Below are 134977 nucleotides of genomic sequence, written 5' to 3'. Positions count from 1 at the left end.
GGACAAAAATACATTCTAACAGGATATATATTAACATATATACCTAGATTTTAATATTTTCAGTGCTGCTTGCCCATGCAAAACTAATGTTATGATGTTCCTAAGTCACCATAAAGACCTTCAAAGTAGGTCTAGGATTTTCTCAGCCACTTCATCATCTACCAGACTAATAAACCAGATCATATATTTAGGTATGGACGTTGGGACGGCGTGGGAGATGCACTGGAGTATCTTCATCTATTTGCAGTGTGCCTGTGTTTGCCTTCTGAGCTCTGTGTGTGTTGACCTACTGCGACAGCGAGCTGAAACACCACGACACGGCCTTGTGCTCCACATTCCTGAAACCCCTCCAAATCACACACACACACACACACACTGTGTCCGCGGTCCCACTTTCGGCTGGCAGCTCTGGCTCTCTGGGACCTCGCTGTGATAGTGACAGCTCATGTTTATGCATGATGTGGAGCTCCTCAGCAGACCTGATGAAGTCATGCGAGCCCGTGACGTGTGTGTCCTCTCGTCAAGGACTGCGAGCAGACGCGAATAAAGCTGAGAATGAAGAGCCACATTAAAGAAGACAGTTCAAATCAGCAGCTGTCAGCGCAATGTCACCGCGCAACCAATAACAAACTCATTTGAGAGCTGATGTGGTTAGCATTGAAACCGAAACAGCCAGAACTGATCAAAATATCAATATAACACAATACTGATTGTGTGCGCCACTATAACCTATAGGCCTACAGGTTATTTACATTTTCTGGAGGATTCACTGAAAATAAATCTGCAAAAATGTCAAATTTCACCTGCAGTTTTATTTTTTTACCAACCAGTCATAATAATGAGATAAAAAAGTTGAAATTATGATAAGTCATAATTATAAGATAAAGATAAATGATGACACATTTTTTTTAAATTTTTATCTAATAATTGTGAGTATTTTACGTCATAATTTAGACTTTTTTTTCTCTCAATTATGACTGTTAATTTTGACAAATTATGGTTATGTATGTAAATTATGTTAATCTTAAAATTTTGCCTTTATACTTAATCTCAATTTCGCGCTCACGATTAATTATCACAAATAACATCACTTACAGTGTAAGCCTACTTTTTACTTTGAATTGTATATAATAATAAAAAATTATAATGAACTAGCCCCATATGATTTCTGATAAAATAATTAATATAATATAAAAAATGTGATTGAAATTTAAACTGCACAATTATTGTGTTTTTTTCTAAATTATGATTAATAAAATACCCACGATCAGACGATTAACAATATTTGTGACACGCCTATAATAATTTGTATCCCATTTTCGACATTTATCTCATCATTTAATAGGCTATGGTTTATATATTCATTACTTAATACGTCATAATTTCAAGTTTTTATTTCATAATGACTAAGAATTTATGACGTAAATATTAACGTAAGTATTAGGAGTTAGTTTAGATCACTAACATAAATTATATACAGCATGAAACAGAAGTTGTGATGGTCTTTTCGTCCCTACTGTCGCACATCCGAGTGAAACGGCTTCTCAAACAAGAACAAATGTAGGGCGGGGCTTGATTATATATGCAGGGAACTGATTGGATGGTTGTGGTTTGCTATTGGTGGATCTCATGTGAGTGACAGGTTGCCCCGCCCTCGTCATCAGAGAAGAGAAGTCGCTGCGAGAGCGAGAGAGAGTTATTCTGATTAAAGATTACGAAGGCACAACAGTAATGATGTGCACAGATAAATCATTTATAATAAATACTGCAAAATTCCATAAGACACATGATGACTTTAAACTAGTAGTAGCTAGTTTGCATGTCTAAGGCCTTTCATCAGTGCACTTCAGTTCACACTGACCTCAGGCAGTCCCCGTTTCGCTGTCAATCTGCTCTTCTGAGAGGAGCAATTTGCGGAACAAATGACTAACAAAATGAACGTTTAAAGATGAAGAGTGTGTACGTATGTGTGTGTGTGTGTGTGTGTGTGTGTGTGTGTGTGTGTGTGTGTGTGTGTGTGTGTGTGTGTGTGTGTGTGTGTGTGTGAGAGAGAGAGAGAGAGATGTCCGTGGGTGCGGCTGGCTAATCAGAGCCTGCATCTGCACACAGACTTCTTCATTAGAAGTAATTACACCACTATAATGGGAAGCGAGCGAGTATGAGAGCGAGAGAAAGATCAAACGGAATCGATGTGCTCTGCTTAACAATGACAAACACTACTGGAGTTAGTGTTCATGTTTACTGTACGAATAAGCTGCTGTTTAGTGAAAAATGCCAAGTTATTGTGTGAATCCTGTCGTGAGAGTTGTGTAGATGAACGTTTACCAGCGGCCTGAAGTCTCGCCCCGATTGCAGATTATTCTGTCCAAGAACCCACAGGAAGGGATAGTTTGACAGACATGTAAACCAATCAAAGTTTGTTTTGGTTTTACTTTTTACATGCCATTTATGGGTGGTTTATCGGAATTAGATAATGCAGCAATAAGGCCATGTCCACACGGACACGAGTATTTTTATAACCGGAGTTTTTCCTCCTGCGTTTTTAAAAAAAATCTCCGTCTACATGAAAACGCAAAAACACGCTATCAAGCGCCGTCAAGAGCATTCCACACCAGCAGGCGGCGATATAACCCTAACCGTAAAGCCACGTTGGCCAATCAGAAGCCGTCAGCGGCGCACAATCTGACGTCAAACACAGCGGATAACGGCGCACACTTTGACGTCGCAAGGCAAAAACTCAGGGGGGCAGTGTTCCGGAAGACACTGAAGCTTCCCCGGGCGCCGCCATTGGCTAGCGGACCCCCACCTGCTGTTAGCACTCCATTGACTCCCATTCATTTTGGCGTCACTTTGACAGCAAATAACTTTACATCTGAGGCTTTTAAAGAGACCGTTTTTCCATTGTTTATTTCTAAAGAAACACGAAAATGTATAAAAGGCTCAGTTACCTTGTATCTTACGTTATGGCCCCGTAGAAGCAGTTTTTGTAAAAATAGGCTAACGATTGCGTCATAACCGCGCGACTCTGTCGCACAAGTCGAGAAATTACCGTATGGACAGGCAGAGAAGCTCGCAAGCAATCGGGAGGACGTGGAGGCATAAAGTCAAGGGAGAAGCCCATAGAGAGTGATGAAGTTGCTCCCGCTGCTAGCTCATGGACAGCTAATGCTCACGCTCTCCGTCTCTGCGAGATTCGGAAAAGGGAATGATTCAGATTTCTCTCGGCACAGCTACTAGAAGACCTACAGGTTGCTCACGTCACATCTACGTCGTCAAGCTCAGTTTGAGCCTGCGCAGTTCGCCTGGCGATCAGGAAGTGAGTGCTTCTAATTGACTTCACTTCTCTCCGTTGAAACCTATGGGGTCGCTGCGTCCATCTTATGTACTGTCTATGCAAAAACTCCGGTTTTACTGTCTACACGACAACACTGCAACCGGCGTTTCTGAAAATCCTCACCCTGGCAGGGGTTTTCAAAAATGTTCGGTTTCAGTGACCTGATACTGCGTTTCCGTGTGGATGAACGGGCGAACCGCGTAAAAAAAGTCACGGTTATAAAAATACCCGTGTTCGTGTGGACAAGGCCTAAAAAACAAAAAAACAAACCTGTGTTTTAAAATAAAAAACCAAAACAAACACTTGCACAGAAATTAGCAAACAACAAAGCGGAACAAACAGGTTTTGAAAGAAGTCTCTTCTGTTCACCGAGACTGCAATTAGTTGATGAAAAATACAGTAAAATCATTCATATTGTGAAATATTATTACAATTATATTTAAAAATGTAATTTATTCCTGTGATCAAAGCTGAATTTTCAGCATCATTACTCCAGTCTTCAGTGTCACATGATCCTTCAGAAATCATTATAATATGATGATTTATTAAAAATATATTTACCTAAAATATATGAAATATATGAAAATATAATAAAATCTTAAAATAGAAAACATTTATTTTAATTTGTAATAATATATCACAATATTACTGTTTTTACTGTATTTTTTTTATTAAATAATATGTCTATGTAATGTATCTCTCTCTCTTTCTATACTGTAGACTAATGTCTAATAAGCATAGACAGTACATAAGATGGACGCAGCGACCCCATAGATTTCAACGGAGAAAAGTGAAGCCCATTAGAAGCACTCACTTCCTGATCGCCAGGCGTTCTGCACAGGCTCAAACTGAGCTTGACGACGTAGATGTGACGTGAGAAATCTGAATCATTCCCTTTCGAATCTCGCAGAGACTGAGAATGTGAGTATTAGCTGTCCATGAACTAGTAGCAGGATCAACTTTATGACTCTCTATGGGCTTCTCCCTTTACTTTATCGGACTTTATGCCTCCACGTCCTCTGATTGCTTGCGAGCTTCTCCGCCGGTCTATAATTTCTCTACAGTGCGACAGAGAGTCGCGTGGTTATGATGGAATCGTTAGCCTATTTTTTACAAAAACGGCTTCTACGAGGTCATAACGTAAGATACAAAGTAATGGAGCCTTTTATACATTGTCGTGTTTCTTTAGATATAAATCATGGACAAATGGAGTCTTTAAACGCCTCAGATGTAAAGTTATTCGCTGTCAAAGTGACGCCAAAATGAATGGGAGTCAATGGAATGCTAACAGCAGGTGATGTTCTGCTACAATGGCGGCTCCCAGGGAAGCTTCAGTTTCTGGCGGATAGATTACCCCCTTGCTAATAAGGGGAGAACTGCCACTCTCAGTAAACTTCCAGCTTCTGAACTGGTTGCAGTTCCACTCTGGCTCCACATGAGGGCGCTCACAGGACGAGTGCAGAATGAATGGAGGTCTATGGAGCTATACCCCTCAAGATACACTTTTCTCAGGATATAATTTTTTTTGAATGTTGTATTCGAAAGGAGATGCAAAGAAATTACACATTGCTGGGTGTTAGATTTTTTAGAGTTACTTATTTGCTTTAAAAAGTCTTTTAAAATGTCAATGACGTCATACACATCGTACGACCAGAGATACTGCTTTACGGCAATCCTTCAGTCACTTTGGTGCTTTCGCGCTCTGCACTTTATTTTCTCTGGAGGCATCGACAACTCAGCTGACACAGGTAAACACACAACACAGCTGACACAGGTAAACACACAACACAGCTGACACAGGTAAACACACAACACAGCTGACACAGGTAAACACACAACACAGCGGACACAGGTAAACACACAACACAGCGGACACAGGTGAACACACAACACAGCTGACACAGGTAAACACACAACACAGCTGACACAGGTAAACACACAACACAGCGGACACAGGTAAACACACAACACAGCGGACACAGGTAAACACACAACACAGCGGACACAGTCACACAGGTAAACACACAACACAGCTGACACAGGTAAACACACAACACAGCGGACACAGGTAAACACAACACAGCGGACACAGGTAAACACACAACACAGCGGACACAGGTAAACACAACACAGCGGACACAGGTAAACACAACACAGCGGACACAGGTAAACACACTACACAGCGGACACAGGTAAACGCACAACACAGCGGACACAGGTAAACACACAACACAGCCGACAAAGGTAAACACACAACACAGCCGACACAGGTAAACACACGTGCTAGAAGAGTTTTTGCTAGAAGACATTCTGGTCCCGCTTCGGATGCCACTATGCCATCAAGCGGTATCTCTGGTCGTAATCAGTCCTTCACTGACCAATCAGCGTTCATTAGCAGAATGCTAGCGTGTTATGGGCAACAACAACTCAACCTGTAAGAAATCGAAAGGACATAAGTGCTCGTTCATTCAACTTTCGACCTATAACCCATGTTGAACTTGCCAAACCTACAATCAAATCTGAGATTTCTCAACGGCAATCGGGTGAAAGAGACAAATTTAGCCGTCTAGCTCCATAGACTCGCATTCAATTTGCGCTCATGGGTGATCGCCCCCAGTGGAGCTCTGGTGGAACTACAACCAAAATTCGGTACAATAGGACTTAATAGGGAGGCTGTCCGTAGACGGGCTCTGCTGTAGATATATACACACACACCGTATTGATTGTTAATGCATATTTGTTCATTAAATTAATATTGCATGACATTTCCCACAGAAATTAAATATATTATTTTAGTATTTTAACATTTGACCTGTGGTGCAGATCGAATCCTCTGATGGGACGTTTGCACATCTCACCTCACCCTCATCTCAGAATCAAACCACAAGACCCGGTGATGTTGAAATGCTTGAACAGGGTAAGAAGCCGCTGTCAGAGATAACAGAACGAGAGAGAGAGAGAGAAAGGTTAGGGAGAACAGAACGGATAAAGATTGACTCCCTCTGAAGGGCTGACAAGAGGAGATAAAGAGTTTTCACGGTTTTCATTCTTCTGTCCTTCTCTTCAGAAGCTCTCTCTCTTTATGCAACTCTCTCTCTCTCTCTCTCGGTCTAATAGGGTGACGTGTCGAGCAGCTAAAACACGTGAAAAAGACACCCTGGAGACATCTGAACTATAGCTCTAAATCCATTCAATATTTTAATCAAATGAATTACATGATATGCTAATTCATTATTCAAATGAATCACAAAATGATCTATCACATATACCCAACATAACCCAATAAAATTCCCAGGATCGGAAACCCTGTCCTTTCTTGAGGATCAAACATTCAAAACCCCTCTGGCCAAGATCTCATATTATATTCAGTTAAATATAAATTAAATAATTATACTCATTTAAATGTAATTTCCTAGGGTCCATAAATCCAGCGGATGATGTAACAGTGTTGTTCACCTGCAGAAAATTCATAAACGAGCATGCTAATTAAGACGTGACCTACATTGGCAAACAAGATCAGCCACAAACACTCATTTCCTGGTGGAAATGGCCAAGATGATGCTCTGATACCGCAGCGATGTGATCACATTATCAATGACACTAATGCCAAGACAAGCGCACGAGGAAGAGGAAATGCGTGAGTGAACAGTGACTTTTGTACATTTTATGAAGTTTATCTGCATGACATATCTAGTGCCATAGCGAATTTATTGAAACGATTAACGAACAAACGCAGAAGTCGCATTCATAGGTAATTACCCGTAAATGAACGGCTGGTGAATATGGCAAGCAGAATTAACATATAAAACTACGGTTTGACTATCCATAAATATATTTTACTATAAAATTGTATTTCATCGAGTCATAAAGTAATTTGGGTAGTAAGAATGATAATTTGAGATATCTACAATTATAATTGCACTAATAAGAAATTCATTTCGAGACGTTTTTACTAGTCTAAATGCTATTTAAGATATAGCTGCAATAAAGTCATGGATATCTCAACATTATCCTACTTTACGATATAAGACAAAAACCTTCTTCAGTCTTCTCTGTATACCTTATGTCACTTTTATGTGTCACAGCTACATTTTTATTTTCAGACTTTTGAATTATTTCTATATAAAGCAGTTTAAAATGACCCATACGGGACCTATATTGTGCAATTCTGAGACAAAATGGTGGATGACAACAGTTTTCAATAAAATGTTTAAGGTGGTGCTTAGCAAAGTTGTATTTGGATGCATGTTTCAGGCATTATGGTAATTTTGACCAGTAAGAATGATAATTCCTGATATCTAGCCTACATTGAAATTCTTCCTGGTCACAGCTAAATGCAGATATCTCCAAAGAAAGACCTTCCCCAGAAAGCATAGTGTCGGCCCACATCTGGTACATGTGGATTCAACGCTTACCAGATCTGGGCCGACAGTATGTTGTTGTCTGCGTCTTGGTCAAAATTCAGACTGAAATCTCCATTATTAAACTGTCTTTAAATGAGATTTGACTATAGGAAGAATTACAATTCACGATATCTCTTCAATTTTGCCTAATTAAAACTAAATTACAACTAGTGATGGGAAGATCGGATCATTTTACTGACTCTCTTGTTCGACATTTCGTTCATTTAAAACAATACCAAGTAGCTTTTGCTCTCGGGGTCCCCCTACAGTTGGGAAACAGTATTGTCTTCTACTACTGTCACAAAGGGATACGTGCATTTGTTGACAAGCCGAAACCCCGAACTCAGCAGAAGAAGTTCTCACGTCTTGGGCAGACTGCCTGCGTTGCGTGTGAAATGTTTTCATCCCAGGTACAGTGGCATATATGTCAGCATGACATATGAATATCATTTCATGGGTTTTATTTTTTTTTCAAACGCCAAAAGATCGCGTAGCTCAGGTTTACAAGCCAGCGTCATTATAGTAGCCTAGCCTATTGGCTACTGTTTTACATTATGGATATGCTAATTAAATTCAATTTTTGTGTGGTAGGAGCCATATATCGTCAATATTATAATATCAAGCTACCATAGATGAATCTGCAAATTTGAAAAATCAATTTGCATTAGCCTGAGGCAAGACACTTTCACCATAATTAATAAACAAACATGACTATCAGCCTGCAGTCATTAGGATAGTTATCCTAAAAGATGATTTTGTCCGTCTAATCATGTAGCTATTACTAGTCCGACAGCATGACGGCCAAGTCAGCATCGGTCGGGCACCCCTCCTCCTCCTTTAGCTCACATCAGTGAGCGAACGCTGGACCAATATTGATCCTCGTCCGGCCTTTGATTTTATCACTCTCCCTTTTTCTCTTCCTAGTCTCCTCCGACAAAACCTTTGCCTCCTTCGGTTTAGTTGCTGCTTCGGCCGTGACAACAACATACAGACACTATACCAGCCGGCAAACAAACGCTAGTCGGACTCTCACGTCCGAATTTGAGGAAGTGGGGGGTGGTGGGGGAAGTGAGGTATGCCATAAAGCAGTCGAATATTGTAGTTCTTCTTGTGCTCGGGTTACTACCCGAACCCCCAAGTTTCGTAGTGCCAGTAAAAGCGACACAGACCCCGTCAGGCTATGGCAGACGTGTCATTCAACCTATTGTAAGTCGATGTACCATCACAAGAGTCTTGGAACTATATTATGAAGGTTGAAAAACTACATTGTGTTGCTTTAAAGGTTGGGGAGGTAAGAATTGTCTAAAGAACTTTTTTTCAAATTGGCTTAAACTGTCTTTATATACCAATACATAATTAAAATGTAAGTACTTTGAAAAAGAGAGTATAAAAATTGAGTGATTATAGTGTATTTAATCTTCAAAAAACACAGCTCATTAATTCCTACCGGGACGAAACAAGTGATTGGCTTGCGCGACTGTCACTCTCCGTCGCCATGACTACCGCTGCTATTACTGGCTCTGCTCACGTGCGCACAGTCGTGCACCCGTTTTTAGGTGGGAGTGAATGGAATTAATGAGCTGTGTTTATTGAAGATTAAATACACTAGAGTCACTCAGTTTTTTATACTCTCTATTTCAGAGTACTTGCATTTTAATTATGTATTGGTATATAAAGACAGTTTAAACAAATTTGAATAAAAGTTTTTTTAGACAATTCTGACCTACCCTACCTTTAAGTGGCTTTAAATGTTATACTTTTAACCGCCAAATTCCCCGAACACATTCACCTTCGCAATCTTGATCATATTCTGAATTAAGAAATCATTATAATGCAGTCAGAAATGATTTACAGGGAACATAAATAATTACTTTACCTTCCAAGTCTTTCGTTCATTTGTCACGTGACAGACACAATGAACGGATTGTTCATGAATGACCCGCCATCACTAATTACAACTAGCAGAGCCAGGGGAACTAAATGCTAAAACGGCTTGCCATAGTCGAATCTTAATGAGGATGTTGAGATATCGGCCCGAGGCAGTGGCATCACAGTTAATCTTCCCTCGCGTGATTACTCACATCGATTCGACGCAAACAGCGAGCAGAGATACGATCGTAAACAAGGACCACCGGACAAGTGATGGATGCGAAAATAACCAGCAGAGAAGAGACAGATTCAGCACGATGTCTGTCAATGTGCCTCTTAGAAAAAAATAAGCCAAAGCTAATAAAACTTGGTATACTTAGTTGGCTCTTATTTTAAAGTCATAAATTCTAGTTATATGTAAACGTTGACGCTGGACAGGATGCGAGTGATGAAGCACAGAGACCATAGAAGTGTTTTCGTAGTGCGCACTCATTCACTTAAATCATCTGGAGTCAAACTGTTTCTGCTAGCAGTCACGTAGCGAACGTATGTGCAAACAATCTTACACAATCACAATATCAACAATGGCTTTTAAAGGAATAGTTCACTTAAAAAATGAAATTGTCCTCATTTACTCACCCTCCAGTCATTTTTTAAACCCTGGTACAGTAAATGTGATGTTTTGCAGAAAGCTGCTCTTTTACACGAAACACGACATTTCCGACCCTTTTCACAGATGTGTTGACGCGTTTAACGGTCATCAGCATTCATAAATCCAGCAAAGGTTTTAATATGTAAAAAAATGTTTTAATGTAGCCTACATTTATAACACTATTTTAGTATTATATTTCCTCGTCAGTTGGGGAACGATGGTAAGTGACATCAGACTTCGTTATCAATCTATTTTTTTCTCTCTTTTTGAAAGTTGTGGGGGAAAAAAACACTTTGTGGAGTTTTTCTTTTGCTATTTGAGCAAATGGGAATATAAAAAATATATATAGGCTAGGCAATCTCATTAGCCAACTATGACGACTTCCGCTTATGAGAAACCCGGAAATGTGAAAAAGGTCAAATGTTGAAAAGTGATAACGGCAGATACTGACGGCGATATCTATGTATCGGTACTTAAGGTAATCAACTAACTAACCTAGCTATTTATTGTTATTTTTGAAGAAGGAAGGAGATTTTTGTATTTTTTTAGGCCTAGATAAAATCGGCATATGATGGACAACAGTTATGCTGCTTGCTCCTTTGAAGGCATCTCAAATAAAGCAGCTCTATGTTTAACAAAGCACATAAAAAAGACCTGAACCAGAAGAGATGCAATCTATTTGACAGAAAACAGAGTTTGTTGCACATAACCCATATTAAGCTCTAAAAAGCCTGTAAAGGCACCATGAAGCACTATAAAGTCTTTATGACTTGCGTGGACTATTATTCCAAGTTGACATGGAACCAAAATGACTATTTATTTTTTAATTTCCTGTTCAATTATGTTATGAACAATTGTGTACAAAACATGAATCTTTTATGCAACAACTTGATCCTCCTCTGAAAAGACCTTAATTAAGAATGAATATAACCAAGTCTTTCATTTTGAATATAAAATCTAAAAAATCCTATTTTTAAATACATTTCTGGTCCTATGAACAATCGCACATGTTATGCCATAAGAAAAACATTAGAAATGTAATAAAAAATACTTTCCTTTACAGTTGACATCAACAAGGCCTCTTATACTTTTCGACTCTACCTCTTCTGTCATAAGAGAGACCTTTGACCATCCAATTAATTCTTGATGGATAAAAGTTTCACTCAGAAATATATGGTTTGCGAACAAATGAGAGATGAGTAAATGATGACAGAATCAGAATTTTTGTGTGAACTATTCCTTTAACATTGCTTCTCGATCTGTTCGGCAGTTTGCACACCCACAACCATTCCTTTCACTTCTGATGTGAGAAGTTTTTGCTAAAGTATTTACTTGCCGCTCGTTCTGCTGTTTGTTGCTTTCAAGGTTCAGTCACGGCTTCAGTAAAGGGCGCTTGTGTGTTTTCCAGCCATATACAGTCATGAAATGGTGTGAAGCCAGGCGAGGGTCATTAGTTGTGGGCCAGCGATGATCAAATGGTGTGTGTGTGGGGTGGTTATTAATGTGGCTTTGTGAACACATAGGCAGCTGTGACCGACATCTGTGAGTTAATGAAAACTTCACAACACGACTGAGGCGAACGCTGAAGGGGGGAAGAACAGAAGAAAAGGCAAGAAATGAAAGAATGGATCATGCTGGAAGGGAATAGGATGGAAAGAAATCGTGATGCAGCAGGAAAGGAATGAAATTGATCTGGATGGAATGAATCAGAATGGAATTGAGAATACATAGAAATCAGTAATACTTTATAATAGGTAGCCTAACTTATAATTATAATTAGGCTATAGAATTAATCTAGGTTAATGTTTATTTATTATACTTTTACAACTTATTATGCATTACAACTTTTCACGTTTTGAAAATAAGTCTCTTCTGCTCACCAAGTAATATTGTGAATTATTATTACAATTTAAAATTGCTGTTGAATATATTGTAAACTGTGATTTATTCCTGTGATCAAGCTATTTTTAGCATCATTACTCCAGTCTTCAGTGTCAGAAATCATTCAAATATGCTGATTTATTCAAAATATAAAGTATATTCAATAAAATATATCCAAATAGAAAATAAAATATATAAAAATATAACATAATAAATATATAAAAATATATAAAAAAACACTCAAATAGAAAACATTTCTTTTAATTTGTAATAAATCAAAATATGACTGTTTTTATAGTATTTTTTTATTTCAAAATATGTCTATGTATCTCTCTCTCTAAATATATATATATAGAAATATATATATACTGTATATATTATACACATTGTATTGATTCATTAATTTTTCTTAATTATATTAATATTGCATAACTTGAAATATTAAAATGCAGAAGTTAACAGTTCATTTTTCATTTAGACTAATGTCAAAATAATTGCATTAACTAACTTGAACATAATTGCATTAGTTAATGTTAATGTAATTATATTAACGTAAAACCTTATTATAACATGTCATAAGACTGATATTGCCATTTTTGATGACCCACTTTAACAGCTTGGCCTCTTTTTTCTCGCTAAACTTACGGATGCGCATAATGGCGTTCAAAAGTAGATTTTTCTCTGGCAGACACGCTGCACACTTACACACTCAGATTGATTGCGTTCTCAGCGGCGTTTATGGGCTCTGTCCAAGCCTGCTGGGAGAATGAATCAGGGCCCGTGAACAACCATTTTACACTGACTCACTGCCTCCGCGTGGAGGAAGACCAGCAGTTAAAGGACATGCGAGAACATCTCACTCCGGCTCAGACCGGCTGAAATCAAAAGAGCAAAGATATGTTAACTAGGGTTTCTTAACTAGCCTAACCAAGCCTGCTTCACACGTAAAAAAACATCCTGGTTGAAATGTGTTTGTTCTGAAAACAACATTAATCTTGTGCGGTGTGAAATGCAAGTGTATTCAGTGCTTTAGCATCTGAAAACAGACATTGTATTGTGTAATGGCTCTTGTTGTAAACATTGCATTTTCCATCATATAACAGTTATTTCAAACAGTAACAATCATTTACAATATTACTGTTTTTGACTGTATTTTTGATCACTTAAAGGGGCGGTTGAATATGATTTAACTTTTCTAACTTTAGTTAATGTTGCTGTTTGAGCATAAACAACATCTGCAAAGTTACGACGCTCAAAGTTCAAAGCAAAGGGAGATATTTGCTTTTACAGAAATTGCTTTTTAAGGACTACAACAAACGGCTGGTAGGAACTACACGACATTCCTCCCGGGTTAGTGACATCACCAACCCTAAAATTGACATAAACCCCCTCGGGACATGATTTATAGATTATCATGACAGAATATGCTAATCAATAACTAGAAGATAACTACACATAAGCTGCATAAATTCACCAACTAACCATTCAGAAATGTCCTGTTGCTTCTACATGTTGTCACTTCTACTTGAGTCTCTCCATCATTGTCTGACTCCGGTTTGAACATAAAAGGCTAAAAGTTTTTGAAATTTTCAGTGTATGTCTGCGTGAGTTAATCGAAGCTCCGCCCCCTGAGCCGGGAGCAGCAGCTCATTTGCATTTAAAGGGACAGACACAAACCGGTGCGTTTTTGCTCACCCTCAAAAAGTGACAATTTTAACATGCTATATAAAAATATCTGCTCAAAATATTTTGAGCTAAAACTTCACATAAACACTCTGGGGACATCAAAGACTTATTTTACATCTTGTGAAAATGGCATTACACCACCCCTTTAAATGTTATCTTTGCAAGCAGAAGCATCAATTTCTTAAAAAAAACTAAATAAAATGTCTTTCAAATGATTCCATACTTTTGAAGCTGGTGTAAATATAATGGCATTCATAATAGTATTAAAATATTCATAATGCATATAACGTCTTTATACTTATAGTAATTTAAATTAGAAATATACAAAAAATCTGTGTGTAATCATGTATATATATATATATATGTATATATATATATATATACATGATTACACACAGATATATACACAGTAGTCAACATTTGAAGTGAATCAAAAAAGTTAATCCAAGTTGTCCTAAAACAAGAATGGCTATTGTTCAAAATTAATATATAACTTTGATAAAAGGTTTTGAACCACTTCAAATGTCGACTTTGTCTTAATAATAAGTGTTATTATACAGCTTATTCACTGCAAAGAAAAAAAATTTGTGTCACTTTTAAGTTAGTCTTTTTTTACTTTTTTTTTTACTTGTTTTCCAGTTAAATTATTTAAATCATGAAAACTCCCAGAATAGTTTTAGCATGCTATGGAATTTGGCAATGTTAATGTACGTATTTGTTCTTGGTGGACTAGATCTGCATACGCTGCTGCTGCAGAGCAAGTGTGGACTCGCTACTGCTGACAGATACACAGAAACGCTGCTGTGAGCATGTAAGATTTGCTGCTGCTGCATAAATACATACATACATCCCGTAGCAGAGACAGGTGGAGCTGGGGAGGTGGAGGGGTTCAGAGGAGCTCTGATAGCTCTGCAGGACCAGCTAACAGCAAACACTGAACCAGATTAGTTAAATGTTGAGCAAGCAATCTCATTGGCTGCTGTATCGGCAGAGGCCTATCAGCTTGTGCTATAAGGTAATGATGTGATTGCTTGCAGATTGCATGTAAAGGACCGAACAACCAGTTTCATGACATATGTAAAAATCCTTAAAACAAGATACATTTACTGTACAGATGCAACACTCCATGAAATATTATGGCTTGTTTTTAGAGAATGTATGTTTAATAAGAGTGCAATAGCAGATTTTTCACTTGTTTTAATTGTAAGCTAAAAACAAGTGAAGGATTTCATTGCTGATATTGCATAGAGTGATGACTAACTGAGGAATCGGACTCATTGATGAGGAGAATTGGATGTTTCCATCAATGAAGAGATGCCATTGGACACAACAAGGACACTCAGGACATTAATTTGCAATGATGCCACAGAAACCACATTGATCAACTACTTAAAGGATTGCTTTCAGCATTGACTCAGAGGAGGAGAACAGGTGTGTAATTGTCTTTTAAAGAAACGGCAGATTAAATTTAGCCATGAACTGCTTATCTGTGTAAAGTTAGGACGGCTAGCTGTTTAAGTGTAACATGAATGGCAGACTGTATAGATGCTATTATAGGGGGGAAAATAATGCAAATGGAGCATACAGGCAAACAAGCACTGCAGAACTGCAGTGTGCGCATGTGTGTGTGTGAACAGATTGAGTAAATGTGTGTTCTGCTGTTTTCTTGCCACACCAGACACACACACTGGCTGCTCTTCATGTTTCGAATGCTAATGCCGCTCTGAAACAGTAAAGGGCACCTCGGCATTAATCACGGTCTCTCTCCACACACACACACACACCTGCTGCAGTCGTCTCCACCTGCTGAGAGCTCAAACCAGACGACACACACCTGCCCTGCCAGCCAAAAAGATTTCACAGAATGAAGAGAAACACATAAACATGAATCTGCCAATGAAACATAACAATAGACTAAAATAGATATTCACAAATCTTGATGCATCTTTCTCAGTAAACATGACATGTTTTAAAGTCCTCCTGTAGTCAATAATTGTATCCATTAAAACTAATTTTTGATCACCAAAATTACGTATTTAAATGTTTTTTCCTTGAAAAAAAGAAAGATTTGTGCCTTAAAATATCTTGAATGTAACTCGACAACCTTGCCTCATTTAGTATACGCGGTTCTATGAATATGCAAATGAGCCCCGCCTCCACTCACTCACTCAGAGATCCACTGGTTGACGATCACACATTGATCTGATTGGTTACAAGGTAGTTTGTGACGTCAGAAACACCAGCGATTTCAAACCGTGTTTTTGAGACTGTCTTTGGTTCACTGCAGTTTTAATGAGGAAATACTCAGCAATGATGTCGACTTATGAATTTACACATGGTTTGTCTTAAAGCACATTAAAACACCACAGAGATATAAACAACATTAAAAGCTTGATTTTCACCACAGGGAGAATTTAAGGATGTACAACTGTTTTACTGGTAAGCTTTCATAATCCATTTTATGATTTTATAGTTATCTAATTATAAATATTATTATTTATATTATAAATATACATTTATAAAAGTATTTTAAAAAAAGCTTGTGACTAAACCTCATATATCCATTGGATCATCAAACTGTCTGTCAAACCTCATAACTCCACCCACCTCTATTGTGAATAAATTCCCGCACACATTTTAGAGATCTCTGCTTGTTTGCAATGCAATGGTAAATAAAAAACTGATGTTTAAATAAATCCAGCGTTTTCTTTACTTAAGTAAATATATAAAGACTAATGTTTTATGTATTTGAGGAGTGTATTCGTCATGAAAACCTTTTCACAATATTCTCATTTTGAATTTGGGGTTTTCATAAGCTGTAAGCCATAATCGTCAAAATTATAACAAATAAAGGCTTGAAATATCTCACTTTGCATGTAATGAGTCTATAAAATATATTAATTTGCACCTTTTAAGTTGAATTACTGAAATAAATTAACTTTTTTCCCCCCGACCTTCACCTGTAGTACAGCACCAGTTTCAATCACTAAAAATAGTGGGACATTCTAAAGTGCTTAAAGGGTTAGTTCACCCAAAAATGAAGTTGAATGACCCGGGAGAGAATACAATGCTGAATAAAGTCTTATTTTGTGTTATTTTTGGACCAAAAAGTATTTTCGATGCTTCAAAAACTTCTAACTAACCCACTGATGTCACATGGACTACTTTGATGATGTTTTTATTACCTTTATGGACATGGACAGTATACTGTATATACAGCTTCAATGGACGGACAGAAAGCTCTCGGACTAAATCTAAAATATCTTAGAACGACATGAGGGTGAGTCATTAATGACATTATTTTCATTTTTGGGTGAACTAACCCTTTAACATGAAAAAGACTTCCTTAATGTATTTAAACTGTATTAGAAGATCATATTCAGTGCACACCTTATGTTCTTTGTTGATCCTGGAACAAAGTTCTAACCAACCAATCAGATTTGAGGGACATGTTTACAGTTTATGTCAAGTTTAGGGGCTTCTACATCAGTGTCATTCACTGGTCATTTCCCTCTGAGTTTAGGGATAAGTTATGGGTTAGATTAAAGGTTAGTAGCCTCCTAAATTTTCGGACAGTAATGTTGTTCCACGATAAACAAAATATGTGGATCCAGGAACATATCTTATGGTAAAATCACAGTGACCGTATTTACCAGTCCATTGTAGGAAACAAAACTCACAAATGTCTCCAATCGTTTATCAGCGATGCAACGCCATGCATATTGTGAAGGACTCACTACTACAGGCAAAGACCATTAATGTCTATAGCCAATCCTTAGTGGCAAGAAACGCTGCTGAATCACAACTTTCAACACTTTAAAGCAGCCAAGACACTTCAGGGGGAGTCTGAGAAACAAGCGTGTCTTTCCTGACCTTCCATTAGCATTGTTTTCTGCAAAAGGAACCTGTGGAGATTCAATTATAAAGCAATTTACTCTAAACTTACCTGCCAAGTGCTGCTGGCAAATTATACCCAGCAGCCCCGTCATGCGAGAGGACATGTCTTAATTCAGGTGCCAAAACGCAAAGAGACATTAGCCTATAAGTCTTACACATGGGCTGATTGTAAATCACACATGACCTCAAGTTCTGCAGCTGAATGAATGCTGGACTCTTTGCTTTTGTCATTTGGTCGTGTTTTACAGTCCATTTTGGGGCTGAACATACATTATTTTTAGTCACACCAAGAACGACAACTATAAAGATAACTATTTAAGAGAATAGGGAAGTTCACACCACAGCCATAAAGATAACGACACAGAGGAACGATATCGTTGGATATCGGGATTTCGCCTCTCCTCACTCACTCGTTCCATTTGCTGAATGAACACCTAAAGTGTGCGGCACATAAAGCCGCCTCTCAGGACTAAATGAATCCGTTTTCGCTGTTTATTGCTCTTAAACATTCAAATACACACAAAATAGTGTCAAAATGCCAGTCTCTGAGTATTCACATAAACACAGTCAATTATGTTTTAAGTGAACGTTGACAGTTGAGAAAGAAAACGCATGTGTAACAATATAATTGATCCATGCGTCAGGTCCTAAAGTGACAGCAGCCTAATAATCCTGCTGCCAAATTATGAGATAATATCCATCCATCCATCTTCTTCCGCTTATCCGGGGCCGGGTCGCGGGGGCAGCAGTCTAAGCAGAGACACCCAGACTTCCCTCTCCCTAGACACTTCCTCCAGCTCTTCCGGGGGGACACCGAGGCGTTCCCAGGCCAGCCGGGAGACATAGTCTCTCCAGCGTGTCCTAGGTCTTCCTCGGGGTCTCCTCCCGGTGGGACGTGCCCGGAACACCTTCCCAGGAAGGCGTTCAGGAGGCATCCGGAACAGATGCCCGAGCCACCTCAGCTGACCCCTCTCGATGTGGAGGAGCAGCGGCTCTACTCTGAGCTCCTCCCGAGTGACCGAGCTCCTCACCCTATCTCTAAGGGATCGCCCAGCCACTCTACGGAGAAAGCTCATTTCGGCCGCTTGTATCCGGGATCTTGTTCTTTCGGTCATGACCCAAAGCTCATGACCATAGGTGAGAGTAGGAACGTAGATTGACCGGTAAATCGAGAGCTTCGCCTTGCGGCTCAGCTCTTTCTTCACCACGACAGACCGGTACAACGACCGCATTACTGCAGCAGCTGCACCGATCCATCTGTCAATCTCCCGTTCCATCCTTCCCTCACTCGTGAACAAGACCCCAAGATACTTAAACTCCTCCACTTGAGGCAGGAACTCTCCACCAACCTGAAGTGAGCAAGCCACCCTTTTCCGACTGAGGACCATGGCCTCGGATTTGGAGGTGCTGATTCTCATCCCAGCCGCTTCACACTCGGCTGCAAACCGTCCCAGTGCATGCTGAAGGTCCTGGTCTGTAGGGGCCAACACGACAACATCATCCGCAAAGAGCAGAGACGAAATCGTGTGGTCCCCGAACCTGACACCCTCCGGCCCCTGGCTGCGCCTAGAAATTCTGTCCATAAATATTATGAACAGAACCGGCGACAAAGGGCAGCCCTGCCGAAGTCCAACATGCACCGGGAACAAGTCTGACTTACTGCCGGCAATGCGAACCAAGCTCCTGCTCCGGTCGTATAGGGACCGGACAGCCCTTAGCAAAGGACCTCGGACCCCATACTCCCGGAGCACCCTCCACAGGCCGCCTCGAGGGACACAGTCGAATGCCTTCTCCAAATCCACAAAGCACATGTGGATTGGTTGGGCAAACTCCCATGAACCCTCCAGCACCCTGTAGAGGGTATAGAGCTGGTCCAGTGTTCCACGGCCGGGACGAAAACCGCACTGTTCCTCCTGAATCCGAGGTTCTACTATCGGCCGTAATCTCCTCTCCAGTACCCTAGCATAGACTTTCCCGGGGAGGCTGAGAAGTGTGATCCCCCTGTAGTTGGAACACACTCTCCGGTCCCCCTTCTTAAAAAGAGGGACCACCACCCCAGTCTGCCATCCCAGAGGTACTGTCCCCGACCGCCACGCGATGCTGCAGAGGCGTGTCAGCCAAGACAGCCCCGCAACATCCAGAGACTTGAGGTACTCAGGGCGGATCTCATCCACCCCCGGTGCCTTGCCACCGAGGAGTTTCTTGACTACCTCGGTGACTTCAGCTTGGGAGATGGACGAGTCAACCTCTGAGCCCTCAGCCTCTGCTTCCTCAATGGAAGACGTGACGGCGGGATTGAGGAGATCCTCGAAGTATTCCTTCCACCGTCCGACGACATCCCCAGTTGAGGTCAACAGCTGCCCACCTCCACTGTAAACAGCGTTGGCGGGGCACTGCTTCCCTCTCCTGAGTCGCCGGACGGTTTGCCAGAATCTCTTCGAGGCCAGCCGATAGTCATTTTCCATGGCCTCTCCGAACTCCTCCCAGGCCCGAGTTTTTGCCTCCACAACCACCCGGGCTGCAGTTCGCTTGGCCTGCCGGTACCCGTCAGCTGCCTCAGGAGTCCCACAAGCCAACCAGGCCCGATAGGACTCCTTCTTCAGCTTGACGGCATCCCTTACTTCCGGTGTCCACCACCGGGTTCGGGGATTGCCGCCTCGACAGGCACCGGAGACCTTACGGCCACAGCTCCGAGTGGCCGCTTCGACAATGGAGGTGGAGAACATGGTCCACTCGGACTCAATATCTCCAGCCTCCCTCGGGATCCGGTCGAAGCTCCGCCGGAGGTGGGAGTTGAAGATCTCTCTGACAGGAGACTCGGCCAAACGTTCCCAGCAGACCCTTACAGTACGCTTGGGTCTGCCGAGTCTGTCCAGCTTCCTCTTCCGCCATCGGATCCAACTCACCACCAGGTGGTGATCAGTTGACAGCTCCGCCCCTCTCTTTACCCGAGTGTCCAAGACATACGGCCGCAGGTCAGATGAAACGACCACAAAGTCGATCATCGACCTACGGCCTAGGGTGTCCTGGTGCCACGTGTACTGATGGACACCCTTATGCTTGAACATGGTGTTCGTTATGGACAAACTGTAACTAGCACAGAAGTCCAATAACTGAACACCGCTCGGGTTCAGATCAGGGGGGCCGTTCCTCCCAATCACGCCCCTCCAGGTTACACTGTCGTTGCCCACGTGAGCATTGAAGTCCCCCAGTAGAACGACGGAGTCTCCAGTCGGAGCACTTTCTAGCACCCCTCCCAGAGACTCCAAGAAGGCCGGGTACTCTGCACTGCCGTTTGGCCCGTAGGCACACACAACAGTGAGAGACCTATCCCCGACCCGTAGGCGCAGGGAAACGACCCTCTCGTTCACCGGGGTAAACTCCAACACATGGGGGCTGAGCTGGGGGGCTATAAGCAAACCCACACCAGCCCGCCGCCTCTCACCATGGGCAACTCCAGAGTGGTGAAGAGTCCATCCTCTATCAAGGAGTGTGGTTCCAGAGCCTAAGCCGTGCGTAGAGGTGATACCAACTATCTCTAGTTGGAACCTCTCAACCTCACGCACAACCTCAGGCTCCTTCCCCGCCAGCGAGGTGACGTTCCACGTCCCTAGAGCTAGTTTCCGTGTCCAGGGATCGGGTTGTCGAGGCCCCCGCCTTCGACTGCCGCCCGATCCTCTCAGCACCGGCCCCTTATGGCCCCTCCTGCAGGTGGTGAGCCCGGCCGGACCCCGTGGGGGGAGGCCCGGCCACCAGGCGCTCGCATACGAGCCCCAACCCCGGGCCTGGCTCCAGGGTGGGGCCCCGGCTGCGCCATACCGGGCGACGTCACGGTCCTCGATTTGTTGTTCATCATAAGGGGGTGTGTGAACCGCTCTTAGTCTGACCCGTCACCTAGGACCTGTTTGCCTTGGGAGACCCTACCAGGGGCATATAGCCCCGGACAACATAGCTCCTAGGGTCATTCGGGTACTCAAACCCCTCCACCACGTTAAGGTGGCAGTTCAAGGAGGGGATGAGATAATTTTTTTTTTTTTTTTTTTTTTTAAAAAAAAAAAAAAAAAAAAAAAAAAATTAGATAATATATTTTTTTAAATTATATGGCAGTTTTTACCCATGGTATCGGTGCCAAAATGCTGAGTAGCTTGTAACTTTGGAAAACCACGAGCCACAGGTTGTACCTTTGTCCAATTTTCAAATAGTTTTTGCTTCAAATCAAAGTTTGTAATGTCATGATTCTCCTCGTAGATGCTTGGCTTGGTTCATGGCTTATAACGCTTTAATGGACACTTTTTTGAAATCCCAATGGGAGATGTGAATGGAGACGGGCACTGTTGCACTCTGTATAGTTATAGTTATCTATCTCGGTGTGAATGGGACTTTTGAACATGAAAAGAAGCTGAAATGTCATCCACCGTGAAGTCAGTCCTGGCCCCGCTCTGACGTCAACACTCACTGACGCCTCGGCGAAGCGCAGCTAGAAATCTAGGTCATATTTAAATCTTGGAAATCTACGTCCTCCAGAGCAAATATGGATTACTTTTCATTTGGCTTCCCATCTCTCTCCACCGGTTTTCGGCCTTCTCCCCAGCTCCCCTATGTGTGCCATGCCTAAAAATATCCCCTGGATTTCAAAGAGATGTTAAGAGTCTTCCAGAAACATTAGAGACACACACACAGAGAGGAAACTGATAGCTGCCGGCTGTTTAATTGTTGGACAAACGCACATAAACAAAAAATGGACCCTGATTAAACAAAGTGATCAGCAGTTAGGCTTAGATTTGAATGCAAAGTGAACGGAGCACCTAAAACCCTCTTAACCGTGGTAAAAGTGTGGTGATTCAACACAGAGTACCCGCACAGATTTACCACATGCTTATGATTGGAAAGTGGATAAACAATACAACTATCCAAGGGTTTTGACTGGTTAGCATAGTCCAGTTAGCTGGTAGATGTCTATTTTAAGGTGACATTACTTACTCAAGTAAGTACTGAGTAATATTAATTAACTACATGTACTTATTAGAGTTATTGATAGGGTTTGGTTTAAGGTTATGCAATTATGCATAATTTACTGTTATTACTATAGTAAGTTCATGTTGTTACGTGTAACTACGTTACCTTAAAATAAAGTTTTACCGCATGAAATCAACAAGAAACATTTAAATTGCAAATATTTATAGTAAATATTTTACATAATATTCAATTGAAACATACTTTTTGCATGTTTTATTAACATTTGATTTTATTAACAAATATTGTTAATAACAATCATAAACTATACTAATGATAACTTGCTGTACATTTTACACACACTCACAAAGTCACACACTCACTATTATATTAACAATAATAGTTTTACTTAATTTAATAATAGTTTAATTTAATAATAATCACCATAATAGTTCGATTTGATTCATTATTATAACAATAGCTTTATTTAATAATAATAATCATCAGTGTCGTCATTTTTACTAATCAATTCATGTACTGTAGGATGTTCAAACGTGTCTCATCCAATCAGAGTTGAGTGTAATGCTGGGTGAATCCCTCAAAGAAATGTCCAGTTCATGTTTAATCAATAAAAAAAAGATGAAGCGCAAGTATGTTTTTACACGGATCTTTCCCTGCAGTTTTCATGAGATTCACCCAACCACCCAGTGTATTGATTCGTGAGTGTATTTCTATCTATTTTAAGCTGTTGTCTTCACCTTCACACTGCCCTGTTCTCTCTCCTCATCCTCTTGTTTATGTAACACGGTGATTTAATGTGTTACACTGTCTGAGTGCCTGCCTATAATTCACACAGTATTTGTCATCAGTGCAACGAGACAAATGGCAGAAGTGACGATAAGTGCATGCTAATGAGTGAAGAAAAAAACAACAACCTTTCAGGAATGAAACGGGATGTGCCATCGTGATGACATCAGAGCATCCGGTCGACTGCCACCAAACACACATTACAAGCAAATTACTGAGTTTACTGAATGCGGTAATGACTCATCTGAGCTGCATGAATTCATTTACTTGTGTGTCTGACTGACGCCAACGTATTAATTCACCAGGACTGGAGTGAAACTTTCATTGGCCCCTAGTGTTGCGTTGCCAGATTACTGACAATTTGCAGGTTAATCTGCCGTTAATACTGTTATAGTTACCCATAGGCATCATCACACACAATGAAATTTACAAGGCAAACAAAAGTTAAATTAAGAATTAAGAATTAAGACTTTACTCTAGAGATTCACTTTAATCACATTGAGTCACTCACAAGCCGGAAAACGTTTAAACACTGCCCCCTTTGACTGGGATCATTTCCGTTGCGTTTTGAACTTTTTTTGTTTTGCCTCATGCATTTCAAGACAGCATGTTATCAAAATAATAGACCAGTGTGAAAAAACACATTCAAAATATAAAATGCATGAACGTTGTACAGAAATTAGCATTCATATATCGAATTTGTATTTAATGTATGTTGCAAAAGTAAATAAATAGGTCTATACCCTTCAAAAATATTAAAAAATGTTATCTTTGGCATCCAAAGTGAATTGTTATTATTGTTAATAAAACTGAAACTATTTAAAAACAATTCGGTAAGTCGGTAATTGAAATACAGCTGAAATCAAACTAAATAAAAAAACGTAAACTTAAACGTAAAGATGCAGTGGCAACTAACTGAAATAAATACTTTTAAGTTGAGGTACTAAAAAAAATCTAAAATGCAATAAATTATAGCTATATAGAAATATTTTTTTAAAATTATAATAAAAATGACAAAATCACATTGCAAAATGACAAAAAAATTAAACAAATGAAAATAAAAACTGAAAAAATATAATAATTTATTATATTATTTTGAGTTAGCTTTCATTTTGAATAATCTGATTCTCTCTCATAAGCACTAATATCAACAAACATCGCTTCCTGTTTCCAGTTTGAAAAACTTGTTTGGAAAAAGTAATTATATTATCATTCCGTGATGCAGTTGCAGAATTGACCTTTAAAGTGTTTAACAGATCAAGTTTTATTATATCCGTTGGTGTCCCTCCTCGTCAGAGTCCCGGGTCTGAGGAATCCAGGACACGTTGGCAGTCTCAGAGCAACTACTCAAAGCAACAGGTTTTTAAGCCGTCCAAGTAATCAGGTTTTAAGAAGCATATTTGGAGCGTGACGTAAGACTGCGCCTGTAATGATGATTACACACTGGCAAACTCACCGAGTGCCGTGCCGATGAGGTCATGTTGTAAAGGGCAGATGGGAGCTGTAGAGTTTGGCTGGTGAAGAATCAGATGGCAGAACTGAAGCCCTGCCAAACGCCACGAGCCCGGACCACAGATCACAGCATATTCAGATCTCGCATGAAGTGTCCTTACAGCATGAAGCATAAGAGTTTACACTGTGGATATCTCTGGCACACACGGGACGGGGTCTGTAAGGAAACAGAAACACGCATCATATCCGACATCATCTGATTTGGGCCATTGTCACACCACAGGGATGCACCTGTCAAATGTCAAATCAATCAAATTGGTTGTTTTATTTAATTATGACCCATATGGGAAGCCAAAAATGATCCAATTTCAGATTTTTACATGTCTGTAAATGTCACATACACTTTTTTTATTTAGTTGCTTGCATGGCATTGCACTACACTGAAAATAAAATAATATAAAATATGGCCAAATGAACCTGTTATTAATCTGATTGATTTAAAATATATAATTTGGTTGGTTGCATTGCATTACATTGCACCGCATTGAAATTCAATAAAATGAAATAAATTTAAGTTAAAATGGGCAGAAACATTTTGGTGTGTTGTTATAGGCCTGTCTAATTTCAGATTAAGCTACATAAATGTCATTTAAAAAATGAATTGGTTGGTTGCATTGCAATGCAATGAAATACAACAAATTCAATTCAATCAGGGCAGATTAATAAAATAAAAAAATGTAATACAATCAATTTTGGGGTTTTGTCTATGAAAAACAGAAACTGCATCAAATAAACCTTCGCATTATGTTTTGCAGTGTAAACCAGGGAGTCTCAACGCTTACTGAAGTGTGTCTTGCACCTAAAATAAACGCTTTTGACTGAGTTATTAAACCATTAAAAGAGCAACACGGCTTTCTGAATGAGTTCAAGCTCTTGCGTTCAGTCAAAACGAGGCTTGTCTTAAACTGCACGTGGATTAGAAACGACATACTTGAGCTTATTCTGGAGCGCTATCAGCTCAGAATCAAAAGTCTTGCACACGCAGCGGAAGCGAAAAGGAGGCAATTATATCATTGAGTCTTACAAAAAGTCCATTACAAATAACGTCATAGTTGAAACCAAATCCGCAGTCAATTAGTTTTGTTCATGCTCTGAATGGACTAAGTGCAATCATGAAAACAATGATAATTGAACATTATATGCGGTGCACAATCCTGTCTCTGCTATTAAAACTGACTGTCTCGTGTCATTTTCTTCGACAAAAAAAGTGCAGAATGAGACAAGGATTTACTCACAGAAACTTCCCTCCTCTCAGTAGATCACAAAACTTCATTTCACGGTTATTGAGTTCATTACGGCTGTCGTGCTCGAGCGCTCGAGCTCGAGTGATTTTCAGAGAGATGAACCTGAGACATTAAAAGGAGCAGATTAAGTGAAGGCCAAACAAACATGAAAATCAATTAAGACAATTATAATATTAATAAAAAATTTATATATTATATAAACATATTCCTTAGCTTGTGTGAATCATTATTTGGCCACTTAACGTGTGTGGCACAAAATAGCCCAGGTTCGTGATATAAGACGCCTAACCTTAAAGGGGTGGTATAATGACCTTTTCACAAGATGTAAAATAAGTCTCTGATGTCCCCAGAGTGTGTGTGTGTGTGTGTGTGTATGTGAAGTTTTAGCTCAAAATACCCCACAGATATTTTTATATAGCATGTTAAAGTTGACACATTTTGAGGGTGAGCAAAAACACAGTTTTGTGTCTGTCCCTTTAAATGCAAATGAGCTGCTGCTCCCAGAACAGGGGGCGGAGCTTCAACAGCTCATGTCCTTTTACTTCACACACACATGCACTGAAAATTTCAAAAACTTTTAGCCTTTTATGTTCAAACCGGAGTCAGATAAAGATGGAGAGACTCAAGAAGAAGTGACAACATGTAGAAGCAACATTTCTGAATGGTTAGTTGATGAATTTATGTAGTTTATGTGTAGTCATCTTCTAGTTATTGATTAGCATATTCTGTCTTGATAATCTATAAATCGTGTTCTGGGGGCGGGGTTTATGTAAATTCTAGGGTTGGTGATGTCACTAACCCGGGAGGAATGCCGTGTAGTTCCTACCAGCCGTTTGTTGTAGTCCTTAAAAAAACGATTTCTTTAAAAGCAAATATCTCCCTTTGCTTTGAACTTTGAGCGTTGTAACTTTGCAGATGTTGTTTATGATCAAACAGCAACATTACACTAGCCTGGCTAACGTCAGACCTCGTCTCATTGAGACGTGGTCTGGGAACCACATGTTCATTTTCTCGTATTTGAGGCGTGGTTTACGAATACCCAGAGCCGTTTATTGGGCGCCTTTATCAAATGCGCCTGTACAGCTCATAGCCAATCGTTTCAATTCAGAAATTCGACGAGGAAGAAGACGATGGCATTCAGCGACTATTTCCGTTTGTGCAAGACAAACATGAGGATAGAAGGTAAATCTGCAGTGCACATGTTGATATAAACAAACTGCTTCGGTGTGTCGCATAGACGTCGTCATCGTCTTGCTACTCCCTCCCCGCTCTGTGATTGGTCCCCTCGCTGAGGCGAAAATCTAGTCCATGGTATCCAGGCTCTGTCTAGCAGCGTAAATAAAATCGAGCTGCGCGCAATGCAGCATGTGGAAACCCAGGCTAACATTACTCACTAACTAAAGTTAGAAAAGTGAAATCATATTCAACCACCCCTTTAAGTATTAAACTTTTGAATTTAGTTTGATATCAGAAGCAGATTAAAACCGCTAGTTCATCTAGAAGCATCGCTGGATTTACCTACTCCTTTGAAATAGCCATTAAAACCTGTTGATAAAGCAGCATTGAGACACACAACAGGCTGTGTTTCGTCTCAATGACCCTTTGAGAAGGAGCAAAGAGTGTTTTACTCTATTGATGTAAAGGTTATTCAATTATGGTGGCTCTGAAGGTAAAATACAGGTACAAAGTGAGAGAAAAGAAAAGGATGAAAGACTGAAATGAATGGTAGCAGATTTGAAATGATGATAAAGGCAGGACGAGTGGATGACCTTTAAACAGCAGTAATAATGTGTGTGGCTTTAGTCAGTGCTAGTGTCAACATCACACATGCTGATGGATCAACTACAGACGCATATGCAGAATCTGGCGGATTTTATGCATTTTCCGTGAATGAAGATGCGCAGGTTTTTATCAGTCTGTCAGGAAACCAAAGGCATGTTTACAAGTTCCTGGACTGTTACTATGAGTGTTTCTGACGAAGAACTAGACGCTGGATTTGCCAGAGTTGCATCAATTCTTGTCCGCTTGCTCTGGCTTACATGTAACATTTTTTATAGATGAAGCCAGAACAAGCAGGAAAGACTTTATGGGTGAATCTCACTAAGAAATGTCCTATTCATATTTTAATTAGGCATTAGGCACATTTTCATCTCAAATTCTCTGCATTACATATGGATGGATGGATGTATGGAAGTATGGATGGATGGATGGATGGATGGATGGATGGATGGATGGATGTATGGATGTATGGATGTATGGATGTGTGGATGGGTGGATGGATGGATGGATGGATGGGTGGATGGATTGATTTATTGATTTATGGTTGGATGGATGGATGGATGGATGGAGGGTGGGTGGATGGGTGGATGGATTTATGGATGGATGGATGTATGGATGGATGGGTGGGTGGATGGATGGATAGATGGGTGGATGGATGGGTGGATGGATGGATGGATGGATGGATTGATTTATTGATTTATGGTTGGATGGATGGATGGATGGATGGAGGGTGGGTGGATGGATTTATGGATGGATGGATGGGTGGATGGATTGATTTATTGATTTATGGATGGATGGATTTATGGATTGATTCATCGATTTATGGTTGGATGGATGGATTTATGGATTTATCGATTGATTTATTGATTGATTTATCGATTTATGGATGAATGGATGGATGGATGGATTTATGGATGGATGGATGGATTGATTGATGGATAGATGGATAAAATAAATTATATCATTAAAATAAATAATTATAAAAAAAACTCATACTGCATTATGGATGGATGGATTTATGGATAGATGGAGGGATAAAATAAATACTCATTACTGCATTACATTGGATTGCATTGATAAATCAATAAAAAAAAAATAGAACAAAGTTTGGACATAATTATTTAACATTAAGTGTAAATCTATTTCACTACATCAAATAAAACAATGTATATTTTACAATTCTACTTTACAGTATAAATAAACAGGTGTGTGTATGTGTGTATGAGAGAGACAGAGTGTGTGTGTGTGTGTGGGGGGGGGGGGGGGTTAACAACACCCCTGTGTTGTTAAATGTGCTTAATTATCAATGTCAAAAATGAAAGAGGTGATTTAAAATAGACTTCCATTCCTTTATGCAAAATATTGCTTAGACTCACCCTTGCCAATAGTGTGGCTCTGAGGTTTACCCAGCAGGAAAACAGAAAACAGACTCTTCCCTTTTTCATCAACCCTGTTCTCTTACGTAGAGTTCTCTCGTACTGCGTCGAAGAACGCTACGGGAAAGATATTTCTTTGTCGAGATTGAAGCCAAAAATTAATCCTTAATTTTGTAATATTGTAAAACGCTTTTCTGAAGCATACAACCTAGGCGGAGCAATACAGCTCACCCATTGGCTGCTCTGCCAGAAAAGCACAGCCTATGCGAGGCCAGGACGCTGACCAATGAGGACGCTTCGCGCCCTTCTGCGTCACCTCCCGCCCAAACAGGCGTGGCCTAGGCCTATAAATACGAGCATAGCTGTCTAACACGCCGATTTTCTTAAATTCACGAAGCTGCACGCATCGTTGGATTGGATTCGAGCCGCCACAGCCGTTTGGATACAAGCACCTCAGCAGGACGCGCCTCTTACCTGAAGCCGCTGGTCATCGCCGCCTTCAGCCGCCGTTCCCTGCTGCGCTTCTCCGGCGTGGAATATCCTTTACATTATGTGTGTGTGTTTTGTGTGTGTGTTCGCCGTCGCGTCACACAGTTTTTCCACACTAAAAGAGCCGAGCGTCTTTTTCAAGATGTCTCGCACCTCCTGTGGCTCGTGTAGAGCCCCGCTCAGCGACGGGGACCACGTGTTTGTGTTTCCTGCCTGTGAGTATCACGCAGCTTCAGCTCTCGTCGATGGCGGCTGCCATCACTGTGATTTGATGCCTACGGTGACTCTGCGGACTCGCCTGGCGTTCATTTACTGAAGCTGCACCTTTTCCCCCCGCTGTAGTGCCGCGCCGTGAAAAGCGCCGTGCTCAGCGGAGCCCGGAACCTCCCTTCACCACGAGGTGCTCGCCGCTGCTGCCGCTAGCTTCTCCGCCTGCTTCGCTCGACTCTCTGACCGACGGACAAGGGCCGCTGTGTGCCGCCGCGTCCGTCATGGATGAGGAAGATGAAGCCGTGTCTGTGAAGGACGACTGCTGTTCTCTCCTCGCTTCGGGTAGCGAGGGATGGGCGAGCTCCGAGGATCTCCCCTCCCCCGCCGCTCGTGAGCGTCGACGGAGAAAGACCAGCATCGATGCGCTTACCGGCTGGATGGTTGCTTTTCTGCAGAGGAACGTACGTTACCGTCCTCGCGACCCGCGCCTTTTCTTCCTGAATTCACGAAGAAATCGCGGAGTCCCGGAAAGCCCCGTTTTCAGCCAGGATGCGCATTTCTGCTTCGAGGAAAGCTACAGTGTTAAAATCCCGCCGCGGCCGGATTTCACTAAAATGTCTCGCTCGCACAGTCCCAACATTCGCGACCGTGCCAGTGTATTTTGCAGTCACCAAATCGGCATCAATGCCCGTTTGCCTGCACACAGACGCCGTTTTCACGACGCCCCAGGTAAATCTGAAAATGTATTTACTGGTGTCCCGGCCACGGCCGATGGTGTAATGTGTGTATCCGTAATGCCCACGACCTAGTGCCCATTCGTACACACAAGCACAGCCCTACACAATACAGGGCTTGCACACATAAAATCGACTCATGTCGGTTGTGCTTCACATGTAAGTTCTCTTTCATCATCTCGTGTTCGAGATCCACCTATGGGAAGGGCATCCGTACCTGACCTCTGCAGAAGCATCCAATTGCACCAAGTCTGGCTAGACAGACAGAAGCGCGCAGCCAATGCCAGGTAAGGCCCCGCCCCCTTACCTAGTGGCATATAACGCCTGCAAGCGCTGCTATTCTCCAGTTGACATTCGCTTCTCGCGATCTCTGCACTGACACAGTTCGGTTGGATTACGCTGCTCACTTTCGTGTCTTCAGGAGGACATATCGCCTGATCAGCCTCCGTCAGACGTGACAGTCGTTTTTTCAGCCTTTCTGCTGTGTTCTGCATTCGGAGCCGCCCGCGCTCTCGCCGTTTTTCACCTGCTCCTCCTTCCACGGCTGCCCGCCACGGATTTTTCCGAGTTCTTCTCCGGAATGTCGCTGTCTAAACCTTCCGCTTCTCCGGGGAACAGCCTATCACGGGCCTGCCCGGCCGCGTGTGGTGCGCTCATCGCCGCTAAGGACCTTCACCCGTTCTGCGTGGTCTGCTTGGGCCTTAAACACGCTCAAGAAGCCTTGGAGAACCCGGAAAATTGCAGTCACTGCCTTATGCTGCCCAAGAAGCTTTTACGACGTCGTCTGAAAGTTGCAGCGACCCAGTGCTCCGAGCTCGGCCTCTCTGACTCGGATGGGGGACACGGTGACGACGACGCGCTACCGGGGGACTCCCGGGGCGCCGCCTCTCTCATTTGGGCTGACCAGCCCAATCCCGCATTCCCCGAAGAGGACATCTTCGCGGGCAACCTCACGCTCGTCGACGAACCGGCCGGTTCCGGCGATGAGGATGACGCGGCCCTTCTTGGGGTCTCAGAGGACGAGGAGGCCATCCCGCCCTCTGGCTTTCCCCAGGCTAGCGCCCACACGGCCTTGCCTCAGTCCATCCTCCTGGAAGTTTGTGAGCGAGCGGCCGCTCGCCTCAACATGGAATGGCCGGCTCCACAGAGCGCCACCGACCAGGAGAGGGATATTTACGACGGGAAAGTGCTGGGACCCCCTCCCGGTCCGAGAAAACAACTCTTCCCCGTCCTTCCAGCGTGCGCTAAGCACATGAGGCACAATTGGAGCGACCCCCTCGACTTCAAACACGGTCTCACGGGTCTTGAGGTGAAGGACATGGCAGCTCATGGTATGGGTGACCCCCCCGCTATCGAGCCTTCCATCGCCAGGCACCTTAACCCCGCTCAGGGAGGGCTGCTCGCTCCCCCGAAGCCGGTCTTGCCCAACAAGATGGACCGTTTTTCTGCCTCAGTTCACCAGGCCGCATACAAATCCTCGGCCTTGGCTGTCAGGGCCCTGAACGTCTCTTCACTCCTCTCCGCTTACCAGGCGGAGATTTTGGACGAATTAGGGCAACAGCTGGAAAAGGGAACTCCTTCTCTAACCTTGTGGAAGGAGATCCTCACGGTGAACGACCTCGTCCTCCGTAACGCTCGGCAGGCCGTCCAAGCCTGCGGGCGCTCTATGGCGCTTTCTGTGGTGGGAGAGCGCGCGCTCTGGCTTAACCTGTCGGGCCTTCCTGACAGTGAGAAGCGGCGCATCGCGGGCGCATCGGTGGAGCCCGGCCGGGCTCTCTTCGGCCCCGCCGTCGCATTGATGCAACAACGGTGTGACGACAAAAAGAAGGAGGATGAGGCCTTCAAGTTATGCCTTCCTAGGAAGGCGGCCCCACGCCAGGCACCCCCTGCGCGTTTGCCTAACCCACCTGCCATGGGACGACATTTCCACCAGGGCAAGGAAAGGCCCCGCAACAGACTCCCCGCCCCACGGCAGAATAACCCACCGCCTGCTAAGCACTGGGGAAAATCTACTCCCGCCGCGGCCGCGGCTGGAAGACCATCTAACCCTACCCCCACCGACTCGAAACGCAAGCGGCCTGCCTGATGTTCGGCCGGTGGGGGCATCGAGTCCACTTTCTCGGGCTACGAGCCCTTTGGACTCTCTTCATGTCCAAGAACCCCTGTCCAAAAGACGCAGGGTCTCTCGCGAGGCTGCCCAGCCCATGTGTTTGTTGAACGTGTGTTCCCCCCTCACGTTCGAGGGGTCTGTTGTGAGGAAAAGTCACAAAGCAGTGTCACCACACCGCACACACTCACTTCCCCTCACCGAATTATTAAAGGCTTCGGCCCCAGTGTTCCCCCAACACAAAACACACAAAAAAACAAAAAACACATTAAAACAAACGAATCAAATGAATTCGTTACGGAGAGAGGATCTCTCTCCGCAGAGAGAATTCATCTCCCTGCAGAGAGAGAACATCTTTCTAAACCCCGGCATGCCGCCCCTAGTTCATCCACTAGATGGCGCCATTGCATCACAAATGAGTCAGCTGGGCTTACACAGCTCCGCTGCGGCTCGGGTGGGAACACTCGCGAGTCACGAACGGGCTTGGCAAGCGGTTTCGGCTCCCGAGTGGGTGATGCGCACTATAATGCAGGGCTACAGATTGCAGTTTGCAATGAAACCCCCGCATTTCAACGGCGTTCTCTCTTCACACACGGAAGAGAACGCTTCACACATTCTGAAAGAGGAAATATCCTCCCTCCTAAACAAGGAAGCTATTCAGGTGGTGCCCCCCAGTCTGATGAATCAGGGATTTTATTCTCGTTATTTCCTGGTCCCAAAGAAGGACGGCTCTCTCCGCCCTATCTTGGACCTTCGTGTGTTGAACAAACATTTGAGGAAATACAATTTCAGAATGCTAACTCATGGCTCGCTCGCCCGCGCCATAAAACAGAACGACTGGTTCACATCGGTAGACCTGAAAGATGCTTTCTTCCATATAAGCATTTATCCGCCACACAGGAAGTTTCTTCGTTTCGCCTACCAAGGCACATGTTACGAATTCACAGTTCTGCCATTTGGACTCAGTCTAAGTCCTCGCAGTTTTTGTCTGTGTGCGGAGGCGGGTTTAGCACCCATGAGAATGTCTGGTCTGAGGATTCTGACATACATAGACGATTGGCTCATAATAGCCGAATCGAAGGAGAAAGTGTTGCAGGACACCTGCCGTGTGCTCGCGCACGTCACATCTCTCGGGTTCAGAGTGAATGTGAGCAAGAGCAATTTTACACCCAGTCAGAATGTCATTTTCCTGGGCTTGGAGTTGAACTCAGTCTCCATGCGAGCGCGTCTCTCTCAAGAACGCGTTCTCTCTCTAATGAACTGTCTATCGCAGTTCAGAGAGGGGGCGAGAGTGCAATATCGCACATGTCTCAGGCTGCAGGGTCTTATGGCTTCATCCATCCAAGTTGTGCCACTGGGACTCCTGAGAATGAGAGCGTTCATGAAATGGGTTTTGTCACTACATTTCAGCCCGATTCGCGATCTTTGCCGCTCTGTAATAGTGACGCGCGCCTGCTCGGCAGCCGTGCGACACTGGAAGAGCGCAGACTTTTACGCACAGGGAACCCCTCTGGGGACGGTTATGATGCGGAAAGTTGTGACGACAGATGCGTCCTTAACAGGCTGGGGTGCCACCCAGGAGGGCAGAACGGTGAACGGTCTGTGGCCGAGCAGACTACGTTCAGCGCACATAAATTATTTAGAGCTGTTGACCATTTGGAAAGCTCTGAATCATTTTCTGCCTCGCCTGCAGGGACATCATGTTCTCGTACGCTGCGACAATACCACGGCTGTGGCTTATATCAACCGTCAGGGCGGCGTGCGCTCGTCGAAACTTCACGCTCTAGCTTACAAGCTTTTGGTGTGGAGCAGACGGGGTTTCCTGTCGTTACGCGCGACTCATGTTCCGGGCATTCTGAACAGAGGTGCGGATCTTCTATCAAGGGGAAATCCAATCTACGGAGATTGGCGCCTTCACCCCCAGATAGTGGATATGTTATGGATGAGATTCGGACAGGCAACCGTAGATCTATTCGCCTCGCGCGAAAACTACCATTGTCCTATGTTCTTCTCGCTAAAGGACGTGGACGCACCCCTCGGGGTAGATGCACTGGCCCACCCATGGCCCAGAGTGCTGCTGTATGCTTTTCCTCCCCTGTGCTTGATAATTCCAACACTGGCCAGGGTGAGAGAGCAGAGCCTGTCTCTCATTCTGATAGCACCCAGGTGGCCCAAGGCACCGTGGCTGGCGGAGATAATCCCTCTGTTATATGCCGAGCCGTGGCGCCTCCCCCCACGCACGGACCTATTGTCCCAAGCGAACGGGGAGATTTACCACCCACACCCGGACAGGGTGGCTCTCTGGGCCTGGCCCGTGAGAGGACGAACCTAAGCGCACTGGGGCTTTCGCCGCGTGTGATTGCCACTATACAGAATGCCAGAGCCGTTTCTACACGGTCCTTATATGGCTGTAAGTGGCAAGTGTTCGAAGGGTGGTGTGATGGGCGTGGTCTCACATCTTATCAGTGCTCAGTTCCTGATATTTTGTGTTTCCTTCAAGACCTCATGGAAAAAGGGAGGTCTTTTTCCACCATTAAGGTCTACCTGGCTGCGATTTCGGCCTGTCATGTGGGCTTTGAGGGCTCAACAGTCGGGCAGCATCCTCTAATCCGCAGATTTATGAAGGGTGCCCGTCGCTCTTTGCCAGTCGTCAGGAGAACTGTTCCTGAGTGGGACCTCTCCATGGTGCTGGAGGCTCTGTCTCAACATCCTTTTGAGCCTCTGGGAAGTATTTCCCTTAAGCTGCTGTCCTTCAAGGCCTAATCCGGCCTTCATGCCGAAGTGCTTCCCTGCGTTCACTTCGGAGGTGTTGGAGCTCTCCGCTTTTCACCCTCCACCGTTTTCCTCCCCGGAGGATCAGAGGCTAAATGCTCTGTGTCCTGTCCGTGCTTTACAGACATATATGACCAGGACCAGTGCGTTCCGGAAGAGCGACCAGCTCTTTTTTTCATGGGCGCCCCCTCACAAAGGGAGTCCCATATCTAAGCAACGCCTCTCACATTGGCTTGTGAATGCTATAGCTGTGGCTTATGAATCAAAAGGAGTGCAGCCCCCAGGGGGCATCAGAGCTCATTCCACAAGGGGCTTAGCCGCCTCTTGGGCTTTGTTTAGGGGAGTGTCACTGCAGGACATCTGCTCCGCTGCCAGTTGGGCTTCTCCTCATACCTTTGTGCGTTACTACCGGCTGGATGTCACCAGAATTTCGGTAGCACATTCGGTTTTAGGGGTGGGGTCTTCTTAGCCCTTCCCTGTAACCCCGTTGGAAGTAACGAATAAGGAGTGAATGGGCCGGCTGGCCATGCACATTCCTCTCACCAAGCACGTATTTCCAATCCTTCCTGGGTGTATATATGCACATTGGTGTTGCTGGGATTATTACCACATACATGTTTCATGTCCTGCATGTGCACAGCAGTTATGTGTGTGCGTCAGGATTGCAGGTTCATGATTATGGGACGTGTCTGGCACCGCCCCCCTGGGGCGACCGTCCTTCTCTGGCTTTCAGAACCTCACTGTGAGTGTATTGGGCAATCGGGGAGCTGTCCATGTCTCTCCCATAGGTGGATCTCGAACACGAGATGATGAAAGAGAACAATAGGTTACTGTCGTAACCCCGGTTCTCTGAAACATCGAGTGGAGAGATCCACCAGCTTTGCCCCGCTTGCCGCACGAGAAGCGAATATACTTACTGGAGAATAGCAGCGCTTGCAGGCGTTATATGCCACTAGGTAAGGGGGCGGGGCCTTACCTGGCATTGGCTGCGCGCTTCTGTCTGTCTAGCCAGACTTGGTGCAATTGGATGCTTCTGCAGAGGTCAGGTACGGATGCCCTTCCCATAGGTGGATCTCTCCACTCGATGTTTCAGAGAACCGGGGTTACGACAGTAACCTATTGTTAGTGAACGTGCCCGCTTTTCAGTGCCCACAATCACTACACACTGCATGTCCCGTGGTTTCTGTAAAAACGAAACGAATGCACGGTCAGTCGGTTCTGATAGACAGTACTCTCTGTGCTACACGGTGTCCCGGCCACAGCCGATGATGTAATGTGTGTATCCGTAATGCCCACGACCTAGTGCCCATTCGTACACACAAGCACAGCCCTACACATACAGGGCTTGCACACATAAATCGACTCATTTCGATTGTGCATTATATGTAGTGAGCGTGCCCGTTTTCAAGCGCCCACAATCACTACAAACTACATGTCACACGGTTTCTATGAAACGAAACCAATGCACGGTCAGTCAGTTCTAATAGACAGTACTTCCCAGTGCTATAAATGTACCCGCGTTCACGCACCCACATTTATTCTCAAACATGCCGAGCCGTACGGGGCCCGCACCGCGCGCTCTCTCTTTCAGCTGAGAGAGCTGAGAGCGCGCGCGGGCTGCCCGCTCGATTAAGCGCGCCCCCGCATCACGCTGCAATGGTGCCCATGTTACAGCACACGACTGCTCTCGTGTCGCCGCCATTTCGCGACCAGAGCCCGGTTTTTCAACCCGTGCAAGCACAGCCCTGAACAACACAGGGTCTGCACACATAAAATCGGCTCATGCCGATTGTGTTTTACATGTAGTGAGCGTGACCCACTGCCAAGTGCCCACAACCACTACACACTGCACGTTCCGCGGTTTTCTGTAAAAACGAAACTAACGAACGGTCAGTCAGTACACAAAAACAGTGTTCCTGGTGTTATAAATGTGCCCGCCACCAAGCGCCCACGTTTATTCACAAACATAACGAGCCCTACGGGACTCGTCCCGCGCGCTCTCTCTCTCGACACAGAGAGCTGAGCGCGCGCGGGATGTATACTGTGTTAAACATGCCTCCCGCCTCACACGCCACGGCGTCCATGTCACAGCACACGGTTGCTCTCGTGTCGCCGCCATTTCGCGACCAGGGCCCAGATTACATTCAACCCCTAGTCACACGTGCAGATGCATGGGAATGACTTCCCGGGGTCTCAGAATGGGTGCTAGAGACTATAAAAAGAGGCTATTCGCTACAGTTTCATCGACGCCCTCCCCGTTTCACGGAGAAAGTCGAAACTACGGTGAAAACAGAAGTAGCACATCTACTTCGAGCCGAAATAGCGAAGCTATTGAGCAAAGGGGCCATAGAGCCTTTATCTCAAGCTCAGAGCGAAGGGGGTCTGTACAGCAGATATTTTCTGGAACCGAAAAAAGACGGGGGTCTCAGACCCATTTTAGATCTCAGGCATCTGAACAAAGCGCTGACAAAGCGAAAGTTCAGAATGCTCACGACCAGAAGTATCCTCGCCCAAATCCGCCGAGGAGACTGGTTTATGGCGATAGATCTGAAAGACGCGTATTTTCACATACAAATTGCGTCACGTCACAGGCGATTTTTGAGATTCGCCTTCGAGGGCCAGGCATATCAGTACACAGTCCTGCCATTCGGCCTGTCTCTAGCACCTCGTACATTTACAGTGTGCATGGACGCGGCGCTGGCACCCCTGAGACTCCGCGGCATTCGAATTCTGAATTATTTGGACGATTGGCTGATTCTAGCTCAATCACCTTCAGAACGCATCCGCCACAAGACCCTAATTCTCGATCACCTCGAGTGCTTAGGTCTGAGAGTCAATTGGGAGAAAAGTTCACTGTTTCCCAGTCAAAGGATCTCCTTTTTAGGACTGGATCTGAACTCACTGTCTATGACAGCACAGCTGTCATCACAGCGAAGGCAAAATACCCTGCAAATGGCGAAATCCTTCCTCAGCGGCCACATAGTGCCACTCAGGAGATTTCAGAAAATGCTGGGCCTCATGGCCTCAGCCTCAACAGTGCTGCAGTTGGGCCTGCTGCGCATGCGCCCACTACAGTTCTGGTTGAGAGCGCGCGTACCGCGCCGAGCATGGTTACACGGTCGTTATCGCCTCAAGGTCACTCAGGAATGCATTTCAGCCCTGACACCATGGAGAGCGTCAGACTGGTACCGGTCAGGTGTAAGCCTGGGGACTTCCTCGAGCCTGAAGGTGGTGTCCACGGACGCGTCCACCTCAGGCTGGGGAGCACTGCTCGACGGCAGTCCGCTCTTTGGCCAGTGGTCAGAGCGAGCCGAACTACCGCACATAAACTGCCTGGAAATGATGGCAGTGGACTTTGCGCTGAGGCGCTTCTGTCCCCGGATAAAAGGACACCACGTCCTGGTCCGCTCGGACAACATGTCGGTAGTAGCCTACATAAACCGCCAGGGTGGCGTGAGATCCCGGAACCTATTCAGGTTAGCGGAACGCATACTGGTGTGGGCCCAGCACAACCTGCGCTCGTTAAGAGCAATGCACGTGCCAGGCCACTTGAACGTAGGCCCGGACAGACTCTCACGGAACAACGTTCCTACGGGAGAGTGGTCCCTACACACACAGACAGTGCGTCTGCTGTGGAAAACGTTCGGCAGAGCGGAAATAGACCTGTTTGCAAACCAGGAAAACGCTCATTGCCCAGAATTCTTTTCGAAGAGCGCGAACGCGCTGGCCAGAGTCTGGCCCCGCCGCCCGCTCTATGCTTTTCCTCCTGTCTCACTCCTGCCTCAAGTGCTGGAGCGTATCAAGGAGAGCGGATGCTCAGTACTGCTAGTTGCTCCATTCTGGACGAATCAGACCTGGTTCCCAGCTTTGATGCGACTGAAAAGTACTGCCCCGTGGCCGATTCCAGTGAGGAGAGACCTCCTCTCACAGGCCAAGGGCTCGATTCTGCATCCTCACCCCGAGCTTTGGTCCCTACACGTATGGGCCATAAACGGGTACCCGCTAACCTCCCAAGAGGAGTGTTAGACACGATCGAACAAGCTAGGGCTCCGTCTACTAGACGGCTCTACGCTTCCAAATGGTCGGTGTTCTCTGGATGGTGTTCAGATCAAGGTCTGTCACCACTTCAGTGTGGAGAACCGGAGATTCTCTCCTTCTTGCAAGAGCTATTGGATAAGGGAAGAACCCCATCCACGCTCAAAGTCTATGTGGCTGCCATATCAGCGTTCGTTAATCCAACGCTTGGCCGTTCACTAGGCAGGAACGACCTGGTGGTCCGCTTCCTGAGAGGCGCCAGGAGGTTAAACCCTCCAAGGCCTCCTTCAGTCCCCGTTTGGGACCTTTCTACAGTGTTGAACGCTATGAAAGGGGCCCCTTTCGAGCCTATTCACTCAGTTGACATGAAACACCTGTCTCTCAAGACCGTGTTTCTTTTGGCTCTCGCTTCAGTGAAGCGTGTGGGAGACTTGCAAGCGCTCTCAGTGAGAGCTTCTTGTATGGAGTTCGGGCCAAACGACTCTATAGTCGTATTGAAACCGAAGCATGGGTACGTGCCTAAGTCCCTCAACACACCGTTCAGGGCTCAGGTCATCTCCCTGTCGGCCATGCCGGCCTCAGAGGACGGAAATAGCTCCCTTTGCCCGGTCAGGGCATTAAGAGCTTACGTGTCCCGCTCCGCTGTTTTTCGACAGACGGAGCAGCTCTTTGTTTCGTTCAGCGGGCGCTCCAAGGGACGAGCCGCAACGAAACAGAGTCTGTCTCGATGGGTAGTGGACGCCATTGCGCTAGCCTACGCATCTAGAGGCTTGGAATGCCCTTTGGGCATCAGAGCACATTTCACGAGAGGCATGGCCTCTTCATGGGCTTGGTATAGCGGAATCTCGTTACATGATATCTGTATGGCGGCAGGCTGGGCCTCCCCGTCTACATTTATTAGGTTCTATAACCTAGAGGTTCCTGCGTTGCAGGCTAAACTGCTCTCGGTCTAGAAGACTATGTATAAGTGTTCCTGCCCCGCGCTGCGGCCCAGGTCACTTCAATGGTAATATGTACAAGTGCTCCTGCCCCGCGCTGCGGCCCAGGTCACTTCAATGTCTAATATGTATAAGTGTTCCTGCCCCGCGCTGCGGCCCAGGTCACTTCAATGTTTAAGCATCACTCACTGACAATGTGTCCCATGAGCATGCTATTACCCTTCATATATATCTATATTTACATATATATGCTATTATGCCTTAAGAGGCACTACTATAAGGGATGATGCTATTTTAGCCGCTCTCCCTATACTTCTTGGGGTAGGCGCTTGTATACCAGGGCGCGCGCGCCCTTAGGTGTCTGTGTCGATCCAAGAACACGCACGGCGGTTTGCATAGGGTTCCCGTAGCGTTCTTCGACGCAGTACGAGAGAACTCTACGTAAGAGAACGTACTCGGTTACTAACGTAACCTCGGTTCTCTCTAGGAGAGGGAACGAGTACTGCGTCTCATGCCGTGCGTGTCCACGCTGCGTCGCTTCATTGATGAAAATCGGCGTGTTAGACAGCTATGCTCGTATTTATAGGCCTAGGCCACGCCTGTTTGGGCGGGAGGTGACGCAGAAGGGCGCGAAGCGTCCTCATTGGTCAGCGTCCTGGCCTCGCATAGGCTGTGCTTTTCTGGCAGAGCAGCCAATGGGTGAGCTGTATTGCTCCGCCTAGGTTGTATGCTTCAGAAAAGCGTTTTACAATATTACAAAATTAAGGATTAATTTTTGGCTTCAATCTCGACAAAGAAATATCTTTCCCGTAGCGTTCTTCGACGCAGTACTCGTTCCCTCTCCTAGAGAGAACCGAGGTTACGTTAGTAACCGAGTACGTTTTCAGTTCTACAAAGCAGCAGATCCCGCATGTCTGTGCTTTCAGCCTGTGGATGCTCTACTTTAACTGCTATTTACAAGGCGAGCTTTCAGCCCAAGGTTTGGACAGACAGGTTTCTCTCCGCACAGAATACTAACAGCCCGATGCCACTGCGTCTGATCAGATATTCAGGCCGTGTGTGTTAGTGCCGGGACACACTGAAGCGTCTGCACACCTTTGATGTCCGGGAGGAATCGCAAACCTGCTTTTCCTTTTTTATCCCGACACCTTTTTTTACCAAGCGTGTGTCAAGGTGAACATAAGTATTTCTACCTGATCTCTGGAAGAATAGCTATATACTGAAAACTGCAGTATTCAATACACTGAATCATGCATACTACTTTTTAAAAAGCTGTTATTTTACAATCATTTCAATAATAGTATGCCACAATGCTTATTAAAGCGACAAATTGTTCAACGTTTTTAATTACAGTAATATATTATTATTAAAGTGCTGTAAAGATAGAAAGACTATTTATAATTCTTCAGTATAATTGATACTATAATTGATAATTGAATTATTTTCAGATACAGTTTGAAACATTTATAATACATATTGTTTCACTTTTTTCACTTTCACTTTTCACACACAGTATGCAAACACATACAATAATATTAATACTATACAGGTAAAACTCGAAAAATTAGAATATGGTGCAAAAGTTCATTTATTTCAGTAATTCAACTTAAAAGGTGAAACTAATATATTATATAGACTCATTACATGGAAAGTGAGATATTTCAAGCCTTTATTTGTTATAATTTTGATGATTAGCTTACAGCTTATGAAAACCTTTTCACAATATTCTATCGGCTGTAAGCCATAATCATCAAAATGATAACAAATAAAGGCTTGAAATATCTCACTTTGAATGTAATGAGTCTATATAATATATTAGTTTCACTTTTTAAGTTGAATTATTGAAATAAATGAACTTTTGCACCATATTCGAATTTTTCGAGTTTCACCTGTAATATATGTGTGTTAATTCATATTTACTGCAATTAAAAAATGAAACAATATGTAATACATGTTTTAAATAATATATGAAAATAAGTATCAATAAGAATTATCCTGCTCCAAACACAGCCTCTCTCTCTCATGCTCTTTTTCTTTTCACATCCATCACTCAATTGCTCTCGTTTCTCCATTCTTCTTCCTGCTTTCTAATCACCTACTTTAATTTCCTGGTTTGGGAAAAGGCCGTTGACCTCCGTTAACCTCCCGCTCTGTAACGGCTGGCAGATCAAGTGCCTGATACTTCAGCGTAATCTCTTGGAAATAGAAAGCAGGCATTATCTTCCAGGTGCTTCCCAAAGCTAATCCCACCTCTGCTCTTCCATGCATTTAAAAAACCTGAAATGTTCCCAACTGGGACGGCGACTGTATGTTAATGCATGAGTCTCGGCACAGGTGGGAAGCAGTTTGTTGAATATTAACTACACGCCTTTGATGGGCATCCAAGCTAGTTTGGAGGAAGCCAGACTGTAAAGATTCATGGACTACGCCAAATAGAAATTTGATTTGATGGATTTGGCAAAACATCTATAATACACTGAAATATTTATATGCTGCTTGCAAAATGTTTTTTTTCTTCTTCACCAGAATACACAGCTTTTGAATGCCCATAATTTAAAGTGTTTCTAACGCATGTCAGACAAATGCTTTTGTCTGTTGCACTGCATCTAATTTTTAGAAACTTAAAAACCCTTTCTTTCTGTTCTCTTCCTGTCCTGGATGAACTCCATCTAACTATGCATTTTAAAGTCAATTATTTTATTCCTTAAAACTAATCTTTAATCACCAAAATGACATATTTAAACGTTTTTTATTTGGGGAAAAAAAATCGTAATGCCTTAAAATATCTTGAATGTAACTCGACACCCTAGGCTCATTTAGTATACGCGGTTCTATGAATATGCAAATGAGCCCCGCCTCCACTCACTCACTCAGCTCAGAGATCCACTCGTTGACGATCACACGTTGATCTGATTGGTTACAAGGTAGTTTGTGACGTCAGAAACACCAGCGATTTCAAACCGTGTTTTTGAGACTGTCTTTGGTTCACTGCAGTTTTAAGGAGAAAATATTCAGCAATGCGGTCGATTTATGAATTTACACATGGTTTGTCTTAAAGCATATTAAAAACACCATAGAAATGTAAACAACATTAAAGGAACACTCCACTTTTTTTGGGAAACATGCTCATTTTCCAACTCCCCTAGAGTTAAACAGTTGAGTTTTACCATTTTCGAATCCATTCGAATCTAACTCTAGGGGAGATGAAAAATTAGCATATACCAGTGTTCCTTTAAAAGCTTGATTTTCGCCACAGATAACAAACATTTTGATATGTAGCCTACACTGGACTAGATTACTAATCTAAGTCTTGAGCACCAAATAATAGAGTAAAAATGGCTTTCAATTATTATTTTAAATCCCCAAAATAAACCACATATTCAAAACACTAGAGCGGGCCAAGAACAACATCTTCAGAGACCGCAGCGGCATCGCTAACATCAGTCATCACTACCGGAACGGGGAAGAGATCAGTCAGTCTGTCAGTACTGAATGCTAATGCCTGCCACTTCAAGAGGAGAATTATGGAGGCGCTCATCCCGCTTTCCAAAGCCCTGACAATTACTGATGCGTTTCAGCGTGAGAAAGTGGGAGACCTTCTTCTCTGCATCCGATGTTCACACGTCCAATGTTTACATGGAAGCTCCTCTGGTTCTCCGAGAGAAGAGCTCTCTTGATGTGGAAAAACAAACAGCACGTCGCATCTTCAGAACCTCACAGCGGGAGGTTACGGGTTTCGACCGCACGTGGGCCCGTGATTGATGAGTCCACGTACCAAACGTTGAAGTGACCGTCATGTGATAATAACCATCGGATGATCCCGCAGCGCACAGTGTGTTGTTTAGGGTCCCTGGGAGAGAAAATAAATATGCGACATATTTTATACGGCCAGGACAAACAACTGTGATTCACGTACAAACATTAACTCAGCGCTCAATGTCCTGGTGATGTGCTTACGGATCTGTTAAATCAAAAAATAAACTTTGGTGGTGTCAATCAAAGTGGTTAAATTTAGCAAAACTTGACTTTATAATATCTCTGCGTTCATCAAGTTTTTGGCTCCATTTTGAAACCTACTGAGCTGCCTACTTTAAGGCATTATAAACATGCAATTCAAAAAAGATTATAATTATGTGGATTGTGTGGAAAAGGTAAAACAAAAATGCATGTGAGCTGAATTTTCTTCATTTAAGATGCTGGAGAAATCCGGAAAAATACATACAAATAATTCACTGATTTATTTACATAAGTATTTGACCCCAATATTTGTGTATTTTATGCTTATTAGACAACCACACGACTACACCAGCAACATGCTAATGCTAAATTCTAGTCTCCCGTGCAGATCTCGCTAAGAGTATGGCGACTGAAAAAAGTGTGGATTTACATGATTTAAACATTTACATCGGTTCAACATGAATCAATTAAGTAACACAAGCACAACTTCAACATAATCGAATTAAGTCGTTCTGAAGTGATCAAGTCTCATGCAATGCATGCTGGGAACTGGAGTTTCAGTTAAGTCAACATCAAAAAATCATTGGACTACTTGATTGGTTCACATAATTTAATCTATATTGCACATAGAGAATTACATTAATTGAAAGCAAAGACATCAAGTTTTTAGAGAAAAACTAAATTTTCACAAATAATTGAGCTAATCGGACAATCTGTGTTTTCCATTGTTTTTTTTAGTGTATAGTGTTTCCAAATCAGAGGCTGTATTTTGGTTAGCATGCGTCCTCACTGTCAGTGTAGGGTGTAGTAGACAGCAACACGGCTCACTAGGTTTCGTAACGGAGCCCTTGTAATACTACACCGAGCGTGGCGAACCCCAGGTTTTTATTAATGCATGACATAGCAGTTTCTCTTGTGAATCTCTGACCGAGGGGTGAACAATGTGTCCTCTGGAGCATGTCTGCTGCGCTCTGAAACAGTGGACCTGTCCTTTCTCACGCTAACAAGCTAATGTAAACATGCAACTCAAACAGGAAGTCAAGGGGTTTGCAGAGACTCGCTGTCTCTTTTGGTGTATACTGCATGCTAGAATATAATAGACTTGGTCATCTATTTTATAATTGCATTTAAATATCAATGTAATGGTCAAAATTGGAACATTATTCTGCTAAAAAATAATCATATTTAAACTAGTGTTATTATCAGCATTATTTGTTGTTGTTGTTTGCAAAATTCCGGCCAAGAACTGAATTAAGCATAACTGGTCAAATGCATTCTTCTTTTTTTTACTATTAAACGATTAGTCAATATTGATACATACTGACTCTTTCACAAATACTAAAACAAATCACTTGGACTAGACCTTACCTTTTCTATCGAGGACTAATGTTCACTGGTGAAAGTGTTTCATCGCCGCTATTATATCCAACATTTGGCCCTGATGTAAAGCGTGCTGAATCTGGCCTTGCACTATTGTTAGCAGACAGTATCAGCAGCTTTTATTGCTCCAAAATTTCTCCAGGGATGCATCGTGGATATGTTGAATTGCATAAATCGAATGAATGTTTGCATCCAAATAATGCTATGTCACTGAACAGTTTAAGCACGAAATAAGCCAGATATTTTACATTTATGCGTAGAAAATGGCCCACAAAAAATACTGTAAACATAACTGACCTCACCTGGTGACCCCAAGGTTGTAGACCTCTGAACTTAGCCTCAGGTGGTTTGCACCAAGATGGTTTCCACTGGTCTGGTTTGAAGGATTTCAAGAGGTTTTGGACATTTGTCAGTTGGTCCGGCTGGTATACCAGTTGGTCATCCAGTTAAACCATCTTGGTCAGGCTGTGAGACCAGATAAAACCAACAAAAGGCCTCAGAAGAAGCAGATTTACTTCATCTATTAAACTGAAATTGCATTCTCCTCAATTTGTTTAAAATGTGCAACATAACAACCGCATGATTTCAGGTATGATTTGTTCTCCAGTTTTACTAGATTATTGCTGCATTCAAGCCCTCGCATTTATGAATTCGGAAGACGCAATGATTGGCCAATTTCATATAAATTAGTTACAAATGCATTGACCTTTTTAAGCACTGATCCAAAAAATGATGAGGAAATTATGCATATTAGCTATCTGTGAAGGAAATTTTTGTCGTACAAACCCATCAACTTATAAATTGGTTAAATGACATCAATGAAAATACAATGTTCGGTTAAAATGTACAATTACAACCAATAATAATTACCTTTATGATTCTTAATTGACCCTCCCAATTCGGAAAGTCTGCTTTTTATGACAAGCGATGGCATTCAGTCATTAATGTGACCTCACCAGCTCTAATTCATGTAACCAGTTACTCTGACCCCACAGAGGACTAGAGATGACACAAAACACATGCAGAAAAAAACAGAGCGCATGTTAATAACAATGATGCAATGAGACAACAGAGGGGAAAGATAGAGAGAGAGGCCACAATTACACACAGACAAAACAGTCTTGCCTCACTGGCCACATTATCAAATTTACAAGCTTCAACAATAAAGATTAATCACTTCAGGCTACAGGGTATCGCTCACAAATCAGATTTAGAGTGTCATAAACGCAAACAAAGATGAGTGATTTGTTTGCTTAAACATCAAAGGGCTTATAAATGCAGTCGTCGGCTTGAGTGTAAGTACATTAGCGGAGGCCCACGACCAATTATCATTTATTGATTGCACAGAGATGAACATTTAGCACTAAAGTAAGAGGATTGAAAACAGGTTACGGCTGAAAAACAACACGCGTGTACAAATAAATGAATAATGGATGTATAAACAATGGATGCAAAACTACATCAAACTGTCAAATCTATGAAAAAATTCATAAACAACATGCAATGAAGGGTTTTAAACTTTGGCTAAAAGAAGCTATTAAAAGGTTGAAAGAACATAAGAAAACGCACCAATAAACATAAGACGTGTCTGAAGCTAAGGGGGGGGGGGGGGTATTTTTTACTTTCTTATAACTGTTTTCTGAGATATAGTGAGCTGTATATGATAACTTATAGACCACCAGTTGTTAAAAAATTACACTGAATCTATTGAAAGGAGCAGACTCATTTTATATGAAATTATCAAATGATAAATTTTTTGAATAGGGTGACAGCTTTAAATTAAACCGATAAATTCAGACTAAATACAACAGTGTCGATGAACATCAGCATCAAAATAAACGACATAGCAATAAACTCAAATGAATATGTTAATCTGCACTGGTTGATTTACATGTCGGTCATCTGAAATCGCTAAAAGGATTCCCTCAGGACACTCAAGTGTACAAGTGTACTTAATTCATGCCTTTCGGAAGCCTATTTATTTCACATAAAAATGCAAAACATTTTCTTCTCCTGTTCTCTCTTGTTTTCGCTGCTCCAGACGAGAAAGTGTTCAGATTTACTGTGCGTATTAAGAGGCGAGTGATTAAAACACTGCCGCCACTTCAGTAACACAAAGGCGGGCGGCTCTATTAGCGTTGTGTTAATCTACTGGGACGCTGCCGCACACACTCCGGCTGCAAAGACCATGAGTGGCACTGCAGGAGAGAGATATAAAAGAGCCGCTGCTGAGATCTCTGCCTTTCTCAAGCTGATTTCTAGCCCTGCGAAATGACCCTCTCGTACGGCCAGGACTAGAAAAATCAGACGTCCAATAGGGCTTTAGCTGTTCTGCTCACATAGCGGTAGCAGACGGATCGAAACTGCGCTTGGGTGCTGGAATCCAGTCGACTCGCTGTCTGCCACTCCAGAACAGTGACTTAAAGTGAAAGTTTTTTGGCTTTTAGTATGAATATGTTAGCCTTACTGCTAAGTTAGTGTGCACCAAACCAATGACGAAATTCACATTTATAAGATATAAGCATTCAAAACTTGGAAGTCTCTCACTTCCACTAAAATGATCAATGATTTGATGACATCACAATGCACTTCAGCTTCTCATCAGATTTTCTGTCCAATCAAATGATCTCTAGAATCTGAAGCTCCGCCCCCTACATTATAAACAGACGCTGAAGCTGCGGCTGAAATCGATCACTTGTTCACACATTTACTGCTTTCTACATGGTGAATGGCACATAGTGCACTATATAGGGCGATAGGGAACGATAGAGATTATTTGAAATATGCTTTTCATTGAGGTGCATGAATAAAGTCTGGTTTCACGTTAGTGTCACGCGAGCCACCGCCGCTCCGGTCCAGAGACACAATGGCACGATAGAGTCGGCGCAGACCAGAAAACATATTGGACCCATTTTTGAATTCTGCACAGTATGCTGTATTTTAAAGTGATATGAAGGAGATTGGGAGAAGAAACGTTAGAGATTAGGTCTTGCGTAGCCAGACCTTCAGAGGTCTGGACTCTAATGCAGCTTTTCTTGGTCAAGGACCGGCCAAGTGGACGCTTGACTGATATGTAACGCAACCAATCACAGTTCGTTTTGTTCCACATCATGTTTAGGGGCATGAAAATATAATGTTGATCTCTCTACAACAGACCAGCATGCATATAATAAATTATTAATTCAAGAACGTGCAAGTTTACAGCAACAATGGAGCCGCGAACTTCACATCATTCTGAAAAAACAGCATTTAGTTAATCCTGGTAAGCGCTCATTGTCAAGTTGTAAACACAACGGCGTTCTTCTGCCACGAAGGGGTTTGGCGTCCCGGCATTTGTTTCCAGGCGGACCATTAAAGAACTTGACACTCAAGTCTCCCGAACATCCTGTAGAATTCAACCAATCAGATCGCGACTTCAAAACTCCTGAGGTGTTTCCAGGAAAGTGTGCCATATGCATCAGACGTTCAGCCAACGGTCCGTGGGACTAGGAGGAAACTGCAGCTTTACTGAGCTCAACGGCTCTGGCCAAGCTGTGATATAAACTACGCTATTGGCTATTTAAAAAAAGGGGAGGAGCTATATGATATGTCCCGCCCTGTCTTCCTGTTTTATCGGAAATTACATCAACATTGAATAATGCTCTGCGTTTCAAGGCACTTCAATGGTAAATCTCATTGCTCTGGCTTTTTGGATATGTACCATGGTAAAAACATGTTATTTTGGTTTTTATATGCCATAAGAATCAGCTAGAAAACAGAACCAAAAAGAAATAGTATTAGCATCTGTTACCACCACAGTACTTTCTTCTAAATGCATGTCAACATATTTGTAAAATATACTTTATATCTTCTTCTTTTTTTTCCTGATTTGCATATGGATAAACATGTAAGGAGACAAATGACTGCGGAGGGAGGGTTATTTATGAAAATATTTATGTCAATCAAAATAGTTATTCAGAATGATCATTGTGCATTTTTATTCACACAATGCTGTATGCTAGTGTCTTTTTTTCTCCAACACTCAACACAGAAAAATGGTTAGGAATAACCGAATATTAGTCTGCAGTGTTGGAAGGCTGCTGGGAAAGCATGCTGAAATATTAATGGCAGCTGAAATATCGAGCCTGGTTTTAGTGAAAAGTTTTCAGCAGTGCTGCCGCCGTGTCTATAGAAGGCTGTTTACTACTTAATAATACAACATGTGCGTTTCAGAAGAGTGGCACGCCAACAAGTGCTTCAAATATGAACACATTCGCACACAATCTTGTTGCGACCGTCACTTTCGTCGCCCACCCTTACCTGCCAAATGAGCCAAACAAAATGAATAGAGAAAGACTGCTCCTTCTGCCAGCTGACAGGCCGGTTTAATTGAAACTATCAATCACAATTCCTCTACTTATCACACACGCTAAGTGTTCCCATCATCTAAATCTAACACACATGCTCTGTTTCAAACCCTAGTGAGCTGCCTACTGCCTATACACAGTTGCTATAATTGGGATCTCGTAAGTGAAAATTTGTATGGATATGGGCAGCTATTCTTACGTCATGCAAATAGCGCTCAACTTTGTAAAACGCATGTTAGACTCGACTTTGATTTAAATAATTTACCATTAGCATTAACCACATGACAAAAGCATCTAAAATGCACTATATTAAAGATATGTTGGGTAAGATCATGTATGTTTAATTAATCCGATTTTTTTTATTATGGATGTTCATATTGAATGTTATCGGCCGATTTTTTTAATTTATCGGTCAATATTAGATATGTAATATTACATCTACTTACTTAAAAATACTAATAATTTACTAACATTGATACAATAATCAAAAATGAATAGAAATGCATAATATATTTAATATCATTATATAAATATTTTTTTTAATTAAAGGATTTGTAAATTGATATAATTTTCTATCCATCTATCTATCTATCTATCTATCTATCTATCTATCTATCTATCTATCTATCTATCTTTTTTTCATTATGTACATTGTAATGTTGTGATGCTTAAATTCACCTGTCATAACATGGCAAAATAATTATCGGCTTATCAGTCTTATATTGGTGCATGTATAATTTTTATAGGTACTTGTACTGGACAAATTATGTATTTCTTTCCACTGAGCTCATCGCAATGCATTCTGACACTGCCTTCTCCGTTATGAATGCATGCCATGCTGTTTCAGCCAAAAATGTAGCCCAAATTAAGAATCATAGAAGTATAGTCTTTAAAAACCGCCTGCGCACCATAAAATGCTGCCTACATAGACAGCTCACTAGGTTTATAACACAACCACATTCTTTTTGTGTCCTTTACCCAGTAGACACATATCCATTTTCATCACAGAGCACGGCATCAAATATGAATGAAAACATGCAACTCTGACAGTGTTTAAATAGAAACCAAAGCACCTCCGCAGGGACTGACAGATGCAGCCGAGCCGAGACTGCGCTTCCATCGCAGGATAGAGGGAAAAGCTGGATGGAGAGAACGACAAGAAAACAAAAGAGTGCATCCCCACTCTCTGGGGAGGAAAGGGTTAACCCCATTACAACAGACCAATCAGAGCAGAGAGCAACACTGCAAAACCGCCGCAGTGAGTGAGAGAGGGAGACGAAGATAGAGAAGGAGCGAACGAGAGAGAGGGGGGACAAGCAAGGTTTTGGAGGAGCAACAGTGGATCGGTAACACTTCAATGCATCACAGTTCGAAGAGAGAGTGTGCGAGCGAGTGTGACATCAAGAGAGAGGAAAAGAAGCAAGTCAGTGAAAGAAACAGTTAGCAGGACAGTAGATCAAAGTCAGTCTGTTTCACTCTGACAGTTCGCACGGACGGGATTTGATTCATGCTCCTCAAGGAGAAGCAGGTTTACGACTCGCTGACATGCAATGCCTATAAAAGTCTGTGCACTTGTGGATCTCAGGTGATGCTTCGGTGAAGATGCAGCTGCTCTACGTTGCATGACAGATGAGAACTCATGAGGAGCGCAAAGGTAAGCTGGTGATATTGAATAACTTTGGTGGAAAAAAATGTGTTTGAACAAGTATGCATGCTGCTGAGTTTTTGGATGTAAAACAGTGTTCATTCAAAAGAGCAGATGTATACATCTTCCTAGGGCAATCTGTCAAAATTGGAGTTGCCCTAGTAAATACAACTAAAATAAATCAGCTAAATTAAGGATAGAGGGGGAAAAAGATGCTTATTAGAAGAGTGCAACCTTCATAGGAACCAAAGGTTAAAGAATTTGTCATTGAAAACCCCATATCGAGACGTTATCTTAATATTTTGAGGGGATGTCTACGTTTTGTGATTAACTTGCTGCTGCCTGTAAACAGCATTCTGACTTTAGTTAGTCTATTGATCCACGTCTCCGCTGACAAATTTCACCCCGATACCCAATCGATTCTGTTTACGGTTTTCCCCTCGATCTGTCAAAGTCTGCTGGACTGTAACATCTGGGAAAAATTTACAGTGTAAAATCTCATTCACGGCTGGAACACGGCCCCCTCGTTACACGTGATCCAGGCATATTCTTGCATGGCCGTTGACTGAAAAATGATGTGAGAAAGTACAGACATAAAACAACACAGGTGATTGCATTACCTTCCCTAAAAGGTATTGCTTTGGAAATGAGTGTTTGTAGATTGTTCCCAAGATGCACGGGCTCATCTATCAACCCCTGCATGTTCGCAGATGTTACTTGTACCTTCACATGGGCGTTAAGCAAGACCAGAGCGCTTGTGCATTTCCGCAGACCGATTGGAAAAGATGAATGGATAACACATGGAAGTCCTTACTTGATGATGGATTGGATGCAGGCTTAATGAATAATTGATTGTTCACTTATCAACACTTCTCTGCTTTTTTCTTGTTAGGATTGTGGAATCAAAGAGTGGAAGAGAACTGCTTTCAAAGTGCCATCTCTCAGGAAGACGTGCCAGAACGAGTGGATTTCCCAGGGGAAGACATTCCCATGCTCATCACGGATGTGTAAAGTTGTTATCATGGGCTTCAGAAAGCATTGATAATGCAACCTAAAGGTGACCTTCTGTGAGGGGACTGGAAATTACATTGCCAATTCCCCAACGTCCTCATGCTGACCTAAACAATTCAGCGACCTTGGATTCTTCACCAGATGGCACATGCAAATCAGCAAATCAATATGGATTTATCACCTTCTAGGGCCCATAAAACTGCAATAACGGGAATATGTCAGCAGTGAAGGAACGGCATGAGACCGTGCTGATGATATCGAGTGAGATTACAGCAACTTCCTAACCCTAACGTGGATATAATAATTAATCAAAAACAATTGCTTTCAGTGGTCAAGCTAGTTTAGAAAATGAAAATGCACAGTTTATCTCTAAATCACTTGTCATGTTCTTTGGACTCAATCAGTGCGTTAACGAAAACGGGAATGCCAACTCTTTGTTAGGTCTGCACATGGCAGGGGATCAAACATATCAATTGGTTTAGCACAAAAACATCATCCCTGATCATTAAGAGAGAGATTCGCTTGGATTACGAGGACTAAGAAGTGCAGAATACTTCCTTGAAAGGCCATGCCTGGGGCTGATGTGCAACTTGTACCCCTTCCAGACTCTCCCGTCTCGACTGCTGACTCCCGAGGCTGAGAAAAAACCTGGAAGGGGAAGGGTAAGTCAACTAATGTGCAGAATAAACTATTGGACAGTTGTCATTAGTCGTCAAGGTTGTTCGACGTCCAGAAAACAAGCATGATCTGTGAGGTGTTGTGTTTTAGCTCATGAAGTCATTCGAGTTTCCATATGGTTTCACTCCAAGGTGTCAGTCGGCCTACATCAAAACAAAAAAGAGTTATTAGTACCCAGTTGGCAGCTTGATGCATCCATCTACATGGAGTAAATTACAAAAGCTAGGTTAATACTTATCTCGACAATCCTCTCTCTCTTAATTCTCTCTCAAGGTGATGAATGAAACGCAGCACTAAAGACAGTCACATTTGCAAATGGAGCAATCCATCACTGTGCAACAAATGAAAATGCATTGTGGACAAAAAAAAAATGCCTAAAGTGAGTCTATTCATAGCAGCGCCTAATACAAACTGGCCAGTGCATAACCAATGCGTTATTAGTCAACGTGCACAGGAGCCTCATATGTAAAGCCATTAGCCGGCGCATAGGGAATCTGAACAAGTAAGACATACAGAACTTTCTATATTGCGGTGATTTGAATCCAGCATAAATCTACCACAGATTCCTTAATCTAATGGTTTTGTTGGTCTCAATCAAGTGTGCCGCACAGGCCCTGAAAAGTGAAGCCAAAGCATCTCGATCGCCCCCTAGGTCCTGGTCCTAGTATAGGTCATAATAAACTCCGCCTCCCCGTGTTATTTAACGGCACGTGAGACCAACTAAACAATTAAATTACACTTGAAATATATATTTTTTCAAAGATTGTTTCTATCATTTACTGTAGTTTCTCACGCTGATGTAAGTTCAAGTTCTTGTTTCTAAAATACGTTTTTTTTTGTTAGTTATTTGATGCGGTGGTGTGACGTCATGATTGACAGACATCGGGACACTGGCGGCTTCAGTTCTCACCAATGGAAGAGAGTGAAGGGGCGTCGTCCATCTTCTTGTACAGTCTATGGTCTCAATAAGTGAGATCCCCGATAAATCTTATTGTGGTCATTACAGACAACTTAATTTGTTCTTCTCTTAGATTAGTAGTGGATCTAACAAAGAGGGTTGTACAAAATTCAGAATTAAAGTGAGTGAACGAGTGTGAATTTGAAATAAATTTAGGATTTACTGAATTGTATCCATTTTTATCTATCTATCTATCTATCTATCTATCTATCTATCTATCTATCTATCTATCTATCTATCTATCTATCTATCTATCTATCATCTATCCATCCATTCAATTCTGAATGAAACAATGCTGCCTGGCTCAAATGCGCCTGGTCTTTCTACATTTTTCTCTGATTGTGCATCCTCCTGTTTTTACCTTTCAGGATAATGCACGTCCCTCCCTTAACGGAGGAAGAAAGCACCATGAGTAACGTTACTGTCCTTGACATCACCGAGGCCGTGAGTCCCGCCATGACGGCGGCCGGCCCGATCCCGTACCCGCTCAGCTTCCAGGTGTCCCTGACTGGATTCCTCATGCTGGAGATTGTCCTGGGATTGAGCAGCAATCTGACCGTGCTGGCGCTCTACTGCATGAAGTCCAACCTGGTCAATTCCGTTAGCAACATCGTCACCATGAACCTGCACGTGCTGGACGTGTTGGTGTGCGTTTGCTGCATCCCGCTAACCATCGTCGTGCTAATGCTGTCATTGCAAAGCGACACGGTGCTCGTGTGCTGCTTCCACGAGGCCTGCGTGTCCTTCACTAGCGTAGCTACAGCAGCTAACGTGCTAGCCATCACTTTGGACCGATACGACATCTCCGTTAAACCTGCCAATCGTGTGCTGACTATGGGACGAGCAGTGGCTCTGTTGGGTTGCATTTGGGTGCTGTCTTTTGCTAGCTTCTTGGTGCCATTTATCGAAGTGGGATTCTTGGGACCGGAGCCCACCAAAGCAAATCAGACCGCCGTTGTGCACGTAAACGAGTATTACACCGAACTTGGTCTGTACTACCACCTAGTGGCCCAAATCCCCATTTTCTGTTTGACTGCCGTCATAATGCTAGTGACATACGCGAAGATCCTGCAGGCTCTCAACATCCGCATTGGTACGCGCTTCCATGCCACGCAGAAGAAGAAGAAGATGAGGAGGAAAAAGAACTTCTCTCTTATGTCGACATCTGAACAGCAGCTTCCCGAGATCACGGACGCCTCGCAGAGCAGCGCCGGAAACCGCGGAAGTGCTCCACTTGGCATGCGCACATCAGTCTCGGTGATCATCGCCCTGCGAAGGGCCGTCAAACGCCACCGGGAACGTCGTGAGCGGCAAAAGCGCGTTTTCCGCATGTCGTTGCTAATCATCTCCACGTTCCTCCTCTGTTGGACGCCCATTACCGTTTTAAACACTGTGATTCTCAGCGCAGGCCCTAGCGACCTCACCGTCAAGCTCAGAATGGGTTTTCTGGTCATGGCTTACGGGACCACGGTCTTCCATCCACTCTTGTATGCCTTCACAAGGCAGAAGTTTCAGAAAGTCCTGAAAAGTAAAATGAAGAAACGGGTGGTGTCCATCATCGAGGCGGATCCGCTGCCGAACAACGCAGTGATTCGAAACTCCTGGATCGACCCTAAACGGAATAAGAAAGTGACGTTTGATGATCACGAAGCAAGGCAGAAATGTCTATCATCCGAAGATGCAGATTAAAACCACTTTGCAACCTCTGAAAAAAAAAAGAGACTAGTTTTCATAAAAGCACTGTTATCCATAAAGGGAACCACGTGATGTGAATATTAGTCGTACATGAGCAGGTATCAAATAATCGTATTATTTATATAACTAACTTGGAATATAATATGATAGGTTTCATAGAACGATACTACTGCAGTTACAAGATGCATGTCCTTTATAAACCACTGTATGTACTGTAAATACATGGGATTTGTACATATTCTTGATCAGTTATGTACCTCTATTATGACTTGTAGCCTGTGTATACATGTATTTGTAATAAACTAGGTGGGGGAAAAGACGAAATCCATCTGCTCTTTGACATGAACGCAGATGCTGTGAACATTAACCAGGCACGATGGCTGCTTTTCCTTCAGAGTAGATCCATCTGAGGTCATCTTGTGCATGAATATGAGGATATTATGGTTTCTGCGGAACAAAAAAGGAGATTTATTGACGAATCATCACACAGCGATTCATATGTAAAGCTCCAAACATTAACAAAACACCAAAAGCACTTACAAAAGTCGCCGCGCTGTACACCAAGTCTTCTGGTGTCATGTGATAGCTTTGAGTGACAGACCGCAAATTAAAAGCTGGTAACAAACAAGTTGTAAAAGCCTCATGATATGCAAAGAAAAGAAGGGAAGACATCGAAGACATATGCTGTCAAATCTGAGGAAACGTCTGGTTCATTTCGGCACTGCTGTCAAGGACAAAACGTCCCTCATTTTGCATTCACAAAAAAACTGAAGTTAAGCTCCCATTCACCAAATCTGCATATTAATGAAAATGTTCCCAGCTCTTAGAGGTCTATTGTGCACCATTACGAGAGCATTCGTCCTTGTGCGTTCAGTGGGAATTATTCTGTTGTCAAGAACGTAATGGACAAATGACGATGCCGATTTAGCGATTCACATGCAAGTCAAGAACCAGTTCAGTTTTGTAAGATGAAAAATTCTAAACATTTGCTTCACTTAATAGCTTTATATTTATTTCAGTTTTAGTATTATTAATTGTATTACTTCAACAATTGCCAAGTAAACATTTCTAATTTTCATTTGAAACTTTTGATCTAATATTTTTATTTCAGATTTATTTCAGTTAATGAAAACGATTTAGTTTTAGTTAACAATAACAACACTGGGATAAAGCTATAGAAAGAAATAAGTGTCAAAACGAAACCCTAATCCATGAACAAATGTGACCTTGGACCACAATACCAATCACATGGGTCAATTTTTTAAAATTGAGATTTGAAAGCTGAATAAATAAGCTTTCGATTGATATATAGTTTGTTAGGATAGGACAATATTTGGCCGAGATAAAACTATTTGTAAATCTAAAAAATCTAAACATTGAGAAAATCTCCTTTAAAGTTGTGCATTTATGTTCACGATTGTGCTGCATTCACTCACAAAAATAAATGTTTTATATATTTACGGTAGGACATTTACAAAATATCGTAAATGATTGATTTTTGGCATAAAAGAAAAAAATATAATTTTGACCCATACAATGTATTGTTGGCGATTGCCACAAATATACCCGTGCGACTCGTGACTCGTTTTGTGATCCAGGGTCACAAATGACTCTTATAAGCTCGTTCTATTAAATGATTTAGTCTAAAGGAGTTAGAATCGCTCCAATGAGTCTCTAACTGAATCTTTTGGAGCTATTCTTTATTCATACAACTTTTGTCTCAAAATTAACGGTGTACAGGTGAAACTCGAAAAATTAGAATAAATCGTGCAAAAGTTCACTTATTTCAGTTATTCAACTTAAAAGGTGAGACTAATATATTATATAGACTCGCAAAGTGAGATATTTCAAGCCTTTATTAGTTATAATTTTGATGATTATGGCTTACAGCTTATGAAAACCCCAAATTCAAAATTAGAATATTGTGAAAAGGTTTTCATAAGCTGTAAGCCATAATCATCAAAATTATAACTAATAAAGGCTTGAAATATCTCACTTTGCATGTAATGAGTCTATATATTAGTCTCACCTTTTAAGTTGAATTACTGAAACAAGTGAACTTTTGCACGATTTATTTAAATTTTTCGAGTTTCACCTGTATATTTTATTTGTTCAGTACATTTTCCATTCAAGGAATCTTAATAAAGAGCCACAGATGACGAAAAACAAGGTTCTTGAGATGTTCATATACATACTTAAATGGGCCAAATTTGAGACAAAGAGATGGTGTCGCTACACCGTTAATTCTACAATTTAGAATCACTTAAAAGCTCTTATAAAGTGACACAGAGTGAGTTTTGCATCCAAACAGGGTCTTGTTCACCGACGACCTCTGGAAAAGCAATATCAAGCTGGCATCCACGGGTCACGCCAACGCAGTCCTGTTATTTGCTAGGATAAAATCCTACGTTTGATTTGAAATGCCCTTGGCAGACATCAGAAGCCGGTTTCATGGCACTGTAAAATCCAGGTCACACGGGGACCCGGTTCTGCCTCGTTCCCAGTGACAGCACTTCAAACAACCAAACCAGCCGCTCAATATGCCACGGTGACCTTTCGTCACACTTCACTCTTATAAGATTTGCACTCTCAGATCGTCCTATAAAACAGTAATTGAGAATCATCAAGCCCTCGGTAAACAGTCAATGTACCACGAGGGTTTTGTAAATGTCACCCGTTAGATCTTCCATCACATATAAAGCTCGGTTTGCTCATGTCAAGCTAGATTTAAGGATAAAGGGAACCAGGAGTACGTCGTGGTTTCAGGTTTGCAAACAGCCATCGGTGAGTTGTCCGTCTATTGCACTCATAACAAGCCAATTCTGGACACTTTACAAGCACCTGGTGCATATAAAACGGTTTATAATGAAGAGATGAGTACGAATTTAAACTCTTTTCTTGGTCACACTACATCCTAGCATTCTTTAAAGACATTGTGAGGACAATCGGTGGAGAAAAGCAGAAAATATGACTCATATTTTGTTAGCGGGTAAACTTCAATTATAGCATTTACAGTCATATAAATGATGTGTCCGTTATGATTGCTTAAACTCTTATTGCCCAGGAGCAACTGTGGAATGAAATGAACAAGGCAATTATGAATATCATGTTTTTCATTTATATTTTTGAATCCTAAGTATCTATCTATGGTTAAAGGGATAGTTTACCCCAAAATAAAAAATATTGTCATCAATTACTCACCCTCACATCATTTCTAACCTGACTTTATTTCTTCTGTGGAACACAAAAGGAGATTTTTTTTATGATTATCGGAGTCAATCATTTCTATATAATAAAAATAAGAGGATAGCATCATAAACGTAGCACATAGGATTATTCTCTCCATTTCTCATATGTCTCAAAGCCGTATGTTTTGTGTTGATTGATTCTTGAGTCAGATCTTTTCAATGGATCGGTTGATTCAGTGAGTGCACAAATTATTGATTTGTGAATTAAGACTGATCCAGATTTTGAGCTCAGCTCACTGATTTAACAATCAGCTTGGTTAAAGGAAAGATTTTATAGCAAATTAGCTTTATTTTCAATTTGTTTCTCGCATAAAGCTATGGTATGACTTAAGACGACTTGAAATATGGACAACTATGATATTTTTATGGTGCTTTTGATGCATGAAAGTTGTAAATGCATGCAAAAGAATGACATATAGGCCTACATTATGGGTTACACATATTGGTTAGAAACAACATGAGGTTGAGAGTAAATGATGACAGTCTTTAAATAACTCACATCTTAATAAAACACAAGGCTATTGATTTTGATTTCGATAATGAGGTCCATTTTACGCAGAATTTTTGGTCGTCCTTTTAACCTTCTAGACCAGCGTGGTTCCACAATACATCACGAATAGTACAATAACGTCAGCGCCATCTAGTGGAAATAAATATGCTTTTGACTAATTTGAACGTAATCCAAACTGTGCAGCTAAAAGCCAATCACATTTACCCAAAATGACCATAACAAAAGCATTTCAAGGCAAAGGCACAAACATTTTACTATGCACAAATGTATCATCAGACCGCAGCTTCCAGATTGTGCATCGCTTTGTACTTTTTGGTCATGCAAAAAAAAAGTGTGCACTATTTTTCTGAAACCATGTAGGATATTTCTTCATGTAGAAGAAACATCACTACGTCTGTGCACACAACTAGCACTCGATAGCACCAGAAATCATTTAGCTCACAGTTCACAGTTAAAAGAGTTAGAGGTATTTCACTATCGTGGTCCTATCATGGCTCATATTCCTGAAAATGCACATTTAAAACTGATGAAATGTGTTAAGTTTCCTTTTCTTTTTCTGTAGGGATGAAATTCCCTCACGCTTCCAGTGGAAAATGTTTAACTTGCATATTTTGCTTTACAGTACGCAGTAAAGGTTTAGATGTGTGTATTTGCTGTAATGGCCCTTTTTCTTTCACCATGACACTGTAGATCTGATGTTCAGGCCGGTAAGTTAACCTCCAGTGCTCAACTTTTTATCCTGGAAAAAGAAGAAGAAATGCAAACATTTCTGTAATCCTTTTTAAACCACAGTCTTAGTTCAAAATGTCCTCTAAGCTTTTCTTAATTAGCGTTTTGAATGCTATTTTGAATACAAGTCATGTCCTGTTTATCCACGCGGCCGGTTTACCTGTTTGGCGCGGTCCACACACTGAATGTACAGAGATGCGATGTTGGAACAGCTCATAGTTTGACCTTTATTCTCAGAGTAACACTTCATTATCTGACTCTGTAGATCCAAACACACTGGCTTGATTTGGTATCGCCTACAGAGAGTGAGAAAGAGATTCATTTTAGGAAACTAAACACTGATTTACTGATCTTGCACCAGGGTTATTATCGTTAGCTAAAACTATTAAAAACATTTATGTTCATTGAAACAAAAATGAAATTAAATGAAATAAATGATTATTTCATTTAATTTCATCTTTGTTTCAATGAACATAAATGTTTTTAATAGTTTTAGTTGAAAGTTAATTAGTTGAAATGAAAAACGTAAACTAAACGAAAAATGACAAAAGCACATACTAAAAAAAATTGGTCCCATTTTATGTGTCTTTAAAGGATAATTCCGGTAATTAACACCTTGAGTCTATATTGTAGTTTGTTTTGGATGAACAAGAGTGGTGGACAACATTTTTTTGACAATGGTTCCTCTCTCGAGTTTTTGACTATAAAAGAATTGGCCATGGACCCATTTAACATTGGAGTCAATGGGTATGTCCGAAAATGTCATTAAAACAGCCAATAATGTTCGTTTACAAAACTGTGCAACTCACCGAGTGATTAGTGATGTTAGTTGATGTTCCAGAAACAAAAAGTGTTGCGAAATACAGTTTCTGTCGTGTTTTATTCGTCATTTTGTAAAATCCCATTGTTGAAAAAATAGTTCCACTATAGCAAAATAAACGGATTGGAATCATATATTGCGACGATATATTGTTTATAATCATCAACTAACATCACTAATCACTCGGTGAGTTTAACAGTTTTGTAAACGAACATTATTGGCTGTTTTAATGACATTTTCGGACATGCCCATTGACTCCAATGTTAAATGGGTCCATGGCCAATTCTTTTATAGTCAAAAACTCGAGAGAGGAACCATTGTCAAAAAAATGTTGTCCACCACTCTTGTTCATCCAAAACAAACTACAATATAGACTCAAGGTGTTAAATACCGGAATTATCCTTTAACTACAATGCACTAATATTTAAATTAATCAGTTGATACAATGCACTTATGTACATACATGTTGTTACATTGTACTATTATTATTATTATTATATAACTACCTGCACGTAATTACATATATAATTAATTTCTGTAATTGCAGTACAACATGAACACAAGTACACTGTACTTATTTTCTGATGTAAGAACATAGTAGATAAAGACACCTAATATAAAATGTGATGATTAAACTAAAGTTAACATGAAAACTAAAAATATAAAAATAAAAGCTAATTCAGAATATATGTAAAACTATTCTTGCACTCTCACCTGAAGCGGTTGTTTGCATCTTCTAAGCCTTTCCTGTAATTTTCAGCTGTGACTTTAGTGAATTGAGCCGCCTGTAAGACAACAACAACAAGAGATGGTTAACACATGTAATGTAATATTATTCATATGCAGTTGTGTTATCACAAGTTATGGAGAGTATATGAAAGATGGAACGAATCATTTTGCCTTTTCTTGCATCTTGGCGATCTGCTCCCGGAACAAAGCGTCCTGATTTTCCAGATCTTTCTCCTTTTCTTCCAGCTTCTGAGCCTAAAGATAAAACACATTATGACCGGATCAACCTGTAAATCTCCCATAAAAATAATTGATCACTGTAGTAAATAAAGTTTAAAGGCATATTTTTTTATGCACAATAAAAAATAGTCTAGCTGCTAGCTCACACATGACCTCTAAACTGAAAAGTCAAGTCAAATTTACACCAAAGCCTGTATATGTGTGTGGGATAAATTAATGAACATTAAACTGAACTACCGTAATTGACCTTGTATTTGAGCATTCACACACACTCAATAGAAATGTCACAAATGTCTCTGTAAAAACTGAAAGAGCGAGGGATTGTCAGAATGAAGGTGCAGCGTCTTACCTTCCTCTCCATCCACTGAACGACACGAGCAGATCAAGAGAAAGAGAGAGATGGAAAGGAAATGAACGACAGTGGAGTTAAGCAGCAAAGACAACACATGCAGATCAGTGGTGGATGCAGAGAAAATGTTACGTAACATTGTTTTGCACGTCTATCTGTCTATAGTTTTAAGAAATTTTATTTCAGTTTCAGTTATTTTAGTAAATCAAGTTAAACTAAATGAAAATGTGAAATATTAAATATTAGAAACATATGTTATTCATGGTTTCAGTTTTAGTTAACAATAATAACCCAGCATGGTGTTATGCTAATATTATATAAATAAATAAAAGACATTTCCACCTGTTTGAGAGTAAACCAAAATATTCCTTGAAGGACCTTGGAGTAATTTCCCATGTGTAAAAGTACTATATGATACCACAGTATGGCAACAGTTTTTTTTTAGTTAGAAGAAGGTGTTCAAATTGTCAGAAACACGTCCACTCTGATGCACATACACACACACACACTAGAGGATGGATACCCGACCCGAGCCTGCCGGTACCCACCGGGCCGAGCCGGGTTCGGACAGATATTTAGAAATGATGTTCGGGTTCGGGTCGGGCTAAGTCACATCAGCGCGATAAGGCATTGAACATTTTACATTTAAAAAAGCTTATTATGTAGGTATAGCCAATGGGCCTGTTTCACTTGATGCAAAGGTTTGTTTTTGTGATTAAAATAAATGAAAATTTTGACCCTAACATCCGTCTTCCTGCGTCCGGACATTTGTTTATGTAGCCGTGTGCGCTGATGCGCTCATCTGTTAACATTTCCGAATGCCTTCCTACAGTTGCTTAATAAAAGCGGGCCTTCCACACAAACAAACGTACATGTGTCATTAGTATGAGAAAATTTAATTTGAACTGTGTCAGGCTCGGACAAAAATATCTTAATGCCTGTCGGGTTCGGACAGAAAAATGCGTCCCGATCCACACACACACACAACACACACACACCGAACAGAATCCTGTCAGCAGAAGCTGACTTACATAATACTGAGTTATGAGACGATCATCCTGAACGTTCAACTGCTCCCTCCTGATGGCATCTCCCAGAGTCTGCTGATAAGACGCTTTCTCCTGATCCAGAACCTTCTGGACCTCGTCCTGGATCTGGAGTCGGGCTGCGGCTCGAGCCTGGGCCGTCGCTTCAGCCTTTTCTTCCTCCAGCCTTACGAAAACACACAGAAATAAACACTGTTTAAACACTAAAACTCACTGCATTCTCGCGTATGTTGATGAAAGATCTTGAGCAGATAAGTGTTTACTGTTGTCGCATATTACGCTCTGCCATCTTCATGTCCTCGTTCAGGAGCTTCAGGAGATCCTCTCTGATCTGCTTCCTGAGCTTCTCCTCACTCACTAAACAGAAGAAACACACCAACATGAGCATAAAAAACCAACAATTAATTTTCAAAATGCAACAACTGGTCCTTCTAGTGATAACCTGATAAACCGTCAAAATACGGACATCAAGTCAAATTTATTTGCTTTTCACAATAAAAATTGTTTCAAAACTTTACAGAAAATCATGATGTTCATGCCTTATCGTCATATTTAGCAGATTACAGCTGGACGATAACATACTTTACATTTTGCGATGATACAAGCAATCAAGCCAGTGACATTTGCAATATAATATAAATTGTTTTACGTCAATGTACTGAATGTATGCGGATAAAGTTGGACATACTTATATATACAACAACTTTATATAAAGAGCTGGCGGATAATATAGTTAATATTTTGCAAAGAAATAAAACATCAGGGAGTTTAGACTTTGCTATGATCGTATGATGTATATTGCTTTATACGAATACATGAAAGCATATATATATATGGATATATTTTTTATGATTATGGCTTACAGTTTATGAAAACCCCAAATTGTGAAAAGGTTTTCATAAGCTGTAAGCCATAATCATCAAAATTATAACAAATAAAGGCTTGAAATATCTCACTTTGCATGTAATGAGTCTATATAATAAATTAGTTTCACCTTTTAAGTTGAATTACTGAAATAAATGAACTTTTGCACCATATTCTAATTTTGCGAGTTTCACCTGTAAATATCCAACTTTATATAGAGAGCTGTGTGACAGATCACAGAAAAGATCTCTACAATTTCATTGACTTTAAGACTGAATTAAAGGGCACCTATTATGGAATTTTGAAATTTACCTTTCATGTAGTGTGTAACATAGATCTAAGTGAACAAAAACATCCTGCAAAGTTTGAAATATGAAAGTGCACCGTATATAAAGTTATTGTCTTTCAAAAGTGAGAGTCGACTCTGAGTCATTTTTATGAATCGTTAGAAGACCGAAGCTTTTCCTTTGACTAGATGACGTCAACTTGTCAAGTTATTTGAATACGATACGCCCACTTATTGCGCTCCAAGGCCAGGGAAAATATCATAGCGACGAGACGCTGTTCTGAAGTGCAACTCAAAAGCAAACTTTTTTCATCTGCCCAAGGAGGAGCATTTGAAGACTAAGTGGCTACAATTCACTATACCACAGAAGTATAGTCCGAGCCTTGAGCTTTGTTCGCGTCATTTTGAAGACGATTGCTTTTTTAAATGCAATCAAACTTGGATTCGCTGATATTGAAGGAAGGTTCAGTTCCAAGTGTATTTGCATCAGCTTCCTCCTCCGTATCACAACCTGTAAGTGTTATTAATAATTTTTGCTTTTATATTTTATGTAGCATGCTTAATCATTATTTTGTTTGTTGTGTAAGCACCGTTTAGCTTCTAGGTCTTCAATGGCAAGTGTATTGAGATATGTGAAGTGTTTGTCGTTGTTTTCGGAGTTGTCTAAAGAATAGAGTAATAACTGTAACGTAACTGCATTTTTTTTTTTGTAAAAACGTTATGTTTATGCATCGGGCTAACGCAAACAAAGACTGATTGTGCTTTTACAATATGAACTCTGGGCTATGCTCGCTAACATAACATTAAATTATTTATCTTATTTTTCGTTTTTTACTACAAACTATAAAGCAGTGGACTATAATCATTATTATAATACAATTTAATTGATAAAAGCATCATTGTACTCCGTTTTAAAAATAAGTATTATCTCTGTAAACACTGCTGGGTCATCTGACCAATCAACGCAGATTAGCGTCGCGCAAAGGAGGGGTTTGAAAAACGAATCGTTGAACGAATCATTTGGGAGTCGGTGAGCAAATCAGGTAAAAATAAATGCATATTATACGAAAACAAAAGTGTTTTTTGTCATTGCATGCATGTAAAACTGTTGTTGGGGACTCCCTAAACAACATTAGGAACATTTTAAATGTCATAATAGGTGCCCTTTAAGCATTTGTATAAAATACTGAGATACAATTGGAGACTTTACTGGTCAATCAGTCAAAAAAATTAACCAGAAAGATTGTGGTAAGAAGCCTAATATACCAGATTATGAACTTACCAACATGCGTTTGTGGTGGAAAGACCTCGACTTGGTCGATTAAGGAAGAAACAACTGGAGGTTTTTCAGTTGAAGGTGTCTTGGAAGGCATTTCATCAGGCAAAACCACATCTGAAGCAGATCCAGATGCTGACACCGACTCCTCCATGACAGATACAACGGGATCGGGTATGGAGATTGGGAAGGGTGAAGTCTCAAGCTCAACAGGTGAAGGAACAGGTAAGTCCATGGGGTCGGCAGATATTGCTTCAGCAGCTAAAGTAGAGGAGGGTGTAGTCTCTACAGGTTCAATCGGTACAACTACAGGTTCAATTGAGGACTCTGAATATGTTACAGACTCTGTGGTTGGTGGAGGTGGACTGGTTACAGGTTCAGTAGTAGAGGTTGTGACAGGAGGGGGTATTAAGGGTTCAACAGGTGTAATGGTTGATTCCACTAATGGAGGAGCGGTTATTGGTTCAGTTGAGACTTGTGAAGGTGCATTTATGGGTTTAGCAGGTTGAGGATCAGGTACAGGTGTGTTAGCAGACCCAGGTTGAGGATCAGGTACAGGTGTGTTAGCAGACCCTGTTTGAGGATCAGGTACAACTACATGCTCATTACCGGTAGGTGGAGGAATTGGAAGACCCTCAGGTGACTGAACAGATGAAGGAGATGTTTCCTTAGTCACAGGAGGCACTAAAGCTGTTATTGGCTCTGAAAGAGGAGGAGGAACCAAAGCACTGGCGTATGAGGGAGAATGAGGCATTATGGGTACATGATGTTCATCTGGAACTGAAGACTCAACCGGAGGAGTTGGTGGTGATCTGGTTGGCGCTTGTGGGCGAACCACAGGTGGAGACTCCTTCATTCGATCAATCACTCTCTCTGAAAGCTGTGTATCATCAGAACAGAAAAAGCATTGATATACATTTTTTTTTGTTCATTCAAATATGTGCACCGTTGCGTTTTTACAATGATAACTGAGAAAACAAATCGCCTAAATTAGTTTAAGTGTATGATGGTCCAGATTATTGTTGTCCAAAATGAATTAACTAATCTTTTTCAAACTTTGTGATATTAATACCAGGATTCGTGGATCTTCATTAGCTGATATTGGATTATTTTTATTTAATTAATGCAAACGCAAGCAACTGTAAATAATGCAGGAATTTATTGAATTTAGCATTAATTAAGTACTTTGCCAAAATCATGGTACAGCATACCAAGGCCATTATTCAATTATATGAACTGGCAACCAAATTCATGTACCATGGAACTACAATATGTGTATAATATGAACGTTTACCAGTCATGTCTAGGTGTAGTATGCATGCATGCTTAGTATGCAGATCAGGTCAACATGCATGACCCATAGGCTATATTTAACAGGCCCTGCAAAGCAGTACATTTTGTTCTACACCCATAAAATCTCCACAAACAGTGCATTTCTTGCATTGTTCACGATATTCCAATGATATAATATTTCGACTGAAATCTCCACAAACAGTGCATTTATTGCATTTTGCACGATATTACACGACTTCGACTGAATCAGTGAAACTGCAGCTCGATACGTACAATAACAAACTTACGTTCTTAAGCAAGCACCAAAGAAAGTTTTGTATGAGCAATAGAGATTATGAAGCTATAACTACTTAATAAAGAAAAGGGAAAATTCCTTTTCATAAGTGTATTATATTGTTAACTAGTAACTAACTTACACAGCACTTACCCGAATGCCCTTTACGAATGTAACCTCATCGGCCTCATCGAGGGAAACGTGGCGCGAGCTGCTGTTGCCTCCCATCACTGCGACGATGTACCTTTACCTCTATAGTTTAATGTGATAATTATTGTAAATAAAATACAAAAAAACGGGATTTATCTAATGGGAAATTCAGTCTGGGGTTCAATATCTGCCGAAAAGCTCGTGTTCAGTCCGGCCCTTCCCACTCGGTCTCTCACCCTGAGGAATTTCTCTGTAGCCTACAGCCCCGCGTTCATTCAAACCTCTGAGAGACAGCGAATTATTATTGCCAGATGAACGTTTATAATCAAGAATACATGTTTTTTCAACATATGTTATATATATATATATATATATATATATATATATATATATATATATATATATATATATATACATGGGATGGATCATAAAACATGTCAAGTTTAGATTAGAAGTACTTGAAGACCTGACTGCTTTTCGTGATGTTTGGGGGCGTGGCAATATGATGTAAATGCATATGTACATTTATAACACTATACCTTGTATTATATTACCCTTGCATCTAATTACAAAAGAAACTAATCTGTGAGGAGGGTTTCTGTCAAATTGACAACTTTCTCTCTTCCGACTGCCGTTATCATTCTCTCTATATGTTTTCCTCTTTTGAAAGTTGTGAAATATAATTAGGGGCGTGGCTAATATGATATGTAAATAAAACATGAGGTGATTATTATTATTATTCAAAATGGTAAAAACAAACTGTTTCTGTGTGCTAAAAATGTACATCATACACTTGAAAACTTTTTAGCAAAATCCCTCATTATTTTAATGTTGCAATATTAACAATAACTGCATTGTTGTATTTTGGTGGAATAATGATGAAGTTTTGTAAAGAATACTGTGGGTTCATGAGATCAACATGAGCCACAAACAATACATTACCCCCATAAAAAGCCCAGGTATTGACCACTCAGACACATGGAAGTACAACGCTTAAAGTTTTAAAGCCAATAAAGAAGACAAAGATTTCCTTTAGTTTATGAGGTCTCTGTGTTAGCTGATAGAAAACAACGTTTTTTTACACAAATCCATACAACATTACAAATTATAGCCTCATGAACAACACTCATACAGTTTTGGTAGTCTTGTTTTCTACAGTATTGCTTTAGCTCACCCTGATGGAGCGCTAGAGTAAGGCGACAACAAAATGTCAAAACTGATATACAGGTGAAACTCGAAAAATTAGAATATGGTGCAAAAGTTCATTTATTTCAGTAATTCAACTTAAAAGGTGACACTAATATATTATATAGACTCAATACATGCAAAGTGAGACATTTCAAGCCTTTATTTGTTATAATTGTGATGATTATGGCTTACAGCTTATCAAAACCTACAATATTCTAATTTTGAATTTGGGGTTTTCATAATCTGTAAGCCATAATCATCAAAATTATAACAAATAAAGGCTTGAAATGTCTCACTTTGCATGTAATGAGTCTATATAATATATTAGTCTTACCTTTTAAGTTGAATTACTGAAATAAATTAACTTTTGCACCATATTCTAATTTTTCGAGTTTCACCTGTAATGACTACAGCTTAAAATGATTACATAAAAGTTTTGCATTACCTTTTGTAGTCGTATTTACTTCACACATGTAAGTAGGCCGACACATTCCGATGACTTACCGAAAGTGGGTGTGATTAAAAATCGGAAAATAAATAAATACTTGTTGTGGAAATTAATACATACTGGGTCAGCTGCAAGTCCTGAATGAAGTACATTTATGTGAAGTAAATATGGTGGCAGGAACAAATAGTCTCTATTTCTGCAAAAAAAAACAATCTGAGACGGGTCAGGGATTGTGCAAGCTTACAGACAAATGCTCTAACAGACCTACACACACATCCGGCTCAAAAACAGCTCATAAAATTGGCCCAAACACACTCTCATCCATTCACAGTAAATCAATGAAAAGTGACAACAAAACACACTCGCACCATGGAACTAAAGAGGTATTGCAACTCCTGCACGGTTTACTCTGCCTTCTTGTGGGCTTTCTCTCCTTTCATTGCCACACGAATGCTGGACCACACTTCTGTGTAGAGCAACGTACCCAGGAACACCACGGCCGTTCCCACCCAATGCCAGGTTGTGAAGGGATTACTGAAGTACAGGATGGAAATAATGAGGCTCAGAAACTTGCGCAGTGTCACCACCAGTGTGACCGTGAGCGAGGCGCACTCTGTGGTCAGGATAAAGACGCCGCGGATACACACATATCTGAGAAACTTGGATAAGGTCGATATATGCAATGTAAAACTGACTCTTGGCATGCAATTAGGATTCTACAAGTCCAATATAAAGCCCATAAACAACATGTTAATATGACAAACACAAAAGGATACTGGGTGATGACGTTCATCAGCAGGTAGAACCACATGACTGGCATAGACTGAGCAATCACAGGGATTTCCACTGGAGCTTTGAGAGAAAGTCATCGGTTTGTCATTTCCAAAGCCAAACTTTTTAAGGCTTATACATTGAAATTAACACTTTTATTCAGCAAGGATGCATTTAATTTATCAAAAGTGACTGAGATTTCTATTTCAAATAAATGCTGTTCTTTTGAACTTTCTATTCACCAAAGTATCCTGAAAAAAAAGTATCAGTTTCCACACAAATATTAAGCAGCAAAAACTGTTTTCAACATTGATAACAATAAGAAATCAAAAGGATCATGTGACACTAAAGATGATTCAGCTTTGATCAGAGGAATAAATTACATTTTAAAATAAATTAACATAGAAAACAATTAATTTAAATTCTAATAATATTTCACCAAAACATTTTTTTTACTGTATTTTTGATCAAATAAATGCAGCCTTGGTGAGCAGAAAAGACTTACAAAACGTTTTTTTTTATTTTTTTTATAAACATACCCGACCCTAATGTCTTGAACGGTAGTATATAGTGATGAGGAATAATTTACTAGGGACCTGTTTACAGCTGGTATTGAGATGTGTTTTGGTCGATCGGATCACACGTAGACGAGGGAGACACATTCCCGTTTACAGCTGGTGTTTTAATCCGTCTCTTTTGTCCACTTTTAACCACTTCTGTCCTGATTTCTTCGAGGGGAGGGTCTATGGGTGAGTAAATGTATGAACTTTTTCAGATCTTTCAATCTAATGGATGAAATAATCTTGTGTAATTTACATATGAACACGACCGGAGACGACGGAAAAACACACAGAACATCAGCTGTAGTTTCTGCTCTGACAGACACAAGACCAGCCGAACGCTGTGAGTGTGTGTTAGAAATCAGGAATGGAGAGAGAACATTGAGCTTGGTGTGTTTTTCATCTTCAAACCAAACTTGGGTCTTCAGCCGATGAAGTTTAAACCCCGTCTGGCTCGAGCTCTTCCTATAATGTCACTCATTAGATCAGTAGACGGAGAGAAGACGGTCTTTTGTGGCGGTTTGAACACATTCGATCACATGAGCGTTTACACTACGAAAGCAATCCGGCCGAATGTGTTTTCAACTCCCTCTGGAAGTGTGGAAAGTGGACAAGCTCAAAGCGTTTTAGACCCGTTTACTCCTGTATTTAGCGTCCTCTACTTGTGATCCGATCACCAAAACACATCTTAACACCAGGAGTAAACAGCGCCTAAATGACTCCCAGTTGAATCAGACTCACAGCTCTGGCTGAAGAGCACGGCGTGTTTGTAGATGTCCGTTGACAGCAGGAGGAATCCTGGTAAAGGCAGACAGTGCTGAAATAAAGGCAGGGAAATTAGACTTAATCCCACAAACTCATATATGACAGCATCAGATATACAGTCAGGGACTCACATTGTAGAACAGAGCCTCCTTGGAGTGTTTTCCATACTTCTTGTACAGAGTTTCTTGGAAAATCCCCATTCTCGCAGACATCAGCAAGGCGAACGTCAGCATGGCGATTCCTGAAACACAACAGCACGTATTTAATGGAAAACCTTGCTTATGTGACCGGTTATGGGTACTCCAAAATAAAAAACAAAGTTCAGAAGGATTTCACTACTCACATGTACTCAATAACTGTTTTAGGGTAGATTAAAAATAGCATACATACTATACTATATATTTTAACAGCATGCAGTTTATTCACAACCATTCAAGAGCATGGGGTTGGTAAGATATTGCAATGTTTTTGACAGAAGCATCTTTATGCTCACCAAGGCTGCTTTTATTTGATTAAAAATACAGTAAAAACTGTAAAATTGTGAAATATTATTACAATTTAAAATAACTGTTTTCTGTGTGAATATATGTTAAAATGTCATTTATTCCTGTGATCAAAACTGAATTTTCAGCATCATTACTGCAGTCTTCAGTGTCACATGATCCTTCAGAAATCACTCTAATATGATGATTTGATGCTCAATAAACATTTCTGATTATTAAAAATGTCTTTACTGTCATTTTTGATCAATTTAATGCATCCTTGCAGAATAAAAATGTCTATATATATATTATGTATTATATACAGATGAAACTCGAAAAATTAGAATATGGTGCAAAAGTTCATTTATTTCAGTAATTCAACTTAAAAGGTGAAACTAATATATTATATAGACTCATTACATGCAACGTGAGATATTTCAAGCCTTTATTTGTAATAATTGTGATGATTACAGCTTACAGCTTATGAAAACCCCAAATTCAAAATTAGAATATTGTGAAAAGGTTTTCATAAGCTGTAAGCCATAATCATCACAATTATAACAAATAAAGTCTTGAAATATCTCACTTTGCATGTAATGACTCTATCTAATATATTAGTTTCACCTTTTAATTTGAATTACTGAAATAAATGAACTTTTTCACAATATAATTGTGTATAATAATATATACATATATAAGTGAATAACCATATGAAACATTCTACATAATACTAATAATTGCATTTTAAATGCTTATATTTACGAATGCAATTTAACATGCTATTTTTTTTATATAACTATACTGTATACTGTGCAGAATGCGGCTAACATTGAATGTGCAATGAGAATATTACCCAGAAGCCAATGCATGAAGGCGTAAACACCGTCTTCCTCTGTGGCCCCTTTCTCAGCACTCTACATAAGGATCAAACCTGATGTATTAGGTGCAGATTAAATGTGAAATAAAGCATTGAAATGCAAGTATGTTGTGCCTTTTATAATCTGAAACAACTACTAATACAGTATTTTGCGACCCAGGCTGGTTTTGCGAACTCACCACTTGTTTGGCCGACATAATAGTGCAGATGAAAATGCCCAGAGACACCAGCGCGATGGAGAGATATTTACTCATCGAATATCTGCAGTCACAATAAAAGTAATAATATGAGTGAACAATATGCAAAATAAACTGAGTTAAAGAGGCCATATTATACCCTTTCACAAAGCTTTTTGGCTCTACTAGAACAGGTTTTCATGCTTGAATGTTGATTATTTCCCCCATATTCTGCATTGTTGCAGCTCCTCTCTTTGCGCTTTGTAACTTTGCAGACCTTTTTCGTGCTCAAACTGCAACATTACACACACTAAAGAAAGATGAACATGTAAAAAGGCATAATAGGTCATCTTTCAGTAATGATTTTGTGTAGTGTAAGATTTGGCCAAGCTTCTCAATACATGAGAAACATTATATTTGGGTATTTTGACTCCACAAACGATAATATCTGTTTTGTTATTCATTTAATTTTTTTCCTAAGCAAATTCTACATTTACAAATGCAAATTTTCAAACTATAAACCTGTCTTCTTAAAAGAAATAGAAAATTATCTAAATGTGATTTCAGTGTCTACTAATAAGAAAGCTATAAGGACTGTTAGAATTTGCACTGCCTTTTTATGTGAACATTTTTATGTGATGTAATGGCCCTACCTCCTTTATTTTTTTTTACTATTTTTATTATAATTTTTATAATAGCTGTTGTCTCCTTTATTATTGCTTTCCTTGATATTATGTGATGTGTGCTTTCTCTTTTGTATGTTCCCGTTCTCAGCATAAAAAATAAAAAAGTAATGATTTTGTGTATGACTTTCAGCATACCTTTTCTTCAAGATGACAATACCGAGAATCATGTTTGCTATTAAAGATCCCTGTGAACAAAAGGAGAAGTTAGAAAGATCTATAAGGCACAGTCCAAAAGCAATGAATGAAACGAATGACACTCACTGATCTGAAGATCATATGCAGTGGCATGGCGATGTTAAAGTTCAGGGCGTAGTTATTGATAACGCTGACGGTAAAGAACATAGTCACCATGATCACATAGTTACTGCAAAAGAAGAGGGACATTGAAGGTCATGAAAGACAGCAATGTTAAGCTGTAGCTTCTGATGGACAAGAGGGAAAAGCAATGCTGAATGCAAATAATGTAATGCATCTAACCATATGAGCATCCATACAATATTTTGCTGGCAAAAAAACAAGTCAAATTAGGCAGATTCCAACATGAACAGATTTGCATGACATGCCCTCATACTGAAAAATTAAACCGTGAATTAAACGTATAAATTACAATGTAAGGTCTTTTTAATTTATTTTACAGATGCCCCTCTGAAGTACAGTACAAAATCTGCCCTGAAGCAAAACCAGTGAAAGTGAGAGATATGTCTTATCTGGTCTGTGATTCTAGATTTAGCACAAAGACTGTAACATAAGTCATCTAGTTGAGGTTCAAAACTGCACGACTATGTTTGGAATGGAATACGAGCGTAACGCCGGAGTTTTCAAAGTCCAGGGAGTGACAGGAGGCGCGTAGAAAAGTCCAGTCAAATTTAAAAAAAAAAAAAAAATAATAATAAAAAAAATAAGAAGAAAAAAAGTAAATAGATACATTAGATTAAAAAACAAATAAACAAAATTTATTAAAATATAAACAAATAAATAATATTAAATCTGTAAATTACTATAGTGAATAGATTATATATTATTAAATGATTTTTTGTGTTTAAACTGGGTGTTTATAAAATATATTTTAAGATGGGCTCACATAATGCCCATTATGTCACATAATCTCACATAATCATATTTGGGGGCCCATGGCATCTAAAATATTGAAACAGCAAGTGGTATCCAGTTTTCATATCCGATATTCAATGCAAATATGCACTTTATTTTAAGGTGACGTAGTTACATTGTACTTACTCAAATAAGTAAAATTAATTAACTTGTGTACTTACTATGGAGTTGCGGTTAGGGTTAGGGTTGGGTTCAGGGTTAGTTACTTGTAATTATGTATAATTTACTGTTATTACTATAGTAAGTACATGTAGTAATGTGTAATGTGCATGTCACCTTAAAATAAAGTGTTGCCGAAATATGTAGACCATCCACACTGAATATATATATATATATATATCTAACAACATAATGTTCACAGCACTGATCAGTCAAAGCTCTCTGAACTGAGCTTTGACTTGCAAACCACCTGTACCAGTGACAAAGCAAGGCGTTCACCTTTCACCTGTAATTATATATTAATGAATAATGGTAAACACTGCCTTTTACCACGGCGTTCAACAAGCAAAACAGGTTGTTTCAGTAAAAATGCATAAATGGTCATTTCAATTTTGTGAAATGAATGAATTAATGCACAATTGCACATATAACATAATGAGATGAGAATCAGGCAAATCATTCGACATTCACCTATAATGATAAATACATGTTCACTGTTTACTAATCTAGTCTGAGAAGCCAAAAGCAAATGGTTAGAATTAAAATGCACGTGTGTACATGTAAATTGTATAACTTATTAACCTGAGGGGTATTTGTGGCTTTTTGCGTCCAAAGTTTGTCTCAAAGATGAACCCCTCCAGTGCAATGAAGGCAAACTGGGCAAATGTGACAATATTTCCACATCCTGGGAAATCCCTGTAAAATATGTGATTTAAAGAAGTAAGAACTGACAGCATATCAAAAGTTCAAATGCTATAATGAATAATACACACTGACACTGAATGAACATAAATGAGAGAAATGCAACTCACCTAACCAAAAGTTCCAAAAACACAACATTGCTGCAGCAACCAACAAACACCAAAATGGTTGCAAACAGCGTATTCATTGTTAAAGGCTAAAATGAAACAATTATTTCAGCAGTTATTTAAGCTATACACTATTCCGGATGTTGGCATTGTGAATAGTGAATTTGTAAATGCTCCTGCACTTCAATGAACACGCCTCCCGACCAGCGACAGACATTCTTGCTTCCCACCTCTTCTTTGTGGGATTTGTAGTTTGTTGTCTCTAATTTAGAATGCGTCCGGGTACGACTGAAAACTACATTTCCCAGCATCACAAACGGAAGCGAGGAGGTTAATTCAAACGAACAAACTTTACGTTGGAGTTGCATTATCGCGAGAGATAGCAGTAATAAAATAGCTTTTAAATAAAATAAAGTTAATAATAATAATAATAATACTGTTAACTGTTTTGTTTTTTAATTGCAGCGCGTCTCTGCGTCATTTCAGACTTTTAAAGTATCTCTAAGTTACGTGTTTCCGGTGTCGTGGCGATCACACACACAGAACAGTTTTACTCTTCAGTCTGTAAAGCAGCTGATACACAACACAAACATGATTTCATTAACGGATTCACAGAGTAAGTCAAATTTACTGTATGTTAGCGTTATGTTAATCGTGATAGAAATGGTGAAAATGGAGCTTTAAAGCTGGAAATGTGCTTAAAGTGATGAAAGGGAATGAATGAGGATAGACGGCCTGGCCTCTAACAGTGCAATCAAATATTGTAAAACTCTTTACACGAATGAGGAACGGCGATGCCTTGGTAATAGCACTGCCATTATGGTTTTATTGATTTATTTCAAAAAGGGAAAATGTACATTAATAAACATCCAAAATAGCCCGCATGCTAGTGTAATGTAATAGTACTAGTAGTATCTAAATATGGTAATCATATGGTAATATGTCTGTCTGTCTATCTCTCTATCATCTATGTCTGTCTGTCTATCTCTCTATCTATCTATCTATCTATCTATCTATCTATCTATCTATCTATCTATCTATCATCTATGTCTGTCTGTCTATCTATCATCTATGTCTGTCTGTCTATCTATCTATCTATCTATCTATCTATCTATGTCTGTCTGTCTATCTATGTCTGTCTGTCTGTCTATCTATGTATCATCTATGTCTGTCTGTCTATCTATCTATCTATGTATCATCTGTCTGTCTATCATCTATGTCTGTTTGTCTATCATCTATGTCTGTCTGTCCATCTATCTATCATCTATGTCTGTCTGTCTATCTTCTATGTCTGTCTGTCTATCTATCAATCATCTATGTCTGTCTGTCTATCATCTATGTCTGTCTGTCTGTCTGTCTATCTATCTATCTATTTATCTATCTATCACCTATGTGTGTCTGTCCATCTATCAATCATCTATATCTGTCTATCATCTATGTCTGTCTGTCTATCTATGTATCATCTATGTCTGTCTGTCTATCTATCTATGTCTGTTTGTCTGTCTGTCTGTCTATCATCTATGTCTGTCTGTCTATCATCTATGTCTGTCTATCTATCTATCTATCTATCTATCTATCTATCTATCTATCTATCTATCTATCACCTATTTGTGTCTGTCCATCTATCTATCATCTATATCTGTCTGTCTATCATCTATGTCTGTCTGTCTATCATCTATGTCTATCTATCTATCTATCTATCTATCTATCTATCTATCTATCTATCTATCTATCTATCTATCTATCTATGATAGATATATTACCATGGCATTCTCTGAACAAGTGGTGTGGTGTACCATGCAAATACTGTGGTAAATGGTATTCAAATCTTTTCCAAAGCATAAAAAAGAAAAAGCTTAATACAATTGCAAGTTGTACGACAGTATTACTTGTATACTTGAAGTGCAATCTCTCAAATATGACTCATTTGCATGCAGTAACTATAGATTTGTAATTCAGCACTAATGAAGTCTGTTCTTGTGTTTGGTCAGAGATCGGGATGGGGCTGACGGGTTTCGGCGTGTTTTTCCTCTTCTTCGGAATGATTCTGTTCTTTGATAAAGCACTCTTGGCGATAGGAAATGTGAGTGTGTGTTTTAGCATGGAAACAAAGTTGTGTTTGAATGTGATGTGAATGCTCAGATTTGTGTTATGAAATGAAACCCTCCTTGAACTGAACATGGATGTCTGTGTGTGTTTGTAGATCTTGTTTGTTGCAGGTCTCTCATTTGTTATCGGGCTGGAACGGACTTTCAGGTTCTTCTTCCAGCGGCATAAAATGAAAGCCACTGGTTTCTTTCTGGGAGGCGTTTTCGTGGTGCTCATCGGATGGCCGATTATAGGCGTCGTTCTGGAAGTCTATGGATTTTTCCTTCTTTTCCGGTGAGTTGTTGTTGTTGCTGTTTTATTCACAAACCCTGTCAGGGTGTTTTTGTGGTTTTGCGTGACCATAAAGGGGTTTTATATTTATTTATTTAAAGCTACACTGTCACTTTTTTGTTCAAGATAAACAGATTTAAAGTCAGCATGAAACGCAAGTTGCGATAGTCTTTTCTTCCCTTTGACTTTAGAAAATGTCACCAAAATATCCCAGAAAGGTTGTTGCCGATTACATAATTCAGAGCCCAAGTTGCTCAGCGGTATCATCAAGGTCCCGCCCATAGACCTTATTCACAGCAGCGCCATCTTTGATTTTGAATGGGATTGAAAGCGAGGCTGTGAGGGATAGACATACATCTCTTCAGTGGGTTGTACTGTTATTTCATGTGTTGTATTGTGTTGCTGACGAAACACTGCAAAAATATCTTTCCAAAAAATGTACAAAAACTACCGACAACATAAGCTGTGGAAAATGTTGTCCTTTTAGGTAAAATTTTACCTGTCATGGCGCTGCTTTGAATAAGGTCTATATTCCTACTCATGTGGACTCGATCGCAAGCACAACTGTCAATCATGATGTTAACCACGTTTTTATAGCATATGTCAGCCTGGATAAGTACTATCTAAAATTACAAAAAAACATCAAGTGTAATTACATTTTTTAGTTTGGCTCACGTCCCATTTGATTACATGGAGAGGGTGGGTTTAATGACATATATTGCAGCCAGCCACCAGGGGGCGATCAATGCTTTAGCGGCACTTTTCAAGACGCTTGCGGCACACCTGACCAATGTGCGTACTATCAATCCTAAATAGTACGTGAGATTAAAAAATACTGTTTTACAAAGTATTGTATATTGAAAAGAGTATGCCAAAAAGTCCCCGGATGGTCTACTATATTCGAAGTGTGGCTCCATGCACACTCTAATGGCTAATATTACCCACAACCCATTGTGCTTTGGAGGAGGATTCGGTTCAGAACTACACACACTAATTTATTATGTGATTGTATGTCTTAAAGCTTTTAATCTAACTCTTCTGCTATGCACTCAAAAGTATGTATTTTTTCTTCACAAAAAGAGTTGATACTTTTCGGGCGTAGTATAAGTAGTGGGACGCAGCATGAGTGAAACCGCTTCGCAAACAAGAACAAATGAGGGGCGGGGCTTGATTTTGTCCATGGGGAATTGATTGGATGGTTGTGGTTTGCTATTGGTCGATCTCATGTGAGTGACAGGTTGCCCCGCCCTCACGGCAGTAAACGCATCATCAGAGAAAAGATGTCGCTGCAAGAGCGAGGGGAAGTTATTTTGATTAATGATTATGAGGGCACATATATTTTTCAAAAAATGATGTGCATGGATAAATCATTTATAATAAATACTGGTTTTATGGTGAATTTAATAATACTTGATTTTAATTGTTTCCATCTGTTTTCAGGGGCTTTTTCCCAGTAGCGGTTGGCTTTATTAGGCGGGTGCCTATTCTGGGATCTTTACTGAACCTTCCTGGTATCAGTGGAGTAAGTCAACCACAGTTTGCCGACTCTGGTATTTTGCGCTTGCATGAGAGATACTTCAAATCCTTTCAAATTATTCATTTTGACAATTGCGTTTTTCTGTTTCTCTTTCAGCTAGTGGATAAAGTCGGCGAGAGCAACACCATGGTATAGCGGTCAACGGTTTAGTTTTCTATGAGTGGCTCATATTTATATTTGTCATAATGTGCTTCGGGCTCGGCGTCTTGCTGGCCAACCTCTCTGAACCACAGATCAGATTTTTGATATTTTACCTGTGAAGAAGTTTGTGTTTTTTCTGGGACTGATAACCAAACCAAGTCAGGCGCTGTCATTGTTGCTGCATCACGCGTCTCCCTCCAGGGGGCGATGGAGACCACGGCACCCCGAAACGACGGCACGTTGAGCGGACGATGAAGTTTCACCGAAGGAATCACTGGGTTCTGAATAAAGTCGTTACTGTTTTTAAAAAAAAGTTTTTTTTACGTGCCATCTGGTTTGTTTTGCTCTTTTTAATCATCTAAATCTTGAGGCTAATTTGGACGTTTTCCACATGAGCTCCACCTAGTGGAGCGGAGACTGTTGCATCTCTTCGCACTCACCAGGAAACTCAGCAACCTGCGTGATATGCTGTTATGATACATGACTGACTTGTTTAAGTATTTGTACATACTTGAAATGTGAGACTAATATACATTTTTACCAACAAAGATTCTGTTTAATAAATGGATTATATCCTTGATGGTCCAGCTAGTGTTGCCCGACATCACATTTAAAGCCTTATACAAGTGCAAACATTACACACGTGTTTATATTTGTAGCATTTGCCTTACATATTGCACTTCAATATCAACATTTAGTGCATACAGTGAGTAGTTCTTGTCACCAACAGTCATTTGGAAGAGCAACAATGTCAATCAAAAGTTTGGACACACCTACTTATTCTTTATGGCCATTTTTCACATTTTGTGATCAAAAGCGAGAAACAAAAACTCTCATATTTTAGTTTTTTTTTCTCAGTTTAGATTCCAGTTCTTCTTACTCTGTCAGGGCATGCACCAACCATCTCGAAATGCATCATGGGAGGTTTTTAAACACTTGAACATGTAACCTGAACGCTTGATGATGCTTTTCCTTCACAATCTGCTCAATCATGCATAAAAAAAACAATGGTAAGATAAATCAAATGTTGACAAAATGTATATTTGTTTACAAAGCTAATTTGGAGCATTTGAGCATAAACTTTTGGATCAACATCAATTCAGTAAATTGTATCCAAACTTTTGAACTTGTAGAGTATATTATGCTATATTTCACCATAAGCTTTCAGACACCAAGATCTGTTTTACAGAAACGGTCATGCGTTTCTGATTATTTTAAGTATTTAGATTCAGACCCCTTAATCATTTGATAGTACGATTTATACACTGTCCTGCCAAAAAAACTAAAGTCGCGGTTTGGGTTTAAACAGGCAAATGCATAAGAGTGTATGGTTGGATCATTATTGCAGAGATTTATGTTTCTAGCATGTTATATATTTGGCATCAGTTTTTCTAAAGTAGACTTTAAATGTTGGGATGTTTTTCCATCACGAGGTGCATCAGTTTTTGGTCCCGATCTTCAATGCAAGAGTCCAGCGGTCTGTAAAGTGTCCTCCAGCACGTCTCACAGACTTTCAGTGAATGTAAGATCTGGACTCCGAGGAGACGATTCATGTGTGAAAATGATTCTTCATGTTTCCTCACAACCATTCCTTCACAATCTGAGCCTGACGAATCTTGACATTGTCATCCTGGAATATATTCATGTGTCTTTATACATGGTTGTTTAAGAAATGAAAAGCTACACACTCCATCAGTTACGGCCAAACATGCTGGAAACATAAAAATCACTGCAATAACGATCCATTCATAGACTTTTAAGCATTTGCATATGACTTATTTGTGGCTGGGCAGAGTATGTTTGCATTACTTAAAAAAAATATTAAAAAAATCTTATGCAACACCTCTAGTGAGTCATGAAGCAGTGATCAGACATCGGACGCTGTGAATAAAAGCTCTTGGTGGCGAGTTGGCGAGCGTTACAGGTCTTTCAGGTCTTTCTGGATGTGCCACAGCATGTCTGCGCTCTTCTTCAGCTGCGACACCTCGTCGCTGGTCAGAGTCATGTTGACCACACTGCCCACTCCAGCGCTGTTCAACACACACGGCAGGCTCAGGAAGACCTCGTCTCCGATCCCGTACATGCCCTGCAACAAACATCTGCATTCAGGCCTGGAAACGGGTTTCATCATTGATTTACTGTAGGATCAAGTTCAAAACGTAGGTCCTGTCAATCATCATTACGAACGTACTATATGTGACCCTGGATCACAAAACCAGTCACGAGTCGCACGGGTATATTTGTGGCAATAGCCAACTATACATTGTGTGGGTCAAAATTATAGATTTCTCTTTTATGCCAAAAATCATTAGGATATTAAGTAAAGATCATGTTCCATGAAGATATTTTGTACCGTAAATATACAAAACATTTATTTTTGTGAGTGAATGCAGCACAATCGTGAACATAAATAGACAACTTTCTCAATGTTCAGATTTTTTTGCACCCTCAGATTCCAGATTTTCAATAGTTGTATCTCGGCCAAATATGGTCATATCCTAACAAAGTACAAACCATACATCAATGGAAAGCTTATTTAGATGATTTAGATTTCAGATGATGTATAAATCTCACTTTAAAGAAATTGACCCATGTGACTGGTATTGTGGTCCAGGGTCACATATACGCAGCAGACACCACGTCATTCCATTGACAAGTTTTTCCGGAAGCCCTCCTACTCCAGTAAATTATCTCAATCCTCTTATGTGCAATTCCACTACAGGTTTTTTGTTTTTTTTTACCATTAGTTTGCCATTTAACCGCGCGGCTGAATGGGCAGGCGAACTAGAGAAAGGGTTATTTCACCCAAAAATGTTTAATTGTGTCATTAATTACACCACCCTCATGTCGTTCCAAACCCGTAAGACTTTTTGAGTCGAGTCTCTTCAGAAAATTTGGACTAAACCACTAAATTCATATGGATTAGTTTTACGATCTACTTTTTGAAGCGTCAAAGTTGTAGTGCAAAAGTGGGTAACGGTCAATGGAGGGACAGAAACCTCTCAGATTTCATCAAAAATATCTTCATTTGTGTTCGGAAGATGAACGAAAGTCTTACGGGTTTGGGACGACGTAATTAATGACAGAATGAAACATGTTTGGGTAAATCTCTCTGATGTCAGTATGACAACATGCCCCACTATAGCATGAACTTGTTTAATAAATACATTGTTTTGGGGAAAATGGTGGACATTTTTTAATAGGTTTTTTTGTGGTCAAGACTTTAAGGGTTGTGTCTTTACACTGAGAGAAACATTTTCTGGATTAATGTGTGATAACTAGCCCCGGTCTCCGCTACTTACAAGCAATCATATTTATCACAAGCATTTTAACGGTCTAATAATATTATATTGTCTAATATAACTTTATAAATGTCTTTACGGTCACTTTTGATCAATTGAATGCGTCTTTTCTGAATAAAAGTATTATTTCCGTTTTCTTATTTTTAAACTGTAACAGGCCCTGAACTGTTGAGCGTGTGTGTGTGTTATATGTGGGGTTTCCTGACCTTCACCATGGTGGACACGGGATGGACTCGGTTCAGGTTCTTCATCAGACTCTCGCTCAGGTCGGCCACGCTCAAGCCGATGGCCCAGTTAGTGTAACCTTTCAGCCGGATCACCTCATAGGCACTGCGGTGAACAAGTAGTGCATACTCATTTCTGTCTGAATGCATTTGTTTTTTAACCAAACTGAATTATTACGTTTATTTATTTGTGAGATAGCGAGACACAACACTGAATCAATCATGCAATGTCGTGAAGTAACGTGATGACAGTGTTGCAAACTTTTTTAATTGTTCCTTTCACAGACAAATTCATTCATTAGGACTTATATCTAAAGAGACGAACCTGTCCACGACCTTCTTGTGCGTTTCTTTCCAGTTCTCTCTGTCCGTGTCTTTGCCGATATCAGGATTGAGTTTCTGCAGACTGACTCCTGCCACGTTAGTGCCGCTCCAAACAGGAACTGCAAAACAAACACAAGAGACCAGGAGCTCCTCAATGATATTAAATGTTCAGAATTTCATGCCAATATTTATGGTTTTATTTTATGTTTATTGGTAATAAATAGAATGTATTTTATAAAAACATAACATTTTACAATTCATATAATTAAATTATTACATATGTATAATTTATTATTATTCATATTATTTCAATTTTGAATAATAAATATTAATAATTATTTAATAACTACTATTGTATTATTTATTATATTAATTAGTATGTATGCTAAGAATGCATAATAATTAATGATGTATATCATTTATTATTCATATTTCAATTTTGAATAATAAATATTAACAATTATTTAATAACTACTATTTTATTATTTATTATAATAAATAATACCGCTGGATCTCACCGCTGGAGTCTCCGTGTTCTCACACACACACACAGTCTGACCGCTGGAGTCTCCGTGTTCTCACACACACACACAGTCTGACCGCTGGAGTCTCCGTGTTCTCCCAGTATCCACACACACACACACACAGTCTCACCGCTGGAGTCTCCGTGTTCTCACACACACACACACGGTCTCACCGCTGGAGTCTCCGTGTTCTCACACACACACACACAGTCTGACCGCTGGAGTCTCCGTGTTCTCCCAGTACACACACACGGTCTCACCGCTGGAATCTCCGTGTTCTCACACACACACACACACACAGTCCGACCGCTGGAGTCTCCGTGTTCTCCCAGTATCCACACACACACACACACGGTCTCACAGCTGGAGTCTCCGTGTTCTCCCAGTACACACACACACACACACGGTCTCACCGCTGGAGTCTCCGTGTTCTCCCAGTATCCACACACACACACACACACACGGTCTCACCGCTGGAGTCTCCGTGTTCTCACACACACACACACACAGTCTGACCGCTGGAGTCTCCGTGTTCTCCCAGTACACACACACACACACACACACACACGGTCTCACCGCTGGAGTCTCCGTGTTCTCACACACACACACACACACACACAGTCCGACCGCTGGAGTCTCCGTGTTCTCCCAGTATCCACACACACACACACACACACACACACACATGGTCTCACCGCTGGAGTCTCCGTGTTCTCCCAGTACACACACACACACACACACGGTCTCACCGCTGGAGTCTCCGTGTTCTCACACACACACACACAGTCCGACCGCTGGAGTCTCCGTGTTCTCCCAGTATCCACACACACACACACACAGTCTCACCGCTGGAGTCTCCGTGTTCTCCCAGTATCCACACACACACACACGGTGTCACCGCTGGAGTCTCCGTGTTCTCCCAGTATCCACACACACACACACACACACACACACACACACACACACACACACACACACACACACGGTCTCACCGCTGGAGTCTCCGTGTTCTCCCAGTATCCACACACACACACACACGGTCTCACCGCTGGAGTCTCCGTGTTCTCCCAGTATCCACACACACACACACACGGTCTCACCGCTGGAGTCTCCGTGTTCTCCCAGTATCCACACACACACACACACACACACGGTCTCACCGCTGGAGTCTCCGTGTTCTCCCAGTATCCACACACACACACACACACACGGTCTCACCGCTGGAGTCTCCGTGTTCTCCCAGTATCCACACACACACACACACGGTGTCACCGCTGGAGTCTCCGTGTTCTCCCAGTATCCACACACACACACACGGTCTCACCGCTGGAGTCTCCGTGTTCTCCCAGTATCCACACACACACACGGTCTCACCGCTGGAGTCTCCGTGTTCTCCCAGTATCCACACACACACACGGTCTCACCGCTGGAGTCTCCGTGTTCTCCCAGTATCCACCCACTGAAGCTGCTGGGATGGATGCCCAGCCTCTCGGCCATCAGGAACCGGAAGCGAGCCGAGTCCAGGTTTGTCCCGCTGCCGATGACGCGGTGCTTCGGGAGGCCGCTCAGCTTCCAGGTCACGTACGTCAAAACATCCACTGTAGCAGAAAAACTGTTATAAACGCAAATAAAGTGGGGTGTGTGTGAGGTGTGTGTGACAGAGAGTGCCTGCGTGTGACCGAAAGAGTGAGTGAGTGACCAGAGAGTGAGTGTGTGAGTTTGAGTGAGAGTGTGTGACCCAGAGAGTGAGTGTGTGTGACCCAGAGAGTGAGTGTGTGTGACCCAGAGAGTGAGCGATAATGAGAGTGTGAGTGTGATAATGAGTGTGAGTGTGTGACAGTGTGTGTGACAGAGTGTGTGTGTGTGAGAGAGTGTGATAATGAGTGTGTGTGACACTCATTATCTCGCTCACTCCCAGTGAGTGAGCGAGAGTGAGCGATAATGAGAGTGTGAGTGTGATAATGAGTGTGAGTGTGTGACCCAGAGAGTGAGTGTGTGACCCAGAGAGTAAGCGATAATGAGTGTGAGATAGTGAGAGTGTGAGTGTGTGACAGAGAGTGTGTGTGTGTGATAGTGAGAGTGCGAGTGTGTGACAGAGAGTGTGCGTGTGATCGTGAGAGTGGGAGTGTGTGACAGAGTGTGTGTGTGTGATAGTGAGAGTGCGAGTGTGTGACAGAGAGTGTGCGTGTGATCGTGAGAGTGCGAGTGTGTGACAGAGTGTGTGTGTGTGATAGTGAGAGTGCGAGTGTGTGACAGAGTGTGCGTGTGATCGTGAGAGTGGGAGTGTGTGACAGAGTGTGTGTGTGTGATAGTGAGAGTGCGAGTGTGTGACAGAGAGTGTGCGTGTGATCGTGAGAGTGGGAGTGTGTGACAGAGTGTGTGTGTGTGATAGTGAGAGTGTGTGACAGAGAGTGTGCGTGTGATCGTGAGAGTGCGAGTGTGTCACAGAGTGTGTGTGTGTGTGTGATAGTGAGAGTGCGAGTGTGTGACAGAGAGTGTGTGTGTGTGTGTGTGAGATAGTGAGAGTGCGAGTGTGTGACAGAGTGTGTGTGTGTGATAGTGAGAGTGCGAGTGTGTGACAGTGTGTGTGTGTGATAGTGTGAGTGTGTGACAGAGAGAGTGCGAGTGTGTGACAGAGTGTGTGTGTGTGATAGTGAGAGTGTGTGACAGAGAGTGTGCGTGTGATCGTGAGAGTGCGAGTGTGTGACAGAGTGTGTGTGTGTGTGATAGTGAGAGTGCGAGTGTGTGACAGAGAGTGTGTGTGTGTGTGTGTGTGTGTGAGATAGTGAGAGTGCGAGTGTGTGACAGAGTGTGTGTGTGTGAGATAGTGAGAGTGCGAGTGTGTGACAGAGTGTGTGTGTGATAGTGAGAGTGCGAGTGTGTGACAGTGTGTGTGTGTGATAGTGTGAGTGTGTGACAGAGAGAGTGCGAGTGTGTGACAGAGAGTGTGTGTGTGTGTGATAGTGAGAGTGCGAGTGTGTGACAGAGTGTGTGTGTGTGTGTGTGTGTGTGTGTGTGTGTGTGTGTGTGTGTGTGTGTGTGAGAGTGCGAGTGTGTGACAGAGAGTGTGTGTGTGTGTGTGTGTGTGTGTGTGAGATAGTGAGAGTGCGACTGTGTGACAGAGTGTGTGTGTGTGATAGTGAGAGTGCGAGTGTGTGACAGAGTGTGTGTGTGTGAGATAGTGAGAGTGCGAGTGTGTGACAGAGTGTGTGTGTGATAGTGAGAGTGCGAGTGTGTGACAGAGAGTGTGTGTGTGTGTGATAGTGTGAGTGTGTGACAGAGAGAGTGCGAGTGTGTGACAGAGAGTGTGTGTGTGTGATAGTGAGAGTGCGAGTGTGTGACAGAGTGTGTGTGTGTGTGATAGTGAGAGTGCGAGTGTGTGACAGAGAGTGTGTGTGATAGTGAGAGTGCGAGTGTGATAGTGAGATTGTGAGTGTGTGACAGTGTGTGTGTGATAGTGAGAGTGCGAGTGTGTGACAGTGTGTGTGTGTGATAGTGAGAGTGCGAGTGTGTGACAGAGAGTGTGTGTGTGTGTGTGTGATAGTGAGAGTGCGAGTGTGTGACAGAGAGTGTGTGTGTGATAGTGAGAGTGCGAGTGTGTGACAGAGTGTGTGTGTGTGATAGTGAGATTGTGAGTGTGTGACAGTGTGTGTGTGATAGTGAGAGTGCGAGTGTGTGACAGTGTGTGTGTGTGATAGTGAGAGTGTGTGACAGAGAGTGTGCGTGTGATCGTGAGAGTGCGAGTGTGTCACAGAGTGTGTGTGTGTGTGTGATAGTGAGAGTGCGAGTGTGTGACAGAGAGTGTGTGTGTGTGTGTGTGAGATAGTGAGAGTGCGAGTGTGTGACAGAGTGTGTGTGTGTGATAGTGAGAGTGCGAGTGTGTGACAGTGTGTGTGTGTGATAGTGTGAGTGTGTGACAGAGAGAGTGCGAGTGTGTGACAGAGTGTGTGTGTGTGATAGTGAGAGTGTGTGACAGAGAGTGTGCGTGTGATCGTGAGAGTGCGAGTGTGTGACAGAGTGTGTGTGTGTGTGATAGTGAGAGTGCGAGTGTGTGACAGAGAGTGTGTGTGTGTGTGTGTGTGTGTGAGATAGTGAGAGTGCGAGTGTGTGACAGAGTGTGTGTGTGTGAGATAGTGAGAGTGCGAGTGTGTGACAGAGTGTGTGTGTGATAGTGAGAGTGCGAGTGTGTGACAGTGTGTGTGTGTGATAGTGTGAGTGTGTGACAGAGAGAGTGCGAGTGTGTGACAGAGAGTGTGTGTGTGTGTGATAGTGAGAGTGCGAGTGTGTGACAGAGTGTGTGTGTGTGTGTGTGTGTGTGTGTGTGTGTGTGTGTGTGTGTGTGTGAGAGTGCGAGTGTGTGACAGAGAGTGTGTGTGTGTGTGTGTGTGTGTGTGTGTGAGATAGTGAGAGTGCGACTGTGTGACAGAGTGTGTGTGTGTGATAGTGAGAGTGCGAGTGTGTGACAGAGTGTGTGTGTGTGAGATAGTGAGAGTGCGAGTGTGTGACAGAGTGTGTGTGTGATAGTGTGAGTGTGTGACAGAGAGAGTGCGAGTGTGTGACAGAGAGTGTGTGTGTGTGATAGTGAGAGTGCGAGTGTGTGACAGAGTGTGTGTGTGTGATAGTGAGAGTGCGAGTGTGTGACAGAGAGTGTGTGTGATAGTGAGAGTGCGAGTGTGTGACAGAGTGTGTGTGTGTGATAGTGAGATTGTGAGTGTGTGACAGTGTGTGTGTGATAGTGAGAGTGCGAGTGTGTGACAGTGTGTGTGTGTGATAGTGAGAGTGCGAGTGTGTGACAGAGAGTGTGTGTGTGTGTGTGATAGTGAGAGTGCGAGTGTGTGACAGAGAGTGTGTGTGTGATAGTGAGAGTGCGAGTGTGTGACAGAGTGTGTGTGTGTGATAGTGAGATTGTGAGTGTGTGACAGTGTGTGTGTGATAGTGAGAGTGCGAGTGTGTGACAGTGTGTGTGTGTGATAGTGAGAGTGCGAGTGTGTGACAGAGAGTGTGTGTGTGTGTGTGTGATAGTGAGAGTGCGGGTGTGTGACAGAGTGTGTGTGATAGTGAGAGTGCGAGTGTGTGACAGAGTGTGTGTGTGTGATAGTGAGAGTGCCAGTGTGTGACAGAGTGTGTGTGTGTGATAGTGAGAGTGCGAGTGTGTGACAGTGTGTGTGTGTGATAGTGAGAGTGCGAATGTGTGACAGTGTGTGTGTGTGATAGTGAGAGTGCGAGTGTGTGACAGTGTGTGTGTGATAGTGAGAGTGCGAGTGTGTGACAGTGTGTGAGTGTGTGACAGAGAGTGTGTGTGTGTGATGTGTGTGTGTGTGTGTGATAGTGAGAGTGCGGGTGTGTGACAGAGTGTGTGTGATAGTGAGAGTGCGAGTGTGTGACAGAGAGTGTGTGTGTGTGATAGTGAGAGTGCCAGTGTGTGACAGAGTGTGTGTGTGTGATAGTGAGAGTGCGAGTGTGTGACAGAGAGTGTGTGTGTGTGTGTGTGTGATAGTGAGAGTGCGGGTGTGTGACAGAGTGTGTGTGATAGTGAGAGTGCGAGTGTGTGACAGAGTGTGTGTGTGTGATAGTGAGAGTGCCAGTGTGTGACAGAGTGTGTGTGTGTGATAGTGAGAGTGCGAGTGTGTGACAGTGTGTGTGTGTGATAGTGAGAGTGCGAATGTGTGACAGTGTGTGTGTGTGATAGTGAGAGTGCGAGTGTGTGACAGTGTGTGTGTGATAGTGAGAGTGCGAGTGTGTGACAGTGTGTGAGTGTGTGACAGAGAGTGTGTGTGTGTGATAGTGAGAGTGCGAGTGTGTGACAGAGAGTGCGAGTGTGTGACAGAGTGTGTGTGTGTGATAGTGAGAGTGCGAGTGTGTGACAGAGAGTGTGTGTGATAGTGAGAGTGCGAGTGTGTGACAGAGTGTGTGTGTGTGATAGTGAGATTGTGAGTGTGTGACAGTGTGTGTGTGATAGTGAGAGTGCGAGTGTGTGACAGTGTGTGTGTGTGATAGTGAGAGTGCGAGTGTGTGACAGAGAGTGTGTGTGTGTGTGTGTGATAGTGAGAGTGCGAGTGTGTGACAGAGAGTGTGTGTGTGATAGTGAGAGTGCGAGTGTGTGACAGAGTGTGTGTGTGTGATAGTGAGATTGTGAGTGTGTGACAGTGTGTGTGTGATAGTGAGAGTGCGAGTGTGTGACAGTGTGTGTGTGTGATAGTGAGAGTGCGAGTGTGTGACAGAGAGTGTGTGTGTGTGTGTGTGATAGTGAGAGTGCGGGTGTGTGACAGAGTGTGTGTGATAGTGAGAGTGCGAGTGTGTGACAGAGTGTGTGTGTGTGATAGTGAGAGTGCCAGTGTGTGACAGAGTGTATGTGTGTGATAGTGAGAGTGCCAGTGTGTGACAGTGTGTGTGTGTGATAGTGAGAGTGCGAATGTGTGACAGTGTGTGTGTGTGATAGTGAGAGTGCGAGTGTGTGACAGTGTGTGTGTGATAGTGAGAGTGCGAGTGTGTGACAGTGTGTGAGTGTGTGACAGAGAGTGTGTGTGTGTGATGTGTGTGTGTGTGTGTGATAGTGAGAGTGCGGGTGTGTGACAGAGTGTGTGTGATAGTGAGAGTGCGAGTGTGTGACAGAGAGTGTGTGTGTGTGATAGTGAGAGTGCCAGTGTGTGACAGTGTGTGTGTGTGATAGTGAGAGTGCGAGTGTGTGACAGAGAGTGTGTGTGTGTGTGTGTGATAGTGAGAGTGCGGGTGTGTGACAGAGTGTGTGTGATAGTGAGAGTGCGAGTGTGTGACAGAGTGTGTGTGTGTGATAGTGAGAGTGCCAGTGTGTGACAGAGTGTGTGTGTGTGATAGTGAGAGTGCGAGTGTGTGACAGTGTGTGTGTGTGATAGTGAGAGTGCGAATGTGTGACAGTGTGTGTGTGTGATAGTGAGAGTGCGAGTGTGTGACAGTGTGTGTGTGATAGTGAGAGTGCGAGTGTGTGACAGTGTGTGAGTGTGTGACAGAGAGTGTGTGTGTGTGATGTGTGTGTGTGTGTGTGTGATAGTGAGAGTGCGGGTGTGTGACAGAGTGTGTGTGATAGTGAGAGTGCGAGTGTGTGACAGAGAGTGTGTGTGTGTGATAGTGAGAGTGCCAGTGTGTGACAGAGTGTGTGTGTGTGATAGTGAGAGTGCGAGTGTGTGACAGTGTGTGTGTGTGATAGTGAGAGTGCGAGTGTGTGACAGAGTGTGTGTGTGTGACAGAGAGTGTGTGTGTGTGATAGTGAGAGTGCGAGTGTGTGACAGAAGGGTGTGTGTGATAGTGAGAGTGCGAGTGTGTGACAGAGAGTGTGTGTGTGATAGTGAGAGTGCGAGTGTGTGACAGAGAGTGTGTGTGTGATAGTGAGAGTGCGAGTGTGTGACAGAGAGTGTGTGTATGTGTGTGATAGTGAGTGTGCAAGTGTGTGACAGAGTGTGTGTGATAGTGAGAGTGCGAGTGTGTGACAGAGAGTGTGTGTGATAGTGAGAGTGCGTGACAGAGAGTGTGTGTGTGTGATAGTGAGAGTGTGTGTGTGTGATAGTGAGAGTGCGAGTGTGTGACAGAGAGTGTGTGTGTGTGATAGTGAGTGTGCAAGTGTGTGACAGAGTGTGTGTGATAGTGAGAGTGCGAGTGTGTGACAGAGAGTGTGTGTGTGTGATAGTGAGAGTGCGAGTGTGTGACAGAGAGAGTGCGAGTTTGTGACAGAGAGTGTGTGTGTGTGATAGTGAGAGTGCGAGTGTGTGACAGAGAGTGTGTGTGTGTGTGTGTGTGATAGTGAGAGTGCGAGTGTGTGTGTGTATGATGGAGAGAGTGCGAGTGTGTGACAGAGTGTGTGTGTGTGATAGTGAGAGTGCGAGTGTGTGCGTGTATGATAGTGAGAGTGCGAGTGTGTGACAGAGTGTGTGTGTGTGATAGTGAGAGTGCGAGTGTGTAAAAGAGAGAGTGCGAGTGTGTGACAGAGAGTGTGTGTGTGATAGTGAGAGTGCGAGTGTGTGACAGAGTGTGTGTGTGTGTGTGTGTGTGTGTGATAGTGAGAGTGAGAGTGCGAGTGTGTGACAGAGTGTGTGTGTGTGTGTGATAGTGAGAGTGAGAGTGTGTGACAGAGTGTGTGTGTGTGATAGTGAGTGTGAGTGTGTGACAGAGTGTGTGTGTTAGTGAGAGTGAGAGTGTGTGACAGAGTGTGTGTGTGTGATAGTGAGTGTGAGTGTGTGACAGAGAGTGTGTGTGTGTGTGATAGTGAGTGTGCAAGTGTGTGACAGAGTGTGTGTGTTAGTGAGAGTGAGAGTGTGTGACAGAGTGTGTGTGTGTGATAGTGAGTGTGAGTGTGTGACAGAGAGTGTGTGTGTGTGATAGTGAGTGCGAGTGTGTGACAGAGTGTGTGTGTGATAGTGAGAGTGCGAGTGTGTGACAGAGTGTGTGTGTGTGATAGTGAGAGTGCGAGTGTGTAAAAGAGAGAGTGCGAGTGTGTGACAGAGAGTGTGTGTGTGATAGTGAGAGTGCGAGTGTGTGACAGAGTGTGTGTGTGTGTGTGTGTGATAGTGAGAGTGAGAGTGCGAGTGTGTGACAGAGTGTGTGTGTGTGTGTGTGTGATAGTGAGAGTGTGTGACAGAGTGTGTGTGTGTGATAGTGAGTGTGAGTGTGTGACAGAGTGTGTGTGTTAGTGAGAGTGAGAGTGTGTGACAGAGTGTGTGTGTGTGATAGTGAGTGTGAGTGTGTGACAGAGAGTGTGTGTGTGTGTGTGATAGTGAGTGTGCAAGTGTGTGACAGAGTGTGTGTGTTAGTGAGAGTGAGAGTGTGTGACAGAGTGTGTGTGTGTGATAGTGAGTGTGAGTGTGTGACAGAGAGTGTGTGTGTGTGATAGTGAGTGCGAGTGTGTGACAGAGTGTGTGTGTGTGTGATAGTGAGAGTGCGAGTGTGTGACAGAGAGAGTGCAAGTGTGTGACAGAGAGTGTGTGTGTGATAGTGAGAGTGCGAGTGTGTGACAGAGTGTGTGTGTGTGTGTGATAGTGAGAGTGAGAGTGCGAGTGTGTGACAGAGTGTGTGTGTGTGTGTGTGTGTGTGATAGTGAGTGTGCAAGTGTGTGACAGAGTGTGTGTGTTAGTGAGAGTGAGAGTGTGTGACAGAGTGTGTGTGTGTGTGATAGTGAGTGTGAGTGTGTGACAGAGTGTGTGTGTGTGATAGTGAGTGCGAGTGTGTGACAGAGTGTGTGTGTGTGATAGTGAGTGCGAGTGTGTGACAGAGAGAGTGCAAGTGTGTGACAGAGAGTGTGTGTGTGATAGTGAGAGTGCGTGACAGAGTGTGTGTGTGTGTGTGTGTGACAGTGAGAGTGCGAGTGTGTGACAGAGAGTGTGTGTGTGATAGTGAGAGTGCGAGTGTGTGACAAAGTGTGTGTGTGTGATAGTGAGAGTGCGAGTGTGTGTATGTGAGATAGTGTGTGTGTGTGTTAGTGAGTGTGTGAGTGATCGACAGAGTGTGTGTGTGTGATAGTTTGAGTGCGAGTGTGTGTATGTGAGATAGTGTGTGTGTGAGTGAATGACAGAGTGTGTGTGTGTGTGTGTGTGTGTGATAGTGAGAGTGCGAGTGTGTGACAAAGAGTGTGTGTTAGTGAGAGTGAGAGTGTGTGACAGAGTGTGTGTTAGTGAGAGTGAGAGTGTGTGACAGAGTGTGTGTGTGTGATAGTGAGTGTGTGTGGACCTGGGTTAGACACCACGATGAGGATGCAGTTGGGACAGAGAGTGTGTGTGTGTGTGTGTGTGTGTGTGTACCTGGGTTAGACACCACGATGAGGATGCAGTTGGGACAGTGTGTGTGTACCTGGGTTAGACACCACGATATGGATACAGTTGGGACAGAGAGTGTGTGTGTGTGTGTGTGTGTACCTGGGTTAGACACTATGATGAGGATGCAGTTGGGACAGAGTGTGTGTGTGTGTGTGTGTATGTACCTGGGTTAGACACCCCGATGAGGATGCAGTTGGGACAGAGTGTGTGTGTGTGTGTGTCTGTACCTGGGTTAGACACCCCGATGAGGATGCAGTTGGGACAGAGTGTGTGTGTGTGTGTGTGTGTGTGTGTGTGTGTACCTGGGTTAGACACCACGATGAGGATGCAGTTGGGACAGTGTGTGTGTGTGTGTGTGTGTGTGTGTACCTGGGTTAGACACCACGATGAGGATGCAGTTGGGACAGTGTGTGTGTGTGTGTGTGTGTGTGTGTACCTGGGTTAGACAGCACGATGAGGATGCAGTTGGGACAGAGAGTGTGTGTGTGTGTGTGTGTGTGTGTACCTGGGTTAGACACCACGATGAGGATGCAGTTGGGACAGAGAGTGTGTGTGTGTGTGTGTGTGTGTGTGTACCTGGGTTAGACACCACGATGAGGATGCAGTTGGGACAGAGAGAGAGTGTGTGTGTGTGTGTGTGTGTGTACCTGGGTTAGACACCACAATGAGGATGCAGTTGGGACAGAGTGTGTGTGTGTGTACCTGGGTTAGACACCACGATGAGGATGCAGTTGGGACAGAGAGTGTGTGTGTGTGTACCTGGGTTAGACACCACGATGAGGATGCAGTTGGGACAGAGTGTGTGTGTGTGTGTGTGTGTGTGTGTCTGTACCTGGGTTAGACACCCCGATGAGGATGCAGTTGGGACAGAGTGTGTGTGTGTGTGTGTGTGTGTGTGTGTGTGTGTGTGTGTGTGTGTGTGTGTGTGTGTGTGTGTGTACCTGGGTTAGACACCACGATGAGGATGCAGTTGGGACAGTGTGTGTGTGTGTGTGTGTGTGTGTGTACCTGGGTTAGACAGCACGATGAGGATGCAGTTGGGACAGAGAGTGTGTGTGTGTGTGTGTGTGTGTACCTGGGTTAGACACCACGATGAGGATGCAGTTGGGACAGAGAGTGTGTGTGTGTGTGTGTGTGTGTGTGTACCTGGGTTAGACACCACGATGAGGATGCAGTTGGGACAGAGTGTGTGTGTGTGTGTGTGTACCTGGGTTAGACACCACGATGAGGATGCAGTTGGGACAGAGAGTGTGTGTGTGTGTACCTGGGTTAGACACCACGATGAGGATGCAGTTGGGACAGAGAGTGTGTGTGTGTGTGTGTGTGTGTGTGTGTGTGTACCTGGGTTAGACACCACGATGAGGATGCAGTTGGGACAGAGAGTGTGTGTGTGTGTGTGTGTGTGTACCTGGGTTAGACACCACGATGAGGATGCAGTTGGGACAGAGTGTGTGTGTGTGTGTGTGTGTGTGTGTGTGTGTGTACCTGGGTTAGACACCACGATGAGGATGCAGTTGGGACAGAGAGAGTGTGTGTGTGTGTGTGTGTGTGTGTACCTGGGTTAGACACCACGATGAGGATGCAGTTGGGACAGAGAGAGTGTGTGTGTGTGTGTGTGTGTGTGTACCTGGGTTAGACACCACGATGAGGATGCAGTTGGGACAGAGAGAGAGTGTGTGTGTGTGTGTGTACCTGGGTTAGACACCACGATGAGGATGCAGTTGGGACAGTGTGTGTGTGTGTGTGTGTGTGTGTGTGTGTGTACCTGGGTTAGACACCACGATGAGGATGCAGTTGGGACAGAGAGAGTGTGTGTGTGTGTGTGTGTGTGTACCTGGGTTAGACACCACGATGAGGATGCAGTTGGGACAGAGAGAGTGTGTGTGTGTGTGTGTGTGTGTGTACCTGGGTTAGACACCACGATGAGGATGCAGTTGGGACTGTATCTGACGATCTGAGGGATGATGTGTTTGAAGATGTTGACGTTTCTCTGCACCAGATTGAGTCTGCTCTCGCCCTCCTGCTGCCGAACGCCTGCCGTCACCACCACCACACGAGAGTTGGCCGTCACAGAGTAATCTGAAGGACAAAACATGTCACACACTTAAAACAAACCACTCAAAATTCCCAAGCAACCATATCGTAACCTAATACAAAACATATTAGCAACTGCTTAGCGACACCCTGGCAACCACCAGCATCATAGTGGCGACTTTTGCATGACTGAGCAACATTGAGGAGTTGCGGTGACAGAGGAATAAATGAATGAGCCATTTATATGACAGAAGACGTGCGCTACCTTTGCCTGAGACGATCTTGGGCGTCTTTAAGAAGAGACTTCCATGCTGTAAGTCCATCATCTCCCCCTTGAGTTTGTCCTCGACCACGTCCACCAGCGCCAGCTCGTCCGCCAGCTCCTGCACACACACACACACAACATTCAACAAATTACATATACTCATACTACACACAAGTATGTACTTTATTTTAAAATATTTTTAAAACACAGATTTTTTTTAGACACACTGATGGATAGAAATAATAATAGTACAAATAATAACAATTATACTACTTCTGATAATAAAAATATGAAAATACAGAAATAAAATATTAAAGAAATAATCATATTAAAAATAGATATAACAATAGTGTTTTTAGAGACAGTTACACCTAGACATTATTGACATTGAGACACAAAAAATGAAATAAAATAATTAAAAAAGTGAAAACATGTTTTTCATAGAAGAAATGTATTGAAATCATAGTCTCTCTGTGTGTGTGTGTGTGTGTGTGTGTGTGTGTGTGTGTGTGTGTGTGTGTGTGTGTGTGTGTATAGTTAATGTCAAATCATTGGCCAATAGGTTCTTCAAACTCAGCTTATTTTTGTCCTAATCTAGTTATTTGTTGACAGATTTTCACAAGACTCAGGATTGCTCATCTATGTTTGTGCTGGCCGTGGTTCTCCACCTTTTGTCTAATTGGACAAAGCGATCAAAGTCAAGCGCAGACACAAACATGACCCAAATCTATTGAAAAATGATTGATATTGTGACCCACTGACCTAATGACATCATCAGCATGAGCAATATGTTCATACCCTCGTGTACAATCAATAAACAAACAAGGAATTTGTCCAGGAATATGTTTGTGCTTTGGTCACAAAGTCTGAATTGTGTTGGCGAGAACAGCCGATCACGATCAACGACTTCATGACGTTCACACAGTCTCACCCGCAGGAGAATGCTGACGGCACACGCCATGCCGACCTGTCCCACGCCGACCACCGTCACTTTATTCCTGGGCGGTTCAACCGGCCCGCTGAACAGAGGAGTGATGAGCTTCTGCAGAACGGATGCCATATTCAACACTGCAGAGGAGGGAAGTCATCAAACCACTGCAAACACACTCACATCTAAACGAGGACTTTTTTAATACTGTACAAACTGTATATTCTCTCTCCTTACACTAACCAGACCCCTAAACCTACTCATCACACACAACTTTCTGCAGTTTTACATTCTTAAAAAACCTGATTTACAAATGAGTACGTCCATAAAGGGAGGTTTTGGTCACTTCTGGGTACAAATTTGTCCCCAAAATACAGTTAAGTAGGTACACACACCCACACACACATCTGCATAATACAGGTGAAACCCAAAAAATGTGAATATGCTGCAAAAGTTCATTTATTTCAGTAATTCAACTTAAAAGGTGACACGTGAATCTAATATATAGACTCATTACATGCAAAGTGAGATATTTCAAGCCTTTATTTGTTATAATTGTGATGATTATGGCTTACAGCTTATGAAAACCTTTTCACAATATTCTAATTTTGAATTTGGGGTTTTCATAAGCTGTAAGCCATAATCATCACAATTATAACAAATAAAGGCTTGAAATATCTCACTTTGCATGTAATGAGTCTATATAATATATTAGTGTCACCTTTTAAGTTGAATTACTGAAATGAATTTTTGCACCATATTCAAATTTTTCTATATTATTTCTATCTATATTATTCTTTATATATATATATATATATTATTTCTCTTAAATTGCAATGATATGAAAAAGAGAGAAACTGACTTAGAAAAAGACTTTTTCCTGTATCTCAGCATCTCATCTAGAGATCTCTACATTATCTCAAAATACGAAGGTAAAAAAGTCTGAATCAAAAGATCTCAATATTTCTCACAAGATTAAATGATTACATTTAACAAAAACTTTTTACACTAATAAAAACGACACAATTGGTAAAATTGCAGGCTAGTTAAAAATAAATCAATTGTTAAAAATTAATTTAACAATTAATAATGCTAAATAACAATTAACGTTTGATTCTAATAATGCTTATACTCATTAACATATAAATTATGATTCTGGGAAACACAATTACCTAGAAACCAGAAAGAGAGCTCTATAGCTTCAAATTTACAGGAATATTTTAAAGAAGTCAAAAGGAAAATACGAGGTTAATTTGAGGTGAAGCAAGTAAATCTCAAGAGAACATGTCGGATAAATTAGTCCCAGATTAAGTTTTGCCCAAACAACCTCTAACGAAGTTGATGATTAAAAACCTCACCAAGCAACAATTCCCAAAACTCAGTCAACAGAGCAGCAAATGGCGAACCTAATCTTATAATCAAAACAATCATAACACACAGATGAAATATAGAAATAAAGCAGCATGTGGCACTTTAAGATCTCACCGGTACACAGATGCTCTTCAGTAAATCACACAGGCATCACACGAAATCTGCTGTACTGAAGAGCCCGCTTCATGTTTATAATATCTGCTGTCTGTATAGATCAAGGTCACTTACAGGACACTCCTCCAGTGATGTATCATGTGGACAAACACACGTCCTGTCCTATATACACTCAAACAAACTGATCCTCACGTAACCCTGCTCTCGTTTCCAATCAAGGTCATTTAAGACTATATGTTCAACATCCACTCTTGTTAAAACACAAGCACATGCCAGACCAGTCTTACCATGTGTGTAGAGGCTTTGCGCGCCCAGGTAGAGATACCACCATGACACGAGCATTATTGTGTGATGTATTTATATGAGGCTCTGTCCTCCGTCTGCAGTCAGTGCTTTAAGTGCCAGTCCTGTGCCAGGCTAATGGAGTTACTGTAATCCGCTGCCATCTGCTGTACAGCCGCTGAAACACACGGTGACCGATTAAAACCAGAGAAATCACACGACACTAGTCCTGAGTTTACTGGTGTGTGTGTGTGTGTGTGTGTGTGTGTGTGTGTGTGTGTGTGTGTGTGTGTGTGGGGGTGTGTGGGTGTGTGTGTGTGTGTGTGTGTGTGTGTGTGTGTGGGTGTGTGGGTGTGTGTGTGTGTGTGTGTGGTCAGGCACACAGGTAAAGCTGTGAATTAGCGGAGTTCATGCGACTGATTGACACCTGTCACTTTCTGATTAGCCATTAGTGAGGGGTCAGACAGCAGATAGGCTAGAGCTTAAAACTACCTTAACAAATTACTTATTAAATACTCTTGACATACAGTAAGCAAAATGTGCATGATTGTCATAGATCAATATACTACTTCTAATAATAAAAATATGAAAATGCAGAAATAAATAAATTAAATATTAAAGAAATAATCATATTATAGATATAATAATTGTTTATAAAGACACTTACACCTAGACATTATTGACATTGAGACACACCAAAATGTAAAAAAAAGAAATAAATAAAATAATTAAAAAAGTGTGTGTGTGTGTGGTCAATACCGTACAATACCGTAATAAAATTTAGCATGTTGCTATAGTGGCTAGCCTACATTGTGCCGATATTGCCGATAATCAGAAAAGTTTTAATCCAAGCACTGATACATCAAAAGTAAATTACATCGGATGATCGTCATCGGTCAATATTGTATGAGCCTACTGTTATCGGTATGATTGGCCGTTAAAAATAGCGCCTATTTTTTGGGGTTCAAACTGACACATTTAATAAAAAATATAAAAAATATCAATACATCTCTATAAAATTGGTTTCTGCATATAATTTGCATACTTTTGAATGCATTAGCAGGATCAATTTTGTAAGGAAGCTCGTTTGTGCCACAAAAAAATACTTTTTTTTTATGTCAGATTGCGAGATGTAAACTCGCAATTGCGAGAAAAAAAGTCCGAATTGAGTTACAATAACCTTTTTTTATTCATTGGTGGGGAAAAAAAACTTCCATAATTTTGTCATGACAATAAAACCATAATAAAAACATTTAGGATATGCTTCCAGTGTAGAGGAGCATGATTTAAAAAGAATAGATATCGTCAACCATATAGGTGTCATATTGGTGAGCATTTTATTTTAATTATTGGTTAAGTTTGGCCTTGGTTGGTTAGAAGTCAAGGGAGGTAATTTTACAAACAAACTCTTATTCTGCATACCATTTTTTTTCTTTAAATGCACAAAAATCTTGCAGGCCTACAGTCAGCAGCACATCCTTATAATAGTGTTTCTGATCTTAGCATTCCCTACAATGCTAACTCACATTAAATATCTATAAACTATTACTATAGCAATAGTATAATTCCCCTCGTGTGTCAGTTTCCATATATCAACAGTGGTGTCAATAAATAATTCAGAGGATAAAAACCAAAACTTGTGAAATACTGTAGTTAAAAGTAATTTAAGCCTATTTTCAGCATGTTCTTTGATATCTTATTTGTGTATATCAAGTAAAATTATAATAAATAAAAAAACTACTTAAGCACCTTATTTTTCCAATACAGAAGTAAGCTATTCGGTTAATGACTATATAAAAATAACATGCAGTAAACCATAAATCTATTCACACTACACTAGTAAAATTAACAATTATCATTCTGCAACACCAAGCTGCATGGCAGACTGATTTCCTACAGCTAGAATAACTGACCACTCTTAGTGCAACCTTACCGCCCCTACTGGCCATAGACAGTTACTGCAGCATGTACTGAGTTACTGTAATACCATGACATTCACACTGCTGCAGAGATTACACTAAATATGCAACCACAAAGAATTAGACAAAGAATTAGAAAAATAATCCTTAGAGAAACTACTGAGAACTCAATTTATTGATTGAACATGAAAACATGAAACAGAAGGAGACAGCACTTCTTGTGTATAATATCCAGGTAGCTCTTTATTGTACTACTGACAAAACAAATGTCAGAGGTTAAAACCAGACGGCATTCATTCAGGTCACAACCCTTTATATATACTATTTAGACATGGAACTGCCCCGTGAAGGAGAGCGGTCCCCCTTTATCGTGATGTCGGGGGTGAGTGGGGCTCAGGACAGGCTTAAATATAGAAAACAGGAGGTGAGCAGCTGTCGGAGGGGAAGGTGTGTGAGATCGCTGTCTACTCTGTGAGTCCGAGCTTCTTCTTGAGGGACTCGGGCATCTCGGGGGGAGGAGGGCGGGGCAGGCGGAAGTAGACCTTCACAGAGTCATAGATGAACCACTGCAGGGCCGTCAGGGTACCGATCATGATGATACGGGCCACCAGACCCTTCCACACACCTGAAAAACAACACGCACAAGTCAAGAGGGTGGATGGGAATTTTAAAAAGTCAATTTGGTAATTGCTCAATTGGTTTGAATAGTTTTGTCTGCTCTCCAGCGGTTCTGCCCTGGTGTTTTCCTGAGAAGGGTCAGGGCAGAGAGGATGCTGGGTAAGCAGGTAGACTGATCTCACACGCCAATGACTCAAGCACCTCCAACTGTACAGCAGTAAAGCTGCTGGGAGCCTCCGGCCCGATCCTGCTGATCCCAGAGAGAGAGCAGAACCGACCCGGAGAAACTCCCCAGAGGTGGATCTAAGGAACGTGTTGATCTGGGGTGCGTTTCCCGAAACCATCGTTTCAACGAACATTCACAAAAAGCATCGAAAAGTTGTGTGTTTGGAATGACGGATTCAGTACAATCTGTATCTTTTATTTAGGATACATACAAATGCAAGTTACGTCTTTTAGTTTGAATTAGTCCTCAGATCTCATGTCTGTAATTTATAGAAAAATATCTAGCATTAATTCAATCTCAAACGGTTTCATTAAAAGTAGTTATTACTCCGTGTGACATCATTAATAGAGACTGATCGGCTGGTGACCGGAATTGGCCGATTTTCACGTGATCGGCGACCGGCCGGTCAGTCTGACATATGCCGATTTTATGGCAGTCAAATGCACTCAGCCGGCGCATGATTAACATTGCGTAACATCAGCATCACACGAGCACACAGAACGCACATGTAGGAAACTTCGTGAATTGCGGCCGTTTCACACCGCAAGCGTCGTGTGAGCATCAGTGAAGCGCGGGTTTCGGCGCAGAGTCTATTTTTGCTGCGCTGCTCACGCTCAATTAAAGTGAAAGCACACTTGTGATGGACAAAATAAATATGATTTCACACAAAAAGTGCCCAGAATTTGCATGTCTAGTGTTTTAACAAGAACTGGAATATGCCATGTCAGACTAATATTTATAAAAAAATTACCATTTAAACTTGTTCTTATTCAGTTTGGGTAAAAGTATATGGTGTTTTCTAAAAAATAAATATAGAAAAAAATATTTCTGTGTGCTGTTAAGTGGTTAGAAAAAAATGAAATCCGAATCGGCTAAAATCGGTATCGGCAGGTCAAACTGGAGGAAAAAAAATAAATAATAATAATTTGGGCTAGAAAATTGTTATCAGTGCATCTCTAATCATTACCCAACGTGGTTGAACAAACAATTTGCGACAATATGGTTTCAGGAAACAGTCGTGACGAGCTAGTTGGCATGCTACTACGGTAGTGAAGCAGCGAGTTACGTCGCTGTTCGGGAAACTCACCCCAGGTTGCACAAGAAAGAAAAATTGTAAAACAATGAATTGAGGATAAAAGTCTCACCTTTAGGTCCCAGCTTCTTGAGCACTTGAACGGCTGTGCTTCCCTTCTCTTTGTTCAACACGGACACGACCGAGTCAGCAGGGTGAGACACGATAGCACAGAACACACCAGCTGCAAGACAAGAGCAACATGCATCACTACTACACTTCAACAACTCTGAGCTGGAACAATATTCGGCACATTTAATTAGAAAGAACTTAAAAGAAAAAAATACAGAAGTTAATGGAAATATAGAAATTAATATCAGTATTAGAAAAGTGATAAAAATAATAACAGTTACAGTTAAATAAAATAGTATAAAATTTAAATAACATTAAAAAGTAACTTAACATTAAAGTAAATTTACAATAAAATGTATAATAAATTAAGATGAATATTAACAATTAAAAATATAAAAATAACTAATACAATAAATATTAATCATAGAATCAATGAAAACTAATATATATAAAATTAAAAATAATTTAAAATGTATAATAATTATTTAAAATGAATGATAAAATACGAGCAAATTTAAATGGTAACGATTTACAATACAGTTCCCTTTATTAACATTACTTAACTACATTAGCTAACATGAACTAATAATTTAACATTTACTAATACATTAAAAATCAAAAGTTGTATCTGTTACTTTTATTTAATAGATCTGAGCAAAATGAATAACAATGAACAGCTGTATTTTATTTATTTATTAACTAACGTTAAAGATTAATAAATGTCACAAATGTATTGCTCATTGTTAGTTAACGCATTAACCGATGTTAACGACCGGAACCTTACTGTAAAGTGTTACACCATTTCATCAGATTCAGATTGTTTTATTTAGTGCCATGTTAGCATTAAAAGCTATTTTCATGGCAAAATTCAGCAAGTCCATAAATTCAATCCTCAGAAATCATCCTTACCGATGTAACCAGCAGTGAAGGTGACGACCAGCTGCTCGGATTTGGAGCATTCGCTGCGGGGTTTGGGCACCACGTGCTTGTAGAGCAGCTCAACGGTGCGCTCGAAGCAGGCGAACTTCATCATGGTGTACGGGATCTGCCTCATCCACAGAGGAACCACACCTTTGTAGAACCTGCCAGAACATTCACACCACTCAACTCTCCGGAGTCAACAAACGGGCTTGCTGGTTTATTTAAATAGTTTGTCTGCTCTCCAGCGGTTCTGCCCTGGTGTTTTCCTGAGAAGGGTCAGGGCAGAGAGGATGCTGGGTAAGCAGGTAGACTGATCTCACACGCCAATGACTCAAGCACCTCCAACTGTACAGCAGTAAAGCTGCTGGGAGCCTCCGGCCCGATCCTGCTGATCCCAGAACCGACCCGGAGAAACTCCCCAGAGGTGGATCTAAGGAACGTGTTGAGCTTTAAACTGGTTTAAAGTGCAGGATACTCACGCCCAGAGTCCTTCCTCTGCGTACATCTTAGGGGCACATTCTCTCAGGGTGTTGGCATAGCCAGGCTGAGTCTGGATACGCACTTTACACGCCTCCATAGGGGCCAGAGCCATATCTGCGAAGAACTCAGCGCTGGCAGACGCAGCCAGATACAGCGAGGTTCTCCACAAGTACGTGTTTTCCTGAGAGAGGACAGGAGGAACACATGAGCATCGCCTAACAGACTTTACAGCATACATTCAATAACGGATAACTGTGGTATGCATCAGCTACACTACATTAAAAATATTCAAGAAAAAAAAAAAAACCAACTTAAAATTAACTGATTTGTATAGGCGACTTGCATTTAAACTAAAAGGAAGGTTTTATAATAATCATAACTTTAATGACAATTATGCTTCTAAACGTTTAAACTGTGGCTGTCATAAAAACATGACGCGACTCATTTAAACATACATGTTAAATACCTGAAGAACAGGTTAAATAAGAAAAAAATGAATATGCTATAGTGCATTTATTTGGCAAAATGCTCCGCTAAGGTTAATTTGTTTTAGCTTACTAACACTGAAGCGGCGTTGATTTGGATTTCAAAATAAAATGACAGAATTTGAAAGCTGAGACTTTGTTTCAAATCAGAAGTAACAAACCACAAACAAAGCTTTGTTCATTCGTCAGCTGAAAACAGCATAGACTGAAAGATAGATTCTGGTTTAAGAATTTTTAAGATTAAAATCGAGAAATCAATATTTTTAACCCAGCCCTGGCTTCTACAATGTTTATTGGTCATTTGGTTAATTTTGTGGAGAATGACTACATGGAACATAGGTTCAAATGAATATTTATACTAATTAACAGGTAATATACCAAATTAAAACCATATCTTTTAGACATCTAAACAAATATTTCCAATGAATACAAAACTAGGACCATGCAATTAATTACATTTTAGTTTCTATTTTGCCTTCCAACAATTACAAAAATGATTGTGCCACAATTCATTCCTTTCTTCTAAACCACCTCACCTTAAAAGGCAAAACCCTACCCCTAAATTACAAGTTAATTGTCAGAATTTTACTTTAAGTTACTAATTTATAAATACTAGATCGAGCTAAAATTAATTTCTTCATTGACCCAGGCCAAATTGTTGGTAAAAAAGTTTTTGAAACATGTTTCTCAAGCATCCCATCATTCATCTCACCTCTCCTAGAAGGTCACTGTACCAGATCTTGAACACCTCGTAAAAGCCGAACTTGCAGAGCCCCTGCATGGAGTATCCGATGAAGGTGGGCGCCCAACCCTTGGCCAACCCACGCATGCCATCCTCTCGGATTGTGACGGAGAACCCATTGAAGATGCTCTTGTATTTAGCAGGATCCACCTAAACGCAGCATTTGGTTATTGCAATGAGAGTCAGAAACACCAACAGAGGAACTACACAAGGAACCGGCTGGTTATGAAGGAACACGGTTAATGGTTTCACTTCAAAAATGGTATCTACATGCTGGAACAAGATTAATAAATCAAAAAGTAAACCAAATGTTACTTGGATAACATCAGTGGCAGAGTGTCACAGATCAATTTAAAGAAATTGATTACTTCGAAATGGTAATTTAATACAAATTTTGTTCCAAAGCCGTACTACTACCCTTTTTCCACGATACTCAAAAGATCTTCAATATTTTATGGAAAAGAGCGGCTTGAACAATTGCATAATTCAAGAAAATATGGTGTTTTCTTTCATTTTATATTTTAAACTTTTTCCGCAGAATTATATTGCACCTCAAATAAAAATAAAAGTCTGATTTGTTAGCTGGTTAGCCAAATCACTTCAAAAGTGTTAGTGACCCCTTCACCACGGATGCAATCTCATTTATTTGATGAAGGGGATGGAGGCGAGTACAGACCTGGAGACGGCACTTCACCAAGTCGAGGGGCACGACGGCCGTGTGTGTAATACCACAGCTCAAGATGCCCCCAAACCCGCAGAGGGCGTAGTATTTCATCGAGCCGAACTCGCAGCTATTGCCCGTCTCTGTGACGTGGGGGAACAGGAACAACACACACACATGCTCATGCGTCACAACATGACACTTAACATGCTGATGAAGGGTTGCATTTGCACTGGGGTCAGGTCACACGGACACACTCAGGTGACTCCGGCTAACACACACGCGCACACGGACCTGCATTCGGCACTTGACCAGGTCGAGGGGCACTACAGCCGTGTGTGTGGTGCCACAGCTGACGATTCCTCCGAAGCCACAGAGGATAAGGTATTTCTGTGAGCCGAACTCACAGCTGTCTCCCTCTGAGGAGAAACACGGAATCACATTCATCTACACAAAGTCTGAGACGTTTGTTCGGGGGTTAGTGGAAAACCTCCGCGCTGGACTTTAAAGCGCTACCTTTCACCTGCCATCACACCAAGTAACATGAGCTATGCCTAATCTTTTAGGGTGCGTTCACACTTGTAGTTCGGTTCGTGTGGTCCGGACCAAAAAATAAATAAATTAAAGTCCTGGTCCGTTAGGCGTTCACATTGGCATTTTTAACACCGAACTCGAAAGCATAGGGATGTGTTCACAACCTGATTGATTAGCTCTACATATTTCACAACTAAACTTACCAAACACTCAAAACAATGCTGTGTTCTGCGATAAATGCGCTCGTTGTATGTGCGTTGCTACATATGATGGTATTTTGACCAGCTGAGAACTCGAACTAGAACCAACGGAGACGTGGTTCTGATACTGTAGGACCTGTACTGAACTGTGATGGGCAACATCACGACTATGAAGAGAAAAAAACGGGTATGCTTGAGCTTTCTGTCCATTTTAGGGTCGCATCTTGTGACATCATGTCCCGTTTGTGGTTTGTTTTCATGTCTTTGGTCGGTGTTGTGTTCATATAATCAGTCGATCCGCACAAGAGTTGGTTTGGAGGTGGAGTGAAACTCATTTTCAGTGTCTCGGTCCGTGTGTTTGGTGCACCAAGGTTCGGATGGCAGCGTTCACACTTATTCAGATGAACTGCATTAACAGAGAAATCGCACCAGGATTCATTTTAATCCAACCAAACATGCCAAGTGTGAACACCCTTAGATCCCTAGACCATCAAAAATTACCATCCTTGTGTGATATATAATTGATATATGATATATCTATACATAAAAAAATTCTGTTCTGTCTATTTTTAATCAACTATTAATCGATTCCTTTTGGACACTTGTTACAGTTTTTACGGACTACTTTTAAAGCAATAAACCTAGCTAACCTACAAAACCGTACAAAAAGTTATCTACAGTTTATGGTCGACCTCCTTATTCATTCTGGTAAAGGGATAAAAAGATTAAGCAAACCAATTAAAGCGTTTATACTAAACCTAAATATACATATAATTATTATACAAGCCTATGAGGGGAGAGGCACTGATAACATGCAAAAAAGGTATTCAAATGTACGATTAAACGATGGGCAAGATACTGAACGATACCGGACTCGGACTGAAGGCCAATCAGAATGCGCCTTGCTGAGAGCTGGAGCCAATCAGATCGCCCCTCATTGATAGTAGCGGTACACACACAGGTCATGTGCAGAATAGGACGCTTTAAATAAAGAACATCATGTCCACTGACCGGCTCAATGCCATTTTAACATTTATCATATTTACACAACGCATTAAAATGTAAAAACGTCCTCCGAAAGATTTGATACGCGTTCTCCATCTTTGTCCTTCATTGCCCTCCATGAACGCAACAAGGCCAGAAACACACAGCAAGCAGCAACTTTGAGTCACACTAAACTACACAATCTACAAATGTGATAAATGCAGTATCTAAAGCATTTAAAGGGATCTTCCTATTAATCTAAACTACAGCTCGAGAGGATCTAGTAATCACAGTACTAACTAGTATTCTAACCTTTTATTCAACGTTCAAATGGCGTTTTATATTTCCCATTCTGATCCATTTCAAGCATTAATACAATAATAAACAGAGAAGTGTAATGGGTTATGCGGTCTCTCTTATTTCAACGCCCTTTACATCTATTTAAACAGAATTGTAAGCATTGAAAACAGAGGTTTTTGGTCTCGGAGGGTCTTACCGGCCACGGCGGCTGCTGCGAGCCTGCGCTTCGGTACGGGGCTGCTCGTCTCGGGCTCAACCGTTTTCTGCAGTGAGAACAACGGGGCGCTGAAGGGGTTCCCCCGGGCCAGTGTGGTTAGTGTGCTCGGATACATGTCTGATGGTGGACCTGAATGAAGAACAAACATTGGTTAGGCAGTGAATACATTTATAAGCAGCTAAACGAGTCATCATTTGTCCTCTCATCATGTGGTTCTATGGAGAGGTCAACGGCCCTGCGCTCTTGAGGAAGACGTTGTGATGAAAATAACACTAAACTAAAGCACTTAACACGTTAAGAAGCATGTATCTGAGGAAAGCGTGAGAAGACGCTTTAATATGTGTGAGAAAACCAAGAAAAATGTGTTGTAAAGTGGGAGAAAGTCTTACTTTAGAGAAGTTGTCGCAAAATGGCGCCTCCGTCCTCTCCTCTACCGGTGCGCATAGAGACCGAGCGGTGAGTGAGAGCGCCGCAAGACTGAACCGGATAAAGGAAGTGATGCGTCACTGCAAGCCACGCCCACTACTTTACGAATCCTACTATGACGAAGTCTTGGCTCATGAATATTCATATGAAAAAATAAGCCTTTTTTCAATGCAGAAAACACACAATGTATGTACATATCAATATTAATAAACAGTGTGCTAGGAACAGTGCCAGTGATAAAAGAAAACTATTTTGCATTAATTAATAAAAAAAAAATTCAATTGTATTTGCTAATGATATTTTACTCTCCCTCTCTGTCTATATATATATGCGTGTGTGTGTACTGTGTAGGACTTCATAATACATTTCATAAGAAAATGAAAATGTTGTTTTATACAATTATTAATTTTAAATTCCACATTCATTAAAAACATATTTTCTTTACTAAATGCAATTTTTAAACACAACTGTAATGTTCAGCAAAAAATGTAAAAGCAAAAAAGCTATTAGAGCGTGTATTATTAATATGATTGACACTTGACACATTTTACTTTTTGTTTTGAGTAGTTTATCACCTTTTTACATGTCCCCCCCCCCCCCCCCCAATATAATGAAACACCAAAGATTACCTACCTGCGTTTTAGCCAATCAGACAGACCAACTGGATAACGGCACATTACATAATTAATATTCATGAGCCAAGCCTTCGCCATAGTAGGATTGGCTCGACCAGACAGGTCAGACATGAGGGGCGGGGCTTTTGCGGAGAACATTACGCAAGAGATCCCGTTCATCTCAAAGTCACCGTCTGATGTCTTTCTAGTGTATATTTGAGACACATTTATGTACATTATTCTTGTGCAACAGCTAATTATTGCAAAAATATATTTTGTACTTGTATATAATAAAAAAAATATTGATTATATGGTTTGCTAGTTGTTCCTGTGTGCAATGATGTGTCTAAAGGTCAAACCTCCTGTAAAACATTCCTGGTTTAATTGCTGGAATGTCGTGTGTGTGTGTGTGTGTCAGTCACTGAACTGACCTTGCTGTAAATATACAAGGAAGGGTCACCTCTGGAATCTCAATGGTTTTCTTTTATTTCACACCAGTTTTGTATTGAATCAAGGATAAATATTCAAATCATTCCATATGCCCAGTTTTCCACAAATAGCTGCCTAAATACAAAGTGCACATTGGACTTGTATACCATTCACTGCATTTGACACAGCAGTACAAAACTAAGATGTTAGTTAGTGGTTAGTGGAGTCGGTATATGTACATTTATTTAAAAGTAACCCACTGCATTTTAAAAAAAGTTTTTCATTTTAGAGAAGACGTTAGAAAAATATTGCAGTTAAAACGTGATTAAATTGAGTAGCAAAATATAAAAACAACAAACCCCTGCAAATTAAGATGCATCACAAATGTATTGTTTTGAATGAAATTAATATATACTCAAGTACATATGTCCAGAGGACAATAGCTTTGTTTTTAAAAATCACAGATAAGAAATGAATTCAGTTTAGTCAGATGAATCACAGACGTCTGATTACAGTCAAGAGCAGGCAAGTGTCGGCGGACTCGATTCTCATTATGGGTTTTAATATCGGCTACAATGCCACATCACATTATGAAAACATCACAAACATTTAACAAGCCACCATTACGGTACCTAAAAAAAAATAAACTGCCTCTTACCAGAAGTGAAGCGTTGTTAACTACACGAGAATTTAATATAAGATCACATTTTCTTTCAAGCTCTGGATAAAAATAAACTAATATCAATCTAAAAAGTCTAGTTCTAAAACCAGACATTATCTGAGCTGGTAGTTCAGTTAGCTTGACCATGTCAGTGCTACAAATCATTTAAACAAAAGCTACGGGATGAATCTCACGAAAACCGTCAAGCATACTATATTAGTCATATTTCACCACAAAATCAACAATATTTGTCTATTTTAAGTACACACATTGTGGCTGTACTCAAACTGAATTAAATTTATGCTAATTTTAAGTAAAAATGTCCAGACATGAATTATTAATATATAAATTAATTAAAAATAATATTATACTAATTAAAAAAAAATTGTATAACAGTATTTTTCCACTATAACAGTAACACAAATTATAATTTTTTGCACTATAATAATGAAAATGAGATTTTTCACCTTATGGTAATGACAATAAGATGTGTTTTTTTTCATTACGCAATATACATATTGATATCTTTTGATTTGTGGTGAAATATGACCAAGATATTTCCTTGTGAGATTCACCCTACTATGCAAGAACACAATTTTCTCACTCTGGTCTCATTAGCAACACTTCCTAATGTCAGATTCAGTCACGCTAAAAATAATCTTCACCAGGTTTATTCAGGATAACTTAGATATTTTTTGTTGTTGTTGTTGCAGACATTCAGCTTGAGGCTTTTTCCTTCCAGCCGTGATGTGTGTGTGAAACCGAATTGTGCTTGTGTTGGCCGCGTCTTGGCACTTGAAGGAACACGCAGGCGAGTCCTAAACTCTCGTTGTGTGATTCTGAACGGCGAATGATTCACTGCTAGCGATCATGAATGAACACTACACTTGTCTACGTCGTCTCGAATGCTACAAAAACCGTAAAATCACAAAGCAAGATCAAAACACACAGTTTAAAGACTACTTGAAACACAAGTCTATTCAGATGTGACTGCTAGGTCAAACTGCAATAACCACAATCCCCCCCCTCCCCAAACCCTGCCGATGCGTTGCTCCTTAAAGGACTAGAAAATCAGTCTGACGGTAGATGCATGCTGAAGCGACTCGGCGGATTTGCCGCTCACTTGCTGTCGCCACCTCCTGATTGGTACACCAGGTTAATGTAATTGATGATGGGTGTGATCAGATTGTCCTGGACATAGAACTGGCAGGAGTCGATCTGATCGGTGGTGACGTTCTGGAAGGCGTAGTACAGAGACGCAGCCAGTGCGATGAACACCAGAAGCTTCAGCCAGAAAGAGAACCAGCGGCGAGGAGTGGGACGAGCGGCGGGTGCTGCACTGCGAACGTCTGTGACGGAGGATTTAGTCGCGGTGTAAGTGTTCTGCTGAAGGAGCGACTCCTCGGACCAGAGGTTCAGCGGCTTCACTGGACGCCCGGCCGCACCGTGGATCGGCCTCCGACATGTGGCCCTGATCGGATGGAAAACATAAATGTGGGTTCAATTAAAGCACTGATTGCATATAAACTTTTATATATACATACTAGTAGGGGTGTGCGATATTACGATTTTTGATCGTGGACGATTAAAATGTCTCCACGATCTGCTTTTGAAGAAATATCGTAGGATCGTCCATTTTATCAGTTTGCATTTCTGGCGCCTCCGTCTCAACATACTGTACAGCACGACGTATATCCACGTGAAATGCAGAGGAACGGGACACTGTAGTTCATAAAAATTAATTATTTGCATGTGCTTTAAAGCCTTGCCGGTTAAACATGCCATTCGCTGCTGATGCGCTGTTCTAACGAGCGCTTTTCTGAGCGCAATAGACCCGACGCGCACATGCACTAAAAGCCTGTCTAACAGCACCCGTTACTGAACTAAGTTATCTTATTGCGCTAATACTGTCAAATACACACAAGGTTTACATAAACAAAGTTGGTTATGTCTAAAGTGAAAGAACAATAGAAAAAATGACGAAAAAATCTGCCTTGTCAAATGCGTGTAGACTCGTTGCGCGCAGATCTTAAAGTGACAGTAGCCCTAATAGTAAACATGCATCCGCTTGTCCTTAAAGGGACAGTTACCCAAAAATAAAAATTCTGTCATTATTTACTCACTCTCTAATGTTGTTCCAAACCTGTATTAATTTATTTCTTGTGCTGAACACAAAAGAAGATATTTTGAGGAGTGTGGCTAACGGTTGCTGGTCCCCATTGATTACCATAGTAGGAAAAAACTATTATGGAAGTCACTGGGGTACATCAACTGTTTGTTTACCCACATTCCTCCAAATAACTTTTATTTTCAACAGAAGAGGGAGACTTATTCGGGTTTAAAGCGGCTTGAGAGAATTTAATTTTTTGGGAGAACTATCCCTGTTAATAAAACAACAAAATACAAAGAGCATCTCACTCACTCTTGACTGAGAACTTTAATAGTAGCTTTAATAAGAATCAATGTAAAATTTATATAGTGAAGTCGATGTTGTGTTTTATTTTCATATTTGTTCATTTAATTACTTTCTTCAATGCTGTTAAATACACCTGTAGCTGAAAAAATAAAGCACTGTTTTTTTTTATTTGTATATTAAGTTGTGTATGTGTATCTTTGTTCTTAATTTTTAATAACAAAGACAATGACAAATATTTTTTATCTTCGCCACTTTGGCCTAAATGTCTGCCATTCTTTTTTATTTTATATGTTGTTACCTAAGGCTTTGTTTTTAAAATAGGGACATTAGTTTGGCTGTGATGCTCAGTCACTTGCAAAATAGTAAAACCAACATGAAAAGGAATCGTGATAAAATCGTGAATCGTGATTTTCCTGAAAAAAATCGTGATATGATATTTTTGCCATATCGCCCACCCCTACATACTAGTGTCGTCAAAGTACCGGTACCGAAAATGTGACGGTACCAGCATTTCTGTAGTACTGGGTACACACACACACACACACACACACACACACACACACTGAAGCACGAGTGACGCTCGCGCTGTTTTCAGTCTCTGCTGCCTCACGATATGATGAAATTCATCTCCAGAGCCACTCTGAGTCACTTCATGAGCATTTTACCATTTCATTTGAGAAAAACTGTCATCATATCATACACACACACACACACACACACAGAAACTCAAAGGTCTTCACGGCAACCCATCAAAATAAAAGTTTGGTATAACTTGAAAAAATTTACAGAAATAATTAAATTAGGCTACTGTACAGTAGATTTAGCTACGTCTCCATGTATTAAAAACGCTACTAGTAATAATAATAATAATAATAAGTGTATAGAAGGTTGCTTATTTTTCACTTGATTTTTTTTATAAGCAATATTTCTCAATATTTACGTTTTACAGCATGTAACCTTAAATGGCAGTGCTTATATGTATTATTTACTTATGATTACCGTCATAAATAATAAAGTAATTGAATAAAAAAAGTTTTTTTTCAAATAGTTAAATAAAATAGAAAAATAGTTCCAATAGATTTTGCTGTGCCGAAATTGGTACAGAGAAGAGAACCGTAAAATATTAATAGAATTGGTACAGACTACTGGAATTTTGGTACCGTGACATCCCGAATACATACATACCGTATTTTCCGGACTATAAGTCACACTTTTTTTCATAGGTTTGCTGGTCCTGCGACTTATAGTCAGGTGCGACTTATATATCAAAATTACTTCATACTGACTGAGATGAACCAAGAGAAAGCATTACCGTCTACAGCCGAGAGAGGGCGCTCTAGTTAGCGGAGTTGTTCAGAAGCGACACCGAGGAAGAACTCAATGTATTCAGTGTTGTGGAATGAGATCGGGAGCTTGGTGAACTTGCTTACCGGTAACTTGTTGGACTCGCTGGCTTATGTTAATTTAGCCTATTCAGCGTCCCAGGTATATGTTCTTTATGCTATTGTGTAGGGTTTCCCGCAGAAAATGTGTTAGTTAAGATGTACCTTAACTTTGTGTAACTTAGCTTAACTTTGTGTTAGCCTAATGTGTCGCCACCATAAACATCAGCATAAATGCTCCTGATAAATGATTTGTTATTAAAGTCGGCATGAAATCAAATTTGACAAATCTTCTTTTTATATGTAATATTGTAGTGTTTATTATAAATGATTTATCTGTGCACTTAATTATTTTAAAAAAATTCATCTACCCTTAATAATCTTCAAATCAAATACATTACCCTTCCCTCCCCCCTTGAAACGACCTCTCTTCTCTTTCGGTCACGTGCCGTGGCGAAAGGGTGCGGCCAGAGCCGATGAGGGTGCGGCTATCGTGTCTGTCTCGTTAAATATAAATATGGGCTGATTCCTGCCTGAAAATTTAGCCGCTCGTCCTCGTTCTCGTCGCCGGGCTCCTCAATAAAAAAATCCTTTATGGGAGGGTGACAGTGGGGAGTCCGGTGGAGAGAAATCCTCCACAACTGAATGTAAACTGGCATTCAAATCTGCCTCCATTTTGTTTGCAACGCCCAACCTCCAACGATCCAATCAATTCCCGAAGGACGAAATCAAGCCCCGCCCTACATTTTTTTCTAATTTCAGAAGCCGTTTCACTCGGATATACGTCACAACAAGGACAAAATTATAATCTCAACTTCCGTTTCATGCCGACTTTAAAGCATTAACATCACAAACCACTGTTAATTTAACATAAAAGCAAGCAGGCTGCGTGCATGGTTTGCCAAAAGTGTGCTCCCTTAATAATTCCTAAAAGCTGACATGAGTTCATCGCAATCTCATACATCAGTTATTATCAATGAAGCTGACTGCATAATGAATCTTTCATAATATCTTTTATAATCAGAGGATTTGCCAGCATGCAGAATTTAGCACTGAACAAAAAGTCCGTTTTGAGCCGTGAAGGGGATTCTATCTTAAATGCTTCTGATTGGCCATTGCGTTCCAGAAATCAACACACATGTCTGTGATTGGCTACATCGCTCAACGCTGCAAACATGTTACAAATAGAAACTCTGGCCTGTAAATCATTTCTATTTTGTTTTACTTTTTGTAATTTACTTTTTGTTGTACTTTTTGTAATTCTTGTTGCTTTTCTGCAACAGATGAATAGCAATTTATTTGTTTTTATATGTTTTATCCATAGATATTTCTATTTAATCGTTTTATTCTCCCGCAGCCCGCACACAGTGAGTGCATTACCGCCTGCGATCGCACTCGGCCATTAAATCTAGTTCTACGCCGTCACGGGCTCGGCCCGAGTATACCGGCGGGCAATATCGGGCTCGGCAGAGAATCTATAAACAGGACAGAGTAACACGGCGGATATCGCTCATATACATTTTTTTGACGACGTAGTTAAGGTGGCAGCCGTGTGTTGCTTAAGCGGCCGCCTTAGTTCCAAAGTGCTGCGAGAAACCGTGTGTTACGTTAACATGCCGGACACCTATTCAGCCAGTTGTTCTGTGTGCTATTGTGGAGCTGAATAACTTGCCTTTCCAGATTAAATGTCTGTTCTTGGTCTTGGATTTTGTGAAATAAATTTCTAAATAAATGCTACATATAGTCCAGTGTGACTTATATATCTTTTTTCCCTCTTCATGACGCATTTTTTGACTGATGCGACTTATACTCCGGAGCGACTTATAGTCCGGAAAATACGGTATTTATATATATATATAAATATAGAAAAAAGTACAAAGTATAAACAAGTCACATATAATCAAACATGTCAGGGGTATATAGACAGAAAGTTAATTAAGTTAGTTAATTAAAGCAATAAGGGGATTATTGCTTTTATAAAACGGTTACTCCATAAAAATATTAATTTTATTAACAAAATAAACACCAGCAACAAAAAATATAACATTATAACACATTTATTCCTCCACCTAGCAATGTAGTCCCAAAGAGGTTGCTAAGCAACACATGCAGCAACAAAGAATCACAAACGGCAGTTGCGCAGTAATACTAATGTAATGCAGTCACAGGTGTGTGTGTGTGTTGAGTAATTTACAACGGCTTCGAACGCGACTCAACCAATCAGAATCAAGGACTGGAACTATCCGTTTTATATTACTTATTTGAGTATTGTATTATTTAAGTACAATGTAACCACATCACCTTAAAATAAAGTGTAATTAATTTTACTATATCCAGTTAAAATTAGGGCTGGGCGATATGGCTGAAAAAAGTGTTTCATATCGGTCGATATCGATAATTATTGATTTTTTTTATTGCCTATTTAAAATAAGGACCAGGAGAAAAATATATTACATTTAAAAAATATATATATTTGAAACGTAACCTTCCTCTGATTATAATCCCCTCAGTTATAAAGGCATAAATGTCAACACAACCATGGCTGTGCTCCAAAGAGTGAGCGGCTAAGGTGGTAAAACAAGTTTGTGGTATTACCAGTCGGGGACGACAGTCTTGCATAATTTGCAGACGACCAGCGCCACGTTGCGCAATGCCTCGTATTTAAAATTCTAACACATTATTCTCTATGAGTGTACACCATAGACTGTAAAAGGTGTACACACACCGCCATTCAGCGTCGGTCCGCGGCGCCCAGAAACAGCTCAGGAGCGTGTTCAAAATCCTGCCGCGCCACAGAGCGCCATTTACATAGTTTAATATGAAATTTTAATTTATTTGTCTCAAATTAACAAAATGTATACTGACTTCACCCTGTGCTATTTAGCTTTACATTCATTTACAGAAATCAGCTGCTTGAATGAAAATTTAATTGCTGATGTTATCTGATTTTCAGGTGATATTCTCAATTCATTCAGTTAACGGACGCTCTGACGTAAAGTGTTCTGACTGCAGACTTAGCAACGATTGTATTTAATTGTAGTATAGTACAATCATAACATAGTACATATATTATCTTAATTCCATAATGTCCTTAAACATAACAATATTGCTGGCCATAAACTGAGAAAGTGCGCGTCCGGAGTGCGATACCTCGAGTTGTTCGCGCTTCTCGTCTGGTGTGCGACACCCTTTAGCGTGTCACTCCCTATGGTCATTCCCTACGTTGCTAGGTTACCAGAGAGTGAGTGCCTTTGTTCATGCAACCAAACTTGCTATGCAACCTCTGGTTTCTTCCGAGGAAGAAGAAAATAAAAATGCATTGAACTTTATATCGAACTCATTTTTTATTGATATCGATTACGTGTCTATCGCGATACATATCGTTATCGTTTTATCGCCCAGCCCTAGTTAAAATAAATTAAAATAAGAAATATTGCCTTGGCAACTAGATAAAATAAAATGTTTCAGTTAAAATTTATTTTATTAGTAACAAAAATGTTACTATAAACCTCCTTCCCTCAGGATGACACATCTTCACACTCACATTATTCCGGTTGGTGTGGCAGGTTCATTGGGGAAGATTTCCTTCAGAATATCTCCTCCGTCCACGGATGCTTCCTCAATGGCTGATGCCGTCTCCTCCACCACCTGCTGAAGAGAAGAAAACTCGAATAGTAAGAGATTTTGCACCAAAATCCGAGGCCTGATGACTCTATTGTGATGCTAACTGTATTTTTCCTTTACTTTAGAGCGCTGCCTGCTGCTGGTCCTGGTGGTGACTGGAGTCTTTCCTCTGCTCCGGACCGGCTTCGTCACTACAGGAACCGGCTCAGGTACTGGATCAACTTCTGACAATCAAATGCAAAGCAAAATTGGTGAAAAGGAGACTTAATATGACCATAAATATTTAACTTTAACACCATGTCCTAACTACGCATGATAAAAGGCGTCTTTTCCATGTTAATCAGACTTTTGTCCTAACCAGCCGTGACGGCGACACGTGACGACTCTATTTTATAAACGGTTTCTATTTTTCTGTGGCGTCGCGCTGGCATAACAAACACAAAGTGTGCCAATGATAATCTCAGGCACTGTTTATGTGCTTTATTTAATGTTAAAAGCGTGTCATGTGACTTTTAATATCATTTAGTGCTCCCAGCTTTGTAGCTGTAAAACCAACAATGGATAATTCACCTCAGATCTTGAAATTAAACAAATGGAAACAAGAACGTTCAAACTGTGAACAAACAAGTGTATTATTTGACAAATATGTTTTAGTAACTCAGTGGCCTATGTATTTGAATAATATTTAAATGGTGTAATATTTGTGAATTTGATTATGTAGCTACTTATCAATTTTCTTGCGATTGCTGTCAAGATTACTCTCTGGTGCCGTGCGCTCGCCACGAGACTCCGCACATAAGCTGTTCTGATTGGCTGTGGGTTTTGATTGATTTTTACGCATCTCGCAGTCGCGTCGCTTCTAGTGTGGACAGACACATTATTTGACGCTGAATCTTATCGCATCGCGTCTGGTTAGGACACGGTGCAAGCCTTCAATTGCCACAAGTAAATGTTTATGTTTGATAAAGAAAAAGTGCTTGTCTGGATGGAGTTGACAGATTTCACTGAAAATAGCGTAGTGTATGATGAGCACAGACTCTAGTTATTTAGCTTCAGACTCTTATTCAGTCCAGTTGATGAGCTCAAACATGTTTGATATTTTAAACCGATTTTAGAACACATTTTGTTTCCATTTGTCACGCAACGAGACGCATGTTTCTGCATTAATATGATGTGTTCTGAATGACTTGAAAGTGTGATCCTTAGTCATTTAGTGTACGATGCCAGGTTTTTCCTCTTCAACCATTTATAAAGTAAGCAATTAAGGACAAGGATAAACTTTATTTGTTCCCGTAGGGAAATTTATCTTGGGCAAAGTGCTACAATATTGCTCTGACCATACAATACAATAACAACAAAACAAACAACACAGTTAAAAAAAAAAGAAAAAGAAAAAAAAGAGTAAATTGTATGATGTTTAGCGCTTTAAAATCTGTTCAGGTTTTTAAAATCAGTAGCTGATATACTTGAACGTGCACATATGCAGACTAGAGTGCGGATCGGGCCGAATTTTTTAATTAACCTGTCGGGCTCGGGTCGGGTATCCATCCTCTAAATAACAAACGACTGGATATTTGGATACTTGACTTGATTATGCCTGCTTTACCTTCTTCTTTGTCGCTGTACTGATCTTCAGCTGAACGCGTGTTGCCGTTCTGGTTTCCGTCTGCTTTGATGGTGACGGCCTCTGGGATTGTGGTCTCGGGTTCAGGAAGGATGTTCTCCAGCGGCGGATGCTCCAGGAACTGCTGGAGTTTCATCTCATACACCTTACGTGTAGTTGCTGAGATGCAGAATCAGAAATATGAGAATACAATGCAAACTTACACATAATATAGGTCATTCATATTGGGCGATTAATATTCACAAACACAATCAGGCTGTGGAAAAACTTAATACTAACCAACAATTGGTCCTGTATTGACTCCATACTTCAGAAGCTGAACCTTTAACTCTTCATCAGTCAATCCCAAAAAGTCGTTCTCCTCAGCCCGAACTCTGTCTGTCTTTCTTGTGGCTTTCTGACATCAGAAGAAAAATACATGTCATTGTTTTATTTGTACCTACATCATAGTTTACAGGAGAAACTTGAAAAATTAGAATAAATCGTGCAAAATTTAATTTATTTCAGTAATTCAACTTAAAGGGTGAAACTAATATATTATATAGACTCATTACATGCAAAGTGAGATATTTCAAGCCTTTATTTGTTATAATTTTGATGATTATGGCTTACAGCTTATGAAAACCTTTACACAATATTCTAATTTTGAATTTGGGGTTTTCATATTAAATATTTTAATGAGACAAATAAAACAGTTTAAAAAATGCTTAATGCATATTTTATTGTGACAACCAGCATTTGTAAAATCTCTAATTATTAGCATGATCATAATTTTAATTATATATATGATTTAGGGCTGTGAAACGATTAATCTCATCCAAATTAAAAGTTTGTGTTTACATAATATGTGTGTTTATTTTGAATATATAAATACACACATGAATTGTGCATTTAAGAAATATGTGCGTGTATATACTGTATATAGACTTAATGTATAGATCATGTATTTTTAATATAAATATAAACATTTTATATAAAAATAACACATCTTTCTTAAATATATTACATGTGTGTGCATGTATACAAAATAATTATACACAGTACACACACATACATTATGTAAACAAAAACATATAATGATTCCCATCTGCTCCAGCATCCATCATAATTATGAACAAGCATGCTAATCGGTGTTAATGCATGCTTTTGCTTTTCATAAGACTAATGTTTGAGCTCTCACCCTCCCCGAGCGGCTTCTGTCGGACACCAGCGGCGCTGTCATCTCCTCATCACTGGAGAAAGTGTCCTGAGCGGGAGGAGAGGGGCTCTTCTTGTTGAGCACGGTCAGGTTCTTCAGATACAGCTGAACATAGACGTCTTTCTTGCTGTCAGCGCTCGGTAGAGGAACATTATTGGCCAGTAACTCAATCTTCAGTTTCTCTTTAGTGAGCAGCGCGGGATCTTCGTGAAATTGCGCCATGCTTATTATCTTTACCAGAGTACAGTATGAAACACGGGTTTTACTTACAAAATGCAAGTGTAATTACTTATTTTCCTGTTTTAAACGTGAAGCGGTAACTTGTGTAACGCCCCCGAACGAGAATAAATGAAAGTAAAAGATGCCTCGCGCTGACAACCGTCAAACCGGCTCGCGCCTTCCGTTTGAATGTCCTCCTAGGGGTTTTACGACAAACACAGCTGTCTGTTACATCCAAAAATTTATTTTTTTGGAAGTTTGAACATCGAATCTTGTGTGTAAATAAAAACAACTCTGCTAAAATACGCAATTACGCGGTTTTGCGAAGGCGGGTAAAAGTAGAAATAGCTCGACGGCTATCGTGCGCGCGCGCCTCAGAACTGGCACAGTAGAACAAAGCTCAACGCTCATTGGTCGAATGGGTTAAGTAAGACGTTTTCCTATTGGTCGACGCGGAAGAGTGACAGACGCTGGTCCAAAACAAAGAGGCCGACACAGCGACAGCTGCAGCATATGGTCCGTCTGCAACACACACTTGCATTTACAGCAGGTTTCTTTACAATAAACTGTGGAAAAACTCGGTTGAAAGACCTGTAAAAAAATAAGACTGAAACATTATTATGAGTTTAGTTCAACAGAAAACGTAGGTGGGGATTGTGTTTCATAATAAAAGACTAATACAAAGTGGGGGAGGGGTATCTTAAAAATACCATGGCACATGAATATGGTCATTATTCAGATTTACTGTTAAAAAGTCATGGTATTAAATGGTATTTTGTAAGCATGGAGGAGTGTAAACCCTATAAAGCCTACAGTATTGTGTTTCTAAGACCTGAAAATGATCAAAATTATATAAACTCTGCTGAAAAGTTTTCCTCTGATTGATAGTTGACACTCTTTTTAGCTATAAAAAGGGCTTAGTATTTTTTTCAGTAGTTCATCTCGTGTCTTTTTGCTGTGAAATCTTTAATGTTTTTTATTGAATACCAATGCGTTTGTTATATTTTCCCTTAAAAACATTCAAACGTTAGACTAAAACTGTACATGGTAAGACTAAATCATGTAGGAAGATTAACTCAATATAGAGGAATTACAGCATAACATCTTACCTAAAGATGGCAGCATAAGCCTTCTTAGACCAGGCTCTACAGTAACAGGACAGACACATAAGGTCAAATGAACCGTATTTAGCAGCAAATCCGGTACAAATCTGGTCTTGTGGTATGTATGACACGCATGGAGAAGTACAAAATATACAGCACTGTAAAGTACACACAGATTAAATGCACATGTGAAGCCAGTAATAGTCTTAAGTCTAACATCTTAAATTCAAGATGAAATCAAAATTTATCGTATTTACTTTCTTATAAGCGAACACTGCACATTATACTCTAAAGAAAAATCTTCTTTTTTTTTTGTCAAAGCGCTTGCTCTGCATTTAAAATAATGTTCCTTTTCAGCTGACCAAGCCTTTAAAAAAGATGCAATCACTTCATAATGGATAAAATCACCATATATTTTTTGTCATTTAATCTTTAATTGATTATCTATTCACACTAGACATGTTTGGTTGGATTAAAACGAATCCTGGTGCGATTGCTCTGTTATGCGGTTCATTTAAATAAGTGAACGCTGCCATCTGAACCCTGGTGCACCAAACACACGGACCGAGACGCTGTAAAGATGAGTCTCACTCCGCTTCCAAACAACCTCTTGACTGAAATATGAACGCAACACTGACTAAAGACATGTAAACGAAGCAAAAACTGAACATGCCACAAGATGCGACCCTAAAAAGGACATTTTATAAGCTCTTCACGAGTTCTCAGCTGGACAAAATACCATCATATGTAGCTACACACATACGATTGTCTTGGATGTTCGGTAAGTTCAGTCGCAAAATAGGCTATAGGCTACATCATAAAAGCCGACCAATCAAATTCATTGTGAACATCCCTATGCCTTTAGGTTTAGTGTTAAAATGCCAATGTGAACACTAAGCGGACCAGGACTAAATGTTTTACCTCTTTTTTTTCACACACTGAATGGGTGATATGAGTAAAACTTTGAACAAAAGGGGGGAAAAAAGACTAAAAGTGGCTCCCTTCAGGAGTTTCCAATCAATCTTTTTTTTTAATTCTTTGTCCAAATATCTCTTGGACTGATCCGGGCTCCTTTCCACTCATCTCAGGTTCACGGTCTCCACGCGCATAATGAACATGAGCTTGTGTGCGGGTGTGGATGTGTGTTGGTTTTTGACCACTGTCTGGTCTTCCTGGATCCCAGCTCGGTGTGGTTTAGGTCGGGCACCCTGGATCTCCGTCGCGAGAGCTGGTGATTTCGCCCCGCGCTTATGTTTCTGGGATATAGCTGAATTATGGCTACGGTGCCCAAAACCACACAGATTTTAACGCTTAATCTTCAGTTAAAGCTTTTCCAAGAGAGCTCTGCCAGTGAAAAGCAGAGAGGGAAACTTTGAAAATGTTGAGCTCTTAAGAAACACCCTTTCTGTCTTTATTGTATTTCATTTATACAGAAAACAGTCCTCCGGCCAAGCACCACATAAAAGTGTCTTTTAAAGCATAACAGTGGTGCCCTCAGGAAAGGGATCTGAGAGAAACTAGGCAATTATCAACATCGGGGTGTATAAAAGTGGTTTTGAAAAAGGAATGCAGTGTAAACTGTAGCAGGGTGATGACATGTTCAAACGTATAAACTGTCCAAGCGTGTGCGTTTTCCAAATCAAACAATCTTCGAATTGTATTTACTGTACATTTTTGTTTAATGATGGAATATGAGAATGCTTATGCATTGTGAACACTGAAGTAACAGCATCTGCAAGATGGCAGTCAGTCAGATTTTGCACGTCTAATGTCAACATGTTATTAGGTTTCAGTGATCAAAATATGATTATCTTGAAATGCAATTGTCGTTTGATAAACGTTGCATTGGCAGGGGTTTAACTGCATGTTGACAATAGGAAATCAATGCTGTAAAATGCAAAAACTTGCAGCTTGCACTTAAAATTAAACTTTCCTAGTCCAAGTACTGACTGAGAGACTGCAGTACTTTTCAGCACGCAGTTTAGTCTGTCCATCACACAACCTCTGTCAGCATATGTAAAAACTGAAAATTTCATATGGTTTGTGGCTTATAACCATATTTTAACATAAAACTCCTTCTCTATGAAAGTTTTTGAGAGATCTAGAAAACATTCTGATCTTTTCTTAAAGGTGAAGTGTGTGGTATTTCTATGTTAATATGCATAGACAACTATAAGTAAGCCATTTGTAGGTTGATTTTGCCATAAAAGTGTAAACACTGTGGCTCTGTGGTGCTTTCAAAACATTGCTCTGTTTGTTTGAGCATCTCGACCAGCCCAACACAGCAACACGGACTCAACCAATGCTGAGGCGTGACCGTTTGTGATCAAATGTTTCAAAAGCGTGAGCTTTTTAACTGTGCATTACAATTACATACAGACAGTTGCAATATCAACTGCAATTAAAAAAACAAAAGAGATGTGAGTGTTTTTGCCCCGTTTACTCCTTTTTAAAGTATGGTAACTTTTTAATGTCATGTTAGCTGATGCCATCGTGTTAGTTTAGCAATTATAATGTTAGTCTACATAACAGCACATCAAATTTGTTAGTTAATCATAATATGGTTGCAGACACACAGGCGCTGTTTACTCCTGGTGTTAAGATGTGTTTTGGTGATCGGATCACAAGTGGACGACGCTAAATACAGGAGTAAACGGGTCTAAAACGTTTTGAGCTTGTCAACTTTCCACACTTCCAGAGAGAGTTGAAAACACATTCGACCGGATTGCTATCGTAGTGTAAACGCTCATGTGATCGAATGTGTTCAAACCGCCACAAAAGACCGTCTTCTCTCCGTCTACTGATCTAATGAGTAACATTATAGGAAGAGCTCGAGCCAGACGGGGTTTAAACTTCATCGGCTGAAGACCCAAGTTTGGTTTGAAGATGAAAAACGCACCAAGCTCAATGTTCTCTCTCCATTCCTGATTTCTAACACACACTCACAGCGTTCGGCTGGTCTTGTGTCTGTCAGAGCAGAAACTAAAGCTGATGTTCTGTGTGTTTTTCCGTCGTCTCCGGTCGTGTTCATATGTAAACTGCGTGAGATTATTTCATACATTAGATTGAAAGATCTGAAAAAGTTCATACATTTACTCACCCAAAGACCCTCCCCTCGAAGAAATCATGACAGAAGTGGTTAAAAGTGGACAAAAGAGACGGATTAAAACATCAGGTGTAAACGGGAATGTGTCTCCCTCGTCTACGTGTGATCCGATCGACCAAAACGCATCTTAATACCAGCTGCAAAGTAACAGGGCCTTTGATGCTGTAGTAACAATGTATCACCGCCTCTGTGTAGAGCATGAATAGACACATAGACGTTACTCTTGACCAGCGTACAACAAGCAGCGTCTCAAAGGTTTGTATTCATGGCTAATTAGAATCAGGCCCTTGGTGTGGCGCTGATTGAGAGGCAGCTTTTCACAGGCACTGAATGGATTTGTCCTGGCTTGGAAAAACCTAGTACAGTATATTTCCCCTGTTGACAGTCCAAACTGTGCTTATAGGACACACACCTCGATGTCAACTCTCACTACAGAGAAAGCGAGACTCCTTTTCCCGAAGCCTGCCAGTCCAGCTCTTTATGAACGGCGTGCCAAACAAGTTCTCCATTTATTTGTTCAATTATTATGTGAATTTTTGCTGTTTTGTTTGGCTGGTGTTGACGGAGGTCAGCTCGTGTCAATACTGGGTTGTACTCAAAGGCAATACGAACTGTCAGGTGTTTTTATGAGGCCTTGAGTGGGCACAAGGGCAAAGTCGCCACCCACGCCCACCTACTGTGTACAGGCTGGACGTTTTCCACCGAACCAATCCATGGGGGCCGTCTGGTCATATGACCATGTATATTGTGACTTCCCCATGTTAGCACAGGAATTCCACCTTGAGGATCCTATTCACGCGGGCCGACACAAAGAACCGGCAGTTTATGCCAAGCACAATTACCCAAGCACCTGAAGAGAAATCCACCTAATGTCCCAATGCACAGGTCTGGCCCACACAGGGAAGTTAACATGAATTGAGTTTGGCTGGGTGTTTCAATACTCCATTATTACAGGAATAATCCTCAACTGCTTAGTATAACTGTATTTTGTGAAAGCCAATTTTTGGCCACATATTAGGGTGCTTCCAAAGGAAACCAAAACAATCGATTTAGTGTCTTAATAGTAAACCAATTTAAATCTACTTATCATATAGACCTACAGAACAGAGTTTTAGTCACTTCAAAAGTTATATTACAAATTAGAGTGTGTATTTTCACCAAAAAGATCCCCAGCAAAAGCAAATCCACTGAACGCTTTTGAGTAGGATCGAATTAACCTGTGTTGAAAATCAAGTTTTTAATGAGGTTTATGTGTCTATTTGGTGTTTTTAATCTGCATTAAAGGGATAGTTCACTTTGAAATTAAATTGTGCTATGTTTTAGCTTACCTCAAGGGCATCCAAGATGTAGGTGTCTTTTTTTCCGCAGTAGTTTCAATTTTGATATTTTTAGGTCAAACCGTTCTTGTCTGACAGTCATATCATGCAGGTCTATGGTCACTGTCTCAAAGAGCATGCACAGAGTCCAAATTAAAACAATTCCCCATTGTCCAAATGAAACAATTCCCCATCGTAAGTACACATTGATGGCCTAAGACACGAAACGAGCGGTTTGTGTGAGAAAACGAACGGTATTTATATAGTTTTTACCTCTTGAAACACAGCCACGTCCAAGTGATCTGAGGGCGCGGGCGCTTCCTTCTGTGTGACGTGTACGCAGACTGGTGCATAGATATATACAGTGCTATGCATAAGTTTAGACACCCATGCTAAAGTTGACTAAAAAGAGGAATAAAAAATCATCTTTTGGAAATTGAACTTAATGCCTTAATTTAAAAAAATAGGAAAAATCCAACCTTTAAGGACACCAATTTTCTTTGTGAATGAATAATGTATCGTAAATAAATAAATGTTCTTCCTTAAAATACAGGGTGCATAAGTTTGGACACCCCTATGTTAAACTCCCATAGAGGCAGGCAGATTTTTATTTTTAAAGGCCAGTTACTATATGGATCCAGGATACTCAGCATCCTGATAAAGTTCCCTTGGCCTCTGGAATTAAAATAGCCCCACATCATCACACACTCTTCACTATACCTGGAGATTGGCATGGAGTACTTTCCATAAGATCATCTCTCAATGCAAATCAAACCAGCTGTTAGGCTAACTGAAATAAAACCATGCCAATCTCTAGGTATGGTGAAGGGTATGTGATGATGTGGGGCTATTTTAATTCCAAAGGCCAGGGGAACTTTATCAGGATGCTGAGTATCCTGGATCCATGAAGTAACTGGCCTTTAAAAATAAAAATCTGCCTGCCTCTATGGGAGTTTAACATAGGGGTGTCCAAACTTATGCACCCTGTATTTTAAGGAAGAACATTTATTTATTTACGATACATTATTCATTCACAACGAAAATTGGTGTCCTTAAAGGTTGGATTTTTCCTATTTTTTTAAATTAAGGCATTAAGTTCAATTTCCAAAAGATGATTTTTTATTCCTCTTTTTAGTCAACTTTAGCATGGGTGTCTAAACTTATGCATAGCACTGTATACACTAGATGTCGCATTAAAGACATTCGTTCCAATGAACTGCCATAGCCAAGGTGACATCTAGTGTATACATCTATGCACCAGTCTGCGCACACGTCCCACACCAGGATGCGCTCGCACCCTCAGATCACTTGGACATGATATGACTGTCAGACAAGAACGGTTTGACCTAAAAATATCAAAATTGAAACTACTGCGGAAAAAAAGACACCTACATCTTGGATGCCCTTGAGGTAAGCTAAAACATACCAAAATTTAATTTCAAAGTGAACTATCCCTTTAAGACAAACCATGTGCAAATTCACATCAAAACCATTGCTGAGTATTTTCTCCTTAAAACAGCAGTGAACCAAAAAACACGGTTTGAAATCGCTGGTGCTTCCTTGTAAACTTCCTAAGCATCACAAACTTCCTTGTAACCAATCAGGTCAACGTGTGATCGTCAACGAGTGGATCTCTGAGCTGAGTGAGTGAGTGGAGGCGGAGCTCATTTGCATATTACCGCGTATATTAAATTAGCCAAGGGTGTCGAGTTACATTCAAGCTATTTTAGGGCATGAATAATTATTTCTCACGGGGAAAAACATGCTTAAATATGTAATTTTGCTGATCAAAGATGAGTTTTAAAGACCCACTCCGATGAAAATCATGTTTTTCTTGGTGTTAACATGTTCTTGTGGCATTTTTCTGATGTTAGAGGACATATCTTGAGAAAAATAAGCTCAAAGTTGTATTTCTGAGTATTTCTACATTCAAATGACTGAATCAGTAGCAGACGCTAAAATGCGTCTACAATAGACTGGAGTTGTGACGTAGTAACTCCACTGGGCGGGGCTAGTTAGTTAAAAAAGTTAACTCTCTGTTAACTTAACTTCATCTGTGTTAAAGCGATGTAGATTATAATGTAATGTAATGCGTTTTACAGGGGCTTTTTTGAAGTTGTGTTTTGTGTTTAATTTTACTTAGCAGCAGGTCAGATACACACACACACAAGCCATTGCATGTCATTGTGAACAGAGCTCCGATAGTGGCGCTGAAATTGGAACACATACTGTAACAATAAGTCACTTTCACCGTCGAGTTTCGCCTGTCGCAGTCGTTTGTCCCCTCGTGTGTCAAGCCCATCACTCGTGAGAGAGTCAGTCAGTTTTTTAGATAGAGCGGTGACATTAGCATCATAATAATCCCAAAATTCCGAGCAATCCACTGATACTAAATATGTCCTTATTGATCACTGTGGGAGGGATGAAATATCGAGGCGAAGTCGAGCTGTTTTTTACCGCGACGTCTCGGAGTGAAATAATGATCGGTGATCAGAGCTCTCAGCAACGGGGAGAGGGAGGGTCGTCTCCGTGCCAACGGCTCCGCCCACAACGCAGAGGCGAATTGCTAATGAGCTACTGCCGCTCTGCTGAAGCGAAGTCCCAGAAAACAGCACAGGTTTTGAGATTTTGGCTAAAAATGGCATAATCATAATTTAAAGACCACTGGGAATGTTTAAAAATAGCTCTAAATATGATCGGAGTGGGACTTTAAGGGATACAATTATTGACTACAGGGGGACTTTAAAATCCCTATGGGAAAAATGAGTGAAAAAAAAACTTCAGGAACCAGTGCCGCTGAAAAAGAGGACGGGCACTAATGCACTTTCTCACTATCAAGCAGCATAACAGTTTTTCTACAGCTAAAATAGAAGCAGATGAGACTTTAAAGCTACACTGTGTAGGATTTTCTCCCATCTAGCGGTAAAATTGTATATGACTACCAACTGAATATTACTTTCTAGCCCCTCCCATTCCGAGGGCGCTTTAACTCCTACGGTGGCCGTATTATTTAAAATCTGTCGGCAGTCGCGAGTAATCTCCCCCTCGCATTCGTCAATGTGCCACTGAGTGTAAAAACACAAAATCCGAAGCTTGAATTTCCAGGTATGTCCCTCTTTGGCTAATGTATTTTCAAGATGGAGGCACAACATGGCTTCCGCCATCCAAGCGACTCGCTCATATGTATTATAAATGGCAGATTCTACGCTTACGAGAATACTTGATTAGTTGGTAGTAATTATACATGGTAGTAATTAAGTAATTGTACATTAATGAGCACATATAATTTTGAAAGAACAAAGTGTTTTTTTGCTAAGAATCCACTTAAAAAAGTACACAGTGTAGCTTTAAGCCTCGACACATTCAAGGTACAATGGCCTCACCTGCTCTTACGTTACAAAGAGGGTGGATAATTTCTCTCAAAGCAGGTGGTCATGCCTGTAATTTTGCTTTGTTGTAATCAACAAGTCCATTTACCTGCAATCTCTCATTGCCAGAATGGATTTACCAGTATTTCTCACTAGGGCCCGTGTACATGTGGTGTCTATAGGGTGACGTTTAGGTAACTATAGGGAAAGCCTACTGACATTATGGTTGATGCTCAAAGAAAATGACTTTCGACAACAAAAAATGTGGTCCCTCAGAAACTTATTATATAATTCACACACTGCTCTAAATCAATGTGCCTATAATAATGGCAAACAAAACAGGTGCTATTTTTATATCACTTTTAAATTTAACCAGTGGGCCAGTCAGATTCTGAACCTGCTGCATGTTTAACCTCGCGTTGACATGTTTTATGTGATATTACATCGCAGGAAGCACAATCACAAGTCTTGACCGAGCCCGTGGACCGAAGCGCTCGATCGCCACCTGCAACGAGACAGAACGAGTCTCTCAGACCATTCCTGTCCCTCACTGAACCCTCTCGCTCTGGAAACTTAAACAGCTTTTTAAGAATGAGGAGGGTTTTTCAGTTTGTTGCTAAATTTAGGTTGGCCCTGTGCAGGCAGCAGGTTCCCGAGCCATTTTCAACAAAGATGAGCCGTAGCCCTTGCCCAGTGCCGGCGGGTGGCGTCTGCCGGTGGTCTGCTGTTCTCTTATGCACTAGCTTTTAAGTAAACATGGCAATTCTGCGGTCGCCATCGCCATGGCAGCCAGCAAAAGGCCTTACTGTGTGGCGGCACACACAGCCTTGGTGTGCCTTCTCCTAAACCCCCCCTCCCCTCACACACACACACCTTCAGCTCAGTGGACTGAGGTCAACAGGCATTGAGACCCATGATGTATGATCCCCAAAATCTGAAGAAGCCCCTCAGCAGTTCACCTTCCGGTCCCCGTTGTTCCAGCGCGAACACAGCACTTTTTCATGCTTGCATTTTAGCCGTGGCGTATCACTCATCTGCCCCGCCGCACGGGATTCTGGGATACGTGTGGGTCTTTAGAAGGACACCTCCCATTCACCTCCATTATGCAGTAAATATTTGTATATTTTATGTATGGCTGGATGGTGGAGGGCTAAACTAACCAAGCATTTACTGGAAGGGCTTTCCCTCCAGACGATTAGATAAAATCGAAACATGTTTTTGTAGGCGGTTTGCTGACCGCTGAAATGTTGACAGACCACATGGGATGGCACCTGCTCGACAACATGAAAGCATTCACCTTCATCTCTGAGATTGCCTTTATTGTCTATTATGCAGAGCTATGTACATATGTATGTATATAGGTGTATATAGTAGAGTTTTGAATTGCCTTTGAGAATAAATAAATAAATATATATACACACACACACACACAAACACATATTAAACAATATATATTTATAGAACCCACTTTGTTTACTTATAGGAAAAAAATTTATATATATATATATATACATACTGTCAAATTGATTCATCATAACATAAGTTTGTATATATATATATATAGCTATTTTATGTATATATTTAAAAGTATTGTTCAAAATTTATTTAAAGTAAAGTGTTGTTTTTTGTCTAATTAATGAATTTATAATTGTTTTTGCTGTATTTATAAATTATTTTTAAAACAAAGTTAAATTATCTAGAAAACTTTGCATACACTAAATATACTTTGAGACTGTAAAATGGTACCAAGATGTATAGGTTTAGATACATTATTCAAAATGAAATTGAAATATATCATGCAATAAAAGCTGATACAAAGTGTTTCTCAAGTGAAAGGTCCTTTGTACGCTTTGTGAGCTCAGGAACACATCAGGTTTGACTTTGACAAGTTTCACCTATAGTTTTATTGAGAACACACGCGTGTCCTTTCTGCGGCCCCTAGTGCTGAATATTTAAATACAGTTTCTGTGAATACTCTTTTCATGAAGAAGTCCTCTAGGTGCCTTCCTATATCGATGCAATGTGAGCATAAATGAATGAAATAACACGCAAGTCCGTTCGTAGAACAATAGTGACCTAAATGAAGCTGTGCTTATGGAGATCAGCGGTGGGAGGTGTGTTGGGGGGGTTTGGGGAGCTGCCTCGTCGCTTTCCAAACTTCTTACCTGCTAGAAGAAGGATTTACTGGAACCCTCAGACAAGCTTTCACAACTCGAGCTCTAAACGGCCTGTTGGCAAGGCGGCCATGTTTTCTCTGGCACCGAATCAAACCCGCCGGACTAGATCCAAAAGTACCTACACAACACAAACCTGTGGGATGTTTGGATGATAAATTGCCGACGCTCTGCAGTAGAACAAAAAATATTGGCCTCGCTGGGGACATCAGTCTTAATAATCTCACAGTCAGGTGGCATACTGGGTGGCTAGCTCGCGTGTTTCTCCAATGTCCCGCGATTCACTCAAAATGGCGTTTGACTACGGGTGTCATATCAAAGTTTGTCCAAGTGCTGAGAAGGTCAAGTGCCAGTGGTCGACAGGGGAACTGACAAGGTGTTAAATGACGTTTTCTTCATTTAACAATTTCACGGAGAAGACCGCAAAAATCTGAGACTTTCCTCGGTAGCAGAATTCACTTACGCCTCGTGATTAAATCTGGAGCGCTGCTGTGCCGCGGCCCGCTGGAATCTTTTTGCAGGTCGAATGGAAGAAATCGTGTCATGTGTTCCCACAAGGTTACATGATAAAACAAACAAACACGAGAACAAAACAGGAGTACGCTGGAAGCGGAAAGGAAACTCAAGCCATGACAGTTAAACAATTTCTTTAAAAAAAAGAAAGAAACGCAGGGCTTTTGACATTAGTGCGGATGAGTCCAACCCTTTTGAACATTGCTAGACGATGCTGTCACTGACTAGAAATAAAGAACAAAACATTTCTCAGTAGTTTAAGGCCACTAAGAAGAAAGATTGAACATGAAGGATTCATAGGACGAAATGCACGTTTCGCTGCAGGATCTTTTACAGCCCTTCAGGTTCTTCAAATCAAGACCCATTTTTGTCTATGGGTTTTTGAGTCTGTGGTTGGGTTTATTTCACATTTCATCATATTTTAGGCTATATGACAAATGAGAATTACATACAAATGATAGAATTGTAGTGTGTTCAAAGGTGTCAATTGTTCAGTCAACAAAAAACTGAAAATGCTAATTCTGTCATGGTTTCGGCCACTGCCCCCCATTTTCCAAACTTATTTTTCCCGTGGAACAAGCAGAAATTTCTGAAGAATCTTTTCAAAGTTCTTGTTGCTATGAAAGTGTATAGACTTGAATCATAAAATTAGTCCATGAAACTGCACATATTTTTGTTTTTGTTTTAAGCCATTTGTGTCATGAACACTAAATGTTTGCGGTCGGTGAGATTTTTTCGTAAGAAGTCTCATGCTCACCAAGACTGCATTTATTTGATTAAGTAAAAACTGTAATATTGTAAAATAATATTACAATATAAAATAACTGTTTTCTATTTGAATTTATTTTAAAAAGTACTTTTTTCACATTTCTTACATGATCCTTCAGAGCTCTAATATCCTGATTTACAGCTCAAGAAACATTTCTGATTATGATCAATGTTGAAAACAGTTGTTTTGCTTGATTTTTTTTTGTGGAAAACCTTTTTTTTTCAGGATTCTTAGATGAATAGAGAGCTGAAAAAGAACAGCATTTATTTGAAATAAAACATTTGTGTAACATTACAAAATGTATTTACTGTCACTTTTGATCAATTTAACGAATCCTTGGTGAATAAAAGTATTAATTTCTTTCAAAACCCCCAAACTTTTGAATGGTTGTGCAAGTCAGTTTATTTTCCAATGTACGCACTGCCTCATAAACATGGAAATATATGGAATATTTTAGTGTCGCACAGAACTAATTTGTAGTTGATGAGCATTAGTTATGTTGTGAACCTCTTGCCCCGAGGCCTGTAAATGAAGCGGTGCTATTTTGTGGGCTCCCCGAAAACCACCTTGACCATTACGTTTGCTTAGGAGGCGAGCAGACCCACCCACAGGCTTGATTTCACTGAGGTTATGGTCATAATCTCTTGGGACAGTGGTCAGCCAAAGCTGTTTACTTTCTTCACCCAGCTTCACCCATGTTTTAGGAGGGGAGGGTCTCATGGTCTCCGTTATAAGCTATAATGTTCATTCGAACTCTCACACAGAATTTCCATGCAAAGTAAAAGACCAATGTTAGGCGTTCAACATAATGCAGCATATTTTTTTGGTGTTGTATCAGTATCAGTTGTCCATTGTAATGGCTTGTAGGAGTTTTCAGGATTTTCTTCATACGTTAAAGGGACCCAGTGTATGGATGAGATCTTAAGTAATAAACACAGTAAAGACAGAAAAATTAAAGAGACCATAATATGCTCATTTACAGGTTCATCATTTTGTGCAGGGAGTCTACTAGAATAGGTCTACAGTATTAAATGTTCAAAAACACATAATTGTTCATACATATTTGCAGCACCTGTTTTCACCCTCTGTCTGAATAGTTTCTCTAAACCCCACCTTCTGAAAAACTCAGTCTGCTCTGATTGGTCAATCACTTAGAGCGTGTGTCGGGAAAAAGTAACGCCCCTTACCATAAGTGGCGAGCATCAG

At 41.0% G+C, this 134977-nt stretch overlaps 7 protein-coding genes across 19 annotated transcripts; 2 read left to right on the top strand and 5 right to left on the bottom strand.

Moving 5' to 3' along the window:
* Positions 1–46902: 46902 nt before the first annotated feature.
* chchd3b (coiled-coil-helix-coiled-coil-helix domain containing 3b) lies at positions 46903–68482 on the bottom strand. Of its 4 annotated transcripts, none has more exons than XM_079603765.1 (10): positions 68167–68482; positions 66453–67326; positions 64284–64377; positions 64006–64186; positions 62975–62989; positions 62557–62640; positions 62371–62441; positions 60997–61132; positions 60785–60846; positions 46903–47014 (listed from the first exon to the last, which is right to left on the bottom strand). In XM_079603765.1, exons 1-9 carry the CDS (start codon positions 68239–68241, stop codon positions 60820–60822), a joined length of 1557 nt encoding a protein of 518 aa, XP_079459891.1. In that variant the 5' UTR covers positions 68242–68482; the 3' UTR covers positions 46903–47014; positions 60785–60819. The 4 variants fall into 4 exon arrangements, with proteins under 4 accessions (XP_079459891.1, XP_079459890.1, XP_079459889.1 ...); XM_079603764.1 differs by lacking the exon at positions 46903–47014 and adding an exon at positions 56728–56795; XM_079603763.1 differs by lacking the exon at positions 46903–47014 and having other exon boundaries at positions 60259–60846.
* On the top strand, positions 51179–56656 carry gpr22b (G protein-coupled receptor 22b). Of its 3 annotated transcripts, XM_079603768.1 has the most exons (4): positions 51179–52015; positions 52899–53679; positions 54539–54774; positions 55022–56656. In XM_079603768.1, the coding sequence occupies exon 4, from the start codon at positions 55026–55028 to the stop codon at positions 56340–56342; it is 1317 nt and encodes a 438-aa protein (XP_079459894.1). In that variant the 5' UTR covers positions 51179–52015; positions 52899–53679; positions 54539–54774; positions 55022–55025; the 3' UTR covers positions 56343–56656. The 3 variants fall into 3 exon arrangements, with proteins under 3 accessions (XP_079459894.1, XP_079459893.1, XP_079459895.1); XM_079603767.1 differs by lacking the exon at positions 54539–54774; XM_079603769.1 differs by lacking the exons at positions 51179–52015; positions 54539–54774 and adding an exon at positions 52491–52613 and having other exon boundaries at positions 52717–53679.
* A 666-nt stretch (positions 68483–69148) lies between the features above and the next one.
* On the bottom strand, positions 69149–76438 carry slc35b4 (solute carrier family 35 member B4). Of its 2 annotated transcripts, XR_013796442.1 has the most exons (11): positions 76198–76418; positions 75968–76081; positions 74378–74480; positions 74252–74301; positions 73434–73515; positions 73231–73291; positions 72027–72136; positions 71872–71947; positions 70576–70651; positions 69956–70450; positions 69149–69390 (listed from the first exon to the last, which is right to left on the bottom strand). XR_013796442.1 is itself a non-coding variant. In XM_079603150.1 (10 exons), exons 1-10 carry the CDS (start codon positions 76272–76274, stop codon positions 70204–70206), a joined length of 996 nt encoding a protein of 331 aa, XP_079459276.1. In that variant the 5' UTR covers positions 76275–76438; the 3' UTR covers positions 69820–70203. The 2 variants fall into 2 exon arrangements, 1 of the variants encoding a protein (XP_079459276.1); XM_079603150.1 differs by lacking the exon at positions 69149–69390 and having other exon boundaries at positions 69820–70450; positions 76198–76438.
* Positions 76392–80628, top strand: golt1bb (golgi transport 1Bb). 3 transcript variants are annotated; one of them, XM_079603152.1, is made up of 6 exons: positions 76392–76579; positions 76660–76810; positions 78186–78277; positions 78398–78576; positions 80014–80095; positions 80207–80628. In XM_079603152.1, exons 2-6 carry the CDS (start codon positions 76786–76788, stop codon positions 80243–80245), a joined length of 417 nt encoding a protein of 138 aa, XP_079459278.1. In that variant the 5' UTR covers positions 76392–76579; positions 76660–76785; the 3' UTR covers positions 80246–80628. The 3 variants fall into 3 exon arrangements, with proteins under 3 accessions (XP_079459278.1, XP_079459279.1, XP_079459277.1); XM_079603153.1 differs by having other exon boundaries at positions 76471–76579; positions 76681–76810; XM_079603151.1 differs by lacking the exon at positions 76392–76579 and having other exon boundaries at positions 76703–76996.
* A 153-nt stretch (positions 80629–80781) lies between these two features.
* Positions 80782–99777, bottom strand: ldhbb (lactate dehydrogenase Bb). 2 transcript variants are annotated; one of them, XM_079603148.1, is made up of 8 exons: positions 99404–99777; positions 97635–97771; positions 96704–96821; positions 96310–96483; positions 86050–86223; positions 84103–84220; positions 83760–83883; positions 80782–82337 (listed from the first exon to the last, which is right to left on the bottom strand). In XM_079603148.1, exons 1-8 carry the CDS (start codon positions 99456–99458, stop codon positions 82170–82172), a joined length of 1068 nt encoding a protein of 355 aa, XP_079459274.1. In that variant the 5' UTR covers positions 99459–99777; the 3' UTR covers positions 80782–82169. The 2 variants fall into 2 exon arrangements, with proteins under 2 accessions (XP_079459274.1, XP_079459275.1); XM_079603149.1 differs by having other exon boundaries at positions 99117–99410.
* A 1697-nt stretch (positions 99778–101474) lies between these two features.
* On the bottom strand, positions 101475–109372 carry slc25a3b (solute carrier family 25 member 3b). 3 transcript variants are annotated; one of them, XM_079602767.1, is made up of 8 exons: positions 109219–109372; positions 108809–108958; positions 106610–106737; positions 105904–106083; positions 104706–104887; positions 104215–104387; positions 103307–103417; positions 101475–101942 (listed from the first exon to the last, which is right to left on the bottom strand). In XM_079602767.1, exons 2-8 carry the CDS (start codon positions 108942–108944, stop codon positions 101782–101784), a joined length of 1071 nt encoding a protein of 356 aa, XP_079458893.1. In that variant the 5' UTR covers positions 108945–108958; positions 109219–109372; the 3' UTR covers positions 101475–101781. The 3 variants fall into 3 exon arrangements, with proteins under 3 accessions (XP_079458893.1, XP_079458894.1, XP_079458895.1); XM_079602768.1 differs by lacking the exon at positions 106610–106737 and adding an exon at positions 106889–107013 and having other exon boundaries at positions 109219–109350; XM_079602769.1 differs by having other exon boundaries at positions 106610–107013; positions 109219–109287.
* A 960-nt stretch (positions 109373–110332) lies between these two features.
* Positions 110333–121870, bottom strand: tmpob (thymopoietin b). Of its 2 annotated transcripts, none has more exons than XM_079604419.1 (6): positions 121186–121870; positions 120285–120402; positions 119988–120164; positions 118502–118605; positions 118302–118405; positions 110333–112430 (listed from the first exon to the last, which is right to left on the bottom strand). In XM_079604419.1, exons 1-6 carry the CDS (start codon positions 121423–121425, stop codon positions 112079–112081), a joined length of 1095 nt encoding a protein of 364 aa, XP_079460545.1. In that variant the 5' UTR covers positions 121426–121870; the 3' UTR covers positions 110333–112078. The 2 variants fall into 2 exon arrangements, with proteins under 2 accessions (XP_079460545.1, XP_079460544.1); XM_079604418.1 differs by having other exon boundaries at positions 118302–118408; positions 121186–121867.
* Between the last annotated feature and the right edge of the window lie 13107 nt (positions 121871–134977).

The sequence above is a fragment of the Phoxinus phoxinus genome (genome assembly GCF_949152265.1).
Source record: "Phoxinus phoxinus genome assembly, chromosome: 25".
Taxonomy (NCBI): Eukaryota; Metazoa; Chordata; class Actinopteri; order Cypriniformes; family Leuciscidae; genus Phoxinus; species Phoxinus phoxinus.
The sequence above is the reverse complement of the archived record's forward strand: the minus strand, read 5'-3'. Positions and strand labels throughout refer to the sequence as shown.

Bases quoted from the DNA above. Each gene is read 5' to 3' on its own strand.
- tmpob (XM_079604418.1), bottom strand. From the start codon at position 121,425: ATGGCGCAATTTCACGAAGATCCCGCGCTGCTCACTAAAGAGAAACTG. The intron at 118,409-118,501 runs GTAAAGGAAAAA...TCTTCTCTTCAG, and splicing joins GCAGCAGGCAGCGCTCTAAA to CAGGTGGTGGAGGAGACGGC. The intron at 112,431-118,301 runs GTGAGTGTGAAG...CCATCCGATCAG, and splicing joins GCCACACCAACCGGAATAAT to GGCCACATGTCGGAGGCCGA.
- gpr22b (XM_079603767.1), top strand. From the start codon at position 55,026: ATGCACGTCCCTCCCTTAACGGAGGAAGAAAGCACCATGAGTAACGTT.
- slc25a3b (XM_079602767.1), bottom strand. From the start codon at position 108,944: ATGTATCCGAGCACACTAACCACACTGGCCCGGGGGAACCCCTTCAGC. The intron at 106,084-106,609 runs GTCTGTACTCGC...TGCTGCGTTTAG, and splicing joins TGGTGAAGTGCCGTCTCCAG to GTGGATCCTGCTAAATACAA. The intron at 103,418-104,214 runs GTAAGGATGATT...CTTGTCTTGCAG, and splicing joins CTTCACTGCTGGTTACATCG to CTGGTGTGTTCTGTGCTATC.
- ldhbb (XM_079603148.1), bottom strand. From the start codon at position 99,458: ATGCTCGTGTCATGGTGGTATCTCTACCTGGGCGCGCAAAGCCTCTAC. The intron at 84,221-86,049 runs GTGAGACCGTGT...TTTGTTTTGCAG, and splicing joins AGAACACGGAGACTCCAGCG to TTCCTGTTTGGAGCGGCACT. The intron at 82,338-83,759 runs GTCAGGAAACCC...TGTTTGTTGCAG, and splicing joins CCGTGTCCACCATGGTGAAG to GGCATGTACGGGATCGGAGA.
- golt1bb (XM_079603151.1), top strand. From the start codon at position 76,915: ATGAGGATAGACGGCCTGGCCTCTAACAGTGCAATCAAATATTGTAAA. The intron at 78,278-78,397 runs GTGAGTGTGTGT...GTGTGTTTGTAG, and splicing joins CACTCTTGGCGATAGGAAAT to ATCTTGTTTGTTGCAGGTCT. The intron at 80,096-80,206 runs GTAAGTCAACCA...TTTCTCTTTCAG, and splicing joins ACCTTCCTGGTATCAGTGGA to CTAGTGGATAAAGTCGGCGA.
- chchd3b (XM_079603765.1), bottom strand. From the start codon at position 68,241: ATGGGAGGCAACAGCAGCTCGCGCCACGTTTCCCTCGATGAGGCCGAT. The intron at 67,327-68,166 runs GTAAGTGCTGTG...GATGATACACAG, and splicing joins CATTCGTAAAGGGCATTCGG to CTTTCAGAGAGAGTGATTGA. The intron at 64,378-66,452 runs GTAAGTTCATAA...TCTTCTGTTTAG, and splicing joins TCCACCACAAACGCATGTTG to TGAGTGAGGAGAAGCTCAGG.
- slc35b4 (XM_079603150.1), bottom strand. From the start codon at position 76,274: ATGAATACGCTGTTTGCAACCATTTTGGTGTTTGTTGGTTGCTGCAGC. The intron at 73,516-74,251 runs GTATGCTGAAAG...TTGTGACTGCAG, and splicing joins ATTGTCATCTTGAAGAAAAG to ATATTCGATGAGTAAATATC. The intron at 70,451-70,575 runs GTATCCTTTTGT...CAAGTTTCTCAG, and splicing joins CTGATGAACGTCATCACCCA to ATATGTGTGTATCCGCGGCG.